General features: G+C 46.4%; 3 protein-coding genes and 9 long non-coding RNA genes across 12 annotated transcripts; 3 read left to right on the forward strand and 9 right to left on the reverse strand.

Moving 5' to 3' along the window:
• Window positions 1–406: 406 nt before the first annotated feature.
• On the reverse strand, window positions 407–2,660 carry LOC132245668 (uncharacterized). The gene is made up of 2 exons (XR_009457369.1): window positions 2,617–2,660; window positions 407–1,296 (listed from the first exon to the last, which is right to left on the reverse strand). It is a non-coding gene; the product is annotated as an uncharacterized LOC132245668 (long non-coding RNA).
• Window positions 2,661–16,744: 14,084 nt separating this feature from the next.
• LOC132245655 (uncharacterized) lies at window positions 16,745–18,133 on the forward strand. Its single transcript, XR_009457355.1, has 2 exons — window positions 16,745–16,924; window positions 17,239–18,133. It is a non-coding gene; the product is annotated as an uncharacterized LOC132245655 (long non-coding RNA).
• Window positions 18,134–27,864: 9,731 nt separating this feature from the next.
• Window positions 27,865–29,105, forward strand: LOC132245791 (uncharacterized). The gene is made up of 2 exons (XR_009457501.1): window positions 27,865–27,896; window positions 28,211–29,105. It is a non-coding gene; the product is annotated as an uncharacterized LOC132245791 (long non-coding RNA).
• A 3,760-nt stretch (window positions 29,106–32,865) lies between these two features.
• Window positions 32,866–34,271, reverse strand: LOC106738117 (uncharacterized). Its single transcript, XR_002087317.2, has 2 exons — window positions 34,213–34,271; window positions 32,866–33,898 (listed from the first exon to the last, which is right to left on the reverse strand). It is a non-coding gene; the product is annotated as an uncharacterized LOC106738117 (long non-coding RNA).
• Window positions 34,272–37,143: 2,872 nt separating this feature from the next.
• On the forward strand, window positions 37,144–39,127 carry LOC132245740 (uncharacterized). Its single transcript, XR_009457459.1, has 2 exons — window positions 37,144–37,214; window positions 38,133–39,127. It is a non-coding gene; the product is annotated as an uncharacterized LOC132245740 (long non-coding RNA).
• Window positions 39,128–63,666: 24,539 nt separating this feature from the next.
• Window positions 63,667–65,707, reverse strand: LOC132245678 (uncharacterized). Its single transcript, XR_009457380.1, has 2 exons — window positions 65,655–65,707; window positions 63,667–64,822 (listed from the first exon to the last, which is right to left on the reverse strand). It is a non-coding gene; the product is annotated as an uncharacterized LOC132245678 (long non-coding RNA).
• A 4,581-nt stretch (window positions 65,708–70,288) lies between these two features.
• On the reverse strand, window positions 70,289–72,571 carry LOC132245648 (uncharacterized). The gene is made up of 2 exons (XR_009457351.1): window positions 72,532–72,571; window positions 70,289–71,456 (listed from the first exon to the last, which is right to left on the reverse strand). It is a non-coding gene; the product is annotated as an uncharacterized LOC132245648 (long non-coding RNA).
• A 7,299-nt stretch (window positions 72,572–79,870) lies between these two features.
• LOC109280859 (keratin, type I cytoskeletal 9-like) lies at window positions 79,871–83,251 on the reverse strand. Its single transcript, XM_019478297.1, has 2 exons — window positions 83,190–83,251; window positions 79,871–81,508 (listed from the first exon to the last, which is right to left on the reverse strand). The coding sequence occupies exon 2, from the start codon at window positions 81,485–81,487 to the stop codon at window positions 80,342–80,344; it is 1,146 nt and encodes a 381-aa protein (XP_019333842.1). The 5' UTR covers window positions 81,488–81,508; window positions 83,190–83,251; the 3' UTR covers window positions 79,871–80,341.
• A 13,620-nt stretch (window positions 83,252–96,871) lies between these two features.
• Window positions 96,872–99,964, reverse strand: LOC132245627 (uncharacterized). The gene is made up of 2 exons (XR_009457337.1): window positions 99,903–99,964; window positions 96,872–98,280 (listed from the first exon to the last, which is right to left on the reverse strand). It is a non-coding gene; the product is annotated as an uncharacterized LOC132245627 (long non-coding RNA).
• A 6,450-nt stretch (window positions 99,965–106,414) lies between these two features.
• Window positions 106,415–113,129, reverse strand: LOC106738265 (keratin-associated protein 10-1-like). The gene is made up of 3 exons (XM_014601737.3): window positions 112,971–113,129; window positions 111,916–112,039; window positions 106,415–111,053 (listed from the first exon to the last, which is right to left on the reverse strand). The coding sequence occupies exon 3, from the start codon at window positions 111,028–111,030 to the stop codon at window positions 109,615–109,617; it is 1,416 nt and encodes a 471-aa protein (XP_014457223.1). The 5' UTR covers window positions 111,031–111,053; window positions 111,916–112,039; window positions 112,971–113,129; the 3' UTR covers window positions 106,415–109,614.
• A 3,586-nt stretch (window positions 113,130–116,715) lies between these two features.
• Window positions 116,716–120,850, reverse strand: LOC106738245 (cornifin-B-like). Its single transcript, XM_059718660.1, has 2 exons — window positions 120,768–120,850; window positions 116,716–118,389 (listed from the first exon to the last, which is right to left on the reverse strand). Exon 2 carries the CDS (start codon window positions 118,367–118,369, stop codon window positions 117,563–117,565), a length of 807 nt encoding a protein of 268 aa, XP_059574643.1. The 5' UTR covers window positions 118,370–118,389; window positions 120,768–120,850; the 3' UTR covers window positions 116,716–117,562.
• A 13,321-nt stretch (window positions 120,851–134,171) lies between these two features.
• Window positions 134,172–137,106, reverse strand: LOC132245596 (uncharacterized). The gene is made up of 2 exons (XR_009457305.1): window positions 136,991–137,106; window positions 134,172–135,945 (listed from the first exon to the last, which is right to left on the reverse strand). It is a non-coding gene; the product is annotated as an uncharacterized LOC132245596 (long non-coding RNA).
• Window positions 137,107–143,623: the final 6,517 nt, after the last annotated feature.

Genomic DNA, 143,623 nt, shown 5'->3' on the forward strand with positions numbered 1-143,623 from the left:
TCAATGCATCTGCAAGAGTGAGGAATTTTGCTGTGCTTAGAGGAGTGCCCTATGCAGTAATTCAGTAGGGAGCCTCATGCTTCTGGACATAGCTGGCACCCACCGCCCAGCAAACAATCAGCTTTTTTTTTTTAGAGAGAAGTCTTATAACTCAAACTCATAGAGTAAGATTTTGAAATGACCAAGGCAAATCCCTGCAGCTGTCTCTGGATTGGCTCCTGATGAACTGATTTGGCTCTTGCCACCTCCTAGGAAAAGGACCAGAGTCAGAGGCCTTCCACACTACTGACCATGTAAGGGAAACCATTCTCCTGTGCCTACGGGTATTAAAGAGCTCCTAAGCAGAGGAACAGTGCAGCATATGTCCCAGACTGGTTTGGGAAAAAGGAAGGGAGGAGGCCAAGGCTATATTGCAAGAGGGTTTTTTATTGCATAGGAAAAACGGAACACACATTTGCAGAATGAAACGAGGAGGAGTACAAAGAGGGGGTAGCCAAGGTTTCAGTCCAAGTTACAGTCCATTGTGCTGGGGTTTGCAAAAGATGGTCTTCTTTCATGGTTGTATGACTGGAGCTTGACAATCAAGTCCTGTTCCTACCAGGTGACTATCCCTGTCTCACTCTGGCCAGCATCAAATAGGACAAAGGACAATGCAAGCTGGGGTTTAAGGCCACGCTGGTTTAAGACTCTTTAGAGGAAATAGATATTACTGGAAGATGAAGCATAACATAGAAAGGATGTGGGCAAGTCTGAGAGCCAGCTCCACCAGCCCAGCTGTGGTGCTGTATCTTGCTTTTCATTGCCTGAGATTTCCTTGTTCTGCAGACGTTCTTGATGGGCTTAGCACGGTCCACAACTTCCAGAGCTGAACTTACGGTACCTTCGGGATGACACAGACCCATAGCAACTACCAGACCCATAACCAGAACCAAACCCATAGCCAGAACCAAACCCATACCTCGAACTAGACCCATAGCCAGAACCAGACCCATGGCCAACACCAAACCCATAGGCAGAACCAGACCCATAGGGGCCAATAGGAGGGAATGGGCCTATGTCACCAGATGGCCTTGGCAACACGGTGCCCACAATGCTGTCCTGAGGGCAGGAGGCGAGGATCGGTCCTGGGAAGTGCACGACAACTGGAGGTGGGTAGACCACTGCCCTCGAGTCACCGCATGATGTAACACATGGCCAGTTCCAGGCGTCGGCGCATGGTCTGGGGCATGTCACATCACAAGGCGGAAGGCACCGGGAGCTGAGCGACTGTGACATCCTTCTGCAATGGAGATAAACCTGGAACAAAGCAAGCAGCAGGGTAAGCAGGAGACTCAAGGCACAGGGACTTCACAATCCTACTCACCCATTCCCCCTTTGCCTCCTAACAAACAACCCTTCTGCAGCCATACTACGTCCTGCATCTCTCTCCTTCACATGCCCTCCAAACTTCCTATGTCCTTGGGTCTCATCCAGGAAAGAGTCTTCCCTATTTGACCTTCACCTTTCCTAGAGGTCAATGCTACTTTTTGCCTGGCCTTTCCCCAGGCATTCATTTGGTTGAATCACCCCAAAACGCTTTCTGGACTCATTCAGTACTTCTTCTTTCCAGTATTTTAAATATTTCAGGCAGGAACAAGAAGGCCTAGGAAAGCAAGCCTCCCAATCACTGATTCAAGCACCTTCCATTTGGTGCAACCCCATATTCATTTACTTCCAAGCCAGTGGCATAGGCCTTCATGTCAATGAGGAGTCCTATGTTATGGATACAGTCAAAGAGTACAGATATTCCCTGACTTGCCCAGTATGTTTTATTCACCCAGTGGAAGAAAGGAAGCAAAACTTAGGCACTGTCAGTGCTTGCTAGTGAGAATAGCTGAGATATGCTTTCCAAGCTTTTCTCAGACCATGTGGACTGAGCACTGAACTAAGCTGAGGAAAGATGCCCTTGCCTTGCAAAAACTTCCAAATAATAAGTGAGAAATAAACCATTGGTGGGAAGATTGATTATTATCTCCCTATTGATGAGGCCCAGAGAGATTACAGTGAAGGGGTCCAAAAGAGCAGAGATGAACTACAAGCCAAGCGGTTCCGGTGCTTTCCCAGGATGTGGGACCCTCTGGTTCAAGGCACCCTATATCCTCCAGAGAGGGTTTAAATCCAAATCTCCCATTTCTAGTCAAATACTGCAGCCATCAGGCCATGCCTAGGCAGGGCTGAGACCTCCCTGCACCTCCGCTGATGAAGCTGTGTTGAACAGCAGCCAGGAACCAGAGTCAAGGGGCCAGGAAGGGAGAAGGTAAGAAGGAGCAGGAGTGAGCTGGGCGTTCCCCTGGCTGGGCAGGAGTCCCAGATTCTGCTCTCCACTGCTGATCATTTTGCATTCAGTACATGCTTGATAAAATACACAGCTGGAGTGAAAATTGCAGACCTGCATTGGTGAATGCCAGCAATTAAACATAATACATCTCATATGGAAAAACGTATGACTGCAGCTAACTACTCCAGCTTATGCTTCTAAGCAATCCCACAATACTGGTGCAGGCTTCAGACCTAAAGAAAAATGATCCCTTCTGAGCTTTCCAATGCTACAAAACAGTTGAAGCAAATCAGACTTACCCGGGTCAGAGAGAGGAAGAAGACAGCTGATGTGGGTATGTCAGCCTTAGTGGTGAGACCTTTTATATGCTGCCTGGGAGAATGTCATACTCCTTTGAGTCATAAAACCATTTAATACTCATGCAAAATATTTGCTTTCCAAGTAAATCCTCTAATTGCCTCAGCTATCTTGTTCATAGTTTGCGGTTATTAATCCAGGCCCGTCCTACCCATTGCAATATGCATGCTTGACAGTTCCTTTGAACTCCATCCTCAGTGGCCAACTTTCTTTCTGGTATCAACCCATTGACTTCATCACATTCAACTGCAAAGAGCCCTGGCTCTGTTTGCTCAGCTCCTCTCCTGCATACGTGTCAGGACGAAGGTGGCTTGGGTGAGATGATGAATAACAAATTGGTGAATGCTGGGGTCCAGCACAGGCCTTTTAATCCAGGCTAGCACTAGCTGGGGGCATTGCAGCCCTTATCTTGGTGCTGCTTTGGAGAGAAGGAGCTTTCCAGCCCACCTTCCCCCACCACTCCTCAGCTTTTCCTATTCAGGGTCTCAATGAGCCCATCCAAGCTCTGTCCTGGGGGACCTCTCCAGGCTGTTGGGAAAAGAGCTGGATGGGTGATGATTGTATCACAGATGCAGACTCAGTGCAAGACCCCATACAACTCACTCCCCACGCCTGCCTTCAAGTAGGCCTTTTGGGGAACTGAAGTGGGGCTTCACATCTAGCAGGCATCCCATGTCTCTTACCCACATGTGAAATGGGCATTCCCCACAGCGCAGCTGAGGCACAGTAATGCCACGATACCTTCAACCCTGTGGTGAGTAGTTTGTGCCCACATGCAGGCAGATAGACCCCGGCCAGCCTCCCCACTGCCTATCATGCAATATCACATTTAGGACTCTCTGGTCATCTTCCCCTGGGCAGAGTGCCCTTTCGGTGGCCCAGCACAACACCAACAGGGCCACATGCGGTCACAAGGAGAAATGTCCAGGCTCAGAGGAGACACATGCCTGGACCCAGATCCAAAAGACATGGAGGACACAGGCAGAGCCCTCCTGTGAGCTGGGTCCTGTGACTTTTCAGGGTCACCACCTTGGCCTGGCCCAGCAGAGAACTTGCCCAGATATAGATCAATAGCCAGCCGGCCAGTCTCCTTCCCCAAGACGAAGCTCACCTTTACATTAGGCTGTCAAGCACTTCACGCTAAGTGATTGACTCTCCAATGGCCTTCAGTGTCCTAATACTTTTTGCCTGAGGCATCCACTACTTCATGTCATGCAAACAATACTGCCCTTGCTGGAAAAGCTGTCTGATTTTGTCTGCAAATCCATGACTTCTGTCTGTACAACTTATAGTTTTGAGTCGGTGGGCACTCTGCCCTGGTGCAAGGTGGCAGGACTGCTGCATGAAAGCAGATTGTGCCGATTGACAGTGGATGAGATATTTCTTATTGCACAAAAGTGTGTGTGCTTTTTTTAGCAATATTTCTGATTCACTGGATTTAGAAACCGTAGTGCCCAACACTGCTACTTGCCCAAACATTTTTGCAATCAAGGAGTATACCGTATTAATACAAGAAACATAATTAACCTTGTCCTCGCCCTCGCCCTCTCCCTCGCCCTCGCCCTCACCCTCTTTGATGCCATCATTTTCTAAATTATTTTAACAAATACCTGGCATGTCCCTGAAGGAAATGTTCTGTATCATATCTTTGGGTAGGATGATCAGTAATGGTAATTGTATAATTGTCCTTTGCCTGGAGCTGGTCAGAGTTGCATTATAGGGCAAAGCAGGACAGAGAGCTCCAAAACAACCAAAGCAAATCATTCATTGCTGTATCATTAATGAAGAAAGGGGCAGAGACCTCATAGAAAAGGAATAATGTTGTGGTTAAAACACTGCATTAGGACACAGAGTTCTGCATTTCCCCCCAGATTTCATATGGGAAGAAAGGCCATATTTTCAAATACAGCACTTAGTGAGCTTAGTTTAATGCCATGTTGATGTCTCTGTGTGCTATCCTTCCACCTGTGAAATGAGTATATTAATCCTTCCTTCCTTCTTTTCTCTGTTTAACTATTTTTTAGCTCTTCTAGACTGGGCTTCTCTTAGGTCACTTTGTGCAATGTGCAACCGTCTGAGGCCAAAATTTTGTCCGCACCTGGGACTAGTGGCATTCAAGTGATAAATAATAAGTCTAACACAACTGGAAATCCTGTCTCTAGCTGTAGCCTTTCTCCTGCCTCATGCAGTTGCCTTGGGCGAGCCCGTTCATTCCAGAGAATCTCTGATGCCCTGCATTACTGTACATGGATCATCATTTTCTTTGTCATTTATGCATGGTGAGAATGAATGGCTGCAAGATGGTAGGTGTGCAAAACAGTCCTGTGAATGCAAATGATGCTTCCAGTTCTTATGATGCTGCCAGTGCAATCCTATGAAGCATCAAAAATCAACATCAGTTTTTTTCAGGAAAAAAAAATAGGGTCAGAGCTTAACAGATTCCCATCACAGAGCCCCCATTGGGACCAGAGTAGGTTATCAATATCAACCTGTCAAAGCATTAAAAAGCAAGGAAGGTGCACAGTCCAACATCAAAGGGTGTTTCAAAGATATCTGTTTGCACAAAATTCCCAGGGGGACCTCAAGAGACATAATTATATTTCCCAAGAGGCTATGAAACATTTTGTATAGGAAGTCTTTCCCACTTGCCAAACATGGTCATTCTGGGAAGGCACAAGAATGATTCCAGGAAGGAATGTAGCTCAGAAAGCTTCAAGATGAAAAGATGCCAAAAATCAGAATATGCATATCAGACTGGGAATGAATCATTGCAGACCATGCACAAAACAATTGCAGTAATAAGAGGAGTTACCCTCTTATTTGAAAAAAAAAACAGTTTGTTAGGTAATTGCCAGAAAAGTCACGGAAGTTTCGGTCTTATCATCCCTCCCATTGTCTGGACACACTATAAAAGCACTGGCATCGCGCAGCTCTCTAACCACTGCAGCAGCAGCATCCTCTTGGTGACTGAAGTGAGTAAGTGTCATACAGCTCCATTGAGTTATAACCCAGACAATCTCTCTAGTGGTGGTTTTAGCTAAGGACTGAATGCTGCATTGATTCGCTGTGTTTTTGGAAATCGAGGGTGGGAGCCTTGTGTCTGTGCTGGGCTTCCTATGGTTGACTGCACGTAGTGGTGGAAGCAGATTTTACAATCATACGAGTAGGTTTGCAAAGCTATATCCAAACGGGGGATGGGTCTATGTATGACTCCCATGACCATAATCCCTACTTGGTGAAGTCCCTGTGCTTTCTGCCTCCTGGTTACCCTGCTGCTTGCTTTGTTCCAGGTTTATCTCCATTGCAGAAGGATGTCACAGTCACTCAGCTCCCGGTGCCTTCCGCCTTGTGATATGACATGCCCCAGACCATGCGCCGACGCCTGGAACTGGCCATGTGTTACATCTTGCGGTGACTCGAGGGCAGTGGTCTACCCACCTCCAGTTGTTGTGAACTTCCCAGGACCGATCCTCACCTCCTGCCCTCAGGAGAGCATTGTGGGCACCGTGTTGCCAAGGCCATCTGGTGACATAGGCCCATTCCCCTATGGGTATGGTGGTGGCTATGGGTCTGTTTCTAGCTATGGGTTTGGTGGTGGCTATAGGTCTGGTTCTGACTATGGGTCTGGTAGTTGCTATGGGTCTGTGTCATCCCGAAGGTACCGTAAGTTCAGCTCTGGAAGTTGTGGACCGTGCTAAGCCCATCAAGAACATCTGCAGAACAAGGAAACCTCAGGCAATGAAAAGCAAGATACAGCACCACAGCTGGGCTGGTGGAGCTGGCTCTCAGACTTGGCCACAACCCTTCTATGTTATGCTTCATCTTCCAGTAATATCTATTTCCTCTAAAGAGTTTTAAACCAGCGTGGCCTTAAACCCCAGCTTGCATTGTCCTTTGTCCTATGTGATGCTGGCCAGAGTGAGACAAGGATAGTCACCTGGTAGGAACAGGACTTGATTGTCAAGCTCCAGTCATACAACCATGAAAGAAGACCATCTTTTGCAAACCCCATCACAATGGATTATAACTTGGACTGAAACCCTGGCTACCCCCTCTTTGTACTCCTCCTCGTTTCATTCTGCAAATGTGTGTCCCACTTTTCCTTTGCAATAAAAAACCCTCTTGCAATATAGCTTTGGCCTCCTCCCTTCCTTTTTCCCAAACCAGTCTCGGAAATATTGAGTTTGCTGCACTGTTCCTCTTCTTAGGAGCTCTTTAATACCCATAGGCACAGGAGAATGGGTCCCTTACACGGTCACTAGTGTGGAAGGCCTCTGACTCTGGTTCCTGTCCTAGGAAGGGGCTGTCGGAAAGAGCCAAATCAGTTCATCAGGAGCCAATCCAGAAACAGCTGCAGGGTTTTGCCTTGCTCATTTCAAAATCTTACTCTATGATGTTGAGTTATAAGACTTCTCCCGAAAAAAAAGCAGTTTGTTTGCTGGGCGGTGGGTTCCAGCTATGTCCAGAAGCATGAGGCTCCCCTACTGAATTATTGCCTACAGCACTCTTCTAATCACAGCAAAATTCCTCACTCTTGCAGAAGCATCGAAATTACAGTCTGCACAATGTGTGCTCAGTGCAGGGAAATAGCAAGGGCAGGTTGCGGAAGTAAGTGTGAAGTGAGAGAGACGCGTGGCTAAATGCTGAGATGACATTGTGAAAGTGCAAATGAAAGATGCTGGGGCCAAAACAGCTACCCGGGAGTGACACGAGTGTAACCAGGACAAGAACTGAGGGGCTTGTCCTGAGGCAGGGCAAAGCCAAGGCTCGACATTGCCTGGTCTAACCACCTAAGACATAATTCTCTCAATTGACTATTTGTACGAAGGGGGGTCATTTGGACTCCCCAACTGAGACCCTTGCTAGGGCTGTGTTTTTCAGAGAGCAGGTATTCAGGCCTCTCTGTTTTGCTAGGCCCTAGGAAGATGCCTCCGATGGGTCTCCAGCAGTTGAGGCACCCAAAATCAGCATCCATTGGTTAGGGTCTAGGTGTTTTAGATGGGGACATGATACAGCTTCTGCCTGACCAGTTAGTGCTCTTCATAGGAAGACTCTGCTGAGGCAGCCGCCTCCTTCATCTCACACTGCCCTTCAGGAGGTGGTAGGACAGTGCTAGGCTGGGTTTACTGGTGTTTGCTGGTTTGCCTGGACATGTGCCATGGCTTTTATGCCCCTCCCAAGCAACCACAGCTTTGGTTGGTCTCTGGGTGTGCTAAAAACTACTCATTGACATGAAGATCTATGCCACTGGCTTGGAGGTAGCTGAATCTCCAACCAATTTTAAAGATATTGGCCCCTGTTTGCTCACCTTTCAACTGGTAAGTTAAGGAAATCTCAAGGTACAAATGATCCAAATTTCAAAGTACATTGTTTTCACTGCCCACCAGAAGGAAAATGAGAAATCCCAAGGCCCTGATAGAACTGAAATGTCCCCTGGAAATATTATATGATATTATATAGGGCGGGTTACCCAGAGAGTTTGTGCAGTCTCCATCCTTGGAGGTTTTTAGTTCCCAGCTTGACAAACCCTTGGCTGGGTTGATCTAGTTGGGGCTGGTCCTGCTTTGAGCAGAGGGTTGGACTACATGCAACCTCCTGAGGTCCCTTCCAACCCTCATTTTTATAATTCTATCTTTCTATATTAATTAGTTCAATTTGGGATGGAAGGAATGTCATAGAGCATCAGATGCATCTCTTAGTGTGTGGGTCTGACAGTATTATATGGACTTTTATAAAGTAGCCAAATGACTGCTGAACAATCAGAACAGTCAATTCTGCAGAATACTTTGCTGACTAGTAAGGAACACTTACCCTTCAGGTAAGAAAGCACCCATGATTCAGACTTCTTCTAATAACTTCTCTTGTTTGAGTCTCCCCATAGTTCTGAGTTGACTCAGAACAGAAATATTGCTTATGTAATAATTTAATATCTCTGGCTGTGCTAATGACTCCTCATTGACATGAAGGGGCTGTGCTATTGGGTGGGAGGTAGCTGAATAAATACCCCCTAAAGCTCCTTACCCTCCTTCTTTGGCTCATCTAAGGGAACAGGAAAATGCTATTTTCTCTCTCCTTTCTTCAACAAGAAAGGAAGGTGGGGAAACACAAGCAGAATCTGAATAGACTTCAGTGCAGGTGACTGAAGACAGTCATGAAAGATAATCATCCTTGATTGCGAAGGATAACTGATGATGACTGCCCAAGTGTTTATCCAGCATCTCATGCATCCTTTGCAATCTGGGATATTCTCCATGCTGCCCAGTCAAGCTTCTTGCCCTACCTTAGCTAGCTTCTTTTGCAGGCTTTAGGCAGCAGTGTAGACATGCCCTTGGACTTAATAATTGGAGCAGAACTCAAAAGCTATGTTTCAAAAGGTGGAAATTTCATGAAAAAATAAGTATATTATAATTATGTCTGAGCCCCAAGCAAACAACACTGAGTGTGGAAGTGTTCTCAAGTTCCTAGTCTTTTCTTCCCTATTAATGCCCAACAAGAAACTATGAGCAGCAAATAATTGAAAGGAATACAGTATATTTGTTTCTACCTATTTTACCCTGTACACGTTTTATGGTGAGAAGATGATGTAGCTGCAGCTGCTTATGAAGAGCAATTAGTATTGGCTACCATGTATAAATAAATATGTGTAATGAGGGTTAAATTACTCCCTGCACATGAGGTCTCCAGTATGCTACTGTCCACTTAACAGGTCTGCTACTTCCTTCATTTTAAGTCTTCTGAGACCAGATAGTTTACAGAGCCAGCTGTGGTCCAATGCATAGGCATGAATTTCATACCAAGCATCCTGTAGCTTAAGAATGGAGGCACACAGGAAACCAGCAGGCCAACATTATGGTGCAGCGCAATATTATTGAGAATGAGAAGAGCAGGACACACTCACAGACAAAAATAGGGAGGGGTATAGAGAAGGTATTTGTAGGACTATGTGGCAGAGCACAGGGTGCTCCTGCCACTTTAAGGGCCTGGAGCCAGCAGCCTCCAGGTGCCTGATTGCGGCAGCCATTTTGAGGCCTATATAAACCAGGCAGTTGGGCTGCAGGAGGTCAGGCAGTAACATTGCTTGGTCTTAGGGCTGCTGTGTATGACCCGGAGGTAATGGGGAGCCTCAAGGGGATGGTAGGAGGTTCCTGGTCCTGGCCATGACCTGAAACTGCACCCTGCCGGGAGTGGGTGGTCTGGTGGGGCTCTCAGTGGTGCGGGAGCCCCCAGGAAATGCCAGGCCAGTGATCACCCCGGTGAAAGGCGAGTCGGGGCGCCTTAACCCCTAGCTCCCACCACCACCGGGTGGGTGACCCCTGAGTTGGAGGAGGGCCGAGAGGGCCAGGGTTATGAGGGCCGAGAGGGCCAGTGTTTCTGAGGGGCCCAGAGAGGGCGGACCCTGAGAGTGGCAGTGATGTGGGCAAGGTGCTGCGGTTGCTCCTAGGAGGAAGGGAGTAGCAGCACGGTGAGGCCCAGTGTTAATGAGTGGCTAGAGAGACCCAGCCCGAAGGGGAGAGTCCCCTTGACTGGCCCATGCTGGGGCCAGGACCAGTGAGGGTCAAAAGAGCCAGGGGCCCACCGCGAGGGACGCCCCAGAGCCGGGGGCCTGGGGTCCCGACTGGCCTTGAGGTGGGCCAGGGCTAGGTAGCCAAAGGTTCCGGGGGAACCACACCCGAGAGGGGAACAAGGCTTCGGGGGGGTGAGGTAACCCAGATGATGGCGGAGTGGCCGCCTGAGTAGAGAAGACCATAGTGGGGTCTTGCATAGAAGATTCTGGGGCCCAGTGCGGGGGCCGGTGAGGAAGAACACCATGATGCCATCTGCGAGGCTTGGGCTGTGGTATTAGGGGAGGCTGGAGCCGCAGAGCGCCCCTGGGCATTGGGGCAGTCGAAGGGCAGCCTCCCGCTTAATTAACATCCTAATTGAACTCATTATCATCAAAGGCATGGCAGGCGAGATGAGCAGGCGGTCGCCCAGAGACAGGTGGGCGGGCCATGAAGAGCTCAGCCCTGAGTAGGCCTGCTGTCACGGTGACAGGCGGGCAGGCCACAGAGTTCGGCCCCGGGAGGCCCCCTGTTACGGACTACAACCATTCATCAGCTGCAAGGTGCTATATGTTCTACGTGATGTTCTCCTCTTGCTCTTGCAGCTCAGGAGTTTGACACTCAAGTTTTGTTCTTAACCATTGGTAGCTACTCGCTTTACCCTGGCCAGCATCAAACGTGACCAAGCAGCATGGGGACAGAGCTGGAAACCCAACCACTGTGTAACGAATCTCAGGGAAAATGGATCAAGAGAAAGAGAGGTGAGCCCGTGTTTCAAAAGTCCTGAGAGCTCTTAGCTCCCTTGGCCCTCATGGGGAGTTGCAGGAGCTCAGCACTTCAGAAACCCATTGTCCAGAAGTGACCCATAAATCATGATCTTGCTTTGCAGTTCCTGGTTGTTCCTTATTCTGTGCACATCTCTGGGGTGAGTGGGCTTCAGAGGTTAGCAGAGTTCACACTGAGACCCTCCAGAAGAGCCCATTATGGACCAGCTGGAAGTGTAAGACCGTCTGTATCAATATGAGACACCAGAACTGCCACCACCATAGGAGATGCAACCATTGAAGGAGCCCCCCAACCCAAATGAGCAGCTGTATGAGTGCCCGATTCCAGACCATCAGTGTGGGAGCAGGATGGGAGAGGTCTTCCTAACACCTGGCCTATTATCTAGTGGTTAAAACCCTGTGCTGAGACCTGAGAGACAGATCCAAACCCTGTCTGGAGTGGGGGGCAAAGGAGAAACTGCATTTCAATAGGGCCAAGAAAAAATGTAGTTAACAAGGGTGAAATCTCCATCTCTCTCTTCAGGAGCTGATGTGAGTCAAGGCTTGTATGGCCAAGGGGATGATGGTCAGGAGAAATGGATACAGGTGAAGGATGCTACTCCTGTGTGTAAAGGCATGTAGGAGAAATGACACTCAAAGGCCGATGCTGTGATGCAACAGAACTTTAATGCAACGAGATGCTGAGTATACATTTGCAAAACAAGACAGTGCAAAGGAGAAAGCTGCTTTCCAGGACTCCGTGAATGGTCACATCCAATCACCTGTTATACAGGACTGCACTTGGCACAAGACATTGAACTTTCTTTGCTACATCATCAAGCCCCAGTCTCAAACAAGTCAAGTTGTTTGTTTTCCCAAAGCTGACGGCCAGCAGCAGAAAGTACCTTGCAATTACATGCCATAAATAGGTAGCACCTAAGAACAATCCAGAATAAGTAAAGGTGAAGTACACATGGAAAACACGGAGATGGGCCAGATTTTCAGACACGCTGAGCAATTGTGACTTTTTCGGTCATCCCTGAGAGTTGTGGGTGCTCAGCAAGTCTGAGAGCCAGCCCCGCCAGCCCAGCTGTGATGCCGTATCTTGCTTTTCATTGCCTGGGAGTTCCTTGTTCTGCAGATGTTCCTGCTGGGTTTAGCATGGCCCACAGCTTGCAGAGCTGTACCGACGGCACCTTCGGGATGACACAGACCCATAGGAACTACCAGACCTATAGCCACCACCATACCCATAGCCAGAACCAAACCCATACCTAGAAGCAGACCCATAGCCAGAACCAGACCCATGGCCAACACCAAACCCATAGGCGGAACCAGACCCATAGGGGAATGGGCCTATGTCACCAGATTGCCTTGGCAACACGGTGCCCACAATGCTCTCCTGTGGGCAGGAGGTGAGGATCGGTCCTGGGAAGTTCACAACAACTGGAGGTGGGTAGACCACTGCCCTCGAATCACCGCAAGATGTAACACATGGCCAGTTCCAGGCGTCGGCGCATGGTCTGGGGCATGTCACATCACAAGGCGGAAGGCACCGGGAGCTGAGCGACTGTGACATCCTTCTGCAATGGAGATAAACCTGGAAGAAAACAAGCAGCAGGGTAAGCAGGAGACTCAAGGCACAGGGACTTCACAATCCTACTCACCCATTCCCACTTCACCTCCTAACAACCAACCCTTCTGCAGCCATACTACGTCCTGCATCTCTCTCCTTCACATGCCCTCCAAACTTCCTATGTCCTTGGGTCTCATCCAGGAAAGAGTCTTCCCTATTTGACCTTCACCTTTCCTAGAGGTCAATGCTACTTTTTGCCTGGCCTTTCCCCAGGCATTCATTTGGTTGAATCACCCCAAAACGCTTTTTTGACTCATTCAGTACTTCTTCCTTCCAGTATTTTAAATATTTCAGGCAGCAACAAGAAGGCCTAGGAAAGCAAGCCTCCCAATCACTGATTCAAGCACCTTCCATTTGGTGCAACCCCATATTCATTTACTTCCAAGCCAGTGGCATAGGCCTTCATGTCAATGAGGAGTCCTATGTTATAGATACAGTCAAAGAGTACAGATATTCCCTGACTTGCCCAGTATGTCTTATTCACCCAGTGGAAGAAAGGAACAAAACTTAGGCACTGTCAGTTCTTGCTAGTGACAAGAGCTGAGATCTGCTTTCCAACTTTTTCTCAGATCATGTGGACTGAGCACTGAACTAAGCTGAGGAAAGGTGCCCTTGCCTTGCAAAAATTTCCAAATAATAAGTGAAAAACAAAGCATTGGTGGGAAGATTGATTATCTCACTATTGATGAGGCCCAGAGAGATTAAAGTGCAGGGGTCCAAAAGAGCGGAGCTGAACTACAAGCCAAGCAGTTCCGGTGCTTGCCCAGCATGTGGGACCCTCCGGTTCAAGGCCCCCCATATCCTCCAGAGAGGGTTTAAATCCAAGTTTCCTATTTCTAGTCAAATGCTGCAGCCATCAGGCCATGCTTAGGCAGGGCTGAGACCTCCCTGCACCTCTGCTGATGAAGTTGTGTTGAACAGCAGCCAGGAACCAGAGTCAAGGGGCCAGGAAGGGAGCAGCTAAGAAGGAGCAGGATGCTGTAGCCTAGTGAGCTGGGCATTCCCCTGGCTGGGCAGGAGTCCCAGATTCTGCTCTCTGCTGCTGATCATTTTGCATTCAATACATGCTTGATAAAATACACAGCTGGAGTGAAAATTGCAGACCTGCATTGGTGAATGCCAGCAATTAAACATAATACATCTCATATGGAAAGATGTATGCCTGCAGCTAACTACTCCAGATCATGCTTCTAAATAATCCCACAATACTGGTGCAGACTTCAAACCTAAAGAAATATGGTCCCTTTTGAGCTTCCCAGTGCTACAAAGTAGTTGAAGCAATCAGACTTACCTGGGTCAGAGAGAGGAAGAAGAAAGCTGATGTGGGTATGTGAGCCTTAGTGGCGAGACCTTTTATATGCTGCCTGGGAGGATGTCATACTTCTTTGAGTCATAAAAACCATTTAATACTCATGCAAAATATTTGCTTTCCGAGTAACTCCTCTAATTGCCTTAACTATCTTGTTCACAGTTTGCAATTCTTAATCCAGGCCCCATCCTACCCACTGCAATATGCATATTTGCCAATGCCTTTGAACTCCAGCCTCAATGGCCAACCTCCTTTCTGGTATCAACCCATTGACTTCATCACATTCAACTGCAAAGAGCCCTGGCTCTGTTTGCTCAGCTCCTCTCCTGCAGACGTGTCAGGACGAAGGTGGCTCTGAGTAAAATGATGTATAACAAATTGGTGAATGCTGGAGCCTTTTAATCCAGGATAGCACTAGCTGGGGGCATTGCGGCCATTAACTTGGTGCTGCTTTGGAGGGAGGGAGCTTTCCAGCCCACCTTCCCCCACCACTCCTCAGCTTTTCCTATTCAGGGTCTCAATGAGCCCATCCAAGCTCTGTCCTGGGGGACCTTTCCAGGCTGTTGGAAAATAAGCCGGATGGGTAATGATTGTATCGCAGATGCAGACTCAGTACAAGACCCTATAAAACTCACTCCCCACGTCTGCCTTCAAGTATACCTTTTGGGGAACTGAAGTGTGGCTTTACATCTAGCAGGCATCCCATGGCTCTTACCCAGGTGTGAAATGGGCATTCCCCACAGTGCAGCTGGGGCACAGTAATGCCACGATACCTTTAACCCTGCGATGAGTAGTTTGTGCCCACAGACAGGCAGGCAGACCCCGGCCAACCTCCCCACTGCCTTTCATGCGGTATCACATTTAGGACTCTCTGGCCATCTTCCCCTGGGCAGAGCGCCCTTTCGGTGGCCCAGAACAACACCAACGGGGCCACGTGCAGTCACAAGGAGAAATGTCCAGGCTCAGAGGAGACACATGCCTGGACCCGGACCCAAAAGAGATGGAGGACACAGGCAGAGCCCTCCTGTGAGCTGGGTCCTGTGACTTTTCAGGGTCACCACCTTGGCCTGGCCCAGCAGAGAACTTGCCCAGATATAGATCAATAGCCAGCCAGCCAGTCTCCTTCCGCAAGACGAAGCTCACCTTTACATTAGACTGTCAAGCACTTCGCTGCTAAGTGATTGACCCTCTAATGGCCTTCAGGGTCCTAATACTTTTGCCCTGAGGCATCCACTGCTTCATGTCATGCAAACAATACTGCCCTTGCTGGAAAAGCTGTCTGATTTTGTCTGCAAATCCATGACTTCTGTCTGTACAACTTATAGTTTTGAGTCGGTGGGCACTCTGCCCTGGTGCAAGGTGGCAGGACTGCTGAATGAAAGCAGATTGTGCCGATAGACAGTGGATGTTGGATTTCTTATCGCACAAGAAGAGCATGTGTGCATTTTTTTAGCAATATTGCTGATTCACTGAATTTAGAAACCGCAGTGCCCAACACTGGTATTTGCCCAAACAGTTTTGCAAGCAAGGAGTAAACCTTATTAATACAAGAAACATAATTAACCTTGTCCTCGCCCTCGCCCTCGCCCTCACCCTCTTTGATGCCATCATTTTCTAAATTATTTTAACAAATACCCGGCATGTGCCTGAAGGAAATTTTCTGTATCATATGTTTGGGTATGAAGATCAGTAATGGTAACTGTATAATTGTCCTTTGCCTGGAACTGGTCAGAGTTGCATTATAGGGAGAAGCAGAACAGAGAGCTGCAAAACAACCAAATCAAATCATTCATTGCTGTATCATTAATGAAGAAAGGGGCAGAGACCTCATAGAAAAGGAATAATGTTGTGGTTAAAACACTGCATTAGGACACAGAGTTCTGCATTTCCCCCCAGATTTCATATGGGAAGAAAGGCCATATTTTCAAAAACAGCACTTAGTGAGCTTAGTTTAATGCCATTTTGATGTCTCCATGTGCTATCCTTCCACCTGTGAAATGGGTATATTAATCCTTCCTTCCTTCTTTTCTCTGTTTAACTACTTTTCAGCTCTTCTAGACTGGGCTTCTCTTAGGTCACTTTGTGCAATGTGCAACCGTCTGAGGCCAAAATCTTGTCCGCACCTGGGACTAGTGGCATTCAAGTGATAAATAATAAGTCTAACACAACTGGAAATCCCTGGTCTCTAGCTGTAGCCTTTCTCCTGCCACATACATTTGCCTTGGGTGACCCCATTCATTCCAGAGAATCTCTGATGCCCTGCATTACTGTAAATGGATCATCATTTTCTTTGTCATTTGTGCATGGTGAGACTGAATGGCTGCAAGATGGTAGGTGTGCAAAGCAGTCCTGTGAATGCAAATGATGCTTCCAGTGCATATGATGCTTCCAGTGCAATCCTATGAAGCATCAAAATACAACATCAGTTTTTTCAGGAAAAAAAAAATAGGGTCAGAGCTTAACAGATTCCCATCACAGAGCCCCCATTGGGACCAGAGTAGGTTATCAATATCAACCTGTCAAAGCATTAGAAAGCAAGGAAGGTGCCCAGTCCAACATCAAAGGGTGTTTCAAAGGTATCTGTTTGCACAAAATTCCCAGGGGGATCTCAAAAGACATAATCATATTTCCCAAGAGGCTATGAAACATTTTGTGTAGGAAGTCTTTCCCACTTGCCAAACATGGTCATTCTGGGAAGGCACAAGAATGATTCCAGGAAGGAATGTAGCTCGGAAAGCTTCAAGATGAAAAGATGCCAAAAATCAGAATATGCATATCAGACTGGGAATGAATCATTGCAGACCATGCACAAAACAATTGCAGTAATAAGAGGAGTTACCCTCTTATTTGAAAAAAACAGTTTGTTAGGCAATTGCCAGAAAAGTCACGGAAGTTTCGGTCTTATCGTCCCTCCCATTGTCTGGACACACTATAAAAGCACTGGCATCGCTCAGCTCTCTAACCACTGCAGCAGCAGCATCCTCTTGGTGACTGAAGTGGGTAAGTGTCATACAGCGCCATTGAGTTATAACCCAGGCAATCTCTCTAGTGGTGGTTTTAGCTCAGGACTGAATGCTGCATTGATTTGCTGTGTTTTTGGAAATCGAGGGTGGGAGCCTTTTGTCTGTGCTGGGCTTCCTGTGGTTGATGGCACGTAGCAGTGGAAGCAGATTTTACAATCATAAGAGTAGGTTTGCAAAGCTATATCCAAACGGGGGATGGGCCTATGTATGACTCCCATGACCATAATCCCTACTTGGTGAAGTGCCTGTGCCTTGAGCCTCCTGGTTACCCTGCTGCTTGTTTTCTTCCAGGTTTATCTCCATTGCAGAAGGATGTCACAGTCACTCAGCTCCCGGTGCCTTCCGCCTTGTGATGTGACATGCCCCAGACCTTGTGCCGATGCCTGGAACTGGCCATGTGTTACATCTTGCGGTGACTCGAGGGCAGTGGTCTACCCACCTCCAGTTGTTGTGAACTTCCCAGGACCGATCCTCGCCTCCTGCCCTCAGGAGAGCATTGTGGGCACTGTGTTGCCAAGGCCATCTGGTGACATAGGCCCATTCCCCTATGGGTCTGGTGGTGGCTATGGGTCTGGTTCTAGCTATGGTTTTAGTGGTGGCTATGGGTCTGGTTCTGGCTATGGATCTGGTTCGAGGTATGGGTTTGGTTCTGGCTATGGGTTTGGTTCTGGTTATGGGTCTGGTAGTTGCTATGGGTCTGTGTCATCCCGAAGGTACCGTAAGTTCAGCTCTGGAAGTTGTGGACCGTGCTAAGCCCATGAAGAACGTCTGCAGAACAAGGAAACCTCAGGCAATGAAAAGCAAAATACAGCACCACAGCTGGGCTGGTGGAGCTGGCTCTCAGACTTGCCCACATCCTTTCTATGTTATGCTTCATCTTCCAGTAATATCTATTTCCTCTAAAGAGTCTTACACCAGCGTGGCCTTAAACCCCAGCTTGCATTGTTCTTTGCCCTATTTGATGCTGGCCAGAGAGAGACAAGGATAGTCACCTGGTAGGAACAGGACTTGATTGTCAAGCTCCAGTCATACAACCATGAAAGAAGACCATCTTTTGCAAACCCCATCACAATGGACTGTAACTTGGACTGAAACCCTGGCGACCCTTCTTTCTACTCCTCCTCGTTTCATTCTGCAAATGTGTGTTCCACTTTTCCTTTGCAATAAAAAATCCTGCTGCAATATAGCCTTGGCCTCCTCCCTTCCTTTTTCCCAAACCAGTCTGGGAAATATTGAGTTTGCTGCACTGTTCCTCTGCTTAGGAGCGCTTTAATACCCGTAGGCACAGGAGAATGAATGGGTCCCCTACATGGTCACTAGTGTGGAAGGCCTCTGACTGTTGTCCCTTTCTTAGGAAGGGGCTGTTGGCAAGAGCCAAATCAGTTCATCAGGAGCCAATCCAGAGACAGCTTCAGGGTTTTGCCTTGCTCATTTCAAAATCTTACTCTTTGATGTTGAGTTATAAGACTTCTGTCTAAAAAAAAGCAGATTGTTTGCTGGGCGGTGGGTGCCAGCTATGTCCAGAAGCATGAGGCTCCCCTACTGAATTACTGCATAGGGCACTCCTCTAATCACAGCAAAATTCCTCACTCTTGCAGAAGCATCCAAATTACAGTCTGCACAATGTGTGCTCAGTGCAGGGAAATAGCAAGAGCAGGTTGCAGAAGTAAGTGTGAAGTGAGAGAGACGCGTGGCTAAATGCTGAGATGACATTGTGAAAGTGCAAATGAAAGATGCTGGGTCCAAAACAGCTACCTGGGAGTGACACGAGTGTAACCTGAATAGAACTGAGGGGCTTGTCCTGAGGCAGGGCAAAGCCAAGGCTCGACACTGCCCGGTCTAACCATGTAAGACATAATTCTCTCAATTGACTATTTGTACGAAGGGGGGTCATTTGGGCTCCCCAACTGAGACCCTTGCTAGGGTTGTGTTTTTCAGAGAGCAGGTATTCAGGCCTCTCTGTTTTGCTAGGCCCTAGGAAGATGCCTCCGATGGGTCTCCAGCAGTTGAGGAACCCAAAATCAGCATCCATTGGTTAGGGTCTAGGTGTTTTAGATGGAGACATGATACAGCATCTGTCTGAACCAGTAAGTGATCTTCATAGGAAGACTCAGCTGAGGCAGCCGCCTCCTTCATCTCACACTGCCCTTCAGTATTATATGGACTTTTATAAAGCAGCCGAATGACTGTTCAACAATCAAAACAGTCACTTCTGCAAAATACTTTGCTTACTAGTAAGGAGCACTTACCCTTCGGGTAAGAAAGCACCCATGATTCAGACTTCTTCTAATAAATTCTCTTGTTTGAGTCTCCTTGGAGAGCTCCATAATTCTGAGTTGACTCAGAACAGAAATATTGCTTATGTAATAATTTAATATCTCTGGCTGTGCTAATGACTCCTCATTGACATGAAGGGGCTGTGCTAATGACTCCTCATTGACATGAAGGGGCTGTGTTACTTGGTGGGAGGTAGCTGAATAAATACTCCCTAAAGCTCCTTACCCTCCTCCTTTGGCTCATCTAAGGGAACAGGAAAATGCTATTTTCTCCTTTCTTTAACGAGGAAGGAAGGTGGGGAAACACAAGCAGAATCTGAATAGACTTCAGTGCAGGTGACTAAAGACAGTCATGAAAGATAATCATCCTTGATTGCGAAGGATAGCTGATGATGACTGTCCATGTGTTTATCCAGCATCTCATGCATCCTTTGCAATCTGGGATATTCTCCACCCTGCACAGTCAAGCTTCTTGCCCTACCTTAGCTAGCTTCTTTTACTCTAAATTACAGTATATAAGCTCCATGCAGGCTTTAGGCAGCAGTGTAGACATGCCCTTGGACTTAATAATTGGAGCAGAACTCAAAAACTATGTTTCAAAACATGGAAGTTTCATGAAACAAAAAGGATATTATAATTATGTCTGAGCCCCAAGCAAACAACACTGAGTGTGGAAGTGTTCTCAAGTTCCTAGCCTTTTCTTCCCTATTAATGCCCAACAAGAAACTATGAGCAGCAAATAATTGAAAGGAATACAGTATATTTGTTTCTACACATTTTACCCTGTACATGTTTTATGGTGAGAAGATGATGTAGCTGCAGCTGACTATGAAGAGCAATTAGTATTGGCTACCATGTATATATAAATATGTGTAATGAAGGTTAAATTACTCCCTGCACATGAGGTCTCCAGTATGCTACTGTCCACTTAACAGGTCTGCTACTTCCTTCATTTTAAGTCTTCTGGGACCAAATAGTTCACAGAGCCAGCTGTGGTCCAATGCATAGGCATGAATTTCATACCAAGCATCCTGTAGCTTAAGAATGGAGGCACACAGGAAACCAGCAGGCCAACATTATGGTGCAGCGCAATATTAATGTGAATGAGAAGAGCAGTACACACTCACAGAAAAAAATAGGGAGGGGTATAGAGAAGGTATTTGTAGGACTACAACCTTTCATCAGCTGCAAGGCGATATATGTTCTACATGATGTTCTCCTCTTGCTCTTGCAGCTCAGGAGTTTGACACTCAAGTTTTGTTCTTAACCATTGGTAGCTACTCGCTTTACCCTGGCCAGCACCAAACATGACCAAGCAGCATGGGGACAGAGCTGGAAACCCAACCACTGTGTAACGAATCTCAGGGAAAACGGATCAAGAGAGAGAGAGGTGAGCCCCTGTTTCAAAAGTCCTGAGTGGTCTCAGCTCCCTCGGACCTCATGAGGAGTTGCAGGAGCTCAGCACTTCAGAAACCCATTGTCCAGAAGTGACCCATAAATCATGATCTTGCTTTGCAGTTCCTGGTTGTTCCTTATTCTGTGCACATCTCTGGGGTGAGTGGGCTTCAGAGGTTAGCAGAGTTCACACTGAGACCCTCCAGAAGAGCCCATTATGGACCAGCTGGAAGTGTAAGACCATCTGTATCAATATGAGACACCAGAACTGCCACCACCATAGGAGATGCAACCAATGAAGGAGCTCCCCATCCCAAATGAGCTGCTGTATGAGTGCCCGATTCCAGACCATCAGTGTGGGAGCAGGACTGGGAGAGGTCTTCCTAACACCTGGCCTGTTATCTAGTGGTTAAAACCCTGTGCTGAGACCTGAGAGACAGATCCAAACCTGTCTGGAGTGGGGGGCAAAGGAAGAGCAAAGGAGAAACTGCATTTCAATAGGGCCAAGAAAAAATGTAGTTAACAAGGGTGAAATCTCCATCTCTCTCTACAGGAGCTGATGTGAGTCAAGGCTTGTATGGCCAAGGGGATGATGGTCAGGAGAAATGGATACAGGTGAAGGATGCTACTCCTGTGTGTAAAGGCATGTAGGAGAAATGACACTCAAAGGCCGATGCTGTGATGCAACAGAACTTTAATGCAACGAGATGCTGAGTATACATTTGCAAAACAAGACAATGCAAAGGAGAAAGCTGCTTTCTAGGACTCCATGAATGGTCACATCCAATCACCTGTTCAACAGGACTGCACTTGGCACAAGACATTGAACTTTCTTTGCTGCATCATCAAGCCCCAGTCTCAAACAAGTTGTTTGTTTTCCCAAAGCTGACGGCCAGCAGCAGAAATTACCTTGCAATTATGTGCTATAAATAGTTAGCACCTAAGAACAATCCAGAAGCATCCTGTAGCTTAAGAATGGAGGCACACAGGAAACCAGCAGGCCAACATTATGGTGCAGCGCAATATTAATGTGAATGAGAAGAGCAGGACACACTCACAGACAAAATAGGGAGGGGTATAGAGAAGGTATTTGTAGGACTACAACCATTCATCAACTGCAAGGTGATATATGTTGTGCATGATGTTTTCCTCTTGCAGCTCAGGAGTTTGACACTCAAGTTTTGTTCTTAACCATTGGTAGCTACTTGCTTTACCCTGGCCAGCACCAAACATGACCAAGCAGCATGGGGACAGAGCTGGAAACCCAACCACTGTGTAACAAATCTCAGGGAAAATGGATCAAGATAAAGGTACATGAGCCCGTGTTTCAAAAGTCCTGAGTGGTCTCAGCTCCCTCGGACCTCATGGGGAGTTGCGGGAGCTCAGCACTTCAGAAACCCATTGTCCAGAAGTGACCCATAAATCATGATCTTGCTTTGCAGTTCCTGGTTGTTCCTTATTCTGTGCATATCTCTGGGGTGAGTGGGCTTCAGAGGTTAGCAGAGTTCACACTGAGACCCTCCAGAAGAGCCCATTGTGGACCAGCTGGAAGTGTAAGACCATCTGTATCAATATGAGACACCAGAACTGCCACCACCATAGGAGATGGAACCATTGAAGGAGCCCCCCAACCCAAACGAGCTACTGTATGAGTGCCCGATTCCAGACCATCAGTGTGGGAGCAGGACTGCGAGAGGTCTTCCTAACACCTGGCCTCTTATCTAGTGGTTAAAACCCTGTGCTGAGACCTGAGAGACAGACCCAACTATGTCAAGAGTGGGGGGCAAAGGAAGAGCAAAGGAGAAATTGCATTTCAATAGGGCCAAGAAAAAATGTAGTTAACAAGGATGAAATCTCCTTTTCCTTCTTCAGGAGCTGATGTGAGTTAAGGCTTGCATGGCCAAGGGGATGATGGTCAGGAGAAATAGAAGCAGGTGAAGGATGCTACTCCTGTGTGTAAAGGCATGTAGGAGAAATAACACTAAAAAGGCCGATGCTGTGATGCAACAGAACTTTAATGCAACAAGATGCTGAGTATACATTTGCAAAACAAGACAATGCAAAGGAGAAAGCTGCTTTCCAGGACTCCGTGAATGGTCACATCCAATCACCTGTTCAACAGGACTGCACTTGGCACAAGACATTGAACTTTCTTTGCTACATCATCAAGCCCCAGTCTCAAACAAGTCAAGTTGTTTGTTTGCCCAAAGCTGGTGGCCAGCAGCAGAAAGTACCTTGCAATTACATGCTATAAATAGGTAGCACCTAAGAACAATCCAGAATAAGTAAAGGTGAAGCACACATGGAAACACGGAGATGGGCCAGATTTTCAGACACGCTGAGCAATTGTGACTTTTTCGGTCATCCCTGAGAGTTGTGGGTGCTCAGCAAGTCTGAGAGCCAGCCCCGCCAGCCCAGCTGTGATGCCGTATCTTGCTTTTCATTGCCTGGGAGTTCCTTGTTCTGCAGATGTTCCTGCTGGGTTTAGCATGGCCCACAGCTTGCAGAGCTGTACCGACGGCACCTTCGGGATGACACAGACCCATAGCAACTACCAGACCCATAGCCACCACCATACCCATAGCCAGAACCAAACCCATACCTAGAAGCAGACCCATAGCCAGAACCAGACCCATGGCCAACACCAAACCCATAGGCGGAACCAGACCCATAGGGGAATGGGCCTATGTCACCAGATTGCCTTGGCAACACAGTGCCCACAATGCTCTCCTGTGGGCAGGAGGTGAGGATCGGTCCTGGGAAGTTCACAACAACTGGAGGTGGGTAGACCACTGCCCTCGAGTCACCGCATGATGTAACACATGGCCAGTTCCAGGCGTCGGCGCATGGTCTGGGGCATGTCACAACACAAGGCGGAAGGCACCGGGAGCTGAGTGACTGTGACATCCTTCTGCAATGGAGATAAACCTGGAACAAAGCAAGCAGCAGGGTAAGTTGGAGGCTCAAGGCACAGGGACTTCACAATCCTACTCACCCATTCCCCCTTCGCCTCCTAACAACCAACCCTTCTGCAGCCATACTACGTCCTGCATCTCTCTCCTTCACATGCCCTCCAAACTTCCTATGTGCCTGGGTCTCATCCAGGAAAGAGTCTTCCCTATTTGACATTCACCTTTCCTAGAGGTCAATGCTACTTTTTGCCTGGCCTTTCCCCAGGCATTCATTTGGTTGAATCACCCCAAAACGCTTTCTTGACTCATTCAGTACTTCTTCCTTCCAGTATTTTAAATATTTCAGGCAGGAACAAGAAGGCCTAGGAAAGCAAGCCTCCCAATCACTGATTCAAGCACCTTCCATTTGGTGCAACCCCATATTCATTTACTTCCAAGCCAGTGGCATAGGCCTTCATGTCAATGAGGAGTCCTATGTTATGGATACAGTCAAGGAGTACAGATATTCCCTGACTTGCCCAGTATGTCTTATTCACCCAGTGGAAGAAAGGAAGCAAAACTTAGGCACCGTCAGTGCTTGCTAGTGAGAATAGCTGTGATATGCTTTCCAACCTTTTCTCAGACCATGTGGACTGAGCACTGAACTAAGCTAAGGAAAGGTGCCCTTGCCTTGCAAAAACTTCCAAATAATAAGTGAAAAACAAAGCATTGGTGGGAAGATTGATTATTATCTCCCTATTGATGAGGCCCAGAGAGATTACAGTGCAGGGGTCCAAAAGAGCAGAGCTGAACTACAAGCCAAGCAGTTCCGGTGCTTGCCCAGGATGTGGGACCCTCCGGTTTAAGGCACCCTATATCCTCCAGAGAGGGTTTAAATCCAAATCTCCCATTTCTAGTCAAATGCTGCAGCCATCAGGCCATGCCTAGGCAGGGCTGAGACCTCCCTGCACCTCCGCTGATGAAGCTGTGTTGAACAGCAGCCAGGAACCAGAGTCAAGGGGCTGGGAAGGGAGCAGGTAAGAAGGAGCAGGATGCTGTAGCCTAGTGAGCTGGGCATTCCCCTGGCTGGGCAGGAGTCCCAGATTCTGCTCTCTGCTGCTGATCATTTTGCATTCAATACATGCTTGATAAAATACTCAGCTGGAGTGAAAATTGCAGACCTGCATTGGTGAATGCCAGCAATTAAACATAATACATCTCATATGGAAAGATGTATGCCTGCAGCTAACTAATCCAGCTCATGCTTCTAAGAAATCCCACAATACTGGTGCAGGCTTCAGACCTAACAAAATATGGTCCCTTCGGAGCTTCCCAGTGCTACAAAGCAGTTGAAGCAATCAGACTCACCCAGGTCAGAGAGAGGAAGAAGACAGCTGATGTGGGTATGTGAGCCTTAGTGGCGAGACCTTTTATATGCTGCCTGGGAGAATGTCATACTTCTTTGAGTCATAAAAACCATTTAATACTCATGCAAAATATTTGCTTTCCGAGTAACTCCTCTAATTGCCTTAGCTATCTTGTTCACAGTTTGCAATTCTTAATCCAGGCCCCATCCTACCCACTGCAATATGCATATTTGCCAATTCCTTTGAACTCCAGCCTCAATGGCCAACCTCCTTTCTGGTATCAACCCATTGACTTCATCACATTCAACTGCAAAGAGCCCTGGCTCTGTTTGCTCAGCTCCTCTCCTGCAGACGTGTCAGGACGAAGGTGGCTCTGAGTGAGATGATGAATCACAAGTTGGTGAATGCTGGGGCCTTTTAATGCAGGCTAGCACTAGCTGGGGGCATTGCGGCCATTACCCTGGTGCTGCTTTGGAGGGAGAGAGCTTTCCAGCCCACCTTCCCCCACCACTCCTCAGCTTTTCCTATTCAGGGTCTCAATGAGCCCATCCAAGTTGTGTCCTGGGAGACCTTTCCAGGCTGTTGGGAAATGAGCTGGATGGGTAATGATTGTATCGCAGATGCAGACTCAGTACAAGACCCCATACAACTCACTCCCCACGTCTGCTTTCAAGTAGGCCTTTTGAGGAACTGAAGTGTGGCTTTACATCTAGCAGGCATCCCATGGCTCTTACCCAGGTGTGAAATGGACATTCCCCACAGCGCAGCTGAGGCACAGTAATGCCACGATACCTTTAACCCTGCGATGAGTAGTTTGTGCCCACAGACAGGCAGGCAGACCCCGGCCAACCTCCCCACTGCCTTTCATGCGGTATCACATTTAGGACTCTCTGGCCATCTTCCCCTGGGCAGAGCGCCCTTTCGGTGGCCCAGAACAACACCAACGGGGCCACGTGCGGTCACAAGGAGAAATGTCCAGGCTCAGAGGAGACACATGCCTGGACCCGGACCCAAAAGAGATGGAGGACACAGGCAGAGCCCTCCTGTGAGCTGGGTCCTGTGACTTTTCAGGGTCACCACCTTGGCCTGGCCCAGCAGAGAACTTGCCCAGATATAGATCAATAGCCAGCCAGCCAGTCTCCTTCCCCAAGACGAAGCTCACCTTTACATTAGACTGTCAAGGACTTCGCCGCTAAGTGATTGACCCTCTAATGGCCTTCAGGGTCCTAATACGTTTGCCCTGAGGCATCCACTGCTTCATGTCATGCGAAGAATACTGCCCTTCCTGGAAAAGCTGTCTGATTTTGTCTGCAAATCCATGACTTCTGTCTGTACAACTTATAGTTTTGAGTCGGTGGGCACTCTGCCCTGGTGCAAGGTGGCAGGACTGCTGAATGAAAGCAGATTGTGCCGATAGACAGTGGATGTTGGATTTCTTATCGCACAAGAAGAGCATGTGTGCATTTTTTTAGCAATATTGCTGATTCACAGAATTTAGAAACCGCAGTGCCCAACACTGGTATTTGCCCAAACAGTTTGGCAAGCAAGGAGTAAACCTTATTAATACAAGAAACATAATTAACCTCGTCCTCGCCCTTGCCCTCGCCCTCACCCGCTTTGATGCCATCATTTTCTAAATTATTTTAACAAATACACAGCATTTGCCTGAAGGAAATTTTCTGTATCATATGTTTGGGTATGAAGATCAGTATTGCTAATTGTATAATTGGCCTTTGCCTGGAACTGGTCAGAGTTGCATTATAGGGCAAAGCAGGACAGAGAGCTGCAAAACAACCAAAGCAAATCATTCATTGCTGTATCATTAATGAAGAAAGGCGCAGAGACCTCACAGAAATGGTATAATGTTGTAGCTAAAACTCTGCATTAGGACACAGAGCTCTGCATTTCCCCCCAAATTTCATATGGGAAGAAAGGCCATATTTTCAAAAACAGCACTTAGTGAGCTTAGTTTAATGCCATTTTGATGTCTCCATGTGCTATCCTTCCACCTGTGAAATGAGCATATTAATCCTTCCTTCCTTCTTTTCTCTGTTTAAGTACTTCTCAGCTCTTCTAGACTGGGCTTCTCTTAGGTCACTTTGTGCAATGTGCAACCGTCTGGGGCCAAAATCTTGTCCGCACCTGGGACTAGTGGCATTCAAGTGATAAATAATAAGTCTAACACAACTGGAAATCCCTGGTCTCTAGCTGTAGCCTTTCTCCTGCCTCATGCAGTTGCCTTGGGCGAGCCCGTTCATTCCAGAGAATCTCTGATGCCCTGCATTACTGTAAATGGATCATCATTTTCTTTGTCATTTGTGCATGGTGAGACTGAATGGCTGCAAGATGGTAGGTGTGCAAAGCAGTCCTGTGAATGCAAATGATGCTTCCAGTTCTTATGATGCTGCCAGTGCAATCCTATGAAGCATCAAAAATCAACATCAGTTTTTTCAGGAAAAAAAAAAATAGGGTCAGAGCTTAACAGATTCCCATCACAGAGCCCCCATTGGGACCAGAGTAGGTTATCAATATCAACCTGTCAAAGCATTAGAAAGCAAGGAAGGTGCCCAGTCCAACATCAAAGGGTGTTTCAAAGGTATCTGTTTGCACAAAATTCCCAGGGGGATCTCAAAAGACATAATCATATTTCCCAAGAGGCTATGAAACATTTTGTGTAGGAAGTCTTTCCCACTTGCCAAACATGGTCATTCTGGGAAGGGACAAGAATGATTCCAGGAAGGAATGTAGCTCGGAAAGCTTCAAGATGAAAAGATGCCAAAAATCAGAATATGCATATCAGACTGGGAATGAATCATTGCAGACCATGCACAAAACAATTGCAGTAATAAGAGGAGTTACCATCTTATTTGAAAAAAACAGTTTGTTAGGCAATTGCCAGAAAAGTCACGGAAGTTTCGGTCTTATCGTCCCTCCCATTGTCTGGACACACTATAAAAGCACTGGCATCGCTCAGCTCTCTAACCACTACAGCAGCAGCATCCTCTTGGTGACTGAAGTGGGTAAGTGTCATACAGCGCCATTGAGTTATAACCCAGGCAATCTCTCTAGTGGTGGTTTTAGCTCAGGACTGAATGCTGCATTGATTCGCTGTGTTTTTGGAAATCGAGGGTGGGAGCCTTGTGTCTGTGCTGGGCTTCCTATGGTTGATGGCACGTAGCGGTGGAAGCAGATTTTACAATCATAAGAGTAGGTTTGCAAAGCTATATCCAAATGGGGGATGGGTCTATGTATGACTCCCATGACCATAATCTCTACTTGTTGAAGTCCCTGTGCCTTGAGCCTCCTAGTTACCCTGCTGCTTGTTTTCTTCCAGGTTTATCTCCATTGCAGAAGGATGTCACAGTCACTCAGCTCCCGGTGCCTTCCGCCTTGTGATGTGACATGCCCCAGACCTTGTGCCGATGCCTGGAACTGGCCATGTGTTACATCTTGCGGTGACTCGAGGGCAGTGGTCTACCCACCTCCAGTTGTTGTGAACTTCCCAGGACCGATCCTCGCCTCCTGCCCTCAGGAGAGCATTGTGGGCACTGTGTTGCCAAGGTCATCTGGTGGCATAGGCCCATTCCCCTATGGGTCTGGTGGTGGCTATGGGTATGGTTCTAGCTATGGGTTTAGTGGTGGCTATGGGTCTGGTTCTGGCTATGGGTCTGGTTCTAGGTATGGGTTTGGTTCTGGCTATGGGTTTGGTTCTGGTTATGGGTCTGGTAGTTGCTATGGGTCTGTGTCATCCCGAAGGTACCGTAAGTTCAGCTCTGGAAGTTGTGGACCGTGCTAAGCCTAGCAAGAACGTCTGCAGAATAAGGAAACCTCAGGCAATGAAAAGCAAGATACAGCACCACAGCTGGGCTGGTGGAGCTGGCTCTCAGACTTGGCCACAACCCTTCTATGTTATGCTTCATCTTCCAGTAATATCTATTTCCTCTAAAGAGTTTTAAACCAGCGTGGCCTTAAACCCCAGCTTGCATTGTTCTTCGCCCTATTTGATGCTGGCCAGAGTGAGACAAGGATAGTCACCTGGTAGGAACAGGACTTGATTGTCAAGCTCCAGTCATACAACCATGAAAGAAGACCATCTTTTGCAAACCCCAGCACAATGGACTGTAACTTGGACTGAAACCCTGGCGACCCTTCTTTGTACTCCTTCTCGTTTCATTCTGAAAATGTGTGTCCCACTTTTCCTTTGCAATAAAAAACCCTGTTGCAATATAGCCTTGGCCTCCTCCCTTCCTTTTTCCCAAACCAGTCTGGGAAATATTGAGTTTGCAGCACTGTTCCTCTTCTTAGGAGCTCTTTAATACCCATAAGCACAGGAGAATGGGTCCCTTACATGGTCACTAGTGTGGAAGGCCTCTGACTCTGGTCCCTTTCCTAGGAAGGGGCTGTCGGCAAGAGCCAAATCAGTTCATCAGGAGCCAATCCAGGGACAGCTGCAGGGTTTTGCCTTGCTCATTTCAAAATCTTACTCTATAATGTTGAGTTATAAGACTTCTCTCTAAAAAAAAGCAGATTGTTTGCTGGGCGGTGGGTTCCAGCTATGTCCAGACGCATGAGGCTCCCCTACTGAATTACTGCATAGGGCACTCCTCTAAGCACAACAAAATTCCTCACTCTTGCAAAAGCATCGAAATTACAGTCTGCACAATGTGTGCTCAGTGCAGGGAAATAGCAAGGGCAGGTTGCGGAAGTAAGTGTGAAGTGAGAGAGACGCGTGGCTAAATGCTGAGATGATATTGTGAAAGTGCAAATGAAAGATGCTGGGTCCAAAACAGCTACCCGGGAGTGACACGAGTGTAACCAGGACAAGAACTGAGGGGCTTGTCCTGAGGCAGGGCAAAGCCAAGGCTTGACACTGTCTGGTCTAACCACGTAAGACATAATTCTCTCAATTGACTATTTGTACGAAGGGCATTCATTAGGGCTCCCCAACTGAGACCCTTGCTAGGGCTGTGTTTTCAGAGAGCAGGTATTCAGGCCTCTCTGTTTTGCTAGGCCTTAAGAAGATGCCTCCGATGGGTCTCCAGCAGTTGAGGAACCCAAAATCAGCATCCATTGGTTAGGGTGTAGGTGTTTTAGATGGGGACATGATACAGCTTCTGCCTGACCAGTAAGTGCTCTTCATAGGAAGACTCTGCTGAGGCAGCTGCCTCCTTCATCTCACACTGCCCTTCAGGAGGTGGTAGGACAGTGCTAGGCTGGGTTTACTGGTGGTTGGTGGTTTGCCTGGACATGTGCCATGGCTTTCATGCCCCTCCCAAGCAACCACAGCTTTGCTTGGTCTCTGGGTGTGCTAAAAACTACTCATTGACATGAAGATCTATGCCACTGGCTTGGAGGTAGCCGCATAACCCACCAATTTTAAAGATATTGGCCCTTGTTTCCTCAAATTTCAACTGGTAAGTCAAGGAAATCTTAAGGTACAAATGATCCAAATTTCAAAGTACATTGTTTTCACTGCCCACCAGAAGGAAAATGAGAAATCCCAAGGCCCTGATGGAACTGAAATGTCCCCGGGAAATATTATATGATATTATATGGGGTGGGTTACCCAGAGAGTTTGTGGAGTCTCCATCCATGGAGGTTTTTAGTTCCCAGCTTGACAATCCCTTGGCTGGGTTGATCTAGTTGGGGCTGGTCCTGCTTTGAGCAGAGGGTTGGACTACGTGCGACCTCCTGAGGTCCCTTCCAACCCTCATTTTTATAATTCTATCTTTCTATATTAATTAGTTCAATTTGGGATGGAAGGAATGGCATAGAGCATCAGATGCATCTCTTAGTGTGAGGGTCTGACAGTATGATATGGACTTTTATTAAGCAGCTGAATGACTGCTGAACAATCAGAACAGTCACTTCTGCAGAATACTTTGCTTTCTAGTAAGGAGCACTTACCCTTCAGGTAAGAAAGCGCCCATGATTCAGACTTCTTCTAATAACTTCTCTTGTTTGAGACTCCCCATAATTCTGAGTTGACTCAGAACAGAAATATTGATTAATAATTGATTGTAATATTGATTGTAATAATTTAATATCTCTGGCTGTGCTAATGACTCCTCATTGACATGAAGGGGCTGTGCTACTGGCTGGGAGGTAGCTGAATAAATACCCGCTAAAGCTTCTTACCCTCCTCCTTTGGCTCATCTAAGGGAACGGGAAAGTGCTATTTTCTCTCTCCTTTCTTCAACAAGAAAGGAAGGTGGGGAAACACAAGCAGAATCTGAATAGACTTCAGTGCAGGTGACTGAAGACAGTCATGAAAGATAATCATCCTTGATTGTGAAGGATAGCTGATGATGACTGTCCATGTGTTTATCCAGCATCTCATGCATCCTTTGCAATCTGGGATATTCTCCATGCTGCCCAGTCAAGCTTCTTGCCCTACCTTAGCTAGCTTCTTTTGCTCTAAATTACAGTATATAAGCTCCATGCAGGTTTTAGGCAGCAGTGTAGACATGCCCTTGGACTTAATAATTGGAGCAGAACTCAAAAACTATGTTTCAAAAGGTGGAAGTTTCATGAAAAAATAAGTATATTATAATTATGTCTGAGCCCCAAGCAAAAAACACTGAGTGTGGAAGTGTTCTCAAGTTCCTAGTCTTTTCTTCCCTATTAATGCCCAACAAAAAAATATGAGCAGCAAATAATTGAAAGGAATACAGTGTATTTCTTTCTACACATTTTACCCTGTACATGTTTTATGGTGAGAAGATGATGTAGCTGCAGCTGACTATGAAGAGCAATTAGTATTGGCTACCATGTATAAATAAATATGTGTAATGAGGGTTAAATTACTCCCTGCACATGAGGTCTCCAGTATGCTACTGTCCACTTAACAGGTCTGCTACTTCCTTCATTTTAAGTCTTCTGGGACCAAATAGTTCACAGAGCCAGCTGTGGTCCAATGCATAGACATGAATTTCATACCAAGCATCCTGTAGCTTAAGAATGGAGGCACACAGGAAACCAGCAGGCCAACATTATGGTGCAGCGCAATATTAATGTGAATGAGAAGAGCAGTACACACTCACAGAAAAAAATAGGGAGGGGTATAGAGAAGGTATTTGTAGGACTACAACCTTTCATCAGCTGCAAGGCGATATATGTTCTACATGATGTTCTCCTCTTGCTCTTGCAGCTCAGGAGTTTGACACTCAAGTTTTGTTCTTAACCATTGGTAGCTACTCACTTTATCCTGGCCAGCACCAAACATGACCAAGCAGCATGGGGACAGAGCTGGAAACCCAACCACTGTGTAACGAATCTCAGGGAAAATGGATCAAGAGAGAGAGAGGTGAGCCCCTGTTTCAAAAGTCCTGAGTGGTCTCAGCTCCCTCAGACCTCATGGGGAGTTGTGGGAGCTCAGCTCTTCAGAAACCCATTGTCCAGAAGTGACCCATAAATCATGATCTTGCTTTGCAGTTCCTGGTTGTTCCTTATTCTGTGCATATCTCTGGGGTGAGTGGGCTTCAGAGGTTAGCAGAGTTCACACTGAGACCCTCCAGAAGAGCCCATTGTGGACCAGCTGGAAGTGTAAGACCGTCTGTATCAATATAAGACACCAGAACTGCCACCACCATAGGAGATGCAACCAATGAAGGAGCCCCCCAACCCAAATGAGCTGCTGTATAAGTGCCCAATTCCAGACCATCAGTGTGGGAGCAGGATTGCGAGAGGTCTTCCTAACACCTGGCCTGTTATCTAGTGGTTAAAACCCTGTGCTGAGACCTGAGAGACAGATCCAAACCCTGTCTGGAGTGGGGGGCAAAGGAAGAGCAAAGGAGAAATTGCATTTCAATAGGGCCAAGAAAAAATGTAGTTAACAAGGGTGAAATCTCCTTTTCCTTCTTCAGGAGCTGATGTGAGTCAAGGCTTGTATGGCCAAGGGGATGATGGTCAGGAGAAATGGATACAGGTGAAGGATGCTACTCCTATGTGTAAAGGCATGTAGGAGAAATGACACTCAAAGGCCGATGCTGTGATGCAACAGAACTTTAATGCAACAAGATGCTGAGTATACATTTGCAAAACAAGACAATGCAAAGGAGAAAGCTGCTTTCTAGGACTCCGTGAATGGTCACATCCAATCACCTGTTCAACAGGACTGCACTTGGCACAAGACATTGAACTTTCTTTGCTACATCATCAAGCCCCAGTCTCAAACAAGTCAAGTTGTTTCTTTTCCCAAAGCTGACGGCCAGCAGCAGAAAGTACCTTGCAATTATGTGCTATAAATAGGTAGCACCTAAGAACAATCCAGAATAAGTAAAGGTGAAGCACACATGGAAACACGGAGATGGGCCAGAATTTCAGACAGGTTGAGCAATCGTGACTTTTTCGGTCATCCCTGAGAGTTGTGGGTGCTCAGCAAGTCTGAGAGCCAGCCCCGCCAGCTCAGCTGTGATGCCGTATCTTGCTTTTCATTGCCTGGGAGTTCCTTGTTCTGCAGATGTTCCTGCTGGGTTTAGCATGGCCCACAGCTTGCAGAGCTGTACCGACGGCACCTTCGGGATGACACAGACCCATAGGAACTACCAGACCTATAGCCACCACCATACCCATAGCCAGAACCAAACCCACAGTCAAAACCAGACCCATACCCAGAACCATATCCAGAACTAACCCCATAGCTACCACCAGACCCATATCCAGAACCCATCCCATAGCTACCACCATACCCAGAGCCAGAACCAATCCCATAGCCACCACCAGACCCATAGCTAGAACCAGACCCATAGCCACCACCAGACCCATAGGGGAATGGGCCTATGCCACCAGATGACCTTGGCAACACAGTGCCCACAATGCTGTCCTGAGGGCAGGAGGCGAGGATCGGTCCTGGGAAGTTCACAACAACTGGAGGTGGGTAGACCACTGCCCTCGAGTCACCGCATGATGTAACACATGGCCAGTTCCAGGCATTGACACATGGTTTGGGGCATGTCACATCACAAGGCGGAAGGCACCGGGAGCTGAGTGACTGTGACATCCTTCTGCAATGGAGATAAACCTGGAACAAAGCAAGCAACTGTTTTACCAGGAGGCTCAAGGCACAGGGACTTCACCAAGTAGAGATTATGGTCATGGGAGTCATACATAGCCCCATCCCCAGTTTGGATATAGATTTGCAAACCTACTGTTATGCTTTGAAAATCTGCTTCCGCCACTACGTGCCATTAACCACAGGAAGCCCAGCATGGAAACAAGGCCCCCACCCTCAATTTCCAAAAACACAGCAAATCAATGCAGCATTCAGTCCTAAGCTAAAACTACCACTAGAGAGATTGCCTGGGTTATAACTCAATGGCGCTGTATGACACTTACCCACTTCAGTCACCAAGAGGATGCTGCTGCTGCAGTGGTTAGAGAGCTGAGCGATGCCAGTGCTTTTATAGTGTGTCCAGACAATGGGAGGGACGATAAGACCGAAACTTCCGTGACTTTTTTGGCAATTACCTAACAAACTGTTTCTCAAATAAGAGGGTAACTCCTCTTATTACTGCAATTGTTTTGTGCATGGTCTGCAATGATTCATTCCCAGTCTTATAGTCTGATATGCATATTTTGCTCTGTAGCATCTTTTCATCTTGAAGCTTTCCAAGCTACATTCCTTCCTGGTATAATTCCTGTGCCTTCCCTAAATGATCATGTTTGGCAAGTGGGAAAGACTTCCTACACAAAATGTTTCATAGCCTCTTGGGAAATATAATTACTTCTCTAAAGATGCCCCCTGGTGATTTAGGGAAGTCAAATCAGATAGCTTTGAAATACCCTTTGATGTTGGACGAGGCACCTTCCTTACTTTCTAAATGCATTGACAGGTACCCTGACCAGCAGTGGTCCCACTGGGGTTTCTGTGATGCAAACCTGCTGAGCTCTGACCCTATTTTTTTCCTGAAAAAAACACATGTTGATTCTTGATACTTCACAGGACTGCACTGGAAGTATCATTTTCATGCACAGGACTGCTTTGCATATCTACCATCTTGCAGCCATTCATTCTCATAATGACATTCAATGATCATCTGTGAAGGGGATCATAGATTCTCTGAAATGAATGGACTTGCCCAAGGCAACTGCAGGAGACAGAAGAAAGGGTGAGACTACAGCCCAGGGATTTCCATTTGTTATTAGACTTATTATTTATCATTTGAATTCCACTACTCCCAGCTGCAGACAAGATTTGGGCCCCTGCCCGGCGACCATTGTACAGAGTGACCGAAAGCGAAGCCCAGTCCAGAAGAGCTGAACACAGAGCTAGGCAGAGAAAACAAGGAAGGAAGGATTAATATATTAATTTCACAGGTGGAAGGATGGCACATGGAGACATCAAAGGCATTAAACTAGCGTCACTTAGTGCTGAATTTGAAAATACGGCCTTTCTTCCCATATGAAATCTGGGGGGAAATGCAGAGGTCTGTGTCCTAATGCAGTGTCTTAAGCACAGCGTCATTCATTTCCTGTGAGGTCCCTGTCCCTTTCTCCATTAATGATACAGCAATGAATGATTTGCTTTGGTTGTTTTAGAGCTCTCTGTCCTGCTTCTCCCTGTGAAGCAACACACAGACCAATTCCAGGCAAAGGACAATTATACAGTTGCCATAACTGATCTTCATACCCAAACATATGATATGGAAAATTTCCTTCATGGGCATGCACAGTATTTGTCAAAACAACTTAGAAAATGATAGTATCAAAGCGGGAGAGGGCGAGGGCGAGGACAAGGTTAATTATGTCTCCTGTATTAATAAGGTTTACTCCTTGCTTGCAAAACTGTTTGGGGAAATAGCAGTGTCGGGCACTATGCTCTCTAAATCCAATGAATCAGCAACACTTGTTAAAAAAATGCACACATGCTCTTCTTGTGTGATAGGAAATCCCTCATCCACTGTCGATCGGCACAATCTGCTTTCATTCAGCAGTCCTGGCATCTTGCACCAGGGCAGAGTGCCCACCGACTCAAAACTATAAATTGTACATACAGAAGTCATGGATTTGCAGACAAAATCAGACAGGCTTTCCAGCAAGGGCAGTATTCTTCACATGACATGAAGCAGTGGATGCCTCAGGGCAAAAGTTTTAGGACCCTGAAGGCCATTAGAGGGTCAATCACTTAGCGGCGAAGTCCTTGACAGTCTAATGTAAAGGTGAGCTTCGTCTTGCGGAAGGAGACTGGCCGGCTGGCTATCGATCTATATCTGGGCAAGTTCTCTGCTGGGCCAGGCCAAGGTAGTGACCCTGAAAAGTCACAGGACCCAGCTCACAGGAGGGCTCTGCCTGTGTCCTCCATCTCTTTTGAGTCCGGGTCCAGGCATGTGTCTCCTCTGAGCCTGGACATTTCTCCTTGTGACCGCATGTGGCCCCGTTGGTGTTGTTCTGGGCCACCGAAAGGGCGCTCTGCCCAGGGGAAGATGGCCAGAGAGTCCTAAATGTGATACCGCATGATAGGCAGTGGGGAGGTTGGCCGGAGTCTGTCTGCCTGCATGTGGGCACAAACTACTCACCACAGGGTTAAAGGTATCGTGGCATTACTGTGCCTCAGCTGCGCTGTGGGGAATGCCCATTTCACACCTGGGTAAGAGGCATGGGATGCCTGCTAGATGTAAAGCCCCACTTCAGTTCCCAAAAAAGTCTACCTGGAGGCAGACATGGGGAGTGAGTTGTATGGGGGTCTTTTACTGGGTCTGTATCCATGATACAACTGTCACCCATCCAGCTCATTTGCCAACACCCTGGAAAGGTCCTCCAGGACAGAGCTTGGATGGGCTCATTGAGACCCTGAATAGGAAAAGCTGAGGAGTGGTGGGGGAAGGTGGGCTGGAAAGCTCCCTCCCTCCAAAGCAGCACCAAGGTAAGGGCCGCAATGCCCCCAGCTAGTGCTAGCCTGGATTAAAAGGCCTGTGCTGGACCCCAGCATGCACCAACTCGTTATTCACCATCTCACTCAGAGCCACCTTTGTCCTGACACGTTTTTAGGAGAGGAGCTGCGCAAACAGAGCCAGGGCTCTTTGCATTTGAATGTGATAAAGTCAGTGGGTTGATACCAGAAGGAAAGTTGGCCACTGAGGCTGGAGTTCAAAAGAACCGGCAAATATACATATCACAGTATGTAAGACAGGGCCTAGATTAATAATTGCAAACTGTACACAAAATAATTAAGGCAATTAAAGGAGTTATATGTAAAGCAAGTATTTTGCATGAGAATTGAATGGATTTTTTAAATCAAAGGAGTATGACATCCTCCCAGGCAGTGTATAAAAGGTCTTACCACAGGGGCTGTCATACCCATACCTACATCAGCTGTCTTCTTCCTCTCTCTGACCTGGGTAAGTCTGATTTGCTTCAACTGCTGTGTAGCACTGGGAAGCTCAGAAGGGGCCATAGTTCTTTAGGTCTGAAGCCTGCACGAGTATTGTGGGATTAATTAGAAGCATGAGCTGGAATAGTTAGGTGCAGGCATACGGCTTTCCATATGAGATATATTATGTTTAATTGCTGGCATTCACCAATGCAGGTCTGCAATTTTCACTCCAGCTGAGTATTTTATCAAGCATGTATTGAATGCAAAATGATCAGCAGCAGAGAGCAGAATCTGGGACTCCTGCCCAGCCAGGGGAATGCCCAGCTCACTAGGCTACAGCATCCTGCTCCTTCTTAGCTGCTCCCTTCCCGGCCCCTTGACTCTGGTTCCTGGCTGCTGTTCAACACAGCTTCATCAGCGAAGGTGCAGGGAGGTCTCAGCCCTGCCTAGGCATGGCCTGATGGCTGCAGCATTTGACTAGAAATGGGAGATTTGGATTTAAACCCCCTCTGGAAGATATGGGGGACCTCGAACCGGAGGGTCCCACATCCTGGGCAAGCACCGTAACTGCTAAGCTTGTGGGCTAAAATTGGATCTAATTCATCTCAGCTCTGTTGGCCCCCTGCACTGTTATATCCCTGGGCCTCAGCTTCCTGTCATCAATAGAGAGATAATAATCAGTCTTACCACCAATGCTTTGTTTTTTAACTTATTAATTTGCAAGTTCTTGCAAAGTGTGAGCAAGTCAAACAGGGAAAGCTCTTTCCTGGATGAGACCCAAGGATATAGGAAGGTTGGAGGGCATGTGAAGAAGGGAGACATAGGGCATAACTTGGCTACCAAAGGGTTGTTTGTTAGGAGGCTAAGCGGGTATGTGTCAATAGGACTGTGAATTCCCTGTCCTTTGAACCTCCTGATTACCCTGCTTTTTGCTTTGTTGCAGGTTTATCTCTATTGCAGAAGAATGGCTCTCAGCTCCCGGTGCTGCCCATCTGATATATGCCCCAAACCATGTGTTGATGCTTGCAACTGGCCATGTGTTACATCTTGCGGTGACTCAAAGGCAGTGGTCTATGCTCCACCAGTTATCGTGCACTTCCCAGGACCAATCCTCACCTCCTGCCCTCAGGAGAGCATTGTGGGAACCTCCATGCCAAACATAATACGTGGTGGTGGGGGCCCATACTCTTCTGGGACCATTGGTTCTGGTTTTTCCTCTGGGTTTAGTTCCGGCTTTAGTTCTGGTTCTGGCTCTGGGTTTGGTGGTGGCTATGGATTGGGTGGTGGCTATGGATTGGGTGGCGGCTATGGAATTGGTGGTGGCTATGGAATGGGTGGTGGCTATGGGATTGGTGGTTGCTATGGATTTGGAGGTGGCTATAAGTCTGGTGGTTACTATGGGTCTGTGTCATCCCGGCGCCGTCGATTCAGCTCTGTAGGCTGTGGGCCGTGCTAAACCCAGCAGCAACATCCACAGAACAAGGAACGCCCAAGTAATGAAAAGCAAGATACAGTATCACAGCTGAGCTGGCGGGGCTGGCTCTCAGGTTTGCTGAGCACCCACAACTCCCATGGACAACAGACAGAGTCATGATTGCTCAGTGTCTCTGAAAATCAGACCCATCTCTATATTTTCCGTGTGTGCTTCACCTTTACTTAGTGGATTGTTTTTTGGTGCTACATATTTTTAGTATATGCTTGCATGGCACTTTGTGCTGCTGGCCGTCAGCTTTGGGAAAACCAACAAGTTGACTTGTTCGAGATTGGGGCTTGATGCTGCAGCAAAAGAAGTCAAACGTCTTGTGTGAAGTGCAGTCCCATACAACAGATGATTGGACATGACCAGTCACGGAGTCCTGGAAGCAACTTTCTCCTTTTCATTGCCTTATTCTGCCAATGTATACTCAGCCTCTTGTATTAAAGCTCTGTTGCATCACAGCATCAGCCTTTGAGTGTCATTTCTCCTACATGCCTTTTCACACACTAGTAGCATCCTTCACTTGTTTCCATTTCTCCTGAGCATCATCCCCTTGGCCATGCAGGGCTAAAGTCACATCAGCTCCTGGAGGCAGAGGTGGAGGAGAGCACTTCTTTGCCAAGAGGGGATTTCACCCTTGTTAACCACATTTTTTGGTGGCTCTATTGAAATGCAAATTCCCTTTTGCCCTCTCTCCAGAAAGGGTTTGGATCTGTCTCTCTGAGTTCTCAGCATGGGGTTATTACCACTAGACCACAGGCCAGGTGTTAGGAAGACCTCCCTGGCCCTGCTTACACACCAGTGCTCCTTTGAGCCACCGCTCCTTTGTGTCCCTAAGCATAGACTATGATATCCTGTCTATCTCAGCAAAAACAAAGAAACGTGGGCTTCCCAATAGCTTCCTGGACAGTGCCCACAGTCAGGACACCCACATTGAGGCTCCCTCACCCAAAGTGCTACTTGAAGCTGGAACTCTTTGACAAGGTGCTAACCAAACCCAGCTACTAAACAGCTCCTTCTCCAACCCTTCATTTGAAGCTGAATAAAGCTTGCCTTGTCTAAAAGAGATGGAAATCAGGAGAGAAACCTTTGTCAAATTGGGGAGGCCCTGCTTACCTCTCCCATTCTCTGTTGACCAGGGGCCAAGGTCAAAAGTAGTGGGTAAGGAAGTTGGGTGGGAAGGTACAGGGGACAGCTGCATAGTACCCAAATAGATAGTTATATGCCTGGGTTGGGAAGCTGAAGAGAGGTAGATTCAACCACCATGATGAGAAAAGGGGTTAGAACCCAGATATAAAGGCTAATGCATAGGGACACCCCCCACCCCCAGCTAATTCTTGGTAGTCATGGATTTGTAGCCTCCCAAAACTTATGTGATACACATCCCCAGTGATTATACCAACATAGCCACTATATCTTCCCAGCCACTAGGTAGTCTGCTGGGCACACACACACACACACACACACACACACACACACACATGCACACACGTTATACAGACTGTAAATTGAAATCTTGCCTAGACCCAAAAGAGCCAATTGCTTTGCTCTGCTGGCTTTTTATCCCCATCCATGTCTTGATTTATAGGTAAGTGTTGCTGGACCCTCACCTCTCCTGGGAAGGGAATTGCTGCTCAATAGCATTAATATGAGTGTAATTATGGAAAAATCTCACCCCTGCCTGCAGACGACATGCTCTATTAACAATATAATGAGCCAAACACTCCTCTCTTTTGAGGCACAGATAAGGAGTGTATAGGCCTGGTGCTGGAACACCGTAAAAGGATTAATTCATCCAGGCACATTTCTAAACAGGAAAGCAAAAACAAAAAAGCCAGTGATAGGATGCAGCATGTTTTTTTACTGTGAGCAACCAGTGGAAGATATATATGCAAAGTAAAATGACACAGAGTACAAAGAAGGCATTTCCAGTTATAATTTGGGCTACAAACAACCAGGCACTGCAAGTTGATGCTTTCTCCGACACACTTTTCTATCTCAGCTACAGCTGAAGAATTTGATAATCAAATTTTGTTCTGACAATTTTAGTTGGTCTAATAAACTAAACATCAGATTTACCCAAAGATCCTTGTCTGTTCTAACAAGCACCATTTGAAATGCTGCATCTTACCTTAACCAATATCAAATGAGACAAAGAACAATGCAAACAAGGATTTAAGTTGAAAAAAATCACTAGAGAAAATCATTATTAATGCAATATAATATGGAAAAGGACAGATATTGGCTCAGATTCAAGAGGTTCTAAGCAACTGCAGCCCTCTCTGACTTTATCTGAAGTCATGGAGGCTCAGTATTTCAGTAAACCAGGCCCATCTGTTTGTTTGATATGGTTTAGCATGGCCCACAGTATCTAGAGCCACACTGAAGCTCCATTGGGAAAACCCAAAATTATGCATGCTCTGAGAACCAAAGGAGCCCCCAGAGGCATAGCGAGGACACATTTCTTCTGGGAGTGAGGTGCCCACATAGCAGTCCCGAAGACAAAAACTGAGGATGGGTGATGGCAACTGGAGTGGGTAGACCACTGCCCCAGAGTCACCGCAGGATGTGACGCACAACTGGTTACAGGCTTCGGCCCGTGGTTCTGGACATACCACTTTGGACAGCTCCCATTGGTGACCACTAGGCCTGTGCGAGTCAGCAGTGATCCGATCCGGCTTCACATCCAGTCACTTTGGATGGCCGCAATCAGATCAGGAGCTCCGGACTGGGTTTCCACTGTGATCCAGCCAAAGCTTCGGAGTCCGCTTGGAGATTCGTCCATAGGGTATAATGGGAAATCGTTGAAACATCTATAACTTTGTTGGCTTTTGTCCCATTTGAATGAAATTTGTGGAGAAGGTAGCCTCTTCTGAGAGCATAAAATCTGCCAGGTTTCAAGAAGATTGGTATAGGGGCTTAGGGGGAACTGTATCCCAAATTCTTGAAAGCAAAACTCATGTCACGGCTGTGCGTTACAATACAGGGGGGTCAAAGCTGCAGGGCTGGTAGCTCTTACTGAGGCCACAAAGCCTGCCAAGTTTAAAGAAGATCAGTGCAGGGGTTTGGGGGGAAGTGCCCCTCAAGCTGAGGACAAGCACAACTGGTGCCACGGGTGACACTGCGTGTGCTAAGGTGCAGCGGGGTGACAGCTGCAGGGATGGTGGCCCCTGCTGTGACACCTGCCAGCTGTGGAGGAGATCAGTGCAGGGGGGTCCTGGGGCCCTGCACCCCTAGCTGCTGACAGGCAAAACTTGTGCCAAGACTGTGTCTGTCTTGGGGCAGTTGATTGTCTGTATTGAGTCCTTCCTCTCAGCCTGGGTTTGTACGTGCTAATTGCTGCTCCTTACGTCGTTATGTAGTAGCTAGGTCCTGTGTATTGAGCTGGGCCCTGGTCCCTGAGTTAATCATGATTGATTGATTGATTGGCAACTGGGAACACAGCAGCGGAGCAGCCAGGCCTGAGCAGTGTCTCCCCTCCCACCCCAGGACAGACACGATCAGTCCCACAGCGCCCATGGCACCAGTTGTGCTTGTCCGCAGCTTGAGGGGCACTTCCCCCCAAACCCCTGCACCGATCTTCTTGAAACATGGCAAGCTTTGTGGCCTCAGTAAGAGCTACCACCCCTGCAGTTTTGACCCCCCTGTGTTGTAACACATAGGTGGGACAGGAGTTTTGCTTTCAAAAATTTGGGGTGTTGTTCCCCCCAAACCCCTGCACTAAACTTCTTCAAACTTGGCAGGCTTCATTCTCTTTGCATATTCTATCAACCCTGAAAATTTCATCCAAATCTTACAAAAAACAACAACATTATAGATATTTTATTGTTTCCCCATTATACCCTATGGCCGGATTGCGGAGGCGGCTCAGAAGCGCGGGAAGCCGAACGTGGCAGCGCCTCGACACGATGTGCTGCCTCCCGCCCTGAAGCGTCCGAAGCTTCTCCGGGTTGGAAGCTCTGTCCAAAACCTCACACAGCCCCATTGGCCACCCTGCAAAGACATCTTTCTGCAGGAAAAGCAAACCTGGCACACACAACAGGCAGCAGAGGAACAGTAAGGCTCAAGGGACAGTGGTCTACACTATTTGGAACAGCTAGAAAATACCTCTGGTTCATCTCTTCCAGTACATGGGCACCTACTGCAAAGGAAAGTGCATGACTAGCTGCATTACAGGTCTTTTTCTTTTCACTTGCTGTAGACAGCAGCTTTGGCTGGAAGAATTCATGCATATATTTCATTTAACAATGAAATAATCAGCAACACGCGCCACCACAACAACCTCTCTCTACCAGAGAAAAAGGCCATAGAACCTCTAAGATCTAACCACCAAATAGTAATAAAACCAGCAGATAAAGGAGGAGCCATAGTCATCCTAAACCGTGAGGATTACATAAAGGAAGCCAAGAGACAGCTCTCTGACACTACCTACTACAAAGAACTACAAGAAGATCCTACTCCCCTTTTCACCAAAAAACTCAACAGTACCATCAAATCATTTCCATCGAGATTACAAGAAAAAACTACAGACCTTGATCCCCCCGCTACCTAACCCGGGGACTTTTTACATGCTCCCTAAAATCCACAAACAAGGGAACCCTGGTAGACCTATCATATCCAACCATGGGACCCTAACTTAGGAAATATCAGGTTTTGTTGAATCCATCCTAAAATCACTTGTCACCCACAGAGCAAGTTTTGTCCAAGACACTACAGTCTTGCTACGGAAACTTAAAAACATAGACCACCTTCCCAGCAACACACACCTAGCCGCCACCATGGACGTTACCAGCCTATATACCAACATCCCACACCAGGATGGCATCCATGCCTGCCTTACGTATCTACAGGAACAAGATTACAACCCAGAATACAGACCCAAAGTTATTACTGAGCTTATACACTTCATCCTCACACACAACATTTTCACTTTTAATAATCAACACTTCATCCAGATGATGGGAACAGCTATGGGCACTAAAATGGCCCCACAGTATGCCAACCTTTTTTATGAGCCACCTGGAAGAAGACTTCCTCAAGAACTGCACCATCAAACCCTTGCTATACCTAAGATACATCGATGACATCATCATTTGGACTGGGAACCTGCAATCTCTGATTGAGTTCCATCAGAAATTCAACAATCCCCATCCCTCCATCCAACTTTCTTTAGAATACTCCAGCACCAGCATCTCCTTTTTAGACATGATGATCAGTATCCAGAAGGGTAAAATACAGACCACAGTATACAAGAAACCCACAGACCAACATACATATCTGCACAGAACCAGCAATCACCCGAAACACACCAAAAAAGCTGTGATATACAGCCAAGCCCTCAGATACCACCGCATTTGTACTGAAGAGAACACCTGGGATCGCCACTTCATCAATCTTAAAAAGGCTTTCACCCAGCAAGGACACTCCTCCAGAGAGGTAGATCGCACGTTTGAAAGAGCCACCTGGATACCACGTGAAGAACTGCTGCAGTACAGAAGAAAAACACCCACAAATAGCACACCGCTGGTTATGACCTATCACCCCTCCCTTGAACCTGTATGGAAAATCCTCAAAAAATTGCAAGCCCCAGCCCAGCCCAGCCCAGCCCAGCCCAGCCCAGCCCCTGGCTTTACTTCTCATTCCATCCAGGAAGAGCACACACCAACTGCTGAAACTTCCTTAGCCTGATGAAGGGTTTTTGAACCCAAAAACTTGCTTAATAACTATTCTCCAACCATTTGGGTTGGCCTAATAAAAGATATCAAATTCACCCAAGGAACCTTGTCTGCCTATATTTCATTTATGTATTCATACACACACATTCACACACCCATATGCCACCCTCGCATTTGGGTTTCCATGACAGATATGAGCTAAAGTGAAACAAATGTTGACATAACTACTTGATATATGCCAACTGATCTTAGCAGGTTCTTTACAAACAGCAAGGGCTGTTCATGAGCTGGTTGAGATTGTTGCTCCAGGAATGAACCCAGTTAGGAATCTGTCAGTGTGTATTTATACGGACAGGACCAAAGCAATTCTGCCTATCACCAGCACAGGAAGTAGAAAGCCAAGATGTTTCTATGATTTCTGGCCATTTAGATGACCAGTTTTCAATTCAAACGATTGGGAATTAATTCAATCTACCTCACAGGTGGCTTTGAAAATCCCAGTCCTCCCTTTTCAAAGCCTGCCTCCACCAACATTTGCAATTAATTTTAGTCTCCTGCTGAAAGAAAGCCACAACCTTGCATTTTAGAAACTACAGAGTATCAGTGTAGGCTCCAGTCCTAAATAAGATTTATCCCAACAGAGATTTCCATAACTACAAATGAGACTTACCCACTTGACAGAGAAAAGTCAGCAGATGTGGCTATAAAATCCTGGAGTCATGCTCAGTTTGTAAGGTATTAGTCAACCCAAGTTCTACCCAGTATGATGGGCATACTGCACCCTGTGAGGTCTTTCATCTTAAATTATTTGAGCCATGTCCCTTCCTGGAATCACTCCTTTGACCAGGGCTGAAGTGGGAAGGAAACTAGCTCAATTTGTTTAATTTCCAGAGCAGTTTTCATTGCACTGAGCCCACTAACTTTCCTGTTTCCTTTCCCCTCCTGGCTGCCCAGTGCCCCAGATTCAAGAGAAGAGCTAGACAGACTTCTCTGGGCAACACCTTGGCCCATGACTTGATGATTAAAACAGTTGCTGCAAAATAGAAAATGTAGGTTCCTCCTGTCTCCATAGGTCTTTTATTTCATACTGGACAACTGCAGGATGTTTCATGTACCAATACTTTTCCTCTGAACTATCCAGTGCTTCACAACTATCTGACCTCATCTGAAAATTCTTGAACTTATTTGTCCAATTTATCATTTTAGATGTCCATATGAAGAACACAAGTGTATCTGCAGATTTGCTGTGCTTTACTGAATCATTTCACAGAATCATAGAAAATGAGGGTTGGAACAGACCTCAGGAGGTCACATCTACTCCAACACCCTGCTCAAAGCAGGACCAGCCCCAACAAGCTCATCCCAGCCAAGGCTTTGTCTAGCTGGGCCTTAAAACCCACCAAAGATGGATATAGCACACCGCCCCCCAATTAACCCATTCTCATGCTTCACCACCCTCCTAGTGAGAAAGTTCTTCCTAATATCTAACCTCAGCTTCCCTTTCTGCAACTGGAGTTCATTGCTCCTTGTTCTGCCATCTGCCACCACTGAGAACAGTCCAGCTCCATCCTCTTTGCAACCCCGCTGCAGGGAGCTGAAGGCTGCTATTAAATCCCCCTCAGTCTTCTCTTCCCCAGACTAAATAAACCCAGATCCCTCAACCTCTCCTCATAAGTCATTTCTCATTCCTTGCCAGCAATCCATACTCTGCAAATCATATCATATCATAGAATCATAGAAGTCGGGTCAGAAGGGACCTTGTAGATCTTCAAGACTGACCCCCTGCCTGGGCAGGAGGAAAACTGGGCTCAAAGGACCCCAGCCAGGTAGGCATCAAGACGCTTCTTAAAGACCCCCAGGGTAGGAGCCAGCACCACTTCCCTTGGAAGTCGGTTCCAGATCCTAGCCGCCCTAACTGTGAAGTAGTTCCTACAGATGTCTAATCTAAACCTACTCTCCAACAACTTGTGGCCGTTATTCCTTGTTATCCCGGGGGGCGCTAGGGGAAACAAGGTCTCCCCCAAACCCTTCTGGTCCCCCCTAGTGAGTTTATAGATGGTCACAAGGTCCCCCCTCAGCCTTCTTTTGTGAAGGCTGAACAGGTTCAGGTCCCGTAGCCTCTCATTGTAAGGCCTGCCATGCTGTCCCCAGATCATGCAAGTGGCCCTCCTCTGGACCCTCTCAATGTTGTCCACATCCCTCTTGAAGTGGGGCACCCAGAACTGGACACAGTACTCCAGCTGTGGCCTGATCACAGCGTAGAGGGGGAGGATCACCTCCTTGGACCTACTTGAGATACACCTGTGGATGGGTCCGGTTAACCCTGCCGATAGGGTCCGGTTAACCCTGCCAACCATGACCTTGCATTTTCGGCCCATGTTCATCTTGGAGTCAATGATGACTCCACGATCCCTTTCTTCCTCCGTGCTCTCAAGAAGGGAGTTTCCCATCTTATAAGTGTGTTCTGGTCTTTAAGATGTTCTGGTTTTAACCACACTGAACAACTTACTGGAAAAAGGACAATGAGGTGGTTACAATCCCTGATTCTCATAAGGAAAATGAAGATGTAGAGTATCTTCTTCATTCATAGATGCCATTTTCAGCCTTTTTAAAGAAAAAAAATATATCTTGGAGTAGGGTGAAGTCAATGTTAATCCTTTTTAGACTTTCTTATTATGATCTGCACTCAGCATACAAATCCCTTCTGCGGGCAATGCTCTGCTTTCTAAAGCTGGTGGGTCAGCAGCACATGCAAATTAAAAGCAATAGCTTTTTGTGTGTGTGTGTGATAAGAAGCCCCTCCACTCATGGGCATGAGGGTCAGCGTTTCAAGCTGTTGTCAAGCAACAACATTGCACAAACAACAACTCAAGAAGTTCCAGGCCAGAAGATGCTGCTTGTCCATCTGTTGCTATTGTTTCTCTCCTGCCGTGCTCCGCATGCTTCAAGAAAAAGATGCCTGACATCATCCAGTATGAAACAAATGTTTTCTTACACTCTGAAGTAGCAGTTGGGCTTGCCCTGGGAAAAGATGAGCGTCTGTCTGTCTATCTGTCTTGATCATCACCTGCAGGGTCACACCCTCTGCTGATAGACATGATTGAGAATACAGTGGGACAACAGAGGGTGGGGCGGGATGTGAATGTATTCATAAAGTGACAACGCCATGTGCTGCAATATGAAAGAATGCTGAGTTTGCAGGGTTTTTTTTCAGTGGTTTCTAGTTGGACTTTTATAGTTGTAGGTTACAAATATGACATATTAGCACTAATATAATTTACACGGCTGTCTGGAGTGGTCAGATGACCAGATCTTCAGGGTTAGCTGCTTTCAGAGTATGGCATTACAGCCCTTGGCCACTAGCTGATGAGGGACCTGGTAATAAAATGATAGAGTAATAGGACTAGAAGAGACTTTGGGAGGTAATTTAGTTATTAAAAGAAGAACTGGACCAAAAAGGGTAGAATCCTCTTCATTTTAACCCTAGTAAAGTTGGTGGAATGGCACTTTTCAGTGGAATGATACCTGGCTCGTGAGGACTCAACATGAGAAGGCAGTGCAGGGTGTAATATGCATATCATATTGGGTACGAATTGACTGTTAATCATCACAGCCACTACAGGAATTACCCCTGAAACAAAATGTTGTGTTTGCTAAGTAATAAGGATTTTATGCAAAACAGGTAGCTTCCTGCTATCTAAGAAAATGTATAAAAGACCTCATCACTCAGGGCTCTTCTGCCCACTTCTGCTAACTTCTCCTGCAGGGTTAACTGGTAAGTCTGATTCAACTTAATTGTTTGTAGCTATGGAAATCTCTCTTGGGACAGTATTGACTTAGGACTGAATCCTACACCAATGATCTGTGGCTTCAGAAGTGTTAGCACTGTCTTTCTTTTCACAAGTGGCTTTTCTGTAGTTCACAGAATCATAGAATCATAGAATCATAGAAGTCAGATCAGAAGGGACCTTGTAGATCTTCAGGTCCGACCCCCTGCCTGGGCAGGAGGAAAACTGGACTCAAATGACCCCGGCCAGGTAGGCATCAAGACGCTTCTTAAAGACCCCCAGGGTAGGAGCCAGCAGCACTTCCCTTGGAAGTCGGTTCCAGATGCTAGCCGCCCTAACTGTGAAGTAGTTCCTACAGATGTCTAATCTAAACCTACTCTCCAACAACTTGTGGCCATTATTCCTTGTTATCCCGGGGGGCGCTAGGGGAAACAAGGTCTCCCCCAAGCCCTTCTGGTCCCCCCTAGTGAGTTTATAGATGGTCACAAGGTCCCCCCTCAGCCTTCTTTTGTGAAGGCTGAACAGGTTCAGGTCCCGTAGCCTCTCATTGTAGGGTCTGCCCTGCTGTCCCCTAATCATGTGGGTGGCCCTCCTCTGGACCCTCTCAATGTTGTCCACATCCCTCTTGAAGTGGGGCACCCAGAACTGGACACAGTACTCCAGCTGTGGCCTAACCAGTGTCTCATATAGGGGCAGGATCACCTCCTTGGACCTACTTGAGATGCACCTGTGGATTCACGACAGGGTCCGGTTAGCCCTGCCAACCGTGACCTCACATTGTCTGCCCGTGTTCATCGTGGAGTTAATGATGACTCCAAGATCCCTTTCTGCCTCCGTGCTCTCAAGAAGGGAGTTTCCCATCTTATAAGTGTGCTGCTGGTTACTACTGCCCAAGTGGAGCAGCCTGCACTTGTCCATATTGAAACGCATCCTGTTTTTGTTAGCCCACCCCTGCAACTTACCCAGGTCTCTCTGCAGTCTTTCTCTCCCTACTAGCGTGCCCACCTCACCCCCAATTTTGGTATCATCAGCAAATTTAAACATGTTGCTTTTCACCCCATCGTCCAAATCGCTGATAAAGAAATTGAACAGCGCGGGCCCAAGGACCGAGCCCTGGGGGACTCCGCTGCCCACTTCCCCCGAGGTCGAATATGACCCGTCCACCACCACCCTCTGAGTACAACCCTTCAGCCAATTTGCAATCCATTTGACTGTGTAGGCATCGATGCCACAGTCGCCTAGTTTTTTTTTTTTTTTTTTTAATGAGGATGGGGTGGTCAACACTGTCAAAGGCCTTGCTGAAGTCCAGAAAGACTACATCCACAGCAACACCTGCATCCAATGCTTTTGTGACCTGATCGTAAAAGGCAATCAGGTTGGTCTGACATGACCTGCCCCTAATGAAACCATGCTGGTTGCCCTTGAGCATCATCCCCGATCCCAGCCCATCACAGATGTGCTCCTTGATGATCTTCTCAAAGAGTTTCCCCAGGATTGAGGTAAGACTGACAGGCCTATATTTGCCTGGATCCTCCCTCCTCCCTTTTTTAAAGATGGGGACCACATTGGCTATCTTCCAATCATCTGGCACCTGGCCTGAGCACCATGAGTGCTTGTAAAGCCATGCCAAGGGCCCTGAAATAACCACTGCCAGCTCCTCAACACCCTGGGGTGGAGAGCATCTGGACCTGCTGACTTGAACACGTCCAGCCCCTCCAAAAGCACTCTAACCTGGTCCTCCTCAACCTTAGGTCTGGAGGCATTCCCCTCGAGTCCCTCTTGAATCACAGTGGGGGAGTCCCGGTCCCTGCACAAGAAAGTGGAGGTGAAGAATTTGTTAAAGAGGTCTGCCTTCTCCTCTGGCGCAACCACCAGATTGCCCAGCATATCTTGCAGGGGCCTCACATATCCTGGCGCCTTCTTCATCCTCCCTATATTTTTGAAAAAGGACTTTTTATTATCTTTGATCTTAGACTCTAGTCCTAGCTCTATGTCCGCCTTAGCTTTCCTAACAGCTCCCCTACAGGCCCAAGTAGTGGAGGTATACTTCTCTTTGAAGATAGCCCCCTCCCCTCGCCCCTTCTACTGTGTGTATGCCGGTTAATAGGCGGATAGAATTTACAAGCTTTTCAAAGTCACATGAAAAATTGGGCACTTAAAAACCACTGGAAACTGAAAAAATCTCAGTGTTGCACTAGCTTTGATAATAATCAGAATTGCTTTGACTGCAAAAGGCCTAGAAAGCATGGCATGCAAGGAAAGGTTGGGGTGAACTGGGGTTATGTTGTCTGGAGAAGAGAGGACTGAGGTGAGAACAGCCTCAAAAAACAGAAATGACTGGTACAGAACATTGTACGAAGTAATGGTCTTAAATTGCAACAAGGAAAATTTAAGTTGAGTATTAGGAGCATGCTCCCCAGGAGGGTGGCCCAGCACTGGAGCAGATTATCAAGAGAGGTTGTGGGTTTTTTAAGATCAGATTAGACAAACAATTGATTGAGCAGGTTTAGACAGGGATGCTCCTGCTTAAAGCAAGAGGTTGGACTGGATGGCTTCTTCAGGTCCCGTCCAGCCCTATTTATTATTCTAAATAGGATGAGATTCACTAAAAACTTGCCCCATAAGCTTTGCTGTAATGAAGAACTATCCTGTTATCTCCTGTTGCCCTGTAGAGGACATACAAGGATCATAGTGGTGGTTCTTCCAGGGCCCAGCCTGTCCCTTGCACTCGGGGCCAACTGACCCTTGCTAGCTTCCCCAGGTGTGGAAAACTCAACTGCACGGAATTTTGTGGTAATGAGGGAATGTTTCCCCCCTGGCTTGCAACCTAGCCTTTTGGTTAGGACCAAGTATGAATAAGAGGCTTCCAAATCCCAGGGTTTCTGAGCCCTGAGCTTGCATGTAGGATGCCTGCCACAGATTTGTGGGGTTTCTGAAGCCCAGGACTGATGTCTCTGGGAAGAAGGATACTTGCTTGGGTGGTACGACCCACTTAGACTTGAATGATTGAGTTCTGCTCGGTCAAAATTTGGAACTTGACAATTGGGCTTTGCCTGATAGAATTCAGAACTGATTTGGTCTTCGAAACAAAATTAAAAAAAAAAAACAAAAAAAAAACACACACACAAAAAAACTTGGCATAACAATCACCATTTTACCACTTGTCTGTCTTGCTGAATGAATTTAGAAACACCCATAGAGAGTGAACATGTATTGCTCTACATTGACATAGCACTGCACAGAATAGGGCCTCAAGCTCACTGACTCAGCAAATAGCCTTGGGCAAAGTGTAGGAGTGTCTGTACTACCATAGTGCCTTATGTAACAAAGGGATGGCAATCATCCAATTTACCCAAGTACTTTACATACTAATAACTTTTTGAGTAGAGAGAAAATTTGTTGTGGAAATGCTGAGAGTCTTTATTCATGTCTAGGGTGAAAAAAAAAGGAGGGAGGGAAGAAAAGGAGCGGTGTGAGAACACAACAGAGCAGAGGAGCAGAGGACAGAGACACATAAAAAAAACACTCCAAGATGAGTTACTCTACCACACACTGTGTGTTCCAGGTTTCCCTCCATTGCAGAAGGATGTCTTTCAACAGACAGCTGATCAGCTCCTGTTGCTGGCCACTCTGCGATGTGATGTACCCTCAACCATATGCTGATGTCTGGAATGAGCCATGCGTCACATCGTGCGGTGACTCCAGGGCCGTGGTCTACCCCACTCCAGTTGCCATCACCTTCCTGGGACCATCCTCAGCTCTTGCCCCCCAGAGAGCTATGTGGGCACCTCATTTCCAGAAGAAATATATCCCCGCTATGCCTCTGGGGGCTTCTTTGGTTCTAGGGCCTCATATGGTTTGGGGTCTTCCCATTGGAGCCGTCAGTACAGCTCTGGATATTGCATGCCATACTAAACCCCCCCAAAATAGCCACAGAACAAAGGAAAACCTGTAAATGAAAAGCAAGATATGGAGTTAGGAATTAGCAGATGATACTGTCTTTCTGCAATGCTAAACCTCATTTTCAAAGGAAAACAAAGGTTGCTGGGATGACTCAGGTTCTCGATCCATATCTGGCTTCTCCATATGTTGATTTACTTTGGTTCTTCTGTTCTTTAATGAATACCTAGCTTATAAACCCTGCTTGCACTGGACTTCATCCTAACTGATAATGACCAGGGTAAAAGAAAGACATTAAAATAAGATAACAGAATCGGGTTGTCAATTGTCACAGTCAACCAAGAACATCATCATCATGCATAAAGATGTATCACTCTGCATTAAGAGATACCTTGTAACTTGAAAATCCAGTCTTTGGATTGTGTGATATTCTATTCTGCAAATGTATATTCCTCTTCTCAATTGCAATAAAAAACCTGCTGCATCGTAACATTGGTCTTCAGGTTTTTCTTTCCCCTCTAACCTAATTGTACAGACCAAAAAGCATAATCCAAAATAATTGTCCCAAGCGTACATGTATCTTATGGGAATGAAGAGGAAGAAGATACCAGTGCAGTGTCTAATCTAGAGGGTGGAAAACCTACTTCCCCACAGGCTGTCCTAATAACCAAGCCACGGGAGAGGCATAGCTAAATGCAGCTGCTGCTGCTGTTGCTAAAGCTGGCCAAAAAAGGAAGGCAAACCAGGAGAGCAACTTGGAGGAGTTGTAGCACTATTAATGGACAAACAACAGAGCTGGGAGGGAGTCCTGTGTTCTGCCCCTACCCCTGTCCCCCATCATACCCATGTATCCATGCAATAGTGAGTGGCTAAAATGAATGGGAAGTACTTGGGTGGTTTCTGCCCTGTTAGTTGGGGAAGGGGCAGGAAGCAGTGAAAAGGCCAGAAGCCAGGATCTGTGCTTGCTCAGGGCAGTGGCCAATTTACCAAGCCTAATCCAAGCCTTTCTAATGGCTCAGAATACAATTGGGGCAAATTCACAAGCTTCAGGACATACAATAACTTCTTATTAATATAATCAGATTATATCTGTTTGGGTGAGATGGGTATTGTGAGACTGTGAGGGAGTTGCATACAGCCCAACGGAGCTAAGCTGCTCTGACCAGCGACAAGGCAGCATTGTGGACTCGCAAAGGAAAGAATGAGGAGCTGCAGGGAAGAAAGTTTAATGAATCCAGGGAGGCAGAAACAGGAGCTGGGGGTGAGGGAAGGTCAGTGCAGGGCACTGCTGCAGGAAGGCAGCCAGACAGGCCTGGACTGAAGCACTGCAGGTCAACGGCTGGTCCCAAAGGAAACAAGGAGCTTGCCTGAGACCCCAAGCTAGGAGAGAAAGAGCAAGACAGAAAGAGACATATTCAGGGAGGTGTTTGTCAGGAGGGAGGCGAAAGGAAGCCAGACCAAAGGGAAGGGCAGGGGGATGGGAGCTGAAACACAGCCAAGATCTCTAGACAATATTATAACAACTCCTTGCCATCCTGGCAATGGCAGGACATTGACAGTGCCCTTATGCCCTCACTTGACCTGTGCCAGAATACTGGGTGCTTTGATGTTTTGGAAACTGTGCTGGGTGCTTCTGTATGGGATTTTCCCCAAAATATTTAGGAATAACAAAGACAAACATTTGTGTAGAACAGGTTTGGCAGAGGTCATCCGTTTTCTTGGATTTTAGCAACACCTTTGATACAGTATTTCATCTCATTCTCATAAATAAATTAAGAGGCTGTGACAGATTTCTACACCATCTGGTGGGTGGAAAATTGGCTTAGTGGTTGCACCCAGAGAGTGGTAGTAGATGAGTCAGTATCAACCTGGAAGGATACGGGTAGTGGGGTCCCACAGGGTTCAGTCTTTGGACTTATACTCTTCAATATCTTCATCAGTGATTTGGATGTGGGTGTGAAGTGTACTCTGTACAAGTCTGTGGATGATACTAAATTGTGGGGTGAAGTGCACACTCCGGAGGGTAGGGAACAATTGCAGGCAGACCTGGACAGGTTGGATAAGTGGGCAGTACACAACAGGGTGTAGTACAACAAGGACAAATTCAGAGTGTTGCACCTAGGGCACAAAAATATCCAGCACACCTACTGGCTGAGGAATGACCCTCTTAGCAGCACAGGAGCAAAAAGAGATCTCGGAGTCATAGTGGACTCCAAGATAGTTTCATAGTAGCTAGGGTCAGGAGGGACCTGAACAGATCATCTCGCCTGACCTCCTGTCACAGGCAGGAATGAATGCTGGGTTCACAAGACCCCAGACAGGTGATCATTCAACCTCCTCTTGAATTTGCCCAAGGTAGGGGCGAGGACCACTTCCCTGGGAAGTTGGTTCCAGATTTTGGCCACCCTAACTGTACAATATTGCCTTCTGATCTCTAACCTAAACCTATTCTCCATCAGCTTATGACCATTGTTCCTCGTCACCCCAGGAGGTGCTGGGGAGAAAAGGGCTCTGCCTATTTGCTGTTGATCTCCTCTGATGAGTTTGTAGGCAGCCACCAGGTCCCCCCTCAGCCTCTTCCTGCTGAGGCTGAACAGGATCAGGTCCCTCTGCCTCTCCTTGTAGGGCCTGTCCTGCTGCCCCCTCACCAAGCAAGTGGCCCTCCTCTGAACCCTCTCCAGGCTGGCCACATCCCTTTTGAAGTCTGGCGCCCAGTACTGGATGCAGTACTCCAACTGCAGCCTGACCAAAGTTGCATAGAGGGGGGAGGATTACCTCTCTGGACCAGCTTGAGATGCATCTTTGGATGCATGACAAGGTATAACTGTCATGTTCATCTTGGAGTCAATAATGACTCCAAGATCCCTTTCTGCCTCTGTGCTTCCAAGAGGGGAACTCCCCAGCCTGTATGTGTGCTGTGGATTCCTTCTCCCAAGGTGCAGCACCCTGCATTTGTCTATGTTGAACCCCATCCTATTCTCATCTGCCCACTTTTGTAGTGTGACTAAATCTGTTTGCAGCCTCTCTCTCCCTTCAAGTGTATCCACCTTGCCCACATCTTAGTGTCATCAGCAAACTTGGACAACGTGCTTTCCACCCCCTCGTCCAAGTCACTGATGAAAATGTTAAACAGTGTGGACCCAAGGACCAAGCCCTGGGGTACCCCACTGCTCACATCTCACCAGGCTGAGCACAACCCATCCACCACTACTCTCTGGGTGCGCCCCATCAGCCAAGTTTTTACCCATCCAACTGTGTAGGCATCAATGCCACAGTTGCTTAATTTATTGATAAGGATGGGGTGAGAGACAGTGTCAAAGGCCTTCTTAAAGTCTAGAAAGACTACGTCCATGGTGACATCAACATCCAAGGATTTAGTTACTTGGTCATAAAAGGCAATCAGGTTGGTCTGGCAGGACCTGCCTTTGGTGAACCCATGCTGACTGCCCCTGAGCATGACCTCCCCTGCAGGCCCCCCACAGATGTGCTCCTTGATGATTCTCTCCAAGAGCTTCCCGAGCACTGAGGTGAGGCTTACAGGCCTATAATTACTTGGGTCCTCCTTCCTCCCTTTCTTGAAAATTGGGATCACATTAGCCAGTTTGCAGTCCCCCAGCACCTGGCCAGATGACCACAAATGCTCAAACAGCCAGACCAAGGGCTCCGCGATGACCCCTGCCAGCTCCCTCAACACCCTTGGGTGGAGGGCATCTGGACCTGCAGATTTAAAAATGTCTAGCCCTTCCAGAAGATCCCTAACTACATCTGCACTGACTGAAGGCCTGACAGAGCTATCCCCAAGATTGTGCCTACCTCAGCTAGGTGGGGTGTCCCGGTCCCTGTTCAAGAAAACAGAGGCAAAGAAACTGTTAAAAATATCAGCTTTCTTGTCTGGCATGGCCAGAAGATTACCATTTGCATTCTGCAGGGGCCCTACATTTCCTGGTGCCCTCTACTTGCTCCCAATGTACTTGAAAAAGGACTTTTTGTTCTCCTTAATCCTGGATGGTGGCCTGAGCTCCATCTCTACCTTGGCCTTCCTAATAGCCCTCTAACACTCCTGGGCCGAGGATGAGTACTCCTCCTTGGTGATAGCTCCTTCCTTCCACTGGTTGAATGCCCCCCTTTTAGTCCTCAGGCATTGCTGAATGCCCTTGCTGAGCCAAGGGAGTTTCTAAGCACTCTTACCCCACTTGCTTCTCTCAGGGACTGTTAACCTTTGGGCCTGGAGGATTGCCCCTTTAAGGTACCATCATCCCTCATGGGCTCCCATCGCCTCTACCTTCTGGGCCCTCAGTGCCTCCCCCACTAGTCTCCTAAGCTCATTGAAGTTGGCCCTTCTGAATTCAAGGACTTTAGCCTTGGTGTAAGCCCTTGACACCCTACGTTGGATAGTGAAATCCAGCAAAAGATGATCGCTACTGCCCAGGTGGTCAAGGACCTTCAGTCCCCTCTCCAGGTCATCCCCAGTGGCCAGGACCAGGTCCAGCAAGGAGTTACTCCTACTGGAGCTGTGCACTTCCTGGATAAGGTGAAAGTCCTGTAATACAGCCAGGAACCTACGCAAGATGAACATGAGTCATCAGTGTGACAAAATCATCAGCAAAGATAATCACACTTTATCGTGCATCAGCAGTTGCATGACAAATAGAACCAAAGAGGTGATACTTCCCCTCTATGTGGCATTGGTCAGACTGCAGTTGGAGTACTACATCTAGTTTTGGGTGCTGTACATCAAGAAGGATGTTGATAGACTCGAGAGGGTCCAGAGGAAGGCCATTCATATGGTTAAGGGTTAACAGGACAAGACCTATGAGGAGGGACTGAGGGACCTGGACCTCTTCAGCCTCTGCAAGAAGAGGCTGAGAGGTGATCTTGTGTCCACCTACAAATCCATCAGGGGGGCGCAGCAAGGGATCAGAGATCCTCTGTTCACCAGGGCGCCTCTTAGCATAACAAGGAACAATGGTCACAAACTAACAGGGAGCAAATTTAAGCTAGATATCAGGAAAAACTTTTCCGTGGTAAGGGTGGCCAACATTTGGAATGGGCTTCCAAGAGAGGTGGTGCTGTCCCCTACCAGCCTTCTCTTAAAGACCCCCGAGGTAGGCTAAGAGGCACTCTGGTGAACAGCAGATCTCCAATTCCTTGCTCTCGGGGGGGGGGGGTAGTAAAGCACTAGAACAGGTTCTCCAGAGAGGTTGAGGATTCTCTATCCCTGGAGGTTTTTTAAGACCCAGTAGACAAAGCCTTGGCTGGGATGATGTAGTTGGGGCTGGTCCTGCTTTGAGCAGGGGGTTGGACTAGATGTAACCTCCTAAGGTCTCTTCCAAACTTCATTTTCTATGTTTCTATGAGGTTTGGACTAGCTATGGCCTCCTTAGTGCCCTGCCAGCCCTACTTATATGAACTAAATCTACATTCTCTTTGTGAATTTCTTACATGTGTGTCTAATTATAAGTATGGCCAGTTCTTTGCTTTCTTATGCAGTGTCAATCCCAGAAATGTGTGAGTTACAATACATTGAAGTAGACCGAGTCCTTATAGTATTTTATGACTGGATCAGACCGTATGAGTTCACAGAGGTATTAAATCAGCCCTTTTAGTTTCTGCTAAGGAGAGTGGTCCTGAAGAAGGAAAATGAAGTGAGAACTGCAGGGTAATTATTTTCCTCACATTCAAGCAACAACTATTTCAAGTCAGGAAATATTTCTATGAAGAAAACAGTTGGTTTGATTGATTTCTATATTTCAGTTGCTTTTAAACTAGAAGATACTGGTGTCACCACACCTCTCTAGGAAGAAGAAATGCTTTTCAGTGCATTGAGAGGTTCTTTGCACCTAAGGGGACTCATTCTCCTGTCCCTTCAGGCCCTTGTGGAAATAAAATACATCATTGTGCTAGTATTACCTAACTTAGCAGTCTACCCAAAGCTATCTAATCATAAAGAAATGAAGTAAAAGAAAACCAAAAGGTCATCATTATCATGCAGCATGGCTTTATTGAAATTGAAAAGTGCAGTATACAACTGCAGACAGAAATAGTGCAGAATTAATATTTAAAACTATATCCAGGGTTCCCAAGAGGATGACAAGCATTCATCAGCTCCAAGGTCAGACATAGGATGTTCTCTTCTGCTTCTTGCAGCTCCAGAATGTGACAGTCAAGTCCTGCTCGTCAACGTAGTTAATGACTCCATTGACCCTGCCCAGCATCAAACATGGCAAAGCAGTAGGAGTGTGGGATGAAGATGGGGAATCAGTGCCTACCAAGCCTGAGGGAAAGCGCACTGTGAGAAAGAGATAGGTGAGCCCTTGTTTCCAAAGACCTGGGCACAGCTCCCGCAGCCCTCACTTGGAGTCGCAGGAGCTCAGCACTTCAGAAACACATTGGGCAGATGCGAGCCATGAACCTGGATCTTGTCCTCCTTTCCAGGTCATTCCTAGTGTTGCTGGAGGGCACCATGTTTGGAGTTTAGCATGGTCCACAGTAGCCACCACGGGACCCCCCGGAAGAGCCAAAGCTGGACCGGCCAGAAGTGTAAGACCGCCTGTATCCACAGGAGCGCCTGTAGCCACCACCACTGGAGGAGCCACCAGTAAAGCTGCCTCCACCAAAAGAGCCACCTCCGCAACCCAAGCCGCCATAGCCAGACCCGCCACCGATGAAGCCTCCACTGGAGAACCCTCCTCCACCACTGGAGCCTCCATAACTACCCCCACCGTATGATCCACCACCACCAGAATAACCTCCATAACCTCCATAACCACCTCCATATGGTCCACTGCCACTGCCTCCAGAAACCCCACCACCATATGATCCACCAGTGAAGCCTCCAGAGCCAAAGGATCTCCCCCCACCATATGAGGAGCCCCCCATGGGGATGATCGGTCCACTTTCATAGGGTAATACAGTTCCCACCAGGCTCTCCTGAGGGCAAGTGCTGAGGATGGGTCCTGGGAAGGTCACGATCACTGGGGGTGCATAGACCACAGCTCTCGAGTCCCCGCAGGAGGTGACACATGGCTGGTTGCAGGCCTGGACGCATGGCTCCGGGCACGTCACCTCACATGGGTTGTAACAGCCGGAGCTGACCAGCGCGCCGTAGGAACCCATCTTTCAGTGACAGAGAAGGACCTGAAAGACATGGGAGACAGTAAACTTCACCCTGCTTGGATGGAAACCATTCTACCCCCTTTTCATTTCAATTAGCGAGGTGGACTTGCCCCGCCTGTATATTTTTAAAGTATGCTGTTTATAAGCAGCTTCATGCCTCTAAGCATCAGAATGGCCATATGAGAGAAAACCCTGTGGTGCTCTCCAGTCTGCAATCAGTGCCATCAGCATGCCCACAACTGGGCAATTCAGAGGGAAATATAAGCACCCCGAGATGGTCCCTAATCACATAATGGCCCATCAGGGCAGTTTCTTCTTAGCAGTGATCTGTGCCCTGAAGTCATCTGCACTTATTCTGCCTACCTTGGGTTCTGTCATGGCTTTTCAATTAAATTAGCATCAGCAGAAGATGAACACTTCAGGACAGTTGTGCAACCCAGTCTCCAAGTTTTGATGGAGACAGGTCCCAGCTGGTGAAAACACACAGAGCTCCACTGAAATCAGCCCTGGCTCTGGCCACAAAGGATTATAAGTTAAAAATTGCAGAGTAACAGCACTGATATTTTTTTCAGCTGACACAGTTTTGAGCCTATAGAGGCCATCAAGTGCCTAATCCTCATTTAAGATAACTCAAATGTTGTTATCCAGGATTCTTATGAGGGTTAAAACTCAGAGCCTTATATTTCAAAGACTGATCCCACCAGTGCCTGAAACCAGAAAACTACTTAGAAAGAGATCACCGGCATTACTGGGAATCACAGAGCATCAAGAGTAGAGTCCAAGCCCGGTTTAAAATAAACCCTAAATTAACCTATTGCTAGATATGAAGAAGACGAAGGAGAATTGGACTCACCTGCTGCAGAGACGAACAGATCAAGAAGTGGCTGATGAGCCCCGAGTGCTGCCCCAGCTTTTATACACCTTGTGGGACTGCTAGCAGGAAGTGGAACAGTATTTGTGCAAGATATTGCTATCAGTCACTACACAAAGTGTTTTGTCTCATCAGCTGTTCCTTTGCTAATTGCTTTAATTGTTTTGATCCTGACTCTGATTATGATTTAATCTGTGGACCCACCTTGCACCATACATGCAACACACCCTTTACTCTCCTATAATGCTACTTTTCCTATACATCAATTTCAGCCCTGATGCCATCTGTGCGATCTCTGTGGGGTTAAGTGGGAGTGGCTCTATCTCCATTTGTTGACTACTTCTTTTAATTACTCATTGACACAATGGTGGTGTGGAGCAGCCTAGGTACCAAAATCTGCTGCTGTGCCCTGGAAAGAAGAGCAAGTCTTAAGTCCAGGGTCACAAGAAGCTGGAGAATTGTATGGAATCCCTTCCTGCTCCTTGGAAGCAGAGGAACTTATTCTGCAGACCTAACAGCCTACCATTAACCATCCATGAGGGGATGGATCCAGTGGCAATTCAGAGTCAATGCAGAAAACCGTGCAGCACATTGTAAAGGAATTGTATTAAATTGTATTAAAAATATCTCCATCTAAAACCCCAGAGATCAGGGATTGTCCAGGACAGGGACCAGATAGGAGAGAGAAAGATATCCTGGTCAAGGTGGGAGATGAGAGGAGGGAAGCTCAGTGGCACTTGGATTTTCCTGGAGGACGACCCTCTTTAGGAGAGGACATGAATATTTCCCTTCAAGATGTTGGGATTTCTACTTCAGCTCTTACACCCCTCTGAGCTTCAACTGCCAGGGAAGAAGGACGTGGAAAGAAAGACTCTGTGAAGTCTCTAAGGGACTGGGATAAATCACTCCAACAGCAGCCATGATCAATGGCCACTGAGAAAATGACTGGCAAATGCTGAAATAACGCCAGAGAGTGTGTAATAAAAATCCTCAGGTGTCTCTCTCCTAAGCTTGAGCAAAGTATCTTTACTTCTGGTCTCATGTATGGAGAGAGTGAAGAAAAGGAGGTTTACTGACTTAACCAAGGTCTTTTTAACTGCTGTGGCCAAACAGAGACCTATATTTTCCTAAGATATCCCTGATTGTAGGTGTGTATCTTGAGATGCCCCAAGATCTGATAACCCAGACTCTTTAGGGCATCTCAGCTTTGAGATAGCATATGGGGTTTGGAAACCAGTTCTGAAATTATGAAGCTCCATTTCTTTACAGGATGCTACAGCAGGAGGATATACAAATTTGGGAGACAAGATGTTTGCATACCACAGGAGAAGGAAAAACAAGAGTCCCTGGGAGAAAGTGTCCTTGGAAAAGAGAGAAATGTCCTAGGAACTTCTTACATGACTTAGAAGGCCAGACAGGGCATTGGAGTATTGGCCTAGGGTCACTGAAGTCAACTCAATCAGTCGCAGGTGGGGAGGTCCCATCAGAGGTGACCTTTGAACCAACATTGGGTGCATCTGAGCCCTTGTCCCAGTCTGCGATTAGAGTCTGTGTATTTGTCTAATTCTGCTTATGTTTTCCTGTGAAGGAATCCATGGGATATAACAGATGTGGAGGCCGTGCACTGGCTCTTGGCCAGCATAAGCATTTCAACTCCTAGGTAGCACTGCAGCCCAACTTAACTCAAGCCAAGGAACTCATCATAACATCTATCTTCTGCTTTTCTTTCTTCTCTGCCCCTTGCATACCAACCAAACAGCATAGTCCAGAACAGTACCAAGCCTGTATGTCTCTTCTGGGAATGAAGAGCAAGAGGTCACAGGTCCAGTGAGTAGCCTAGAGTGTGGAGAAGATACTTCCTTTCAGTCTGTCCTAATCACCAAGCCATGGGGGAGGCCTGGCTGAACACCACGCCCCCCTCCCCTCACCCCGCTGTTGTAGAAGCTAACCAAGAAAGGAAGACATGACAGGCAAGCAGTTTGAAGAGGTTTTGCTCTATCAGATACAAAAACAACATGGCTGAGAGGGGGCCCTGTGTTTCAGCTACTGCTCCTGTCCCTGACCAGCCACACACATCCATGCAATAGTGACTGGCTAAAATGGCTGGGCAGGCCTTGGGTGGTGTCTCCCCTGTTACTTGGGGAAGGGGCAGGAGGCAATGGAAAGGCGAGAAGCCAAGATCTGGTTCTTGTCCAAAGCCAGCAACCTACTGCCCAAGCCTAGTCCAAGCCTTTCTGACAGCTCATGAACACAACAGGGGTAAATTCACAAGCTTTCAGACATCCAATAACTTCTTACTGGTACACTCAGATTGTACTTGAGTATGTCAGATGGGTTTTATAAGACTTTGAGGGAGTTGCAGACAGCCAAAAGAAGCTAAGCTGCTATGACCAGGAACAAGGAAACATCGTGACTTGCCAGAGAAAGAATGAGGAGCTGCAGGGAAGAAGGTTTAATGAACCCAGGGAAGCAGACACAGGAGCTGGGGTGCTGGAAGGGCAGTGCAGGGCATTGCTGCGGGACGGCAGCTAGGCAGGCCTGCCCAAAGCAGCGTGCACCAACACCCGGTCCCAAAGCAACAGGGAGCTTGCTTGAGACCCCAAGATAGGAAACAGAGAGATGTATTCGGGGGGGGCTGTTGAGGAGGGAGGTGACAGGAAGCAAAAAGAAGGGGGAAAATGGGAGCTGAAACACAGCCAAGGCACGTAGAACATATTATATCAACTCCATGCTGTCCTGGCTCTGGCAGGACATTGACAGTGCCCACCTGCCCTCACGTGACCTGTGCCAAGGTACTGGCTGCTTTTGATGTTTTGGACACTGTGCCTGGTGCTTGTGTGTGGTGTTGTACCAAGTTTTTTTAGGAATAAGTTCAACAAATGATAGTCTAGGATGACTTTGGAAGAGATGATCCTGCTTTGAGCTGAGGCACATGACTGGGACACATGAGTTGTGGGGAGAGGCTGAGGGCACCAGGCTTATTTAGTCTGGAGAAGAGAAGACTGACGGGGATTGACTAGCAGCCTTCAACTCTTTGTGGAAGGGTGAGAAACAGGATGGAGCTGGACTGTGCTAAGTGGTGGAGGTGGCAGAAAAAGGAGCAATGGGTCCCAGTTGCAGCAAGGGAAGTTGAGGTTGGATATTAGAAAGAATTTTCTCACCAGGAGGGTGACAAAGCACTGAGACTTGTTACCTGGAGAGGGGGTGCAATCTCCATCCTTGCAGGCTTTTAGGACCCGGCTCCACAAAGCTTTGTCTGGGAGGATCTAGTTGGGATTGGTCCTGCTTTGAGCAGGGGGTTAGACTACATGTGACCTCCTGAGGTCCCTTCCAACCCCAATTTCTATGATTCCATCTGGGCTGGACCAGCTAAAACCATGTTTGGCTCTGATTGCATGAACTATCTCCAAGTTCTCTTTGGCCATTTCTTATATTTCTGTTTAGAGATACATCTAACTAAAGAATAGAAAGGACTTTCTAAGGCCATTACATCCAATTCCTGTGCATTTAAGGGAACTAATTCTTCTCTCCCTTCAGGCCTTTGTGGAAATTAAATAGATCATTCTGCTGCGATGAGCTCTCTGAGCACTCTACCCAAAGCCGTCTCTAAATAAAGAAGGGAGGTGAAAAGAAAACCAAAATGTTGACACTGTGATGCAGCATAACTTTATTTCAAATGAGTGGTGCAGTATGCACCTGCAGACAGAAATAGTGCAGAATTAATAAGAAGAAGGTATTTCCAGGGTTCCCATAAGGATGATGACCATTCATCAGCTCCAAGGTCAGACATAGGATGTTCTCTTCTGCTTCTTGCAGCTCCAGAATGTGACAGTCAAGTCCTGCTCGTCAACGTAGTTAATGACTCCATTGACCCTGCCCAGCATCAAACATGGCAAAGCAGTAGGAGTGTGGGATGAAGATGGGGAATCAGTGCCTACCAAGCCTGAGGGAAAGCGCACTGTGAGAAAGAGATAGGTGAGCCCTTGTTTCCAAAGACCTGGGCACAGCTCCCGCAGCCCTCACTTGGAGTCGCAGGAGCTCAGCACTTCAGAAACACATTGGACAGATGCGAGCCATGAACCTGGATCTTGTCCTCCTTTCCAGGTCATTCCTAGTGTTGCTGGAGGGCACCATGTTTGGAGTTTAGCATGGTCCACAGTAGCCACCGCGGGACCCCCCAGAAGAGCCAAAGCTGGACCGGCCAGAAGTGTAAGACCGCCTGTATCCACAGGAGCGCCTGTAGCCACCACCACTGGAGGAGCCACCAGTAAAGCTGCCTCCACCAAAAGAGCCACCTCCGCAACCCAAGCCGCCATAGCCAGACCCGCCACCGATGAAGCCTCCACTGGAGAACCCTCCTCCACCACTGGAGCCTCCATAACTACCCCCACCGTATGATCCACCACCACCAGAATAACCTCCATAACCTCCATAACCACCTCCATATGGTCCACTGCCACTGCCTCCAGAAACCCCACCACCATATGATCCACCAGTGAAGCCTCCAGAGCCAAAGGATCTCCCCCCACCATATGAGGAGCCCCCCATGGGGATGATCGGTCCACTTTCATAGGGTAATACAGTTCCCACCAGGCTCTCCTGAGGGCAAGTGCTGAGGATGGGTCCTGGGAAGGTCACGATCACTGGGGGTGCATAGACCACAGCTCTCGAGTCCCCGCAGGAGGTGACACATGGCTGGTTGCAGGCCTGGACGCATGGCTCCGGGCACGTCACCTCACATGGGTTGTAACAGCCGGAGCTGACCAGCGCGCCGTAGGAACCCATCTTTCAGTGACAGAGAAGGACCTGAAAGACATGGGAGACAGTAAACTTCACCCTGCTTGGATGGAAACCATTCTACCCCCTTTTCATTTCAATTAGCGAGGTGGACTTGCCCCGCCTGTATATTTTTAAAGTATGCTGTTTATAAGCAGCTTCATGCCTCTAAGCATCAGAATGGCCATATGAGAGAAAACCCTGTGGTGCTCTCCAGTCTGCAATCAGTGCCATCAGCATGCCCACAACTGGGCAATTCAGAGGGAAATATAAGCACCCCGAGATGGTCCCTAATCACATAATGGCCCATCAGGGCAGTTTCTTCTTAGCAGTGATCTGTGCCCTGAAGTCATCTGCACTTATTCTGCCTACCTTGGGTTCTGTCATGGCTTTTCAATTAAATTAGCATCAGCAGAAGATGAACACTTCAGGACAGTTGTGCAACCCAGTCTCCAAGTTTTGATGGAGACAGGTCCCAGCTGGTGAAAACACACAGAGCTCCACTGAAATCAGCCCTGGCTCTGGCCACAAAGGATTATAAGTTAAAAATTGCAGAGTAACAGCACTGATATTTTTTTCAGCTGACACAGTTTTGAGCCTATAGAGGCCATCAAGTGCCTAATCCTCATTTAAGATAACTCAAATGTTGTTATCCAGGATTCTTATGAGGGTTAAAACTCAGAGCCTTATATTTCAAAGACTGATCCCACCAGTGCCTGAAACCAGAAAACTACTTAGAAAGAGATCACCGGCATTACTGGGAATCACAGAGCATCAAGAGTAGAGTCCAAGCCCGGTTTAAAATAAACCCTAAATTAACCTATTGCTAGATATGAAGAAGACGAAGGAGAATTGGACTCACCTGCTGCAGAGACGAACAGATCAAGAAGTGGCTGATGAGCCCCGAGTGCTGCCCCAGCTTTTATACACCTTGTGGGACTGCTAGCAGGAAGTGGAACAGTATTTGTGCAAGATATTGCTGTCAGTTACCACACAAAGTGTTTTGTCTCATCAGCTGTTCCTTTGCTAATTGCTTCAATTGTTTTGATCCTGACTCTGATTATGATTTAATCTGTGGACCCACCTTGCACCATACATGCAACACACCCTTTACTCTCCTATAATGCTACTTTTCCTATACATCAATTTCAGCCCTGATGCCATCTGTGCGATCTCTGTGGGGTTAAGTGCGAGTGGCTCTATCTTCATTTGTTGACTACTTCTTTTAATTACTCATTGACACAATGGTGGTGTGGAGCTGCCTAGGTAGCAAAATCTGCTGTTGTACCCCAGAAAGAAGAGCAAGTCTTAAGTCCAGGGTTACAAGGAGCTGGAGAATTGTAGGGAATTCCTTCCTGCTCCTTGGAAGCAGGGGAACTTATTCAGCAGGCCTAGCATGCCTGCCGTTAACCTGAGGGGCCTGATCCCGTGGCAAGTCCAAAACTGAGCTGGAATACAATTTAGCATATTAGAAAGGGTTTGGGTTCAATTGTAATACTGACATCTCTGTCTCTGACCCCCAAGTTTGCTGGGATTGTCCAGGACAGGGACCAGACAGGAGCAAAAATCATATCAAGGTCAAGGTGGGAGAATAGGGTCAGCAACCCCTGGGGCACTTGGATTCATCTGAAGGTCCTCTCTCTTTAGGAGAAGATGTGAATCTTCCCTTCAAGATCTTGGCATTTGTATTTGTGCTCTTACAAGTCCTCTAAGTAAAGTTTCAACAGTCAGGAAAGAAGGACAAGGAAAGACTCTGTGAAGTGTCTAAGGGATTGGGATAATACTCTCAAGCAGCAGCCAGGATCAATGGCTGCAGAGAAAGTAACTGTGAAATGCTGAAATAACAGCAGGGAGACCGTGTGGAAAATCCCTGGGTGGCTCTCTCCTGAGCTTCAGCAGCGTATCCGTACTTCTGGTTTCATGTATGTAGAGAGTGAGGAAGAGGAGGGTTGGTGACTTACCCAAGGTCTTCTTGAGAGCTGTAGCCAAATGGCGGCCTATATTTTCATAAGGGACTCCTGATTTGGGCTGTGTGGCTTTAGATGCCACAGCAATTTGGAAACCTGGACCCTGTATGGTATCTTATCTTGGAGATAGCACTTGGGAATCATGAATCAGTTCTGAAAATACAGAGCTCCATTTCTTTACAGGAGACTACACAATTTTTGCAAGTGAGGTTATTTGTATAGCACAGGAGAAAGAAAATCAAGACACTTTGGGGGAAAGTGTCTCCTTGGAAAAGAGAGGAAATGTCCTAGGAATATATTACATGACTTAGAAAGCCAGATAGACCACTAGACTATTGGCCTAGAGTCACTGAACCCAATTCAATCAGTCTCAAGTGGGGAGGTCTCACCAGAGGTGATCTTCTAACCTACAAGGGACACATGTGAGCCCTTGGCCGAGGACCAGGAGTAGAGTCTATGTATTTGTCTAATTGTTCTTATTTTCTACTCTGAAGGCTTCCATAGGATTTAAAGGATGTGGAGGCCCTGTACTGGCCCTTGGCCAGGATAAGCATTTTGCCACCTAGGTAACACTGCAGCCTATCTTAACTCAGTCCAAAGAACTCATCATAACATCAGTCTTCTGCTTTTCTTTCTCCTCTGTCCTTTGTATCGCAACCAAAGTGCATAATCCATAAGAACAGTCCAAAGTTATATGCATCTTATGAGAATGAAGAGAGAGAAGTTACTGGTCCAGTGACTAGCCCAGAGTGTGGAGAAGCAGGTGGGGAGGTCCCATCAGAGGCGACCTTTGAACCAACATTGGGTGCATCTGAGCCCTCGTCCCAGTCTGCGAGTAGAGTTTGTGTACTTGTCTAATTGTGCTTATGTTCTACTGTGAAGGCTTCCATGGGTTTTAATGGATGTGGAGGCCCTGTACCATCTCTTGGCCAGGATAAGCATTTTAACTCCTAGGTAGCACTGCAGCCCATCTTAACTCAGTCCAAGGAACTCATCATAACATCCATCTTCTGCTTTTCTTTCCTCTCTGCCCCTTGCGTACCAACCAAACAGCATAGTCCAGAACTTTACCAAGCCTATATGTTTCTTCTGGGAATGAAGAGCAAGAGGTCACAGGTCCAGTGAGTAGCCTAGAGTGTGGAGAAGCAACATCTCTTCATCCTGTCCTACTCACCACTCCATGGGGGAGGCATGGCTGAACACATCCTCCACTGCAGTTGCTGAAGTTGGCCAAGAAAGGAAGACAAGTCAATACAGCAACTTGGAGACATTTTCCATGATGTGGACAAACAACGTGACCAGAAGGGGGCCCTCTGTTCAACCCCCTGCTCCTGTCCCTCACCAGCCTCATGTGACTGGCTAAAATGGATGGGCAGGCCTTGGGTGGTTTTTTTTCCCTGTTTGTTGGGGAAGAGGCATGAGGCAATGCAAAGGCCAGAACCCAGGATCTGTTCTTGCCCAGGGCAGTGACCACTTGCCAAGCCTAGTCCAAGGCTTTCTAATGGTTCATGAATGCAAATTCACAAGCTTCAGGCTATCCAATAACTTCTTATTAATATACTCATGTAGTAGTTGCATGCCAGGTGGGTGTTGTGAGAACAAGAGGGAGTTACATACAGCCAAGAGAAGCTAAGCTGCTCTGACCAGCAACAAGGCAGCACTGTGACTCATAAGGGAAAGGATGAAAAGATTCAGGGAATATGGTTTAATGAATCCAGGGAGGCAGACACAGAAGCTGGGGTGCTGGAAGCTCAGTGCAGTGCACTGCTGCAGGAAGGCAGCCAGGCAGGCCCGGACTGAAGCACTGCATGCCAATGGCTGGTCCCAAAGGAGCATGGAGCTTGCCTAAGACCCCAAGCTAGGAAACAGAGAGACAGAGAGGGTTAATCAGGGGGGTTCTGGTTGATGGCTAGAAAATGACATTTAGATGTTTGTTTTTGAGGATTGGCTTGTAGGTATGTATATATGCATTATAATAATGATTCAGGACAGCAGCAAGGGTTAATTTATTTCTAAAGGCCTGGTTGTCACACAAACAGTCCTCATGGCCTTCAAGGCAGACAGGGTGGCTAATCCAGCCAAGTGATAAGGCCAGCAGATTTACACATAGGCAGGGAAGTTGTGGACATGTACCACAATGTTTCATAACATGAGATAAGGTGGCACCAGCTCACAAAGACCCAGAGCAGGGGCCTCAAGAGTTCTGGTTTTGGGGGAGGAGAGCAAATTAGGAGAAGGCCCAGAAAGCCCAAACTAGGATGTGTGCATGTGACGGGTTTGTGAAACAAAGGAATATGTGGTCAGGACAAAACATAGACAGTATGAAGACCACAGAAAGACCAATCAGTAATAGCCATGGATGAAGAGTCATCAGGAGGGAAAAAGAATACAAAAGCAGAGACTTTAGAGCAACAAAGGGTCCCCATCCCCATCCCTGAGAGGAGAACCCAAAGCACATGGACAGAGGGCACACTACCAGCTCATCTTATCCACCCTACTGTAGGGGGAAGGTGGTCCTTGGCCTCCAACCTCCAGGCTGCTGACATCTGACATTCAAGAGGGAACCTCAGAGTGAAGCTCTTGTCCTGGCCACATGTATCTTGACTCTGGTGACATCCTTAGGAATGGTAGTTATAGAATTGCTTGTATCATTCTTTCCTGTTATCACTGTGTATCAGTAAATTTGCTTATTATTGAATAGAAAGGTTGTGGTTGGTCTGAGAGTTTTAGGTCCCACCAGAACAAGGCATCTGGGCCTTAAATCCAGTTCCAACACTGGTCAGGAGGGAGCTAAAAGGAAGCAAGACCAAGGGAAAAAATGTGAGCTGAAACACAGCCAAGATCTCTAGAACACATTATAACAACTCCTTGCTATCCTTGCAAAGACTGAGATGGGATTTGATAGCAGCCTTCAACTCCCTTTAGGGGGCTTCAAAAAAGATGGAGCTTGACTGTTCTCAGTGGTGGTAGATGACAGAACAAGGAGCATTGTTCTTAACTTTTAGCAAGGGATGTTTAGGTTGTATAATGGGAAGAATTTTCTCACTAGGAGGGTAGTGAAGCACTGGAACAGGCTTCCCAGAGACGTGGTGGAATCTCCATCCTTGGAGGTGTTTAAGACCTGGCTAGACAAAACCTTGGCTGGGATGATGTAGTTGAGGCTGGTGCTGCTTGGAGCAGGGGGTTGGACTACATGTGACCTCCTGAGGTCCCTTCCAACACTCATTTTCTATCAATTCATGAGGGTTGTACCAGCTGTAACCATACTTGGCTATTATTGTATGAACTATTTCCAGGTTCTCTTTAGCCATTCATTATATAACCATCCAGAGATGCATCTGAGTAAAGAGTAGAAGGGACTTTTGGAGGCTATTGGGCCAGTTGAAGGAGACTGATTCTCCTCTCACTTCAGGCCTTTGTGGAAATTAAATAGATCATCGTGCTTCTATGAGCATAGTGCTTCTGAGCAGTCTACCCACAGCTGTCTAAAAATAATGAATGGAAGTGAAAAGAAAACCAAAGGTCAATGTTATGATGCAGCATGATTTTAATGCAAAGGAGAAGTACATTATACATTGTAGAGAGAAATAAATGCAGAAATAACACAAGGAAGACATTTCTAGGGTTCCCATAAAGATGACAGCCATTCGTCAGCTCCAAGGTAAGATGTAGGATGGTCTCTTCTTGTTCTGGGAGCTTGAGAATGTGACAGTCAAGTCCTGCTTGTCAACATAGTTAATGACTTGTTTTACACTGCCCAGCATCAGACATGGCAAAGCAGTAGGAGCATGGGATGAAGATGGGTAACCAAAGTCTAATGAGTCAAAGTAAAAGTACAATGTAAGAAAGAGATAGGTGAGCTCTTATTTTCCAAAGTCCTGAGCACAGCTCCCTTTGCCTTCATGTGGGGTTGCAGGAGCTCAGCACTTCAGAAAACCATTGGTCAAATGTGAGCCATGAATCTGAATCTTGTTCCATGTTCCCGGGTCATTCCTCATGCCATGAGTGTTGCTGGGGGGAACCATCTGTGGGGTTTAGAATGGTCCGCAGGAGCCACGGCGAGACCCGCCAGAAGAGCCAAAGCTGGACCGGCCAGAAGTGTAAGACCGCCTGTATCCACAGGAGCGCCTGTAGCCACCACCACTGGAGGAGCCACCAGTAAAGCTGCCTCCACCAAAAGAGCCACCTCCGCAACCCAAGCCGCCATAGCCAGACCCACCACCGATGAAGCCTCCACTGGAGAACCCTCCTCCACCACTGGAGCCTCCATAACTACCCCCACCGTATGATCCACCACCACCAGAATAACCTCCATAACCTCCATAACCACCTCCATATGGTCCACTGCCACTGCCTCCAGAAACCCCACCACCATATGATCCACCAGTGAAGCCTCCAGAGCCAAAGGATCTCCCCCCACCATATGAGGAGCCCCCCATGGGGATGATCGGTCCACTTTCATAGGGTAATACAGTTCCCACCAGGCTCTCCTGAGGGCAAGTGCTGAGGATGGGTCCTGGGAAGGTCACGATCACCGGGGGTGCATAGACTACAGCTCTTGAGTCCCCACAGGAGGTGACACATGGCTGGTTGCAGGCCTGGACGCATGGTTCTGGGCACATCACCTCACATGGGTTGGAACAGCGGGAGCTGACCAGCGGGCCGTAGGAACCCATCTTTCAGTGACAGAGAAGGACCTGAAAGACATGGGAGACAGTAAACTTCACCCTGCTTGGATGGAAACCATTCTACCCCCAATTCAGTTCAAGGAGCAACATAGACTTGCCCCGGTAGTATATTTTCAACTTATGCTGTTTGTAAGCAGCTTCATGCCTCTAAACATCAGAATGGCCATATGGGAGAAAACCCTTTGGTTCCCTCCAGCTTGAAATTATGCCAGGACTAGTCAATTCAGAGGGAAATATAAGAACCCGCCGGTGGCCCTTAATCAAATAAATGGCCCATCTGGGCAGTTTCGTGTTAGCTATGGTCTGTGCCCTGAAGTCATTTGTATTTATTCTCCCATGTTTGGGTTCTGTCATGGCTTTTCAATTCAATTAGCATCACCAGAAGATGAACCCTTCAGGAATGTTATGCAACCCAGTCTCCAAGTTTTGATGGTGACCGGGACGATCAAGTTCCCAGCTGGTAAAAACAGACAGAACGCCACTGAAATGTCTCTGGCCACAAATGAGTATTTTTTAAAAGTTCCAGAGGAAAAAAAGTCTAATATCACAGGACTGATATATTTTTGAGTGACATATTTTGATCTGATAGAGTCTATCACATGTGAAAGCCTCATTTAAATTAGACAAAATGTTGTTATCCAAGATTCTAATGTGGTTTAAAAAATCAGAGACTTATGTTTCAAAGCTTGATTCACTAACACTTGAAACCAGAACACTACTTCAAGGGAAGTTTAGGTTGAATATTAGGAAAACTTCTCTCACTAGGCAGATAGTATATCACTGGTACACGTCACCCAGAGGTGGTGGATTCTCCATCCCTTTATCTTTTTAAGACCTGACTAGACAAAGCCTTGGCAGGATGATCTAGTTGGGGCTGGTCCTGCTTTGGTCAGGTTTTTGGACTAGATGTGACCTCCTGAGGTCACTTCCCACCCTTCTTTTCTATGATTCCTTCCTTCAAAAGAGATCTCTGGCATTACTGGGAATCACAGAGCATCAAGAGTAGAATCCAAGCCTAAATTAAATTAAGTCCTAAATCAACCTTCCAGGAGCTATAAAGAATATGGAGGAGAATTGGACTCACCTGCTGCAGAGAAGAATAGATCAGAAAGTAGCTGGTTGGTCCTGAGTGCAGCCCCAGCTTTTATACACCTTTTGGGACTGCTAGCAGGAAGTGGAACACTGCTTGTGCAAGATATTGCTATCAATTAGAAAGCAAAATGTTCTGCTGCATCAGCTCTTCCTTTGATTGCTCTTATTGTTTTCATCCCTGATTGTGATTGCAATTTAATCTGCGGACCCAGCTTACACCATTCGCACAACACACCCTTCGCTCTCCTATGATCCTGAAATTCCTATACACCAAATACAGCCCTGATACTTCCTCTGTGATCTCTGTGGGGTTAAATAGGAGTTAATCCAGCTCCATTTGTTGAAGTCTTCTTTTAAGATAGGAGGTCCCATCAGAGGTGAGCTTTTTACCAATGAAGGGTGGATTTGACTCCTTTGCCCAGGTCCCAATATAGGGTCTATGTATTTCTCCGATCCTGTTTGCATTCTACTGTGAAGCTTTATATGAGATATAAAGGAGTATATATCCTTTGCCAGGATAAGCGCTTTAACTCATAGGTAACACTGAAGCCCCATTTTAACTCAGTTCAAGGAACTCATTTGAAGTATAGGAACACTAAGCTGGGAGAAGCATCCTGAACTATGGAGTCCTGCGCCCTGTTTTTGTACCCAAGTGGTTAATGACAACCCCAACTTCAAAGCCTCAGCACATCAGAAACACCAAGCATCCTTTATAGCATGGCAGGAGTAAGAGCAGGGGAGATGAGGGTACAATGGGCATGGGCCGACTGTAGATGAAACCCCTCATGAAAAACTGATGGAGGTGATGCTGAGTAGTTGCAAAGGTAATACAGAAAGAAATGTAAACACGATACCAGCTTAGATTGAAAGGATTAGCATGGAAATCCTGTGCAAGGCAGCAGATCTTGATCCTGATATATCTCTGGTCCATCTTCATATTTTCAAGATGATTAAAAGCAGAACCACTCAACTAGAGCTGGCATCAGTCCCATCATAACTCCAATGAGGCCAGTGAAATGATACAGGAAAGCATGTGTCCAAAAAGCTTGCAGGTGGACGTAATAATCAGGGTGTTGCATCAGATCAGAGTGTGTGGGTCTGACAACATGATAGCAATCAGTGTCACTGAGCCAAGACATTATAACAATTGCAGGATTCGTGTTATGTGAAATGTCTTGTTTGTTGAGTACCAAGGATCTCACACACACAATGTGTTTCAAACCCTTCTGGTGGTCTGTGAAAGGGCTAAGAGTGTTCCTGACTCAGGGCCCTTCCCATCACTTCTCTTGACTTCTTGGTGAACTACAAAGTCCACCTTGACTTAATCAGGGTTGAAATGATGCTCAACAACAGTGTATATGTAAATACCTATATACGTAGTCTTCAGTTTATTCCATAATGTTTCCAATATATATAAAACCTAGCATGAGAAATCATCTTATTAGCATTGTTCCTTCTCGATTCCATTCTTTTTTGTCTATTCTGGTTTGACAATGCCCAGAAACCCACAGGAGAAATACTGACTGTTACATCTTAAATTGAACTAATTCGGGAAGTGTATTTTTATCCAGTGAAATTCTCATTGTTCACAATTTCTTGTTTCTCTTTCCTAAAAGAGTCAAACTCTGGAAATATTTTGAAATATTTTAGTTCAGAAATATCAAGATATTTCATGTTAATAATAGGGTATGTCAGACTGTAAAATACTAAACCATAATATAAATATATGTGGCAGTTAATTATGAATAAAGTCTAGTACAACAGAAAAAACAAAAATGAAGCAAATTTAATCCAACAAGAGGAAACCAGAATGGAAAAATGAACCCCTCCGACTGTTTTGAAATGTCTCTGTTGAAAGTTTGCCTTCACATAAAAACCATAAATCAGCATCCCTGGGAAGAAGCTATTCCACTGGGTCTGGTTGAAGGTGTTTAATTATCACATTCAGTGTTTTCAATTAGCCTTCACCTGAGGATCCTTATACACCCTTGTAGCTTGTGTTGTGCTGTGAATTTTATGGGAGCAATTCTAGGGACCAACAGCACAGGAAACTGAAAAGAAAATAATGGAGAATATGATGAAATGGATAATCTGGTAGCAAGGCACTGGGTTGGGACAAAGAAAGTCTGCATTCAGCTGGCTTTGTGATACACTCCTCATATAATCTTGCCAAATCACCTGGAGTCCAGCACCCAAATCACCTGGAGTCCAGCACCCACTGTGTTTCACTGAGCTGAAACTCCACCTTTAATCTCTCCATGCATCCACTCCCAGATGATAACACAGGGGAATAAGCTTTCCTTCCTTTCCACCCATACAGAGTTTGCCACATACTAAGGGTTTCTGCTGTGCACAGCAAAAAGGATCCTGATTCCACCTGCAGCATCTCTGAGAGACTGGAATTAAAATCAGATATAATAGCATTAAAATCATTATGGAGTATGGGCCCAGGTCTTCCATGGCCTCATCAAAAGCCTAGGACAAGTCACTTAACTTCTGGACCTCAATTAATCCAGTTGTAAAACAGGATTAAAAAGTACCTAGACTTCCCACCATAAGGACTGGGATTCATGGTGGCATGAAGCAGAGAGAAATCCAAAGTCACTATGGACATACTAGATAGTATTTTTCTTGGTCAAAAGATGTAGGAGTTGTTTGGGAGCAGGTTCAAGGCTAGTGAGTGGGAGAACAGATGTGGATGCTGGCAACTCAAAGGAGAGGTGAACTCTAGGCAAGGTCAGCAATGACGGCATCACAAATGAAGTATATTTCCAGGCTGGGATCTAAAGAATTGAGGAGGCTGCCTAGTGTCTGTGGGCAGAGGACATTCATAGCACAATAAGTGCAGCTAATGGACTACTGCAGACAGAAAGAGTGATAGTACAAGGAACAGTTTATTTATTTAGCACATGAGATTTTGGCATATTGTTTCAGCCATCTTAAAGTGATGTCAGCACCAGTGTGAAGACCTTGAAGGCCACCAGGTTGCATAGTAAATGGATGTGAGTCTACAATGTGGGACATGGTTTGAACTTGTCCTCAAGGGCATTTGTAGTCATTGTGAAGGCCCCATTGATATAGAGTTGAGATGCACTGACTCTGTCTAGTTCAAAAATGGTTGAGAAGTGCCCAATAATTGAGTGGCCAGTTACACAAAATCATAGAGAATGAGGGTTGGAAGGGACCTCTGGAGGTCACATCTACCCTAACTCCCTGCTCCAAGCAGGACCAGTTCCAACTAGATCATTCCAACCAGGGCTTGACTAACTGTAGGGTGAGAGATGATGTGGTGATCAGCTGGTGCTTGTGATGGCTATTCTTTGTGCCATCGAACAAGTAAGGAAAAGTCAAGGGATTTTGAATGGGGGGACCATATTGGGCATCTTGAGGGGAGATGAGCTATTGGTGGGTGGAATATGCCCTAGTGCACTGGCAGCATAGGATTATCATAGAGTCTGGCTAGTAAATTTACTTCTACATTTGTAAATGAGATGAAGGGGAGCAATGTTACTGAGGACTGGTAACCATGGGAGTGGAGTGGAGTGCGCTAGTTGGTGTGCAATGAACAGGCATTGTCTTCTGCAACTGAAAGCTGCAACAAGGAACAGTCAGGAGAAGCAACAGGGAGATACAGAGCCTGGATGAGTTTATTAGTGCCTTTCAGAAGTGCTGAGATCTCAATCAAGCTGAAACTCCTGGGATCATGCACTGCAAAACAGACATGGGTTTTTCTCATTATATGGGGGGTTGTTTGGCTTGGTATCTCCCAGCTTTTCAGCTTACTTTTCCTCTTGGATTGTGCCTTGTCACATTAGACACCAAAGAGGGGAAAGCCAGTATTCTAGAAAGTAGAAAAATGGGACGTGGCTGTTGAACCAAAGCTGAAATGAAGAAACTATATCTCATGTGCATCATCCCCTGGGTGTGGTACACGGATGGCAGCTTGTATTGGAACACCAGACATCTATTCTCCATACTATGCAACTGTAAAGTCCCTCCTCCTCCTCATTAAAACATGCTGCAATATCCACCCTTTCCCAGGGTAATCCAAACTTCGGGTCTGAACTTAATCAATGGTGATGGGCAGCAAACTTGCTCTTACACACATTTCAGAATTTGCACTGTTGAGAAGCAGTTCTCCCTCCTAGGACTGTGGGCACTAAGAGAGGGAAGCACAGCATCAGGTAACCTCTAGACCCATGAAATGAAGTGTGATTCCCCAACTCGACTATGAGCCAACAATGTGCCTGTGTTGCCAAGAAGGCTCACAGCATTATGGACTGCATTGGCAGAAGCGTTGCCAGCAGATGGAGGGGAGTGATTCTTTCCCTCTATTCTGCACTGGTAAGGCCACATCTGGAGTCCTGTGTCCAGTTTTGGGCCTCCCACCATAGACAGGATGAGGACAAACTGGTGAGAGTCCAGTGTAGGGTTACAAAAATGGTTCTGGGGCTGGGGTACATGACTTGTGAGAAAAGGCTGAGGGAACTGGGCTGATTTAGTCTAGATAGGAGGAGACTGAGAGGGGGATTTAATAGCAGCCTTCAACTCCCTGCAGGGTGGGTCTAAAGAGGATGGAGCTGGGCTGTTCTCAGTGGTGGCAGGTGACAGCACAAGGAGCAATGGGCTCCAGTTGCAGCAAGGAAGGTTTAGGTTGGATATTAGGAAAAAATCTCTCACTAGGAGGGTGGTGAAGCACTGGAATGGATTACCCAGAGAGGTGGTGGCATCTCCATCCTTGGAGGATTTTAAGACCCAGCTGAACAAAGCCTTAGCTGGAGCTGGGGCTGGGGCTGGGGCTGACCCTGCTCTGAGCAGGGGGTTGGGCTAGATATGACCTCCTGAGATCCCTTCCAACCCTCATTTTCTGACTCTATGACTGTCACCCATCAACTACTATAACAATTCTGTAGACCCTCTGGATGTGCCTGGGCAATCCAGAGGTAGTTTTTACAGCAGCTTAAATTGTTGCTCTTCATTTTTAAAATGAAAACAAGAGCAAAGCAACTTTTTAATGAAGATGAATTAACCCTGAATCCCAAAGCTATAACTCATGACCTCATATGAAAAACAATGTTGTTTACTTTCTCATGCATATTTTAAAGTGGTGTGAACAGGCACAAGTGGATCATCTGACACCATTAATGTCCTATTCATTTGCGTATATAAAACAGTGTGGCCAGGTAAAGACATTGCACATTTACTGGTATAAGTGAACAGAAAGCAGTCTATACCCATAACAAAACAGAAGTTTGGCATGCATAGACTGGGTTAAAAATGGCAGAATCCTGTCTAAGATTTGCCACCCCTGCACCAGAAGATGAATGTGTGGTCTGTTCATTACCAATCTAAACTATGCCACTTCCAGAAAACCACATGACTTAGACCAATTCCACTTCAGGATTTTTGAATGTCTGTACCTAGACTATGAGACAAACTGCCTTAAAATTTGCCATGGAACAACTTTCTGTCTGAAAATGCTGTTATTCTGAAATGTCTCAATTTCAACAGGCAAACATTTCAGAAAGACCTGCAATTAGCATGGAATATTGTTTCACACCTTGCACCGGTAGCGAGCATCTGTGAGGGGTTTTAAAATCCTTTCCTCAGAGAGTTCAAGGCCCTCTGTGATAAATGTTATTGCCCAGGGAGTCTCCACAATGATACCTAGGAGCTATGCATAATTTACGACATAAATGCCTCAATTAAAAGAGCAAACCACAAGAATGTAAACAACTGGAGGAGGGAAATTATTAAGTGCAGCAAAAGGTAGAGAAGCTGCTCAACATATGAATAAGTTTTCCTTTGTCATGGCTGGCAGGTGCCAAGGTGAAAGTGGCTGTCCAGTGAGAAACACCATTTCTCCACCCAGGTTAGGATATGTGACTCACAGAAAGCAATGCTCTTCATAATTGACAAGAGTTAGAGCCACGGTTGCAAAAGTCTTTCCCTTTGTCTTTCCTTCTCTGCTGCAGAGGAATGATTCTTTCTCGCTGCCCTTCCCCAAATTATCAGCCAATGAAATTTTCCCCCCTCTAAAAGCAACATCCACTCCAAAATTCTGAAAAAGGCCTATTGAAACACAGAACAACCTGAATTCAACGTGGTTTGACCTACACAGAAAATAATTGGGAAATGGCCATAGCTAATATCCCTCAAAAGTGACAGATGGTTTCAGGTGCTTCAGCTTTTGGATGCCCAAGCTGAGATACCTTCAGGGGCCCTGGATTTCAAGAGAGTCCAAAGGAGGGCTAAGTGTATGTTTAAAGGTCTGGAGAGCAGACCATACAATGAGAAGCTGAGAGACATGGGACTGTTCAGCCTGGAGCAGAGAAGACTCAAAGGGGACTTGGTGGCCACCTATAAGTATGCCCTTTGGCAGTTTACTGTAGAGACTAACTGAGGTTCTCCAGTCACAGCAATGGGATGTATCCTTCTGGGAGCTAAATCCCTCCCTCCAAAAGCAAAATGTCTCCAGGGATTCAACCTCCACCCTGTATGCTGGGATTGATCCATGCACTGGCCTGTGTGCCCAATCCAGCACACAGAGTCATGGCCCGCAGTGCTCCTCACAGACCCACGAGGAGCCCCACAGGCTGGACGTTGCAGTGCTGAGGGACAGATCTGGCCATGGGCTCAACAGCACCCCTGTGTTAAATTATTAGACTCTGTTACTTAATTCATAGATATTAGATGCAAGATTCTTCACAAATACATTTCACTTAACTGGCATTTGCTTGGAGAACTGACTCATTGGCATATGTTTGGGAAATAGTTTGGGTATACTTTTAATCACATCACTTGGCCACAGGATAAAAAATGAGAAATTCCAGCAGTTCAATGAAAAGTGTTGGGGCTGACGCACATGACCTGTGAGGAATTAGGTTTATTTAGTCTGGAGAAGAGAAGACTGAGGCGGGATTTAATAGTAGCCTTCAACTCCCTGCAGGGTGGCTTTAAAGGGGATGGAGCTGGACTGTTCTCAGTAGTGGCAGATGACAGAACAAGGAGCAATGGGCTCCAGTTGCAGTGAGGAAAGTGGAGGTTAGATATGAAAAACTCTCTCCCAAGGAGGGTAGTAAGCACTGGAACAGGTTACCCAGAGAGGTGGTGGACTCTCCATCTTTGGAGGTATTTAAGACCCAGGTAGACAAAGCCTGGATTGGGATGATCTAGTTGGGGCTGGTCCTGTTTGGAGCAGGGGGTGAGACTACAGAGGGTTGGACTAAGGTTCCTCCCAACCCTCATTTTCTAGGATTCTATAAAATGAATTTCCTCCTAGCTGGATTGGAAATAACGAATTAAGCCAAAGAAAACCATGAGGATCATGATGTGATGCAACAAGATTTTTAATGCGAATGAGACAGGGAACATAGCCTTATAGAACGAAAGGATGCACAGCGGGAAAGACATGTTTCCGGAGTTACAGTCAGGGCCACAACCAGGCACTCACTGTGAGGAGTGCATCTCTCGCAAACCTCCCATCTATCTTCATTGCAGAAGAAGAAACGGACCATCACGCCTTGTTCCCAAACATTTTAAATGATTGACATTCCCCTAAGTCAGTATGATGCAGGATGAAGGAGCGTAGTAGTTCAGGGCGAAGCAGTGAGACCCTCCAATCCAAGCCGAAGGCACACCATAACATGAAGAAAGCACATGTGGGGTGATCTGTAAACGTGCAGAACTCTCCAACCCCACCTGGAGCTACGAGGACTCAGCAGGTCTGACAGCCTTTCCCACGAACTCTGCCTGGAATCTGCCACTGGCTGTTTCTGCTGCTGTGGATAACGTGGAAGGGTTTAAAAGAACTCATTGTTTCCAAACTGGCGCTGATAGGCAAATCGGGTGAAAGGGAAAGTGCTGCTAAAACTGCCTGGGGGGCATCTAGAAAAGAAAGAGCTCCTGAAAATCCCAGAGCCTCCCACAGCATATGATCCACCATAACCTTCATAGGGGTCCCCAGAACCATATGATTCCCCAGAGATCCCATAGAAACCCTTAGAACTCTCAGAGGAGTCTTCATTTCTCCTTGATCCTTCATGGGATTCCCCAAAGCCCCCAGAGGCGGTTCCAGAGCGACGTGATCCCCCACAGATCCCATAGGAACCACCAGACCTCCCAGAGGAGTGTTCACTTTCACATGGTCCCTCATGGGATTCCCCATAACCTTTAGGGGATTCCCCAGAGCCCCCAGAGGAGGTTCCAGAGTGACGTGATCCCCCAGAGATCCCATAGGAACCACCAAAACTCCCAGAGGAGTGTTCACTTTCACCTGGTCTCTCATGGGATTCCCCATAACGTTTAGGGGATTCCCCAGAGCCCCCAGAGGAGGATCCAGAGCGATGTGATCCCCCAGAGATCCCATAGGGATCCCCAGAACTCACAGAGGAGACTCCAGTTCTACCTGATCCCCCACGGGATCCCCCACGGGATCCCCCAGAGCCCCCATAAGAGGTTCCAGAACTACGTGATCCCCCAGAGATACCAGAGGAATGCCCAGAACTCCCATAGGTGGCCCCAGAGGAGCCTCCAGTTCTACTTGATCCCCCATAGGATCTCCCAGAAGTCCCATAGGAGCCTCCAATCCCACTTGATCCCCCATAGGATCCTCCAGAATACCCGTAGGATCCCCCAGAATGCCCATAGGAGGCCCCATAGGAGCCTCCAATTCCACTTGATCCTCCATAGGATCCCCCAGAACCCTCATAGGGTCCCCCAGGATATCCCCCAATTGGATATGGCTCTGCCGCCCCCACAACACTTTCTTGAGGGCAAGAGGCGAGAATCGGTCCCGGGAAAGTCATGATGACGGGAGGTGCAAAGACCACGGCTCTTGAGTCTCCAAACGATGTTGTATTCGGATAGTTGCAGGCAGCCACATATGGTTCTGGGCACATCATCTCACATGGTGGCAGGCAGCGGGAACTAATCTGTCCACAGGACATCTTTCTGCAGAGGAGCTAAGCCTGAAACACACAGTGGGAGGAAAACTCAAGGGATTATGTCATCAGAGATCCCCAGGTCCCAGATTATGGTAACAGAAGTCTCCTTTTGGCTGGTTTGGTCCCCAAAGACTGGCTATGGGGTTCTGTCCAGTAAATGCTCAGAGCCCTGGCCTGTCCTGTTTCCTCTCCTGTGATCCTTCTTGACCCTGCTCCCATGCAACTCTGACCCTTTCTTTTTCTCAACAGATTGCAATGCTTCCTAGCACTTTCATAGCAAGTCTTCCATTCATGGATGCAGACCATCTTCCATTGGCACAACTACCATAAGAAATGGGCAGCTCTTCTCAGTGTTACAGAAGGATTCACAGAAGCCCTGGATTGCCCGTGGTCACTTGGCAAATCTGTACACCTGCAACAATTCTAGTTCCCCCTCTTCCACTGAGTGCTGAGCCCTTTTGAGAGTCTGGACCAATATGATTTGTTCCCTGTCACACCTGGGGCAGACAGCAGGGATTGAACACATCTTTCCTGGGCCCCTGTCTTGTGCCATGACCATAAAACCACATGTTCTCACTATCCTTTACAGGAGGACTTTAAATCAAGAAAGCTAATGGTCAACCCACTCAGTGGTATGTTTCCATCCTTGATACCTCGCATTTTTAAACCATTCTTTGCAAAGGGCTAGAACTATATCTGGTATATCCAGTCACCCTTCCATCTAGTCCAGTGGTTCTCAACCTATTTGCTATAGTGGGTCACAATGACAGTTCTCAATGTATTATGTGGGCCGTACCCACACAACTTGCTTCCTGTGCATCCATTTAAAAATGTTTTGCATCTGTTATTTGACAGTAAAGTAATAAAAATCAATATTCTGTAATACCTCTCATTTCTACACTGTCAAAGTCGTTACTTCAAAAAGAAAACAGGATGTCACATGGGCTGCACTGATGTGCTAATTGGGCCTCATGCAACCCGCAGGTTGCGAACCACTGCTCTAATCTGAAGACACTAGGCAGACTCACAGTGGCTGATGATCTGAATTTAAAAGTTCTAATTATACCCCAAAAAGTAGCAAAATGCCATACTGGATTAGACCTTCAATCCATGGAATAAAGCATCCTGTTATCATTCACAAACTTCAAATAAAAGGCTTTTCCTTGCAGAACAGGGTTTCATATACACCCCTTCAAACATTTGGAGTTTGGCTATAAATAGAAACCCAGTTAAAAAGTGCATTAAATAAAGTAAGTGCTCCATAAGTGAACACTGAACTCAGCAGTTTAACAGAAACAGCAATATCTGAGCACCAGTTAGAGGAAATTGCTGATTCCAGTTCATTCAGACAACAATCTAACAATGTGCATGTATATTAAGAGAGTTAAAGAGATGCTGGCCACTAGCAAAGTGGCTTGAGGTTGAGATGAGTTTTAATGCTTTCTAAAGTTTTAGCTTCTCAACCCTCAGTTAAAACAAGTAGAAATGCTGTGATCTGGTACTGAAAATACCCCTGAAAATCCCAGCCAAGTATTTTAAAAGTCTAGTTCCACCAGCAGTTTTCACAAATAACAGAAAATTTCCTATAGAAAGACAGAAATGATCTAAACTTTTCTAAAAATCACAAAATGTGGAACATTCAGTTCTCAGTTAACACAGTCACTACAGAGATCACGAGAAAGCGATTGAGTCAAATTGGACTTACCCAGTCTACCTAGTGAATAAGTCAGAAGAAGTGGTTGGAAGTGTCCAGCACTTCAAGTGCTTTTATATACCTTCTTCAAGAAAGAAAACTGGAAGACACCTGTTATTCATGAAGACTTTATCTCTTATGAAATTAAATGTTTTTCATGGGTGCCTGCTGTAATTACTATAATCCTTTTGATCACCCTTTATCACTGTTTGTCAATTCCCAATACCACACAAGAGGATATACGTGTTGTACTTGGCATTTTCCTTTGCCATTAAATTTAAATCCTCTCAGCAGCTTCACTGAGATAAACATGAGAATGAATGTCCATTGGTTTAAATTCCCTCTTAATGCCTTGTTGAGATGAAGGTGGCTCAGAACCAGATCAGTAACCCAATCTATTGCCATGCACCACATTCTTATCTCCCATAGTCTCACTTGGTGTAAATCAACAGTGATGGAAGCAGAGTGCCACATGATATGTAAACAAGGTTCCTTGGGTGAATTTGATATCTTTTATTAGACCAACCCAAATAGCTGGAAAAAAGTGATTAAGGAAGCTTTTGGGTTCAAAAACCCTTCATCAGACTAAGGAAGTTTCAGCAGTCGGTGTGTGCTCTTCCTGGAAGGGATGAAAAGTAAAGAAGCCAGGGGCTGGGCTGGGCTGGGGAGTCAGTTGCCAGGCCGATTGTAATGTATCAAAAATCCAATGTCTATGTTTAGATATTTTACATATTTTCCATCAGGGCATTTGTAGGAGAGACCAAACAACAACTGCGCACCAGAATGAACACACACCAGAAATCTATCAAAGGCAGAAATACCCAATTACCAGTGGGGGCACATTTCTCACAGGAGAGCCACTCTCTCTCCAATCTCTCAGTCCTGATCCTCAAAGGAAACTTACACAACACTTCCCAGAGACGAGCCTATGAGCTCCATTTCATCAACCTCCTGGATACTAGAGATCATGGACTAAACATAGACACTGGATTTTTGATACATTACAATCTGCCTGGCAACTGACTCCCCAGCCCAGCCCAGCCACTGGCTTCTTTACTTGTCATTCCATCCAGGAAGAGCACACACCAACTGCTGACACTTCCTCAGCCTGACGAAGGGTTTTTTAACCTGAAAGCTTGCTTAATAACTTTTCTCCAACTATTTGGGTTGGTCTAATAAAAGATATCAAATTCACCCAAGGAACCTTGTCTGCCTATGTCCTTAGACCAACACAGCTACAACCTAAACCCCTGCAACATGGCATGTAACGTGCTTCCAGAGTAAAATGCCTGATCCTCAAAGGATGAAATTCAACCCAGGGCAGAGGGTCCTACACCAAATTCTGTGCACCACTTCAAACCATATAATCCCTAATTTTGAAAGATTCAGGAGAAAATAAATGTGCAGACCTTGCATTGGTCCTCTGCCAAAGAAAGACATGCAGGCCACATTCAAACCCATTAGAAAGATGCCCTCAGATTTCAGTGGGCTTTGGATAAGACCCATAGTGAACACCTGGAGGCATAAATCATAGAACAAACTCTCCAATCACCCCAGGGGTTGCAAAAGTTAATTCAACTTTGCTCCAAACTGAGTGCATCTACACATGCATTAAGGTGCTTTTTCTAATGCTCATTAAATTTAGCACCTCCAATGTGGGGTACTAAAGAAATGTGCATTATGTTGCCTTAATGTGCAGTAATGAATTCATATGGTTTTTTATGTGATGCTTAATGCACAGTAGCCTAGTTTACTGCTTATTAGCAGAATTGCACTTTTTTTTACATGACACAAATGCACAGTATAATAGGCTACTGCACGTTAAAGTGCACATGTAGATGCATCCACTGGGTATTAGCCTAGATGCAAAAAGCAAGGAATCCTATGTGTGATGGCAGAGTGCACTCCCTGATACTTCTCTGAGCCACCACCTTAATGTCATGGACTAATAGAGATGGAGCTAGAGCCCTTTCTATTTGGACACCCAAGAAGCCAGTGGAATGGCACCGAAGATTATTGAACCTTGAAAATTTCAGATGTCCGTGACCTCTGAGGTGTATTGTAGATATGTTTTGTGGGAGTAATTATTAACTAATAATTACAGTCATCCAAACTGTTGCAGCAATTAGAGGTGTAATCCGTGAAAAAAAAAAAATCGGTTGGTAAGTAACAAGGACTTCATGGAATAATGCTTCCCATAACATGTTCATAGTCTCAAATCAACCACAGAAAATGATTTGCAACTAAGGGATCTTCTAAGGCAGCGGTTTTCAAACTGTGGTCCACAGATCCCTGAGAGTCCACAGACTATGTCTAAGGGGTCTGTGAAAGATGACTATGAGTAATCAAAAGTATGTGAATACCCACACTTGCAATTCAAAGGGGTCTGCACCTCCATTCAAAATTTCCAAACGCATCCACAAATGAAAAAAAAAGGTTGAAAACTGCTGTTTTAAGGGCTTAAAAAAATACAGCAGATAACTGTCCTTGACAAAATTACTGCTGTTACCTTCCAGGAAAGACTCTTTTGTATGTCACTTATCACTTCAAAAATACATGGCAACAAATCTTGAAGGCACATAAGATTTTGGGGAGCCTAACTTGTAGCTAGTGAATATTCACATTCCCAGGACAACTCTGAAAAATCTTACTAAACATAGTTTGATATTGGCCAGAATTCCCTTGTCACTTCTGGAATACATTAATATACTGCCTGAACCTCAGTTGTCCCACTGGGGTATTTTTAATGTATATTAGTTGAAGATCTAACCAACAATATCCATTAAAATATTGTACATAGAGATGGATGGATGGATGGATGGATGGATGGATGGATGGATGGATGGATGGATGGAGATAACCTCTCTTCACCAGAACATTTCACTACACAAGTAAACTATTTGGGCTGAGAATCATAGAAAATGAGGGTGGGAAGGGACCTCAGGAAGTCACATCTAGTCCCCCCCCTCCTGCTCCAAGTAGGACCAGCCCCAACTACATAATCCCAGCCAAGGCTTTGTCAAGCTGGGCCTTTAAAATCTCCAGGGATGGAGATTCCACCACCACTTTGGGTAACCCATTTCAGTACTTCATCATCCTCCTAGAGAGAAAGTTTTTCCTAATATCCAACCTAAACCTCCCTTGTTGCAACTTGAGCCCACTGCTCCTTGCTCTGCCATCTGCCACCACTGAGAACAGTCCAGCTCCATCCTTTTTGGAACCCCACTTCAGGGAGTTGAAGGCTGCTATCAAATCCCCCCTCCATCTTCTCATCTCGACTAATTAAGTTCATTTCCCCCAGCCTGTCCTCACAAGTCATGTGTCCCAGCCCCCAAAACATTTTTTTGCCCTCCACTGGAGTCTCTCCAATGTGTAGTGGGTAGCCAAGAACTGGACACAGGGCTCCAGATGTGGCCTTGCCAGTGCTAAAAGAGGGGAAGAATCACTTCCTTTGACCTGCTGGCAATGCTCTTACCAATGCAGCCCAAGATGCCATTAGCCTTCTTGGCAACAAGGGCACACTTCTTTCAAAATGCTTCTTACTTCCAGCTCTTTCCTGTATAGTCTTGTTAGTTTGCCATTTCCTCTCTGATTGTATTTGTGCTATGCCCACCACTACAGGACCCTGACCTTACTTGTGGCATCAAGGACATTGTGGCATTCAGATTATAAGGAATACCCGTAGCACAATGAAGATTCCTGGCATTCAGACTTGACTTTTCATGTGGCTCATGAAATTGCCTTGGAGCAGTCAGTCAGACTGAGAGTCCAAATTGGCCATTATATTACCATAATATGATGATAATTCCTTTGGCACTTGGGTGTACTGCAGATGAATGGTTGCACAGAGCAGTAAAAAGATAAGTTGGTAAGTTGTTATGAACAGGGAGAGGCAGCATTGTTGTTAGCAACTGAAACTATAACAGGAAGGATTAGGAACTGCACGAGTGAAGGCTGAAGAAGGAGAAGGGGTGCAGGCATGAGAGGTGGAGGGGCAGGGAGCTGCACAGACAAAACAAGGGTTGGGAGCAAGGCCAAGCAGAAAGGAGCAAGAGGACCAGGATAAACTGGGAACTGAGGTATAACCAGGAACTAATGGATCAAATCCTCATTGACTCTTCTTTAGTCAAATACCAAAAGTTCCTATACTCATATGTTGATGCTCCTACCCTCACATTACCATAATATCAAAGCTTTGCAGCTCTCAACCCCTTGATGCTGGTACCACTTGCTTCTTCATTTACCTCCATGCAGAGAAACACCTGGAATTTCTGTGTGAAAGGCCTATAGCTGGAATGGGTCTTGTGCTAAATCATGTGGAGGCTGGAGGGTCATGACACCAGATGTGTCCTCTTACCCTCAGATCCAATTCTCAGCCCTTGCCTTTAGAAGTACATTAAGACCTGAAACCAGGGGCTCATTCAGTTGGGGGGGACTCATTTTCTTCATATTGTCACCATCTGATGCAGTGCCAGAAATCATTGGGTTCTCTTCTGGGCTGTAGGTGCAACAGGGGAACCTGTGCACCATATTAAACCAACAGGAATATCCATAGACCGTGAAACAACCAGGAAACTAAAAGAAAAACACACATTTATGAATGAATTTATGAGCATGACTTTCAGATGTGCTAAAGCCACCTACAGAATGCAGGAGTTGCATGTAACATGCCAATGGACATCATACATCCATTTGTTTGACTGCAATTACATTACTTGCTAGGTCATTACCAACAAGATGCTCCTGGCCAGAGCTGGCTACACCAGGCTCCAAAGCACTGTGGCTTCAGATAAACCCCATTCCCATCACTCAGAAGGCAACAGAGGCACCAACTCCGCAAAAGTTTTCTAAACTGTTGAGGTCCCTGCCTTGCTGGTGACTCGAGGGAGGTGTAGAGTAGGAGAATCCAAGTGAGAATCCAACCAAAGAGTGTGGGAAATGGCAAAGGATAGGTTGCATCTTATAGACTAACTAAATTAGAGATGTATACCATGCTTTCTGGGGAGCCCAAGTTCATTTCATCTGATGTGCAAGAGTTAGGGGGGCAAAGAGAGCTGGCTTACAAGCATGATGCACTCCAGCTTCTAGAAATGTTTATGAAGAAGAATAATGACTAGCTACACCAGGGTTGGCCAACCCATGTAGGATAGGGCAGGAAGCAGAAAGCAGAGCAGCAAATCAGACAGGGGGAAAGGGATTGAAGTGGCATGTGTGAAGTGTCTGAGGCTAATTTATGGCCTGGGAAGAAAACACAGCTGAGGGATTACAGCCCAAGGCCTGGTCTGCAAGAAGAATTGTATGATTGCTTCCCAGAAGATGCCAGGTCTATCCCCTTTGTGTGAGAAAATGAGGAGAAAGTGATGGATCTAATGTTGTGGCTATGACAGGCCTCAACCAAGATCTTCTGAGAAAAGAATAGGTTTATAAAGGCCACTTGATTTTCCTTGTAAAGTTTTTTGTCATCATAAAAAAAAACAAACTCTTAAAATGATACGGTACCAGCTTCATATTGTCTGAGCTGAATTGGTCACCTGGCACCAGTTTCATATTGTCTGAGCTGAATGTCCAACTGAAATGGGTGGAGTTAGAAAAGCTAGTTTGGACTCATTGGGTCTAGAGGCTCCCAGGAGTTCCACCCTAACAAGCAATTTCCATGTTATTATTTCATGGTTCTTATGACATCCTTTGATCAGAGCTGGACAAAAATTCATGAGGAGTGTCAACACAAGCTTATATCTCTTCTCCATCTCTCGGTACACTTAAGGTGTGGCATCAAGATCTTCATAACCAAATCAGTCCAAAGACATTAATTAAACCTTCATTCATGATCATTAAAAATATTATGCATGCTAGCTGTAGCAAGAAAAACTCACAGCCTTGTGTTGTTTCTTCCAGCTGCGTACAGACGGGCTGAAGACATAGCTGCTTGCTATACAAATCTGTAGATATGTCTAAAGAAATGGAAGATGTTTTACCACCAAAAAGGAGGGATAAGAGAAAGTGAGTGCCCTCAGAAAATATTAACTGAAATACTGGGCCAAATACTCAGCTGGTATATGACCAAAAATATAATCTGGTCATTAAGGTAGTTCAATGCTGAATTTCTAAGTCAGCCTTGATGGGTTAAAGCTGACCCTTGGGCAAAGCATTACCAAAAGGCCTGAACACTAAAACTCAAAGTTTAAGAGGAAAGAAATGGTGCATAGAAATGGTTATTGGCTTTCCAGACTGGAGAGGTTTGTAATCCAGTGGACTGTATTTGAAGGCCATGCAATTCATTTCAGAGATGTCCTTCTGCTTTAGAGGGTCAGGCTCAGAGTGAATATTTGGCACTGAGGAACTCAAGCATGATAAATAAAGACTCCTCCCAGCCTGCATACCACATTAACTCAAAACTAGATAGCAAGTTTAGATATGAAGAGTTAACATGAAATCCTTCTTCAAGGCAGTGAACTATAGTCTGGATAAGCCAACAAATCTCCTTCATGCTGTTAAGTCATAGGATCATAGGAAAGTAAGGCTAGAAAGGACCTCTGGACATCATCTAGTCCAATCTCCTGCTCAAGGTAGGATCATCTCTATGCAAACCATCCCATGCAAATCCTTGTCTAATCTATTACTAAAACAACACAACCCACTCTGTCACCACTACAAGGCAGAGCACCCAAAACAGCTGCAGATGAAGCTGGGGGACAACAGTGGTTACTCTCCTGCAGCTGCAATGGTTGTTAAAATATGCTTGAGCGATCCAAGGAAGAGGTCCATGACCCATGCTACAGAGGAAGATAAAAACCTCCACAGTCCAGAACAGTCTGACTATGGAATAAAATTCCTTTCTGACCCCCAAACGTGGTGATCTGTCTGTCTCTGAGCAGAGGGCAAGACTCTGTAGCCAGGAACCTTCATCCATGGCCATGTTCTCAGCTAAATTGCTGGAGACATGAGAGCAATGTATCTCATCTGTAGATCTGACAGCCTGACCCTGCAATTTTCATGAAACTATGATTACGAGTTTTAATAGAAAGAGAAAGACTTTGGTGGGATATGTATTCATGGGGAGGGGGGCATATGTGTTGTGCACACACATACATAGTAGATATGCCTCTGTATATCCTCCTCTATTAGGGCAAATGGGTATAAGGAAGAAACTCTGCAGAGGTTGGGGGTTTTTTTTGCCATAATGGACTACCTCAGGGTTTTTGTACTTTCCTTTGAAGTATTTGGTGCTTTACACTAAAGGAAAAAGAATATTAAACTAGATAGATTATTATAAAGTCTAAACTTTGCTATTTTAGACCTAGAAACTCACTTGATATAAACTAGCATTGCTTCACTGAACAGTGACAATGTACTTCATCTTCTGGTTTTTCTTTCATAAAATGATATTTCCGTCTTATTCATTAGCAACTCACAAAAGTTTGGAAATCGTGATGCCACATGTTGCTTCTACAAAGAACTGATTATCATAGAATCACAGAAAATGAGGGCTGTAAGGGCCCTCAGGAGATCACATCTAGACCAACCCCCTGCTCAAACCAGGACCATCCCCAGCTACATCAACCCAGCCAAGGCTTTGTCTAGCCGGGTCTCAGAAACCTCCAAGGATGGAGATTACACAACCTCTCTAGGTAACTTGTTCCAGTGCTTTACTGCCCTACTTGTGAGAAAGTTTTCTCTAATATCCACCCACAACTTCCCTTGCTACAACTGGAAACCACTGTTCCTTGTTCTGCCGTCTCCTGTATGCCAAACAACTGGCACAATGAACATTGCCCCATCATCTTCTGTGCAATAATAGTTTAAATCAGTTTGAAAATACAGTGCACTCCTCCAACATGTGCTTGGTTATTACATTCAGGGGTTATAGCAAAATCCTTCCTTGACTGCCTGCTTCTGGGGGTTTGGCCAAAACAATACTGGGGATTACTAGGGGGTGGATGTCAGAAGGGACCAACAGTAAATGCAGCCCACATGTCTCTTACTGAACTGAACAAAGCAATGTGACTGTGGAGAGATGGGAGTATTTTGGGTTAATGCTCCCCTTTGAAACACAAGACATGGGAATTCTAGCCTGGATTTTCTATGCCAGTTAGGGCCATATTTACTGAAGAGCTCATATCCCAGCATGCTTAGCTGTATTGAAACCTAAACTTTATTGTTCCACCTGTAGAATTAGGAGAATAATCTTTCTTTTCACCCTATCAGTTTTTTCTTGTCAGTTAATCATCCCATTGTGACCGACATTATCCCCAGGCTTTGTGTCTATATGCACCACCCATCCCCAGTCATAGCTGGCACATTTAGGAGATACTGGAGCTCTAATTATAAATTATAAGGTTAACAATAATTAGGTGTGCCTGGGTCTCAGATCCAGTTTTTCCACTTGCTCATGAAATGGCTCTCAACAATTCAGTTACCTGCGGGGCGTCAATTATCCCATTTCTTATAATAATTAAAGGATAATTTTCTTTATCACATGGGAGCTGGGAGAATGAATGGTTGCATGAAGCAGTAAGTAGGCAAGCAGGTAAGTTGTTATGAAGATGATAGCATTATTATTACTCATGATTGAAGGTATAATATGAAGGATTAAGAGTTGCCAGCAGGAAGGATTGAGAGAGGCAAGGCAAGCATGAGGCACAGAGCAATGAATGTTGCAAACTCAAAGAGGTGGATTAGCTATTAAAGGGCAGATGTTACTGGGTCCCAAGGTCCTACGTGGTTTGGGTGACTTATACATTGATACAGGATTTCCACTGGGGCCATAGGCAAAGCTTTGAAATCCATGGACCATGCAAGCCTCAGAAGGAATATCCATGGAGCAAGGGCCTACCCAGAAACAGAACAGCAAGATACAGATCCCCAGAATGAGTCAGTGGGGCTGACTCTCAGAAATGCTTATTAAAGTTCAAGGGAGTTGTAAGTATTCAGCACCTGCTGATTTCAAGCCCATAAATGTCTCTATCATGTTAACATGCACCAATGAGTATTCTCTCTATGATGGCTTACCTTAAACTCCTGTCCCTTTGAACACAAAGCTTTGTAAAACGCATATGTGATTATGAGCAAAAATTGAATGAGATTGTCTAACTTGCCAGTTCTAACAAAGAAAGAAGGCTATTGTGCATGAAACAGCTTCTTAGAATCATAGAAAATGAGGGTGGGAAGGGACCTCAGGAGGTCACATCTAGGCCAACCCCCTGCTCCAAGCAGGACCAGCCCCAACTAGGTCAACCCAGACAAGGCTTTGTCAAGCTGGCTTTAAAAACCACCTAGGATAGAAATGCCATCACCTGTCTGTAGCCCGTCCCAGTGCTTTACTACCCTCCTAGTAAGAAAGGTTTTCTGATTATCCAAACTTGCTGTAACTTAAGCTTGCTCCTTGTCCTCTGCCCCCACTGAGAACAGTCCAGCTCCTTCATTGTTGTATCAACCCTTCAAGGAGGTGAAGGCTGCTATTCAATCCTCCCTCAGACTTCTCTCCCCCAGACTAAATCACCCCATTTCTCTCAGCCTCTCCTCACAAGTCCTGCCCCCCAGCCCTCCAACCATTTTTGTTGCTGGACCCCTCAACTTGTCCACATCTTTTCTGCAGTGGAGGGGCCAAAACTGGACACAGGACTAATAGAGGGGAAGAACCAGTGCCCTCGATCTGCTGGCAATGCTCCTACTAATGCAGCCCAGGATGCTGTTAGCCTTTTTGGCAAGTAGGTGAGTAGCTATGATTGTGTTAGAAATTCTGGAAAGACATTCTTTCTACTCTGAATTATTTCCTTTTATGATGGTGTATCTCAGGTCTCTCCTACACTGAGTATGGCTACAATGTAGTGTCAGCCTTCTGGTTTTCATTTCATCACCAGGCTATTTATAAACCACTTCAACTGAAAATCCAACCTCCAACATGTGGACAGACAGGGCCACATTTAAACCCCAGAAACCAGAAGTGAGCAGAGAACTGAACCATTTACCGGGTCAGTACTTCCACTCGCTACCTCTACACAGAGGGAATTTCACTCATTACACGTTGCAATTCTCATGCTACTGAATAAAAATTTTCCTTCAGTGTGCAGTCACACCTTCTTCTGGCTACAAGTCAAAGGCACGATAAAAATTAAATAAGTAAATACATTTCTTTCAACTTGAGAAGATTTCTTTGCTCTAAATAGCTACTTGCTTGAGGTTGGGAAATTATTACCCTTCGATAATAATTCCACATGCCTTTCAACTTTTACAAATGAACGCTGCTTTCCTCCAAATAATGTACAAGGATGATTTAATTAAACATGTTAAATTACACATATGCATTCTGTCTTTCTATTTTGCATTAAAATCATAGTCATAGGAATTGGAGCAACAGAAAAAGTGGGCGGGAAGACTCCTCAAAAGGTCTTCTAGGCCAATCCCCAGCTCAAGGCAGGTTCATCCCTGTCTAAACCACCCCAGATAGTTTCTGCATAATATCTACTTTGTTCTCCTTTTTCTTTCATTCCTTATATAATAGCCATTTTGGATGAAATTCATCCTTCTACAGAGGAGCCAGGGCCACGTGCATACATGACTTAAGTCTCACTTTCTGGATTTTGAGGAGAATCAAGCCCTTTACCTGGTCAACAGCACTGTGTAACCTCTGAAAACTGGAAAATGTGCAATGTTCCATTCATCTCAACAGCATGTACTCATCTGGATGAGAATAATTATGTTGAAAAGATGTGGCCTGCCTTGCTCAACTCAGCAAGGTTTTTATCCCCATCCAAATACCCCAAGCCTGGGCTCGGGTGGCTTGATAGATAATATTGGCGTTAATCCCATTGGAGGTCTGACTTCCTTGAACCTACATAGATGGCTCTCACTTTGCAAAGACCCAGACTAAGTCCCCCAACACATGTTTATGGAATAGGTAAAGCACACGAGCTTCCCTTCCCAGAGGTTGTTCAAACCTCAGGTCCTCAGGCCAAGAAACTAAAGCATCTTTCCTTTGAGGACCTTCACTAAGGAGCTCTAAGAAAAGAATCTGTCACTGTATTTTCATTAAAAAGCAGGTTTGCTATGTTGACAAATACGCCCTGTTAAAAGGTGTGAGTCAGGTCTTCATCTGGTGAAAACAAGCTCCAGATTCCTTCTCTATGTTTATATTGTATAAAAATGATTATATCAGCTGAGGGCGGTGGGTAGACTAAGCCAGACAAGTTTCAGGTCATTTTGTCCTGCGGTTCGAGGGAACTCCACCCTGCCCAATGACCCCTTTTGAGAATTACCTTCTTGCAACATGTGTTGGCCGCAGTGCGTGAAACATCCATTGGCAGTTTCAACACACCCTTCCCTCTCTGCCCTGTCTCCTTGCTTATCTGGGGTGTGCCACCAGGACCTGATTTAAAACCAAACGTTTGCAAATGCATTCATTACGCCCTCAGTCTGAATCAATGAAATAAGGCACACATGCCAGCTGCAGCAAGAAAAACTAGCTCACAGTCAGGAGTTCCCGTAGATGCTGGGACACGTGGTGGCAATATTTTTGTCTAAAGTTAAAATTCCAGTGCCTCCAAAAGTCACATGTTCCCACATCATTTTAAATCTGTCACTTGTAAGCAATATCCTTGGGGTCCTTTTAAGGGATCAGGGGATGGTGTCCTTCCTGAGCACTTGGAGAATAGCAGAGACTGTGAAAGAGTGAGGAGCAAATGCATGGACTTCTTGTGTCTAGGAAGATGCTGAGCCAAACCTGACCACTTTTCCCAGTTAAGACAATCCCCAGATGATTGTGCCCCTTTTTTTTCTTTTAGCCTAATAAAGGATGGCATTTTCCACTTCTAAATGTGGGGAATCCCAGCAATAGTCACCAACCCACTGCTAGGACTAGCAACAGGTCAGGGAGAGCACATAAGAGCATGAGGACACTGGTGGATACTGAAGGCAGTGGTGCAAACTACTTCAAGATATTCAGTTTTTTTGGTTTTGGTTCTGAAGTGACAGAAATTAAATGAAATTCAGAGTCTTGTAAAGGAAAAGGCAAAGACAGTATCGTTACAGGAGAACTGAATTCATTTTGACTAGCAAAAGGCTTACCGGGGCACAGCCAGACAGCTTGGGAGACAAGGGAACAGAGTAGTCTGGAAAATTAGCATGCATACACCTGATGAAGTATGACAACCTGCCTGGCAACCTGCCCACCCAGCAGGTAGGTTGGCAAGAAACCAGCTAAAGTCTCTGCATAGGTACACTTGCACACATGTTTTTTTGGAATCATAGAAAATGAAGGTTGGAGGGGCCTCAGGAGGTCACATCTAGTCCAACCCCCTGCTCACAGCAGGACCAGCCCCAACTAGATCATCCCAGCCAAGGCTTTGTCTATCTGGGTCTTAAAAACCTCCAAGGATGGAGATGCCACCACCTCTCTGGGTAACCTGTTCCAGTGCTTTACTACCCTTCTCATAAGGTTTTCCCTAATATCTAACCTCAACTTCCCTTGCTGCGACTGGAGCCCATTGCTCCTTGTTCTGTCATCTGCCCCCACTGAGAACAGACCACCTCCATCCTCTTTGGAGCCACCCTGCAGGGAGCTGAAGGTTGCTATTCAATCCCCCTCAGTCTTCAGCTGGACTTCACCTTCCTGAAGAACACGTTGAGTCTGCTAGATGAGATTTCTCTGATGGGGACTATTTCAGCTGAGAAGTTTTGGGAATATGCAATAGTTTGGTGGAATGGACTGAGGTAGTCTTATACTCCCTTTTCTTCTTGCCAACCCTTTGTGAACAACTGGCTGGTGTCTGGACATGGCAAAGAGTACAACACTCACCACCAGCAAATAACCTTCAGCCTCACATGTTGAGGGACAGTGCAATGATTCTGCTGATGACACGGAGTTGCCCAGAGCAAGATGAACTCTTCTATAGTCAAAGCATCTATCGCCACCCCTAAGAGGGAAGAGTCACTGCTGGGTGCACATATGGCATAGCAAATAGCACTGTAATGATGTCTCATCTGGTTACTAGAAATTTGCATTTATCCATCCTCCATCTTTAGATGCAGGACTAGGCAGTCTTATCTTTGTGCTGATAAAGGATTTGGCAGGAAGTCTCCTTTGTCTGTGCAAGCTTGGCACTTCACTTTGCAGGGGTGTTTAATTATAACCCTGATAGTATTTTCATACAGATCAGATAGGCAACTCACAGGCTTGCAGTGAAGGATACGTATGTAGCTTTAGTTTTTAGGTAGGGGAAGATTAAGGCCCATAACTGTATATAGTATTTTAATGGTTTTCAATCTGATGAAATTTAAAATTCAAGTAAAAACCCTTTTAAGATGATCCCATGCAGAGCAGCAGTCATGTAATATTCAAAGTTATTGAAAATGGGTTCAAGATGTACTCAAAGATTACTGGTGGGCAATTCTCCTTTGTCACAAGTAAGTGTTGTTTAGAGGGAGGAACTCATTTCAAGTGGAAGCCATTTACTTATTTTTTTTATGCTTCTTTATGTTACCTTTTAGGTAGCAGATGTTCTCTTTTAGAAGGAGAATACTTACTAATATAGACAACAAAAACCACCCACTCAAAAGATATGTGCAAAGCTCTTTATCACTTCATTTTCCTTTCATTTCAGGACTGAGTGGGATGAACATCATTAGATCCAACAATATTCCTCTGAAGTTGGTTACACGTAAAGAATGGAGGAGAGAGAAAAACCATGAGGTCGATATTATTTTGCTGCATAAGTTTTAATGGGAAGGAGAGGTAAAGCATAACATTTTAAAAAGGGAGAATGCAAAAGATAAAGGACATATTTCCATTCAAGCTACAAGCATTCCCTCACTTCATAGTTATGTGTTTCACACAACAGTTTTCCTTTTGACAAAGCAAAATGTAAGCAGAGGACTGGACAGCTTCTCCACTGCACATCTTGTGTAGCATAACTAAAAGCCAGACACAAATTGTACAGAAACATGGGGAAAAGGAGAACATACAGCGTGCCAAACGCTCTGTGAAATCAAGGCCCATTTATACGGCTCAAGACATACGCATAAATCTTATAGTGCCTGCCTTTGTTACCCTGAAGGATGATACACACAGACCTTAGGGTGCAGACAGAAGTGACAATTTTCACCCGATCTGGCCACAAATGATGCAGATTAGTGTCAACGAGCGTTAGGTCATGTATGTTCCAGATTTTCTGCTAGTATGTGCTGCATGTGGGATGGTCCTGCTTTGAGCAGGGGGATGGGGATGGGGATGGTCCTGTTTTGGGGCTGCTCTTGCTTTAAGCAGGGGTTTGGACTAGATGTGACCTCCTGAGGTCCCTTCCAGCCCTCATTTTCTATGATTCTGTGATTCAATGAATCAGTCTTGCAGTGTTAATGACTGTTTAATCACATTTCTGGGAAGCCCTTGGGGGAAAGAGCCTAAATCTAAAGTGAAGTGTAACCTGAGAGAGATAAACCTAAACCTGCTGTCAGGAGGTGTTGAATACCTACAGCTCTGGCTGCCTTTAGAGCTGTAGATGTTCAAACCTAGTGCAAGCTATGCTCACGAGGACTCCTCTGTGCCTACGTGCCACTCCTTTGGTTTTTCCTCCTCCTCTGGCTCTTCCTTCTTCATGTAAAAGGACCGATATCTATTCCAACCTGGTCTATTGCAAGGATGTCTCCATTGGGAAGTAAAGGAGTACGTGTAGGTGGAAGGTTGCTCGGGTTCGCGGTTCAGATACAATCTCTCAGCAGAGCACCCTGAATTCCCCATGATTTCGGACCTCAAAGGCACAGAAAACCCTGAGTTCCCCCCAATTTCGGACCTCAAAGGCACAGAGAACCCCGAGTTCCCCCCAATTTCGGACGTCAAGGGCACCGTCGTTGCTGACTGAGACACCCCTGACTCGCAGGGAACAGCCGCCCCCACCAAGCTTTCCTGAGGACAGGTGCTGAGGATGGGTCCTGGGAAGGTCACAATGACAGGTGGTGGGTATATAATCACTCGGGAGTCTCCACAGGACACAACGCATGCCTCATTGGTGCTGGTCACAATAGGTTGTGGACATTTCACCTCGCACGGCGACGGGCGCCCTTCAGGGCAGGGATCAGTGTTGCAAGACATTGTTCAGAGACAGGCAAGAACCTGGAAGCACACAACAGAGTAATATTAAAGCTTAAGGTCAGTGGGTTAATGGGACCAGATATTAGGGCAACAGCAGCCATGTGCAACCTACAGGGTGAACCTTGGGGGTGAATGGATGAGCCAGGGGGTCCCCATCAGTCCTATGCTCCTGTGATCCCTTTGGTGGCTACGTCTCTGCTCCCATTGTCTTATCATTACTTTCACTTGGGGCTTTCCTACCAGCAAACCCCTTGAGTTCATCTTATTCCGCCTCCAAACCTTCCCCCTGTAACCAATGTCCTCTTAACTAAACGGACTTCATATGAAAACCCTTTGTCGAGGGTCTTCCCCAGAGCCACTTCCAGCTTGCACCAAGCCCCCTGTCTGCCCATCCTCTGTTTTCTGCCCTTGCTCTCCAAAATTGCTACAGAGGTGATAGGCGCCACATACCTCTCCATTACGTCACCTAACGCCACCAAGCTACATGATGCCCACATAGGAATAGATCACCGATACCCCTGTTCAAGGGTAAAGATAATTAAAGCTCACTGGCTGAGCAACTTGCCCAACTTTAATGAGCCATGGGCAAGTTGGGGCTAGACCACAAGGTGTTTCTGGTTCTTGTCGGGGCTGTTGTTTACTGTGGGGATCGGGGCCTCTGCCAGGTGGGGCATTGCACAAATGCAAAGCAGGAGACTGACTCTGCCCTAAAAAGTTGACAAACTAAACAGACAAGTTGAAAGAAGGAATTACGCTGCCCATTTTTCAGGTGGGGAGCTGACAAACAGAGCCACTAAGGGCCACGGCTCAGTTGGGCCTAGCGTGTGGCTTGCTGCCCTGGTTTGATCTTTTGCCTATGTTTGCAGAGATGGCCTGCAACTGAATGCAGGTTTCCACAGTCCTCATCACAAACTCCTCTGTTTCCTTCAGCCTACAAGGCCCATATTAGAAAGACTGAGGGTGATAAGGAAGGAAGGATTTTCAAACCATTTTAGAAAATTAAAGCACAGGGTCAGTTAAGGATAATGTTGGTCATGGCAGTATCCCTGTTAAAACCATTTCAGCACCAGACCAGATCTCAGCTGTTCTAGATAGTCAGCATCCACTTTACCCCCAAAGCGACTATGACAATGAAGACCAGCTACATCCCAGGATCTCAGTTTTCTGTGTTACCTGTAATGGTTCAGGAACACGTGGTTGCTTGCCTCTCTGCAAACCAGCTTTGAAAGTACTAAAAGGAGTGTGTGTAAAAGCTCTTTCACTGAGGGGTAAAAGCCAGAACAGATTTGCTTTGATTTACTGCAAGGCAAAAGCATGCACACAGGCACTTATGCCAGAGCAAGTGATAGGCTGCAAATTCACACCCTTGCTTTCCTCATTATAACTTGCTCCTTTTTCTAAGAGATTTAGATGCACATTCCCCAGTTAAAAGTGGTGGAAAGTTTGTGTCCCAGGACCTGGCATAGCTTAGAAATTGAACCCTATATTTAACACCAGTGCATGCAAGAGAATAACTACAAGGTGACTCTTTGAGTTATTGCTAAGAACCACACAGCATCCATGTGGGATTTAGCCCTAAAGTAAAACTAGCACTAAACCTATGTATTCCAGTTTAAAATTGGAGTGAGATGAATTGCACTTACCCAGTTCTTCAAGAAGACGGTGAAGGGAATGGACAGAGGAGCCCTGAATCATAAGAGTTTTATATACTTTCTTGGACTTCCAGGAAGATGAGCCACTGTTCGTGCATGAGGTCTTTATCAGTTGCCCAATAATGCCTTCGGTATGTCTAACTCATATAATTGCTTTAATTGTTTGGGTCACAGCTTATGTTTATTAGAGAATTCCCAAACCCACATACTATTGTGCTGGGCTGATATCTTTCATCTTAAATCTTTATCGGCTAAACTCAATCGAGTACCAGCCTGCTGACAAAACAGGTATGAATCTAAGTCTATTTTGTGGCATTTGAGTGGCTCAGGGATATACATCAGTAGCACAATATCCTCTCAGTCAAGAGATTTTGTCTTAGTTCTTAAATCCAGGACTATCTAGAAGGGAGCATTGTAGAGGTATTTTACAAGAGCCTGGAGGATGCAAGACATATTTCTGTGTAGTTAGCCTCACCCGTAACTGTTCATTGCACCTCTGATCCAATGTTTAATTCTGGGCCAGTTATCTTTCTAATGAGCTCAGTGCCCCTGGACTCAAACAATTCATCCCTGGATGGAGGGCCAGGAGGGCTAACACGACAACTGCATTACTTCAAGAGCACATCGGTCTTCAAAATAGATCTCAAGATAAGACTGGTGCAATTTGCAGACCCCTGTGCCAACTCAAAGCAGAAATTTGGCTCTGAAAAATAGTCATCTAATCATGCAATAATTGTTTTGGAGTCAGGACCTCAGGGTGTGCATTGTTGCAAGACATCCCAAGCCCTTACCAAGTTGCTTCTAGGTAGAGGAGAAAGTAGGGTGTTTATAAAAGCTTAGGACTAATTTCTTGAACTGGTGTCTTTATACATGATCTACCAATGTGTTCTTCTGGGGAAATGCACCTAATAAATCCAGTTAGATTTAAATGAGAGACCAAGCTAAGAGTTTCCTAGCTATGTTGAAACAGCTGTGGAATAAGCAGATATTACAATAACCCTTTAGTCTAGGTTGCAACTCCTTCCTGTTCGGGAAATCCCAACAATCACCTTGGAAATAGTTTTTAATCCATTTACTTCCCAAACAGCCTACCATATAACCAGTAACGCATGAAGCAGAGCAAACTTCACGATGCTTACCATGGACCTCTTTAGAGAGCTTGAGGGACATAAGAATTACCTAGTAGATTGTTTTTTGGTGCTCTTACCTGTTTCCAGCTGTCACTAAACCAGCTGCTTTAGAGATATTTCCAGAGAAATGCTTAGAAATACCATGGTATAGATTTTCCACAGTCCAAAGAAAGTCAGGCTGATAAGCAGAAAGACAATTGATTTCTCCAAGATCATCTAAGCACAAAGCCAAGAGTGACCAGTGAACACTCGAGAGTAACTAGTGAATTTGGTACCCAGCTGCAGACATTTTAAATGGGTCTGATTTTTAGAAAGCTGTGAGCCCTCACCTCTGCAGACCACACTCTTATAGACAGTCAAAAAATAAGTCCTGAAAACCACAAGTAACTCCTGAAAATCTTAAGGTGTCCAATCGTTATGGATTAACCATGAGAGTATCTTCCCTCTCCCTTCCTTTATCAAAGCTAAATCTAGAGACTAATAGGTCATGGAAAGTCAAGAGAGCCTCACACTGAAGGTTTAGCATATTTGCAGGGAAATGAGAAATAACGGAGCATCAAAAAGGCTTTGAGCTGGAAGGAGGTTAGACGTATTTGCAGACATGTCTAACCAAGTGAAGTCAGCTGTGTACCATCTAAATGGTGGGGGGAAACAAGCCACTGACAGGAGCGGAGGGTCCAGGGGAAATTGTCTTTGTCATAAAGAATTTCTTCCTTAGCTGTTATAAATTAGCATAGCCTCCCTGCACATGATGAAGCTGTGCTTATGGACAACAGCTGAGGATCAGGCTCGTCAGCAACTGAGCTGCGGTTTCAACAGATGTAAGAGGGTCGGATGCCCAGCTCGGTCAAATTTCAAAGGAATCTGAGTTCCTAACTCACCTCTGCCCCTTTGGGAACTCCAGCTTTAAAACAAACACTATTATTTATGAAGTCAAATTTTAAAAGTTACTGTTACTGGAATTCCGATAATCCTAAAATCCTGGCAGAATCTATTGTGTCCATCTTAGGGGAACCGTGAGACACTTGGGCATGGAGACTGGGAAATGAAGGGCTCTTACTCAATGTTGTAAGACAACACTTTGCATATACTGAACATCAATGACTGTTTGTTCCAAATAGCTTTGCCAAACCCATGCAGAAGTATTATTTACCCCATTTTAGACTTGGGGAAATTACAACACACCACAGTAATCACACAGAGAACTGGTGAGGTGGCCAGGAAACAGAACCTAAAGATCCTGATGCCTCGTGACTTGCTAGCCAACAGCCCTTTGAATTGCATTACTGGAGCATCCTTGTAAAACTATGCTTGGGAAAAGTCATATTTTCAAATGAACAAAGTCTCCATCAGCTGCCATTGAGAACGATGGGGAAGAATGTCATTGAATTCAAGGGACACTGGATTATACTTAATAAAAGTACCTTTGCAAACTTTGCCAGGTATGTACAGTTGGCCGACAGAGCTGATTAGAATATATTTTCCAATGAAAAATAAAGTTACTGAAAAATGTAAGTGTTCCTGAGGGTGGCAATTAAAAATGTTAGGTGGTAGTATTGGAAAGGCAGTAAGCAGTATAAAAAAACTGGATTTTCTTTCTTTTTTTTTTTTTATTTTTTATGATGAGCTGACACTTAGACGTACGATGCCACTCCCCACACAACATGGAATGGGCAGAGGATGAACACCAGCAGGAAGAAACACCTGGTCCTCGTCGTCGGAAACTCCATCCTACGAGGACTGGAAGGTCCTATCTGCCAGCCTGACCCCAAGTCTGCTTCATGCCTGGGGTTTGAAACATCATGGAGAGGATCCCGGCCTACATCTGACCTTCAGACCAATACCCCATGGTTGTCATCCATGTGGGAGCAAATGACATGGCCAGGGGCAACCCTAACCACGTTATGAAGGACTTCGAGGCTCTGGGGGCCAAGCTTAAGGAGATGGGGGTGCAGGTGCTCTTCTCCTCTCTTCTACCGGTGAGTAGGAGGGGACAGCGACACAAGGCCTGCATTGGCAAGGTCAACCAGCACTTATGGAGTTGGTGCCGCCAGGTGGGCCTTGGGTTCCTAGATAATGACCCATGCTTTTGTGCGAGGGACTTGCTGGGGCGGGATGGGCTTCACCTCTCTTCTAAAGGCAAGCGTGTCTTCTCTTCCAGGTTGGCTGATCTCGTATGGTGAGCTTTAAACTAGCCTCGCTGGGGGATGGGGCCGCAGGAAGATGTGGAGACACCACCCGAGCAAGACAGGTGACACATGCAAGGAGTGCCCAAGTAAGAAACAGGGGTCCAGATAGTCTTCCTAATCAGGGGGTGACACACACAGCTATGCAAGGCCTTAAATGCCTGCATACCAATGCTTGGAGTATGGGGAACAAACAGGAGGAACTCGCCCTCAGAATAGCCAGTTCAAACCCAGACATAGTAGGGCTTACAGAAACCTGGTGGGATTCATCCCATGACTGGGCAGTTAGCATTAGGGGCTATAGGCTCTACAGGTGGGATAGAGAAGGAAGGAAGGGAGGAGGTGTGGCGCTCTATGTCAAAGAGCAATACACATCTTCTGCCAGCAAAATGGGGTCAGAGGAGGGGCAAGCTAAAGTGCTCTGGGTCAAGATACAAGGGGGTCATGGGGAGAGGGACTTAACGGTGGGGGTCTACTACAGACCCCCCAACCAAGGGGAGGAGCTGGCCCGGGAATTTTTGGGCCAGCTTGCAAAGGCACTTAAGGCAAGGGATGTAGTTGTCATGGGTGATCTAAATTACCCGGACATCTGCTGGGAGGAGCAGTCAGCCAGGTCGGACCATTCCAGGAGGTTCCTGGCCAAGATACAAGACCTCCACTTAACACAGGAGGTGCACAGTCCCATCAGAGGAAATGCCCTGTTGGACCTGGTCCTGGCCACAGGCAATGATCTGGTAAGAGGGCTCCAGGTCCTCGACCACCTGGGTGACAGCGATCATCGCTTGCTGGAATTCACCATCCAACGCAGGGTGTCAAGGGCCTGCAGCAAGGCGGTAGCCCTAGATTTCAAGAGGGCCAACTTCAATGAGTTGAGGAGATTGGTGGGAGAGGTGCTGGGGTTCTCAAGGGCAGGGGAACTCAGTGCCCAAGATGAGTGGTCATTCCTTAAGGAGATGATACTCGGGGCCCAAGGGGTGATGCTCCCCAACAAGAAGCAAGGTGGGCAAGAGTGCCCAACCCCCCACCCCCCCGGCTCACCAAGGACGTCCAGGAATGACTGGTTGCCAAAAAGGCCGTGTATACCCAGTGGAAGGTAGGGGCTATCTCCAAAGAGGAGTATACCTCCACTTCTCGGGCCTGTAGGGGGGCTGTTAGGAAAGCTAAGGCGGACATAGAGCTAGGACTAGCGTCCAAGATCAAAGATAACGAAAAGCCCTTTTTCAAATATATAGGGAGGATGAAGAAGGCACCGGGAAATGTGGGGCCCCTGCAAGATGCACTGGGCAATCTGGTGGTTGCGCCTGAGGAGAAGGCAGACCTCTTTAACAAATTCTTCACCTCTGTTTTCTTGTGCAGGGACCGGGACTCCCCCACCATAATTCGAGACAGAACCGAGGGGAACGCCTCCAGACCTAAGGTTGAGGAGGACCGGGTTAGAGTGCTTCTGGAGGGGCTGGATGTGTTCAAATCAACAGGTCCAGATGCTCTCCACCCCAGGGTGTTGAGGGAGCTAGCAGGGGTTATTGCTGGGCCCTTGGCATGCCTTTGCGAGCTCTCATGGTGCTCAGGCCAGGTGCCAGATGATTGGAAGATAGCCAATATGGTCCCCATCTTCAAAAAAGGAAGGAGGGAGGACCCAGGCAACTATAGGCCCATCAGTCTTACCTCAATCCTGGGGAAACTCTTTGAGAAGATCATCAAGGAGCACATCTGTGATGAGCTGGCATCAGGGATGATGCTCAAGGGCAACCAGCACGGTTTCATTAGGGGCAGGTCATGTCAGACCAACCTGATTGCCTTTTATGATCAGGTCACAAAAGCATTGGATGCAGGTGTCGCCGTGGATGTAGTCTTTCTGGACTTCAGCAAGGACTTTGACACTGTCAACCACCCCATCCTCATTAAAAAACTAGGCGACTGTGGCATCGATGCCTACACGGTCAGATGGATTGCAAATTGGCTGAAGGGTTGTACTCAGAGGGTGGTGGTGGATGAGTCATATTCGACCCAGGGCTCGGTCCTTGGGCCTGCACTGTTCAATTTCTTTATCAGTGATTTGGATGATGAGGTGAAAAGCAACCTGTTTAAATTTGCTGATGATACCAAAATTTGGGATGAGGTGGGCACGCTAGTAGGGAGGGAAAGACTGCAGCAAGAACTGGATAGGTTGCAGGGGTGGGCTAACAAAAACAGGATGCGTTTCAATACGGACAAGTGCAGGGTGCTGCACTTGGGCAGTAGTAACCGGCAACACACTTATAAGATGGGAAACTCCCTTCATGAAAGCAGAGGCAGAAAGGGATCTTGGAGTCATTATTGACTCCAAGATGAACATGGGCCAACAATGCGAGGTCACAGTCAGCAGGGCTAACCAGACCCTATCGTGCATCCACAGGTGCAGCTCAAGTAGAGCCAAGGAGATGATCCTCCCCCTCTATGTGACACTGGTCAGGCCACAGCTGGAGTACTGCATCCAGTTCTGGGCACCCCACTTCAAGAGGGATGTGGAAAACATTGAGAGGGTCCAGAGGAGGGCCACCCGCATGATCCAGGGACAGCAGGACAGACCCTACAACGAGAGGTTATGGGGCCTGATCCTGTTCAGCCTTCACAAGAGAAGGCTGAGGGGGGACCTTGTGACTGTCTATAAACTCACTAGGGGGGACCAGAAGGGTTTGGGGGGACCTTGTTTTCCCTAGTGCCCCCCGGGATAACAAGGAATAACGGCCGCAAGTTGTTGGAGAGTAGGTTTAGATTATGCATCCATAAGAACTACTTCACAGTCAGGGCAGCTAGGATCTGGAACCAACTTCCAAGGGAAGTGGTGCTGGCTCCTACCCTGGGGGTCTTTAAGAAGCAGCTCGATGCCTACCCAGGTGGGGTCATTTGAGCCCAGTTTTCCTCCTGCCCAGGGAGGGGGTCGGACTTGAAGATCTACAAGGTCCCTTCCGACCCGACTTCTATGATTCTATGATTCTATGTACTATACTGGAGTCCTAAGGGATAACTGTGAGCCAAAATATCACTTGCTAGCACAGATAGCAGTCTCAAAGCTACACATCACTCGATCAGTCTCCTTAAAGATACGTTATGAAAAAGAATCAATAAGTAAAATAATGCAACAGTATAAAAGATCAGAAGTAAAAACAAAGAAAACCTTTTGTAGTATAGCAAAAAACCCTTTCAATGATCTCCAAGTAGCTTTTATTTTCATATGTGAACAATGTTTAAGGTCTGGAAAAGATGATATTTAGTATCCCAGTTTCCCCATATCAGGCCAGATCGTTAAACCAGGAAAACACTTTCATGTAGGAGAGGCCTGGTATTTTTTTTCTGCTGGAAATTACCACCCACCGATTAACAACACTGGAACAAAAACAGGAAGGTGTAATGAGAATAATTTTTGAAGATGAACCAAAGCAACAACCACCTGAAATAGCTTTTCCCCGGGACTAACTTCAAATCTAAACAACCTTATTTAAAAACAAAACAAAACAAAAGCATGCTGACATTGCTAAAAACAGGGGAAAACAATGACGTTTTAATTCATATCAATTTGACATGCATCTTTATTTGCTTTTCTTTTCAGAGTTTGGATAACTGCACCCATTTGGGAACAGACTATCTCGAGAAGCTGTGGAAATCCCATCTCTGGAAACTTTCAAAAGCAGGTTGAACCGAAACAGGGCTGTGGTGGTTTATTCAGGGCTGACCCTGCCTTGAGCTGGGGGCTGGACCAGATGCCCTCATGAGATCTCTTATCCAGCCCTATTTTCCTATGATCCTATAATTTTTCCTATAAAAGAAGTCAGAGTTGTTTGGTAACGTATTATATTGGGTCAACATTTTTTGGCTGGAAGAGTTGTTAGACAAGCTTGCAGGTACAAGATGCCCCTCCTCAGGTCTGGGAAAGAAAAAATGCAGACTAAAGAATATCACCAAATAAATCTGGCCTCCCACACTTTCCCAGCATCATTGCAGCTACTAGAATATGACAACACCAAAAATGATATCAACATTTCCTATTTGCACTCTCATTTCTATCCCTTCCACCCCACCTTGTTCAGGGGAGATGTTCTTGTTTGCGTTCTTTTTAAGGCCAAGACAAACATATAATGTTATTTTATTATTTTATTTATTTTAAATAAAAAATGACCAATGTTGGTTTGCTTTCGAGAAAACTGACTGAAGTTGGCACTGAAGAGGGTCATCATTTATGGAAACCAGACCCCAGTTATATTAAGCTGGTCTCTGAAAACCGAAAGCACCCATAATTAGACCATGCTGCACTCAGTGCTTATTCATACAACATGGGTGGATTACTAGACAAGGACTTGTTCTTCAATGCACAAGGTGAATGAAGTATGGTTTAGAAATAAATTACAGAAAGAGAAGCTAAAGGTTTAGAAAAAAGCAGCTCTCAGGGGTTGGGGTTGGTCCCAGAGCCCCCACTGAAGTCCATGGGGAGACCCTTCTGCACTTAAATTCTTGTTGCTCCACCCCTTGATAGCCCAAACTGGATGTTCACAATAAAATGAGTTTGACCTGAGATTTTCAAAACAGCCTATGAGAGTTAGACAAGGTTCTTTGGGTAAATTTGGTATCTTAAAGATATCAGACGGCTACAACCAACACTCTATGAGTTAAGCACCCATGATCATTCTGGTATCTGACTTCCTTAAACTTCTTTGCAAATCCTGATGGCAAAGATTCAAAGATTTTGGCCTGATGGCAAAGATTCATCTTTTAGGGGGCGTACACACATACTAAGTCGACTTAAAATAAGGCGACTTAATTAAGTTGAATCAAGTTAAGCCACATCAGAGCACATACACATACAGCTTCTTGACATGGTGGCAGCCATCTTGTGAGCTAAGTTGACTTAACTAATGTGACTCAAGATACTACACCTCAGAAGTGTACTATCTTGTGTTGCATTTAAGTTGACTCTGCTCCACCTAGTGTGTACACTCTAACAGTTAAGTCAACTTTAAAAGTTAAGTCAGATTAACTGTCAGAAAGTTAGTATGTGTGTATGCACCCATTTATATGGGAACCATAAAGTTCAGGGTGAAATACCCATGGGGTCAAATGCACTATGTAGAAAATGCAAGCAATGCCTTGTCCTGGCAACTCTCCATGGCATGAAATCTTCCCTGTTAGACAGGATCAAAACCATAGAGGGTCCAGGGTAGATTTTCAAAAGTTCAGGGATCCTCCTTGCCCACCAGCCCAGCCCCTATCTTTATCCAAATAGGCGTTTACCCGAAGGAAGGTCTGGAGTGTCATCTGATGTAGCTATTTGATGACAAGCTGGGCTGTATTATGCAAGATAAGAATCCAGCCTTAATTTATGCAAAGCAGAGGCAGGCGCTAGAGTCCCGCCTGCTGTACACCCATATAACCTACTTGTCTTGACTGTGGTATTCAGACTCCCTCTTGTGGCTGGACTGTATAAATGATTGGGGAATCTACTACATAAATGGTTCGTGAATCTACTACAACCTTTGGCCAATAGACCAGGATCTCCTCATTTTATCATTAAAAGCTCATTAGTTTAGGATGAGGGGTTCAAGTACAAATGGGCTTGGGTAGTACTGTACATTAATGGAATAATTGTCTAAAAAGAAGATGGGATGGCACAGGTACAACAATTTATGTCTGGCTGGTCAAAGAGATTTTATTGAATTTGTGATGGGGCCCAGCAATCAACTTCCAAAATCCAGGCTGGATAACTATCTAGGTAAAATTATTCAAGAAATAAACATCACCAGGGTTTATATCATTATGGGAGATTTAACTTACTACACATTGACTGAAGAATGAATGCATGCAGTATTGGGTCAGCTAGAGCACTGCCAGCAGGTCAAAGGATTATTCCCCTCTATTCAGCACTGTGGAGGCCACATCTGAAGTCCTGTGCCTACTTTTGGGCCCCCCACTACAGAAAGGATGTGGAAAAATTGAAGACAGTCCAGTGGAGGGCAGTGAAAATGGTTAGTGGGCTGGGGAATATACTGATGAAAAGAGGCAAGGGAACTGGAGAAGAGGAGACTGAGAGGGGATTTAATAGCAACCTTCAACTCCCTGAAGAGGGGTTCAAAAGAGGATGGAGCAGTGGTGGCAGATGACAGAACAAGAAGCAATGGACTCAAATTGCAACAAGAGGAGTTGAGGTTAGATATTAGGAAAAACCTTCTTATGAGGAGGGTAGTAAAGCACTGGAACAGGCTATTCAGAGAGGTGGTGGCATCTCCATGCTTGGAGGTGTTTAAGACCCGACTAGGCAAAACCTTGGCTGCGATGATGTAGCTGGAGCTGGTCCTGCTTTGAGCAGGGGAGGTGGGGGTTGGACTAGATGTGACCTCCCAAGGTGCCTTCAAACCCTCATTTTCTATGATACTTAGGGAACCCAGTCACCCCCTGGGGATGGGCCTTGGCTATATGTTGCTGTGGCAGATGCGCTGGTGCACGCTGCTCTGGTGGGCACTCAGTTGTGCCTGGCAACAGACACTCAGACGCACTAGGTGGCAGCGGGCGCATAGCAAAGCACTGCTGTGGCAGTGGGCACTTCATACGTGGTCGCAGTAAAGGGCGCCTGAGGATGCGCTGTCGGCGCCTTTTGGTCAGACAGCTCTGTCGAGCTGCTGCAGTCATGCCTGATGGGAAGCGCTTGGTCATGAAAGATGGTGGCAGGTGTTTATGGAGGTGCTGCCGCCCTCTCGGGTACTTTGTTGTGGCTGGCAGCAGGCCCTCCATCACACAGGGTGGCAGATGGCATGTAGCGATGCTTTGCTCCAAGAGTGGGCACGTTGAATTGCTTGGATGCGTGAGTGGGCACGTGGTCCAGCACTGCTGTGGTGGCGGCAGGTGCGTGGCATCATATGGTAGGGAGCAGTTGGTAGCCCTTGGCAGTGGTGGGTGCTGGATGGCCTGTAGTGGAGGGCAGCTAGCAAGGCTCTGCTGCAGTGCGGGGCATTGGGCACTGCTTGGTGGAGGGCATGTGGTCTTACACTTCAGTGCTGGGCAGGTGTGCATGCATGAAGGCAGGTCATCCATCATGCACAGCAGCTGTGGGCACTTGGTCATGCCCTGGCTGTCAGTCATGTCCTGCAGCTGTAAGCGCTCAGGTACTGACTCCCACAGTGGGCTCTCCTCCTGCCTCTCTTCTGCTGGGCTCTCAGGCTTACATGGGGGGCTTTTGGTACAGCAGCTGTGATTAGCAGCTGGGGGCCCGCACGGAGGGCGATTATTCACACACTTCTGATTGGGGGTGGAGGGGGCACATGGTGGGCGGTTGTTCACACACTTCTGGTTGGGAGCCGAAGGCGCGCATGGCGGGCGGTTGTTCACACACTCTTGGTTGGGGGCTGAGGGTGCACAGGGGGCCTTGCACTTGGTCACCCGCTGTGGCTCAGTGGTCACGGTGGTGCAGCAAGGCTGGCTGTTGGCCGTCTGGTGCCAATTTTGAGCTGTGTGTGCGCAGCAGAGCTGGCTGTTGATCACATGCTGCTGGAGGGGTTGCTCGGCCGTGCACCCAGGCTGCAGGCTCTCGCTCTCACATGGCCTCAGGCACTCAGCTACGCACATGTGCTGTGGGCTCACAGTCATGCCTGGCAGCGAGCCCTTACACACACTTTGGTGCAGTGGGTACAGGGCCAAGCACTGCTGCATGCACTGCTTGCCACGTGGCTGAGGGCACTGCAAGGGGCAGTACTCACAGTCTTGCTGCCACAGGCTTTTGTTGACGTGGCTTGACCCCAGCAGAGGCTGATGCTTGCATTGCTGTCTGTTCCAAGGCATCTTCAGGCATTGCCTGGCTCTGCCTAGAAGATGTGTGAGAAGGTAGATCATTTACTATATTCACCCACTCATTTCTCCATGTTAAAGAAGCCTCTTTCACATAAACCCTCATTCCAGTACAGCCCAGAATATTTATAGCACTGGAAACAGAGAATTATCCATCACTAAGTTAAACAACATGCCTTTATTATCCCGCCACTGATGGAAAGATAGGGTCCTTTAACACAGCCACACAAGGAGTGGCTGAAGCCGGGAGAGGCTTGGATGTCAGAGCCAGACGGCCGCTTTGTCTCCAGTTCCCAGAAATACATCTCAAAACCAGCCCCTCTGGCTTCAGTTCTTGATGCAGCTCCGAGCACCCAAGAATTAGCTGGTCTACATGCTTTGCCCACCTCTACCTGACACTATCACTTTATCACCAACAGCTGATGCCCGGGGGGCAGCTGTGTACTACTACTAAGGATAACTATGATCCAGAGATTTCAATGAAGATCAAAACTCTTTGAAATGAATTAAGTTGGGGGGATTTATTAGAAACTTATCATCGCCATAACTTTCATGCCAGGCTTAAAACAAATATTCATAACCTGTACCTGTTAACCTTAAAAGGCTCATGTACTCTTGCTCATCTCTCATTGTGAGCTGTATGCAGTGAAATGTGATTAATTAGTCACCTGGATAATGCCTCACTGTTACTCTATTGGCTGGTGCACTGAATACTCATCAGAACCCAATTTATTTTGTAAACAAAACAATTTGGCTCGCTGTCATCTGGTAAAGCACATTTAGTCATTTCCAAACATACATTTATATTAAACCACAGTGGATTATGCACCTGACAATTAGTCAGCTGGAAGAGATGCTGACCTCCAAGTTTTAGAATACCTTTCAAGCCACTTGATCTGCACAGAGCATTGGCTACTCCTCAGCTTCTCTTGGCTCGTCAAGACATAGACCGATCAACTATTCCATTTTGCAGAATTATCTTGTGTTTTGGTGATGACTGTGGCTGAGAGAGCAAAGCAAAAATGATGGATGACATCAGAATCCTGTCATACATATATAGTGAGCACTTTCAGTCTTTAAAGAGAGAAATGTACGTTAATTGTACATTATAAGTGTGCAGCTCCCACATAGGAAGCCAGAATACACACAATTGATGCTCAACGTTTTTGGGATGTGTATTTATCCATTAGAAATGCAAAAAAAAAAAAAAAAAAGAAAAATCATTCTTGTGTCTCAACACACCAGGCAAAGAGCAGCTCATGACAAGTTGAAAACAGTTAACTACTGATCCTTAGAGACTCGTGGGAAATTAGCCATCATTACCAATCCCACTGGAGTGACAAACTGACCAGATTTTCCTATATTCATTTTCTTCCCAGCCCCAAATTCAAATATCCGTATGTTAAAAAATCCCTGAGTTTGCTGTCTGTTTGCCTCTCAAGGTTTTTAAGGCCCAGCTAGACAAAACCTTGGCTGGGATGATGCAGTTGGGGCTGGTTCTGCTTTGAGCAGGGGGTTGGACTAGATGTGACCTCCTGAGGGCCCTTCCCACCCTCATTTTCTATGATTCTGTGATTCTTTCCATCAATAGGATCCCATCAAATCACTTTTCCAGGACTCTAATATTGGGAGATTTGCCTGTTTCCAAATCTAAGCAACTGCACATCCGGCTGCTAGCAACATTTATGTTATCAATGGGCCTAAGCCAAAGTCAGACCTAACAAATGTCTAAGAGAAAAGATAATCCCTACTCATTGTATTTACAGTCTAACTAGAAACACTGCCCTCATATTCTGAAGACCAGGTGCTCCACTGGTGCAAATCGGCTCAGTTATGCTGAAATCAGGGATTTGCTCCACTGAATATTTTCTTCCAGGGGCTATTCTACATCAGCCACCCCAGACCCGGCAGCATCCCATTGCAATCAGACTTACCGCCTTGACCCATGGAAAAAACCAGCTGGGAGTGCAGAGAGGAGCCTGAGACAGAAGAAGTTTTATAGAGCAAAGAGGCTTATGGGTGTGAGCTGCATTCAGCTTGTGAGATTGGAGGCATGTGATCCCTGACACTCGCCTGCAGCTCATGCTCCCCGAATGCTGTTGACCTCTTGGCAGCTCCAAGAAGTGTGACACTACTATAAATACTCTGGGTGGATAAGCAACTTACTCCTGGCTGCTGCAATGGGTGGTGCTGCAGAGGAACATACATGTGTCCAAGCTCTGACTGCTCTTTTGTCCAGGCTGGGCACTGGTTTGGAGCCAGATGCTTTTGCTTGGCAGGCTGAGCTGGCTGCCAGAGCAATCTTCCATAATGCTGGGTGTAGCCAGCAAAACTCTCCTGCTCCATCCCCATTTCAACAGACCAGACAGATGCAAGAGTGAACTCAGAGCTGCTCTTACGGGAGTCCCACGTGCGCGCTCACAAAGGGAAGGAAGCCCTCATGGGAGCTGCTTGCAGCCTGGAGCCTCTGTGATTCACTACAATGGATGCAGCCCTCCAAGGGTCCTGAGCTTTTTTCCCATTCAAGAATAGCTGACAAGTACAGACACAGCTCTTCCCAGGGAAAGACCAGGGCTGGGATTGTTCAAAGTGACAGGGGGAGATTTAGCCTCCATTCATTCAATGGAAGCTCAATGTGTCTAAACCCCTTAGACCAGTGATTTTACAACCCTGAGGGGTCCTCAGACTATGTCTACGGGGTCCATGAAAGATCTCTATGATCAAAAGTAGGGGAATACCCACACTTACTATTCAAAGGAGTCCGCACCTCCATTTGAAATGTTTTGGGGGCTCACAAATGAATAAAAAGGGTTGAAAACCACTGCTGTAGATGGTTTTGAAAACCAGCCTAGAGGGGATTCTCAGGAAATTATCTTAGTCCTATACCTTGGCCACACAGCTCCCTTTTTCTTTGATGTACCAGAGGTAAGCTCCTTGGGAACAGGACAGCGGGCCAAAAAACCAAGGGCAGGAGGTGATGTGACTTGCAAGGCAATGCTACTATATAGGAACCTGCTCAGCACCACAAAGGCAAATCTGATGGAGCCAGGGCAGCATGGCCTGGTGGTAAAACTGCTGATCTAGAACTCAGAAACCCTGTGATCCTCTTCCAGCCTTCTCGTATGCTTGCGAAGTGACTCACCCACCTTCAGCTTCCTCCGTGCCTGTTTAAAAACAAGGTATACGCCTTCTGTTTTTCATAGCTAGTGAATTTTAATGGTGAAGTGTATGGGGAATGGGGTTGGACATCTTGACACAGAACATTTATTTAAATGCTTATTTAAAAGCAAGGGGAAGTGCTTTTTATTTATTAACTTATTAAAAGTGACATTAAATTCAAGTGTATGGATGTTTAGACAAAGGTACGGCAAGCGTTTGTATCATTTGTATACTACTTACATGAACAGAAAATAATACCCAGACAAAGAAACCACTGTTCTTGCAGTTTATTACATGTCTTAACATTAGACTTGCTTGAGAAATGCATACTCTTCCTCATGAACATTTTTTCATTTTACTAGAAATTTTCTTTGGAAGCTTTCTGTGTTTTCATCGGAGAAAAAAAATCAAAAGCTGAAAAAAAAATATTAGGTTGCGAGGTTTTTTGCTTTTTTAGTGTAAGGATTTGTCTTTTCATTAAAAAACCCATTTTTTTTTTTTGCAAAAGCTGCCGTTTAGCTGATAAGGAATTTTCTCAATGTATCCAGGGAGTTTTATTTTTCAACCTGCTCTATTCATAAGTATTTTTCTTGGCCATCTTTTGGCAGTGCAAAACTCTTTAGCTCAGCCTATCACAGTGCTTGTACACGTGATGAAATTTGCCCTTTTCCACGTTTCAACAGCATTACAGTTTGCAAATGCGGGTTTTCCTCACGTTTTAAAAGTCTTCCTGCATTTTAAAGTAAAACCCATCCTGACATGGTTTAGTTTGGGTCACCACAAATTAAAACATGGTGTCCATGGATTCATCATGTGCAAATAGAGAAGCACCCAAACCATTTTTTAAATGCGTCTACAAAACGTGGGGTTTTTTTAATTGAAAAGTGTTTGGTTCAGACCCTTTTTTGTGTGTTTGAAACACCCAGCAGGGGAATAGCAACCAGGTCAATGGCTTTTCACAGGCACCACCTTGGCAGGAGTTGTGTTTGCTACAAACAAAACACTTATTAAAATTATGCTAATTATCAGCCCGGTAATTCCAGCTCAGATAGCACAATATTAACCTGATGACAACATCCTAAACTGTTTGTTTAATCATTTTAATTAACATTTGCAAAGGGTTTTGAAATCCTTTCATGTGAGGAAGCCTCACTGTGTTGTAAGAGGAGGTAGAGTATAATTTTCCCCACTAGAAATAAGGGGGAAATTGAGGCACATTGAGATGATGTCACTTGTCCCATGTCACCCAACATCAGCATCAAAAACACATATAGAAATCCATCATATCCGATGTAGAAGTGAATCTTGGGTCCTAACCACTAGGCTTGCCTCCTGCTACACCGCATCACAGCTAGGGTTCAAACTCTGCTTGAATTTATTCTCTTCTACTCTCGTGGCTCCCTTAATCCAAAGACGTCCTTTACACAAGCCTAGCGGATGCAGAATGAGAGACTCGCACACAAGTGCCTGTGACACTCTGGATGAATCATTTCCTGATCAATTAATTCTTTTGCTAAATACTAACTAGCTAAAGATGATTTCTAGGGTTGGACCCTCTGGGTTTTCTGGTCCAACATCCTGCACAGTCCTATTGCTCATTGTATTTAAGCAAGCCCAGACAGACACCCATCCAACCTCTCTTGAAAATCTCTAATGAGGTGGATTCCACCACTTCTCTGGGCAGCTTGTTCCATGTTTCTGCAGGGAAGAAAGTGTCCCTGAGATTTGATTTTAACTGGCCTGGTTGGAGTTTAAATGCTTCTGGTCCTGCCCTCTGTGCCTGGGAAGAGCAATGTTTCACCATCTTCTTTGGGGCAGCCTTTCAGATATTAGAAACATACTATTATGCTCCCTCCCACCCCCTTTCTCCTCCTTTCCAACAGTTCCTGGGACTGAGGCACAGTGAAATTCCTGAAAGAAAGGATTTCTTGCATGCTGTTTGTAAGCACTGCTGTTCAGGGGCTGGTGTTCACCATGTAGAGAAACAACCCCCAGTAAGAAAAGACCCGTCCCATATCACCCCTTTCTCCTGCATCAGAAGTCCAGCCTGCACGACCTTGATATTTCCTCCTATCTGTCATAAGGGGTGACACTAATCGCTACAGAAAGCTCTGTGCAAACTAGCAAGAATATTTCACAGCCAGATGACTGTAATGATAAAAAAAAAATACTGCTCCAATGACTTGGTTATTTTATATAAAGAGAACCAATTGTGCCATATTTTAAAGGGGCCCAACTTTGTTCCTTAAAAGGTAAGAGTTCCTGCTCCTCTCCAGGGAAACAGATCTTCCCTGGACCAAGGTGGCTCCCTCCAGCAATGGGGGTGTCTCCAGAGGACAGGATTTCGTCCTCACTGCCATCCATAGCATCTCCCACCGGCTGGCTCTCTGCTTCCTTTTCTGGATCCCAGTCAGAAGTCTGTTGCTCTCTCCATGCACGAGAGAGAGAGACCCTGAGATCAAAAAGCTGCCTGGACATCTAATAAAACAAAGAGTGCAAGGACCACAAGGAAGCAGATACTGTGATAAAGCATAAGGTTTAATTTTAAAAGCAACTGGAAAAGCATTTTTTAAGTACAGAGTACAGAGCTCCAGGAAGCCTGGGCAACACATTGTGAACACAAAGTCCCTCAGTCACAGCCATGGATGGACGAAAGCGCCAGTTACATGGGTGCGATATCTGAGAAAAATTACATTAAAACACTTTTGTGAGCAGAAATGTAACATCTACAGACATGGCTAGATCGATCTTTATGGGCCGGGACCTCTGGTATAAATAGAGCACCGCTGAAGATACTGGTGCTCCAACATTATAACGCATCAAATAATTTGGCCCCATATCCACGTATCTGTGCTCATGGAGGTCTCCAGCATGCAAACAATAAATCAACTTTGTGCCAAAGCTATTCATACCCTGTATCTACATCTAAGCTTAAAAGCAACTACACTGTGGAAATCTCACACTAAAGGAGCCCACGGGTATCTTCAGGTCAGTTCCAAAGGCAGAACCAACAGATCTGGGGGCTGGCGCTAGCATACTCCAGTCGCACAAGGATGCATTGAACTCGAGACTTCAGCATCAGCCTCGGGAATTTCTACTTTTTGTCTTCTTATCTCATTAATTTACCAGTGCCTATGTGAAGCGGGTGAAAAAACAGACATCTTTGCACTAAAGCAAGGAATAAACTAGAAGCATGTACAGAGTAACCACACAAACATCATTCACACACACTTCCAGGTAATAAATTAATCTATAAAGAACAGAGCCGTGAGCCCAGGGTGCAGCATCTCAGGGAGTGTGAGCAGGAGGAGAAGCATGGTGCATGGAGAGCAGGTCTAGCCGTCTGTGCTCTTTCCTTCGTGCTCTTTCAAAACCACTTGGAGGCAGAGCAGTACTTCTTGTTATTGCTCGAAATCTTCACTTTGCTTGATTGACCTTTGGTCACACACTGCTGGGGGCACTTGGTCACGCACTGCTGAGGGCACTTGGTCACGCACTGCTGGGGGCACTTGGTCACACATGGTGGAGGGCACTTGGTCACACACTGCTGGGGACACTTGGTCACACATGGTGGAGGGCACTTGGTCACACACTGCTGGGGACACTTGGTCACACATGGTGGAGGGCACTTGGTCACACACTGCTGGGGACACTTGGTCACACATGGTGGAGGGCACTTGGTCACGCACTGCTGGGGACACTTGGTCACACATGGTGGAGGACACTTGGTCACACACTGTTGAGGACACTTGGTCACACACTGCTGGGGGCACTTGGTCACACACGGTGGGGGGCACTTGGTGATACACTGGGTCACGCATGGCTGGGGGCACTTCACACATGGTGGGGGGCACTTCACGCATGGTGGGGGGCACTTGGTGACACACTGGGTCACACATTGCTGGGGGCACTTGGTCACACATGGTGGGGGGCACGGCGGGACATATACTTGCTCACACTGAGGCCTACACTTCAACCAGCCTTTGGGACCACATGGCTCCATGCACTGCAGTGAGCTGGACTCGCAGTACCCGTCATAGCCCGAGTAGCTCTTGGTGGAGTATTGCGGTGTCCACTGCTGAGGACACATAGGTGGGCATTTCACAGGGAGCTGGTCTTGGCAGATGGGCAGGGGCAGGCACCGCTGCTTGCACTGCTGGCCGTAGTAGGACATCTTGACGTGGCGGGGCAGAGCTGAAAGAACCATGAAAGAGCAGAACCTTGACCAATGTGACATTCACTAACCCTGCCAAATCCCCCTCACTGCTTGGTCACTCAGGGAAGAGCCAGTTACTCAGCTGCTACAAACTGATGTTGCTTTGTTGCAACCCAGTGCACATCGGCAGGGAGCCTGGATCCTTGCATTTATCCACAAAGCACAGTGACAGGCCACATACTGCAGGCATCTGGGTCACATCCCTGTTCCAAACCTAATGGCCCAGGCAGCAGCGACCATAAAGTCACACCGGTGGTATCCCCTGCACGGGCAGCACTGTACCTGCGCCCACGGGTGCATGGGGCAGGCTAATCAGCCAGTTAGCCTCCATCCATGCTAATGAACCTGCCACAGCATTGCTGGTGCTTCCAATGCAGTGTAGCACCTGTACCAAGCAGCACGGTGTGTGATAGAGCACAGGGAGATGGGGCTTGTTGGACCACACAGGACTAACCTATTTGGTACAACCCCAAGTGAATGCCTGGGGAAAAAGAAATTGGGTCGACCCTTCAACTTTTTAGGGGGAACAGACTGGGCTGCCCATGACATTCTCAGAGCCATCTTCTGCCACCAAGCCTGGCACAGCTTTCCCTGGCTCCTGTTCATCTCCAGGGACTCCCACTGAATTACTCCTGCTCTCCATGACTGGAAAAAAGGTGCTTTTCCATTTCCAGCAGGATCCAGGTACCCCTTCCCCCAGGGGCTCTTGACAGAAACATCCCCTCAGCTTGTAGCAAGAAGGGCAGACAAATTCAATATGAGAACCCGGTCCTCTCCCACTGGTCTACAGTGGCACATTCCTTCCTGCTTGCTATCCTCCTGGCTCCAAGACATGTGCCCTCTTGTCTACCAATCAGACTAAATTCAGCAGGACGGGCTGTGGGGTATGGAGTCCACTGTCTGGTTTTGGGCCCCCACTAAAGGATGTGGACAAATTGGAGAGAGTCCAATGGAGGGCAAAAAAATGGTTGGGGGGTTGGGGGACATGACTTGTGGAGAGAGGCTGAGGGACCTGGGCTTATTTAGCCTGGAGAAAAGAAGACTGTTTGGGGATTTAATAGCAGCCTTCAACTCCCTGTAGGGTGGTGGCAAAGAGGATGGAGCTGGACTGATCTCAGTGGTGGCAGATGACAGAGCAAGGAGCAATGGGCTCAAGTTACAACAAGGAAAGTTGAGGTTGGATATTAGGAAAAACTTTCCCACTAGGAGGGTAATGAAGCACTGGAAAAGGCTCCCCAGAGAGGTGGTGGAGTCCACATCCTTGGAGGGTTTTAAGACCCAGCTAGACAAAGCCTTGGCTGGGATGATCTCATTGGGGCTGGCCCTGCTGTGAGCAAGGGGTTGGACTAGACGTGATCTCCTGAAGTTCCTTCCCATCCTAATTTTTTTTTTGCCAACCCTCATTTTCTATGGTTGTATGGATAGCAACGAGGCTTTCAACCAGGAGCTTTCCTAGGCCTGGCCACTGCTTCCCCACATATTAAATATGAAACCCATTTTCTGGCTTTAAATTCGATCCACCCAGGGATAATGATTTTGTGGGAGAATTCCTCCTCTCTGTTACCCCCTGGCTACCCTGCTGATGTTCATTGGGTTTCATTAACACAGCAGAAAGCAGAATTTAAGCCTTCATCTAGTGCTAAACATCCGGTCATGGCTTTGCAAACAAATAATAACAATAGCAAGCGTAGATCAAGATTATTCTTGGTGTCACAATATTTACTATGAGAAAGGGGTCTCTTACTCCAGCTCCTTTCAAGACCCTTCAAATATCCACAAACACCTTTTTGCCTTTCTTATAGTAACCCTTCTCTTTCCTCTTCCTCCTAGTCTCTGTGTACTTTACCCTTCAGCCTCTACATTTCTCTGCAGTCTATTATGACCTCCAATTTACAAATGTGTAAATCAAGGCACAGGAAGACAACACATACCATATTTCAGGTCAGTGACCAAGGCTTAGAAGCTAGGCCTTTCCAGAGTCGAGCCTCTTACCTTCCCCACCAAACCACTCAACATCTCTAATGTTGCTTGTATTAAGCTTATGGTCCATTTAGCCTCAAACACTATTTTCATGCAAAGCCACAAAGTAAAGTTAAAACTAATAATCACCAATGCCTCCAAGAAAGAACCATGACAAGACTCTTTCACAGTGGCTCTTCCACTGTGGCCAAGATCAATGAGTATTTGTAGACACCCCATTGGAACCACTGGCTTTGGGGAATCACTGGGAACTCCATCTCTGGAAACTGATCTGCCCCCAAAATCACAAGCCGCTTCTGAAATCCGTGCCCACAAAGACCAACCATAAGGTGACACTTCAATAGCTGGAAAGAGACTTAGTAGAAAACTGACTTACCTGATTCACAGATGAGAGCAGTTGAGTGGTAGTGGATGAGGAGCCTGCAGAGTGAGAAGGCTTTTATACAGCTCCCAAATGTGCTTGCAGGGTATGAGACACTCACAGCATGTGTGATCCTTACTAACGGTCATAAAAAAATATTTATCCCACGTGTTACACTTCTAACACCTGGCAGCACGCCATTTCCCCCAGGGATGACTAGTCTGCTGCCAGACCCATATGTCACCAATTATCTTGCGTGTAATCCTCTCAAGCATGACAAGACTTTGTGGTTGTTCTGTCGGGCACATGATGACAATTTTAAGCCCTTAGGGGCTTAAAATGTCAAGGCACAAGTGGGCAAATGGAGCACAACAAAGAGCTAGATGGAGTTGGACTGTTCTCAGTGGTAACAGATGACAGAACAAGGAGCAATGGGCTCAAGTTATAGCAGGGGAAGTTTAGGTTGGATATTAGGAAGAACTTTCTCACTAGGATGGTAGTAAAACACTGGAATCAGTTGCCCATAGAGGTTGTAGACTCTCCATCTCTGGAGGTTTTTAAGATCTGGGTGTACAAAGCCTTGGCTGGGATGATCTAGTTGGGAACAGTCCTGCTTTGAGCAGGGAGTTGGACTAGATGTGATCTCCTGAGGTCCCTTCCCATCCTAATTCTTTTACGGTTCTATGAAAGCAAACGAGAGATGCCCAAGAGGGCAATGACCACAGATTTTAAATTCCCACAGGGGCCCTGGTAGAAACATTCCCACACCTTGATGGTTCCCAAGTAACAAGGATATTCATTGCGCTAGTTTTCAGACCACTGATGTGGGACATTGGGGGCTCTAGAGGTGAGAGAGGACCATGGCTGCTATTGTCTTGTGTGTGGGTGGTGACAGAAGCTGGTATGTCTTCGCCATGCTAGCCACAGGTGGGTGGTTATTTGCCTTGACTTTGATGCTGGATGGGTCTATGTCTCTCAATGGTTTCATTAAACTGTGTGGACTGGCCGTCACGATATCCCTGCTGGGGATACCAAAGCCCCTTTGTAACTCCTGTATTCATTTGCCTAGCGCTAATACCAAGATGGTGAAGTCCATTAACTCCCCTTAAACAACAAGAGAACATTGTCTTTTTCCCATTCTTTCATCCTTTACCATAAAACATTAGTTAGTCACCCCTTAACATAACAATTTAGCATTCAAGTCAGTAAGATAGGCAGAACTTTCTTCTCCCCGGCACAGGGGCTGGTGTCAGGGTTTTGCTGGTGGGTCTTTGTCAGTAGCAGTTAGCAGTGTTATAAAGGCAATGTCTGCCACTCCTGAGAAGGCGGGTCAGCTTTTCCTTCTGCCTGCCCGACATCCCAACTCCAAACATATGCATGAGACAGTTGAATACTGAAGGGAAATCTCTGATGTCTATATAGTAACCAACAGTCAGGGCTTCAACTCACTCAGGAGGGTGGAATATCCCTGGGCCTTCCACCCTGGGGTACTCCCAAGAGTGGATGAAGGACACTAGTTTACCAAACGAAGAGCAGAGTCATTCTCAATGGGATGCAGAGGGAACCCATTGAGCAAAAGCTCCCTGCTCTTTGAATGAAGCCAATTTGAGAAGTTTGTGTCACTTAAGCCCTAATTTGATGGGATGAATTTATCCAGAACACTTGACCGTATGTCACTCCCACCATACCTGATTTGTGTTGGTGCTTCTTTAAGACCACGATAAATCAGTTGAGATAAAATCTTACATTTCTCTCAGATTGCCTACATTGGAAAGACCTCAGTGGATAAACATGTGGTTTGACTACCTGCAGCTTTCTGTTAGAAAACCATTCATCATTAATGCAGTTGATTATTACTTAAAATCACCTCACTTCACATAAAAGCCATGAGTTATCTGAGCTTCGGAGCAGTGCTTGTAAAGGGTTAACATGCCATTGAGAAATTAATTTATAGGGAGCCAACCCAAACTTTTGCCTAGACTTACCCTAGTCAACCTGAGTCTTAGTTGGTGAAAAACTGGAGAGGACTTGGCCTAATGCATTTTATTAATCCGATGACACTTATGCATCAACATATTTGCAAAGTGACAGGAGCACGCCGTTCTGTGACTCCCAAAGTGAAAAATCATTAGATAACATCTTGTTTCATTGCAAGGCTGTTACATAAGAAGATGGCATTTATTTGGCATAGCTAGCAGACGTAGTTCATCTAAGAGCAAGGGTGATTTGATGAGTCATCTGCTCATCACATTTTGCCCGGATTTAAAAAAAAAGAAAGAAAGAAACAGAGGATGTTGAGGATCCCCTTAATTGTGATTTTCTTTGCTGCTCAACATTGAATAAGAAAGCCTATTGGGTTAGAATTTCAGCTGTGATAAATCATCAGAGCAGTGGAATGCAGTCTTTCAGCTTTTGCCTAAAATTTTCAGGTCTCTTTGCCAAAGCCTCCAAAATTCAGTTATTTATAGTCTCAAATCTCTCTGGGTGAAATTCAGCTTGAAGCAGAACTGTCCAGCCAGCGATCTCCATGTCAGCCCTTGGTCAGCACACAGAATCATAGAAAATGAGGGCTGGAAGGGACCTCAGGAGGTCACATCTAGTCCAACCCCTGCTCAAAGCAGGACCAGCCCCAATGAGATCTTCCCAGCCAAGGCTTTGTCTAGCCAGGTCTTAAAAACCTCCAAGGATGGAGAGTCCACAACCTCTCTGGGTAACCTGTCCCAGTGTTTTACCTGTCACGTAGCTGCTCTCTGCTGAAGTACAGGAAATGAGAGGTGGCTGCTGTACCATTTTAAGGCTAGGCCAATAGTATAATCTACAAAAACTTCCTTCTTCTCTTTCGAAAAGCCATTGGGTTCAAGCCTTTGCGCCTACCAAGATGGAGAAGCCACATCTGTACCTCTCTTTCATCCTAGGTGCAGTGTTCACTTGCCTCTGAACTTCCTACCTAGGAGAACTCCATGCAAGCTCTGACCAAACCCTTCATGTTCCCCTCCTCTCAGGTTTTGAAATCCTAGGTGGATTTCAATTATTTTATTGCATGCATTTTTCCTGTGTTACACTGACTTCATGTTCTCACTCAGTGAGGTTTATGAGAGTTGTGTATCTAATATCTCCAAAGGAAGCTCTGATTAATGGACCTACAGGGTAATGCAGAAGGTAGGGTAGAATGGCACCCTCTACACTAACTCATTCAAAGAGACGTGAGCTTTCATAGGCTACAGTCTATTCAGATGTTATGAATGGACTTGCAGACAGCAGGGGTAGGAAAGAATGAAATAAGTTAAACACAAAGATAGGGAAAGAGGAAGGAAACAAGCAGGCACTACTGAGAATAAAGTAATCGATCCAATAAGTTCTACATAAGTCTGTGTTACTGTGTTATGCTTGACCACGTAACTGGCTGCTAGGTTGGAGACGAGCATCGAGACTTTCGCTCTCCCATTATAAGCTTTGGCGAGAACTTTTGCTTCTGCTCTCATGCTTTGTGGGTGTTCTGGTAGCATCTGCAGTTGGCTGAGCCTGGCCCACACATACTCTGGAAGATACAAGTCCTGCCCTGGAGAAGACCGCAATCTAAGAAAAGCTCCTGAGCCTTTTTTTTTTTTGCTTCCAAACAGGTCTGTCCAGTCTAATGACATGGAGCAAAGTAGCCCAACACCGCAGTGGAAAAACAACATCAAAATAGAACTGTGACACCAAGGGCCAAGAATTTGGTATCCACCCTGTAATAATGAAGCAAAGAAGTCATGATACCACTGGGGTAATTTAGGAACTGAGCTGATGCTTCAGGAATCCAGATCTTCTCAAATGACGTCAAGGAATAAGATTCAACCCAGGGGATGTGTCTACACGTGCACATTTACTGTGCAATAACCAAAATTACTGTGCAGTATGGATTCTCATTTCTATGTGCACGCCCATACAGTGCAGTAAATATGGTGACTTACGCTGACTTGAGCATAAATTTGATACCTGTATCATGCAAGCATCAAAATTTACAACCGATTATTTACTGTTCAGTAAAAGCACGTGTAGATGCCTTACTGCACAGTAATATTGTGTGCAAGGACGGACTTGGGACTAATTTTAGTCCAAAATCAGTCCACACAGAGCGTTAATGAGGTTTAATGCCTGCACATATAGATGCTGGCCTATTCCCGCTTACTGCAGAGTAAATTTAAACCCGCATAAATGCATGTATAGACACACCCATGATGTAGCTAAAGATACCTAGGAAAGGTATCTTTCTAGACTCATACCACCTTAGCTGTAGCATGAGTCTCTCTTGATTTCTGGGGTAGGAAGGCACAAATTGGTAGACAGAATCAGCGCACAAGTTATGTTTCTAAGCCACTGCTCTTATTTTAAAGGCCTTAAACCAACTGGGGGATGGTTGAGAAGGCCTGTCCATAGTTATCCAACTGCAGGAGTCAGGCCTATGTTTACACCTGAGTTTCCATTATAGCGCCAAATGTTATCTCTCTCCCTAAAGCCTCAAACTGACTTTAAAGTGGACAGGTAGAACCACCAGGAATTTCCCGTCTGTATGTTTTTTGATAGATAACACAGTTACTTTAAAATGCTCTCTGGGAAAACATTGGTGTTTTTGGAATGGTTTGGTCTCCACTCTAAATATTTTGGTTTGAAAATGGTTTGAAAAATCCCCTCTAAATATTTTGTTTTGAGTCAGAAAAATACAGCCCATCACATAGGGAAGAATTAAGCTATGAGATAGATACCCTCAGAATAAGGTATGAAGCATAACTTTTATGAGGTATCACAGGACTTTAGGAAGATGTTATTTTAGTTTAGTTGATTCAAAATATCAAGAGCTATAGGTGAGTATCAAGGGCTATAGGCTGTACAGGAGGGACAGGACAGGGAGGAAAGGTGGGGGTGTGACGCTCTACATCAAGGAGGAATACACATCCTCATCTAGTAGCAAAATGTCAGAGGAGGGGCACACTGAAGTGCTCTGAGTTAGGATATAAGAGAGTTGTGGGGAAAGGGACTTAACGGTGGGGGTCTACTACAGGCCACCCAACCAAGGGGAAGAGCTAGACCACGAATTCTTAAGTCAGCTCATGGAGGTAGCTAGGTCAAAAGACGTGGTCATCATGGGTGACCTGAACTTTCCAGACATCTGCTGGGAAGAGCAGTCAGCCAGGTCTGACCGCTCACGTAGGTTCCTAGCCGAGATACAGGACCTCCACCTAACCCAGGAGGTGCACAGTCCCACCAGGGGAGATGCCTTGTTGGACTTGGTGCTGGTCACAGGCAATGACCTGGTGAGGGGTCTGCAGGTGCTCGACCACCTGGGCAGCAGCGATCATTGCCTGCTGGAATTCACCATCCAGCGCAAGGTGGCAAAAGCCTGCAGCAAGGCAGCAGCCCTGGACTTCAGGAGGGCGGATTTCAATGAGGTAAGAAGAATAGTTGGGGAAGTACTGAGGTCCCGGAGGGGAGGGGAGTCAGGTGTCCAGGAAGAGTGGTCGTTCCTTAAGGAGATAATCCTCCACGCCCAAAGGGAGGTAGTCCCAACAAGGATCAAAGGGGGCAAGAGGGTTCAAAAGTTCCCATGGCTCACCAAAAGCACACGGGAATGTCTCCTAGCTAAAAGGGAGGCATACACCCAATGGAAGGGAGGGGCCATCACCAGGGCGGACTATACCTCGGTTGCTTGGGGCTGCAGGGGGGCGGTCAGGAAGGCCAAGGCAGAGATGGAACTGAGACTAGCAACCTGGATCAAGGACAGCAAGAAGTCCTTTTTTAAATACATAGGGGGTAAAAAGAAGGTACCGGGTAACGTGGGGCCTCTGCAAGACACGCTAGGAAATCTGGTTGTTGCACCAGATGACAAGGCTAACCTATTTAACGATTTCTTTGCCTCCATTTTCCTGAGCAGGAACCAGATCAGCCTATCTGCCAGGACCCCCTCAGGCCCTGGGGGAGGTGCACCCAGGCCCAGGGTCAGTGAGGATCTAGTCAGGGAACTTCTGGAGGGACTGGACATATTTAAATCAGCTGGTCCTGATGACCTTCACCCCAGAGTCCTGAGGGAACTAGCAGAGGTCATTGTGGGACCCCTGGCATGGCTTTACAAGCACTCGTGGTGCTCTGGTGTGGTACCAGAGGGCTGGAAAAGGGTGAATGTGGTTCCCATTTTCAAAAAAGGGAGGAAGGAGGACCCAGGGAACTATAGACCAGTCAGTCTTACCTCGATCCTGGGTAAGCTTTTTGAGAGAATTATCCTGGAGCATGTACGAGGGGCCAGCAGGGGAGGTTATGCTTAGGGGGAACCAACATGGGTTCATTAGAGGCAGGTCCTGTCAGACCAACCTGGTGGCTTTCTATGACCAGGTAACCAAATCCTTAGGTGCAGGAGTAGCAGTGGACATAGTCTTTCTGGACTTCAGGAAGGCCTTCGATGCTGTCTCTCACCCCATTCTCATTAAAAAAAACTAGGGGACTGTGGTGTTGACACCTACACAGTCAAATGGGTCACTAACTGGCTGGAGGGATACACCCAGAGAGTGGTGGTGGATGGGTCATTTTCAACCTGGAGGGATGTGGGCAGTGGGGTTCCCCAGGGCTCGGTCCTCGGGCCCGCGCTGTTCAACATCTTCATCAGTGACTTGGACGAGGGGGTAAAAAGCACCCTATTCAAATTTTCTGATGACACTAAGATGTGGGGGGAAGTGGGCACACTAGAAGGGAGGAATAGGCTGCAATTGGACCTGGACAGGTTACAGGGATGGGTGGATGAGAACGGGATGGGTTTCAACACTGACAAGTGCAAGGTGCTGCACCTGGGGAGGACGAAGCAGCAGCATACCTACAGGCTGGGAAACTCCCTTCTTGTCAGTGCAGAGGCAGAAAAGGATCTTGAAATCATTACTGATGCCAAAATGAACATGGGCCGACAGTGTGGGGACGCGGTCAGGAAGGCCAACCACACCTTGTCATCCATCCACAGATGCATCTCGAGCAGGTCCAAGGAGGTGATCCTCCCCCTCTATGCGGCACTGGTCAGGCTGCAGTTGGAGTACTGCATCCAGTTCTGGGCACCGCACTTCAGGAAGGATGTGGACAACATGGAGAGGGTCTAGAGGAGGGCCACACGCATGATCAGGCGGCAGCAGGGCAGGCCCTAGGAGGAGAGGCTAAGGGACCTGAACCTGTTCAGCCTCCACAAGAGAAGGCTGAGGGGGGATCTAGTGGCCTGTTACAAACTAGTCAGAGGGGACCAACAGGCACTGGGGGAGTCCCTGTTCCCTTGAGCACTAACAGGAGTGACTAGAAATAATGGTCACAAGCTGGCAGAGGGTAGATTCAGACTAGACATCAGGAGGCGCCACTTCACTGTCAGGGCGGCTAGGATCTGGAACCAACTTCCAAGCAAAGCAGTGCTGGCTCCTACCCTGGGGGTCTTTAAGAGGAGGTTAGACGAACACCTTGCTGGGGTCATTTGACCCCAGTACTTTTTCCTGCCCATGGTAGGGGGTCGGACTTGATGATCTGCTCAGGTCCCTTCCGACCCTACCAACTATGAAACTATGAAACTATGAAAATAATCAAAGTAAAACAATTTTTTTTTCCATTCTGATTTTTTTTTTCCTGAGATTTTCATTCAGAGGAAAAATTTAGATGTACACTTTTTGTCCCACTCCAGGATAGATATTTAAATATCAGAATTTTCTATGGGGCAAATGTTCCAATTTTCAGTTATTTAGATAGTTACATAGTCCTATTTGGATAGTTTTAATAGGACACAGAAAACAGAACCTGTTGTTTCCATAATGGCAGCTTCAGGTGATCGTTCTTGCTAGACCATTCAGTGAAACTACAATCCTTTACCTACACATGCAATTTGTTCAATGCACACTCCAAACCTCTTGACTGGATAATTATCGCAATTTGTTCAATGCACACTCCAAACCTCTTGACTGGATAATTATCCCTTGATTCAGAGACTCATCACTGTAGTGACTATGATGCTGGGTCACTCAATGACCCTTGAGAGAAGGGCATTTATTACCCAGAATGTATACCTGGGCACCTAGCAATTTGAATGGTGTTAACTACATCAGGACTAAAACCCAACTCTGGCAAAATGCTCCTGGGACCCTATGTTGTTCCAAACACAAAGTTGGCTGGGATGGCTTGAACAGGGCCACAGAAGCACTTATATTACTGGTACTTAGCAATACAACTGTCTTCCCACTCTAAAAGCATGGTTTAAATAATAGGTGCCAGAACATATGTTTTTATTCTGTTCATATGCAGCATGCAGCATAACAAGGTCCTCATCTCAGTTGGCATTCAGAGACTGGTGACAGGACCAGTTATAGGCTTGGGGAACATATCAGATGGGAAAAGGCTGAGACTCTTCATTACTCAAATAGCCAGTTGCTCAAATCACAAGTGAGACTTTATAAAAGGGGATAAGGCAAAATGCTGCACTTATTGATCACATGAGTTAGACATAGAGGTTTGGACACACCATTCATACAAACACACACAAATCATCATAAACATCATTACACACAGGCATACACATACACAGAACAACCATTCCATCCACACATACACTAGATATAGTTACCAGCAAGAGCTGCTCAATATCAGCCCAGGGTGGCTAACCCAGGTTTATGGAGTAGAGGATTATGATGATTTGAAGATAGCAGATTGGAAGATAACAGTTGGAGTAGGGTGAACAGATGCTCCAATGAAACAGCAGTAGAGAACGAGACTCACCCAACTTGGCATTTACAAAGTGTTCTTTAATAGGGATTGGTATCCTTTGTTGTAGTGCTTTGCAGTTTTTCCATACCCAGTTTCTGGTTTTGTGGTTGTTCTTCTTTTATCTTCAGCTTATCATAGCCTTGGAGTGTTCTTGCTGCCCGTCTGGCAGGATGGGGGCATTCCTTCTCCTTGTTATCTTCTTTGTGCCCTAGGCCTAAAAGGGATTCTTCAGCCATTCATTAATTAGTTTACTGACTGGTAACTTACATTTGATGTCTTGTTGCTTACATAAACAGTTAAATCTTCTTCTCCTGTCTCTATGCCATTCTCTCACCATTCACCCTTTTACACACACTCATACATAAAGGCTATACAGAGTTCATTCACTTATGTCAAGCAGAAGGATACAAAATGGAGGTTTCAAATTGCTTACAGCCAAGACTAAAATGGTTATATTTCACTATTATTACACTCTATGTTAACAACAGTTGCATTAGTTCAGTTCATGATACAGCTTTAACCTTTCAAAGGACACAAGAAATAGTATGATTTCATAGATTTTAGAGACATTAGGGCTGGAAGGGACCTTGGAAGATCATCGAGTCCAGCCCCATCCTGAAGAGCAGGAAGTCAGCTGTGGTCATAGGATCCCAGCAAGATAAGCATCCAATTTACTCTTGAAGGTGTTCAATGTAGGTGCTTGAACCACCTCCGGTGGCAGGCTGTTCCAGACCTTGGGGGCTCGGACAGTAAAGAATTTCTTCCTTATGTCCAGCCTGAAATGGTATTGCAGTAGTTTATAACCATTCAACCACATCATCCCTTGGGGCACTCTGGTGAACAAATGTTCCCCCAGATACTGGTGGTCACCCCTGATAAACTTACAGGTGGCCACCAGATCACCCCTGAGCTTGTGCTTTTCCAAGCTAAAAAGCCCCATAGCTCTCAGCCTGTCATTGTAAGGTCTGCTTTCCAGACCTCTGATCATGCGCGTGGCTCTTCTCTGGACTCTCTCAAGCTTCTCCACATCCTTTTTGAATTGTGGGGCCCAAAACTGGACGCAGTACTCCAGCTGCGGCCTCACCAAGGCCGAGTACAATGGGAGAATGACATCCCGGGATTTGCTTGAGAAGCATCGATGGATGCAAGCCAATATTTTGGTCACTTTGCTAGCTGCAGCATCGCATTGCAGACTCATGTTCATCTTGTGGTCAATTATGACCCCCAAGTCTCTTTCTTCCGTAGTGCTAGCCAACAAAGCACTGCCGAGCCTATAAGGATGCTGCAGGTTTTTTCCTCCCAAGGTGGAGAACCTTGCATTTTTCAGTGTTAAACACCATCAGGTTCTCATCCGCCCACTTGCTGAGCCTGTCCAAGTTAGCCTGAATCACCCGCCTGTCTTCAGGTGTGGATGCTTTGCCCCAAAGTTTGGTGTCATCGGTGAACTTGGTCAGTCCCCTTCTGACTCCAATGTCCACATCATTAATGAAGATGTTGAACAGTATGGGCCCAAGGACAGAGCCTTGGGGGACCCCACTGGTCACAGGACACCATGATGAGTGACTTCCGTCAACCACCACCCTCTGGGTCTGACCCCGGAGCCAGTTCCCCGGCCAGCAGATCATGGTGAGGCCGGGTCACAGTTGGCCAGTTTTGCCAAGAGGTGATCATGGAATACCAGATTGAAGGCTTTTTTGAAGTCAAGATATTTGACATCAATCTCTTCTCCCTTGTTCAGATGATAGGTCATCTGGTCGTAAAAGGATATGAGATTGGCCAAGCAAGACCTACCCACAACAAACGCGTGCTGGCTATCCCTCAGGATGTTGGTGTTGGCCAGTCCATTAATAAACTTTTCTAAAATCTTCCCCGGGATAGAAGTCAGGCTGATGGGCCTGTAGTTTGATGGATCCACTTTCCTCCCTCTCTTGAAGATAGGCACCACATTGACCTTCTTCCAGTCTTCGGGCACTACACCAGAGCACCAGGAGTTCTCAAAGATCCGTGGTAGAGGCTGGGCTATGATACTAGCCAGCTCCTTGAGTGCCCTGGGGTGTAGATTGTCAGGACCGGCTGACTTGAAGGTATCCAGCCTCTCAAGGTGTTCCTTCATGAGGTTAGCATTGATGGAGGGCAGGGGATCTCCCTCACCTGGAACCTCCCTGTCCCTTAGTGGGCATGGGTGTCCCATGGGAATGATGAAAGACCGACGCAAAATACCTATTTAATAGGTTGGCTTTTCCCTGGGCATCAGTTGTCAGTTGTCCCATCTGGTTTAGCAGAGGTCCAATATTGCCCTTGCTTTTCCTCTGGCTCCCCACATATCTGAAAAAGGACTTTTTACTGCCCTTGATGCTCGAAGCTAATTGGAGTTCAGTTGCAGCCTTGGCTTTCCTGATTTGCTCCCTGCAGGACCAGACCAGTGCAGAACATTCCTCCTTGGAGGTGAATCCCATCCTCCATCCTTTGTAAGCTTTTCTTTTTAGCCTCAGGAAGTCTGCTAGATCCCTGGAGAGCCAAGGGGGCTGCTGTGCCCTCTTGCTGCCTTTCCTCTGAGATGGAATAGACTTAGCTTGTGCAGTCTATTGAAGCTTTCACCCCTTGTTGTATCTCTGGATAGTCTTGTTGTCTCTAGAAACATCCAGTTCCTCTATGAATCTTAACCCCTTGTCATCAGCAGCATCTTGTTGTGATTAATGCATGTTCTACTTGTACAATGAGCAAGCACATCTGTCTTTCTATCAGGTTGGGAGGCTTAATAGTAGTTATTATATTTACTAGTAGATTAAATAAATATCATGGTTTAAATAGTCAATATTATTATATGTTAGGGAGGGGACTTAATCTTTAGGGTGTATTGTGTGTGTAGGAGAAGGAGAAGGAGGAGAGTTTGGGCCACATCTGGCTGCTCTGTGGTTATACATCTTGCTGTGATGGTTCAGATTCCAGATTCTGCCAGAGAAAGGAATTGAGCTAAGAGCATCACAGGTCTGACCCAGAATGACAATCACTATTGCTCTTGCTGAAATCTAATTAGGAATGGAGAAGTGGAAGGGACTGTGATTACTGCCCCAGCCCTACTATTGCAAATGCAACCCCCTCATATCATTATGAGCTGAGTCCTCCATTGGTGTAAATTAGCCTAAAAGGGAACAATAAAGCATTGCTAAAATGGACAAAGGAACTGAAACTGGGAGTGTTTGTTCCAGCTGTGACCACTGGAGGGTGCTGTTCACTGTAGCTCCCATCCTTGACCTTGACCCAGGCACCCTCCTACAAGGTGCTAGAAACCAGGGAGAACCTTAACTAGGAGCAGAGTGGGAAGGATCCCTTTGGGCAGAGCGGGCTGCTGGATGGGGTGAAAAGAGTTGGGGGGGAACTCCAAGCTTATATGGGGCCTTTGTACAGACCACATTTTTAGCCCTTTCTTGCACTGCAACTGTGTGACTGTTTGCATGAAAGATCATGAATGACGTGTGGCCCCAGAGGCGTGGTGGTGGTGGTGAGTGGGGAGCTCCCATAGGTGGCCATGGCGGTGGCAGCTGAAGGTGGAAGGGAGGAGTTGGTGACCACCCGCAGATACTGCCGGCAGTGGTGGCAGCAGCCAGCGGTGATCGGGGACCTCTCGCAGATGCTGCCAGTGGTGTCAACAGTGAGGGGAAGAGGGTGGTGAGCAGCGACTGCCCACAGGCACTGCCAGCACCATCAGTGGTGCTTTTCACAGGGGTTGCACCACCAATCTCAGGGGGTACATGTGCACCCCCTATGAGTTGCCAATGCGAAAGACCCAGAGGGGAAAAGGCTGCCAAGCACAAGAGGCTGCTTCTGCATTATTGCGATGAAAATTCCCTTCTGCTTTCTTGGGTTTTTTGCGTACAATCCTCAACCACGGTGCAAATACAGTGGGGGAATCAGCACACTTCTACCTTTGGCATGGGAACGTTGGAGGCCTGTGTCCTTTCCATGGAAAAGCCACTAGAGAGCAGCATTGCCCTGTGCACTACTTGCATGCACAACCACACTGCTTTGCAATGGTATTGAAACTCCAGTGGTTCTGAAACATGTTCTTTGGCCAAAGCAATCAGGACTCATGGTAGAAGTAATATCTTTTATCAGACCAACTGATTTTTTGCAAAAAAAATATTTAATTGAAAGCTTTTTTTTGGCTATACACACATTCACTCTCTGGATTTCAGCAATACCCATCACTGTGATGCTTGTATGTGTTGCATGCATGCAACATGCCATGGATCAGTTGTTGCAAGGCTGAGCTGCCCAAGTGCACACAGGGCTGCACTTTCCCCAGTGCACTGAGTGCTCCAAGAGGTACTGTGTTCCCAACTTTACCTTTCTGTCTCATTCCCAGTCTCAGCTGTTAACTAAAGGCAGCAATATCTAGCTCTAGACAGATTTACTTGCAAGTCACCTTCAACGGAAAACATATTCCAGGAGACAATAGAGCCCTTGAGATGTTCTTAAAAGGTCTTATTCTTACATGTGTTTGTCTAAGGAGAGATCCCCTGCAAACCCACCTCAGGGCTGCATCCAGCCTCTCACCTATAGAGGTTGCACTGCGAATGGGGACATTGTTAGTCCTGCAGCTTCTCAGTCAGGTGTGTGAGATAAGTGGGGAATGAGGGAGCGTAAAAGAAAGGTCAGGAGTCAAAGGGGAACAAGGAGATAGCTGGTTTTATTGCATTACACATGCAATTAGTAGCGTACAATGAGAGTGTGGATCTGCCACTGAATGACATAACTGTAGCTATTCACCGGTGTCCATTGTTTGTCTAGTTGCATCCCAGCAATTAAATTGCACCAAAGGGGAAAAGGCAGTGCCATTATCCATGAAACACTCCCACATTTCTGTCCTTTCCCCATCTCCAAATGGCTTTACCTGCATTAACTAATTAATCCTCATCACTTTCCAATTAATCAAGGCACAGAGTGTGGGCCTCTTCTATAGCTTTAATCTACCAGCAGTGGGGGCCCTTTCTTAGCCATCCTCACCAGAGGGCCTCCAAAGCAAGGGACAGCTGATGGGGTAAAGCATAGGCTCAGAGTTTTGTAGCCCCTACAGCTAACCATCCCCTACAGCAGTGGTTCCCAACCTTTTTTATACTGAGGACTGGCAAACATATTTAAATTTAATTTACATATTTAAATTTAATTTTTATGTTGGGGTGGTTGCAAGGATCAGATTGGGTTGGGGCACCACAGCTGTGGGCACCGGGGGACCCTGCCGAGGAGCGGGCTGCACAGGCAGTGGCCCGGGGGGAGCCAGCTGGGGCTGTCCAGGAAGAAGGTGCTCCACTGCCTTCCCTAGGAGCAAGCAGCAGAGCCGCCTCCTAGCTCTCTTCCCCAGGCATTTCCCCTCCTGCATTCCCCTGCTCCCAGCAGCAGGCAGGGCTGGGGGGGAGTCCTGCCTGGCCTGGCTGGTGCGTGGGCAGTACCTCACCAGGCATAGCCATGGTGGCAGAAGCAAGATGGGTCTCATGGAGCTAGTTACCTCCCTCCAGGGGCTACCCTGCTACCCAGTTTTAACCCTGCACATGACTGATGGTGACCCGGCAGCCAACCCTTCATGACCCGGTGCCAGGTTGCAGTCCTGTGATTGGGAACCTCTGCCCTAAAGCAATGGTTTTCATCCTTTTTTTATTAGTGGACCCCTTTGGAAACTTTGAATGGAGGTGCAGACCCCTTTTAAGTGTGGGTATTCACCTACTTTTTATTGATCATAGTCATCTTTCATGGAGCCCTTAGACAGTCTGCAGACCCCTGGGGTCCGTGGATCACAGGTCAAAACCACTGCCCTACAGAAATGCAACAGGTATGAGCCCTCTGGACATAGATCCACATCTGGTGCGATTCCATCTAGTCCCACACAATGCATTAATTTAATGATTGCAGTAGCATATATTGAATAGCACTAACATAGAGAAAGAAACTGTGAAAACTTTAGAGCAGACATCATAGCCCTACAACCAGGAGGATGTAAAGTTAGCTTTGGTATGGGGTGACTTTCATAGCATGGTTTCCCTAATGACAATGGAGAGCATTTCTGCTTTGGTAGCTACAGACTTGGCTGCTGCTGCTGCTCCACCAGTGGAGGTAGTTGTACAGGAACTGAATCTTCTGGTTCCTCTGGTACTAGGAATCCTCCCAGTTTGGATTCTGGTTCTGGTTCCAGTTTGGGAGCCAGAGTAAGAGGCTGACCCAATGGCTGCTTACAGTGCTCCTCTTCTTGGCGTCTCCGGGGTGCATTTTCTGGTTCCTTGACTGGGGCTGGACATGGTTCTGGTCCTGCTGGGACTGGCTCAGGTACCTCTGGGTCCAGGACTGGGACTGGGTCAGGAATGGCTTTGCTCAGAGCAGGAGGCAGGGTGGGTACTTGTTTGCATTGCTGCTGATTTTGCCGGGAAGACATCTTCCTGCAGTGCAGAGACACCTGTGGGAAATGACAGATGGTTTGTACACCTGCTCTACCAACACCTGCACCTGGCTTTAGGAGCTTTGACAACACATTCATCTCTGGGTGAATCATTTCAAACAACAACAGCAACAATTCCCTGCTGAAAATTTTCATTTTGGGTTTTTTTCCACCCTTGATACAATAGTCACATTTTGGCAACCAAGTTCTACCAACATTCTCTTTGTTTCAAAAAAATAATCCCAAATTCCCTTTGAACAAAAGGGGTTTAACTGATGAATTTCAGCCAGCCCTAATTCACGCTGATACAACATGCGGACAAAGTAGGGATAGAACAATGCCCATTAATTTCCCTTTCCTCCTTCCCCAGCCTCTTCCTGGAGGCCTTTATTTCTTTGCATTTTGGAATCCTTTATTCCTTTGATAACCACCTCTACTAATATTACTGCCTGCATTTCAGTAGCACCCAGGGGTACCAAGCTGTATAAGGTCTCTTTGTGCTACTCACAATAGTCACAACGAACAAAAAGACTTTTCCTTATGTTATTCCCTTCTTCTCTCTTGCAATGGCTTTTCCCCTTTCTTTTCCCCCTCCTGCAAAGTAATTTGTCCTTTTGTCTAGAATATTTTTAAGGCAGCTGTTCTGGGTATTTTATGCACCACCACTCGGTGTTGCAGTGGAAACCACAATAGCGCTCTGACAAAGAAGGCAAAATAATTCTTATGAAAGCCTGATTCCCTTCCCATTATCACTGGGACAAGTCAGGAGTGACTGTCAAGGACACTAAAATTATCCAATCATGGAGGAGAAGCCACTCCATCAGTCAACAGAGCAATGCAGGTGCAATCCAAAATTAGTTCCATCGAATCAATGGGGCACGAAAAATTGGGAGAGGGATCAGGCTGCTCCATTTCCAAAGCCTGCAGCCCCTGCTGTTTCATCTCAGGTAGTTTCATGCATAGATACAAGAGACTAACCCTTGCCAATAACAGATAATAAGCCTCTGCCAGCACCAGCCAGCTCCTATGAACAGATGCATGGACTTTGCACAATCCGACTTACCCAGTGAAAGCAAACAGGTCCGTGACCATGGGACTGAAGGAGCCTTGGGATGAAGGAACCTTTATATGGTCCCGAAACCCTGCCTCCTGGGAACAGAACATTGCTCTGTGCACGGTGGCCTCATTCCTTCCCAGCCCTGAAGTTGATCAGGTCACTCAAATTAACGGGTTGTTTGGCCTTTGGGAGAGAAAACTCCCTTTTGTGGGGTATTTTCTATTTTAGTAAGGGATGATTTGTGGGAGGGCTTGTTCTCATTCAAGCACATCTCAGGGTGTCTGCTTGACTATGTGGTGTTCTTGGATACGCCTCAAAATAAAAAACACAGGCGAGAGACCAGGTCTTTACCCCATGATTGGGGGAGCAAACTCCCTCATGGAGAGTACGAATACAGAGCTGGATTCTCACCGATACTCAGACCCCTTCAGGGCTGCAAAAAGGAGCCTTAAAGAGAGCGGAAATGATCCCTGAAGAAGCCCACCATCATGCTTGTAGCCTTGCTGTCTTGTTTGAAGCTGGGAGAAGCTACCTATGCTGACCTTTTCCCCTGAACTCAGGTGTAAGGTATAGGTCAGGGACCTGGCCAATATTCAAGCTATCCCTTGCTCCCAAAGTGTCAACAGAGAGGAGGACATCATTTAGCGTAGCCCCAAGACTACATGCGCTCCCGAATAATCCTTTCAGAGTTTCTTTACAATTAAGCTTTAAAGTAGCATAAAGGTCTCCTCAATTAGGTAATGAGGTTGTTTTCTCAAGTAGTTTGCATTGCAAGGCATAAACAAAAGCTCATTGAGGTCTGACAATTGTCTTCAGCAGATTTGGATTGAGTCCTCTGGGGCAGCATTACCCTTGATGCTGTGGTGCTAAATGGTTGCAGAGCTCTGCTGATGGCTGTGGGTCATTCCTGCAGGATTGCTTCATGAAGCCGGACACCAGAAGGATTTTTGCCAGCTGGGCTGCAGGTTCAGGCATCCTACAGTCATGCTGGCCTGTGGGAACACAACGCGATGGAGGTGGGAATGCAGTTCTGTTCAGTGAACTTCAGCCAAGGACCCAACCCAATACAAACTGTACTTGGAAACTTTCAAAGCGGATTACATGGACACTTGGCTGGGATGTTTCAGTTAGCGGTGATCCTGCCTTAAGCAGGGGGCTGAACTAGATAACCTTGTGAGGTCCCTTCCAGCCCTATTTTCCTATGATCCTACAAACTAACCCTCCCACTGGTGGATGTTTCTATTTTCAAGGTCTCTCCACAGACCCACAGGCCTTTACTCAGCGATTCCTGCCCCGACACCAGTCTCCCACAACCAGGCCCCCAGCCCTCTATTGTCTCCATCCATTTTTGCATTTGCCAACACCAGCCCCAGATCATTTGCCAGAGGTTACACAGAAATGGGAGTGAGAGCCCTTATAAATGCATCAGGCAACAGTCTCAAGTTGCAGCAAGGGAAGTTTAGGTTAGATATTAGGAATAATTTTCTCACGAAGAGAGTAGTAAAACACTGGAACCGTTTACCCAAAGAGGAGGTGCAATCTCCATCCTTGGAGGTTTTTAAGACCTGGATAGACAAAGCCTTGGCTGGGATGATCTAGTTGGGGCTGGTCCTGTTTGATCAAGGGGAATAGGCTAGATGTGACCTCCTGAGGTCCCTTCTCACCCTCATTTTCTATGATTCTGTGATGAAGCAGATTAGACTTGCAGACAGTCTGACAGTGGGAAATTCAACCCAGATCATTAGAGCTTTCATGCATGTTAAAATGATCCACCTTGTATTGAAACCCAGGTGCCCGCCCTGAAGTAATGACAGGTGCAAGAGAATAAGAAGGCGTGGAAGTGACATGAGTATGTAATTAAGGTAGGAGTGCAAAGCCGTGCCTTGGGAGAGCTTGTTCAGCCACTTCTGATTCATACAAGGTGGGGGCAGTTCCTTATGATCGAGCTCTTCCCATGCCTGGAGACTCATGAGTTTTGGGAACACAAGTCTGTAAGGCAATGCAGGCAACCACAATCATTTGGCTAGAAAGGGTCAGGAGAGCCTCCTCTCTACAGTCCCTTATATGGCAGAGACACAAAATGCCCACACCCAACTCTGGTTCCTTGGTGCAAAGAGAAATTCCCACACAGGAACAAATGAAGAGAGGCTTGTGGAAAGGAGAAGAAGAGTCAAGGGGGCCTTGGCAAAGAGTGAGAAATGGCATCCAGATACAGTCACGTCGGCCTGTGGGAACACAACTTGTTGGTCAACGTAGGATGAGCTAGATCAAAGATGACTGGATAAAGCTTATATCACTGGGGAAGTCAACCTCCCCCAACAGTCCTTGCCAGTATGATCAGAGGAAAGATTTCTCCCTACCCCCAAACCTGGGGATCATCTTGACCCTGAGTATGTGAATGGGACCCCTGGGCCATGGAGCTCTTACTCTTCCCTTGGTTGACCTAAGACTGAGCTCAGTTATTCTCTTGTCATGAAGACAGGCTTTCCAGACCTCCAATTATTCAATAGCTCCTTTGTTGTAACCACATTCCCCACTCTCTCAGCCTGCAGAAAGGAGGGTTTTCAAATTCCTAAGGAAAGGAAATAAAGGAAGGTATTGGACAGTGGGGAAAGAAAACTCTGTTTGTATTGAACCCTCCCTCGGTTAAGTCCCGGGTGGTTTTCACAAGAATTAGGCAGCCTAGAAGCCACCCTACCAAGTGTGTCCCTCCACTGAATTATCGTATCTGGGGCTGGTGAAGTTTGGGAACCAGCTGCACCAGAGTGAGTAGCCAGGGCCTGGCAGAGATGATTCACAAATGTTGGCATCTCAGCATAAGTCATTGCTGCAGCAATAATAAAGAAGCAAGAGGGTGAAACTGCCTTTGTATGATGACTCCTACCGAACAAAGCACATTCTTCGAGATAAAAAGCTGAAGAACAAAGCACATGACAAAGCAAGGTACGGGTCCAAACAAGCCAACTCAGTTTTAATCTCTTTTTTACTCTGCTTTGAGACACAAAGTTCATGGGGCTGCAGTTTCAATCAAAGCAATTTTGGATGATGGGCGAGGCGTGCACCAACGCATAATGTGTACAAGTGCCCCAAGAGACAGGGGAGGTGTGTAAGCCCCTGCACTAGGGAGGGGAGGTGGGTAGGATTCCCTGACTCCCTTGTGTGCCCTTGGGCAGGATTTTTAAATTCCCTGTACTTTGAAACCCCTAATTTGCAAAACCAGGAGAGTGAATTTCCTTCCCTCCCAATCAGAGCCTGTACAATAAACTTGTTGGAGCTTCTTGCGTGGTTTGTGCCATTCCTAGCACAATGCAATCCTGGCCTCAATATTTTACCTTTAAACCACTATTAACAGACAATAATACCTCTTCTTCCTGGGACCGGCCTGGCTTTTCCTGACACCAAGGTGCATTAAGTCTGTTTAATTTCATGGATTAGAAGCAGAATCAAATCTTAATCTTAATAAAGCAATTTCAAATTGTCTCAGCTGGGACGCCTCCTTCACATGAGGTCACCTCACCTTGTGTGACAGTTTTTCACCATTCCTCCAACACTTCCTTAAGGCTGGTTTCACTGCATATAAGATTTGCCTCATAAAATAGTCATGGGAGACTGTTAACAGAATTTATATATGAAGGAATAAATTCCTTCTATATATTCTATATATAATACATGTCATGTAAAATATATATAACATGTAATAGAATTTATATATGAAGGAAAAAGCAGTTAATCCTTGAAAGGTTTTCTGTTTGGTTTTTTTTTGTTTGTTTGTTTGTTTGTTTGTTTTTGGCGGGGGGGAGGTTACATCAGGAAAAAAGTCAAAGTGATGAATTAATTCATAGTCATCTGCATATTTGGTTCTTATTTATTCCTTGGAGAGTGCCCGTGGTTCAGTGCTTTTCAGACACCCTCACAAATGAATTGAACTGGGCTAAAAATTGCAAAACTTTTAAAATTACCCCAAAGTTTTGCTTGCACTGTTGCTATTTTTTATTCTTTTTAGTTCTGACATTTTTCTTGTGAACAAAACCTGAAAAGTTCTTATTAAAAATCTTTATCATTTTCCCTTCCAGTAGGGCTGTGCAGAACAGCTATATTTTGTTTCAGATTTGGCTGTTTCAGAGGACAGTGATTTGTTCTGATGTTTCAGATCACTGTTCCGTTTCAATTTGGCCAAATCTGTTTTGGAGTTTCAACACTGTTTTGGCACTGATTCGGAGATTCGGATTGGGCGGGGAGAGGCAGGCACAGCTGGGTAGCCGCAGGTTCTCCCATGGCTCCTCCAGCTGTTCCTTTTCCTTCCTGGGCAGGGGGAACTGCAGGAGAAGACCCCATGGCTGCCTTGCCTAGCCCCATCTCCTGCCCAGCCCCAGCCTCCCAGCACTTAAAAAAAAAAAAAGCCCCACACTCACCAACTGCAACAGCAGTGATTGGGGCCTCTGAGGGCTCGTGGCAAAGCCCCATCCATGCAGCATGGGGCAGTGGGGGCAGAGGGAACACCCCCCCACTTTGCACCCATGCAGCAGCTGCCCCACTGCACGGGTACAGCACAGCTTAGCAGACCATTGCACACTGTCTGGGAGCCAGGGCCAATGGGGCTGAGTGGTGCTGGGCTCTGGCTGACTGCTGGAGCTGCCCCAGCTCCCAGACAGTGTGTGGTGCCCTGCCGAGTCGCACTGCACCTACACCATGGGGCAGCTGCAGTACAGGTGCCAAGCAGGAGGGGAGATCCCAGCTGCCCTCCACTGTGTGGGGGGCTCTACCACAAGCCTCCAGAGGCCCTGATTGCCACTGCTGCACCCAGTGAGTGCGGGGCTTTTTATTTTATTTTTTTAAGTGCCTGGAGGCTGGGACCAAGTTAGGGATGGGGCCAGGCAGGGCAGCCATGGGGGCTTCTCCCCTGGCTCCTCCAGCTGTGCCTGCCTCTGCCCCAGCGGGGAACACCATGGGAGAAGCCCCCATGTCTGCCCTGCCCATCTCCATCCCCTGCCCAGCCCCAGCCTCCCAGCACTTTAAAAGGAGGGCTGCGGGGCTGTGCTGGACTCTTCCTGGGGGTGCCTCTGAAACATTCTGACACATCTGAAACATTTCTGAAATATTTTGAATGGTTTCATTTAGTTTTAGAGATGTTTCGAAGCCTTCCGTTTCTTTTCAGATTCAGTGTTTCTGGTGCAAAATGGACAAACGTCTCTGAAATGATATGGCTGCTGAAATTTCACACAGCCCTACCTGTGAGGTCTGCCAAGACACTGCAATATAATTACCACCACTCAGATGGAAGGACTGACCACACTAAAGTGTGCTAACTCACCCCAAACCACTTGATAGGTCAAGGTTGAAACTAGGATAAGAATTCAGAGGTATCCCAGTTTCCTCAATTCTTCTCCACACCTTGCCCTATCTTACTCTGGAAGCTTTTTTTTTCATTAGCCCTGAGATACTGGAGATGAATGCTAGAAGCTTGATAGTCAAAGCACAGATTGCTTGATCCCTCCAAAAATGGTAGTTCCTCTTTGGGTCTGAACACATTGAAGCATTCAAGCTTTGAATACAGATGGTTGACAAATAAGCTTCTGGGGACAATAGGTCTTTCTGCTGTGATTCCAGGCAGCGTTCCCTCTCAGCTGCATGGCGTGTGCGGCCTGAGAGCACCTGCGCGGCCACGCATGCTGCACAGTTTAGGGGGAGCGCTGATTCCAGGCATAAGACCTTGCCTTGGTGCCGACCGTCCTAGCATTTTACTCCAGTGGAGATCTGACACTTGGCATCAGCTGAAGAGCTGCCTCAGAATATTTAAGTGCATTTAAGTCATGTAGACAAGGTTCTTTCGGTAGATGTGATATCTTTTATTAGATCAACTAAATCGTTGGAAAATTGGTTCTTCGCAAGCTTTCCAGTACAAATACCCTTCTTCAGGCATATGGAGAGTCTGTGTGCCTGAAGAAGGGTGTTTGTACCTGAAAGCTTGCAAAGAACATTTTTTCCAACTATTTAGTTGATCTAATGAAAGATTTCACATCTAACATCTACCCAAAGAACCTTGTCTGCCCATGTCCTTAGACCAACATGGCTACAACCAAGAACCTTTAAGTCATGTATAAACCTTCTGACCCCAGTTTGCTCAATGCTGGAAAAATTCCACAGTTCCCAAGCCAGTCATGGCTTTGATGTCAGGGTCTACTGTCAAATCAGAAAGGAAATTGCACTGATTAAGTCACCCATAGGAGTGAGACATCCCATCTAAAATCCAGTTGCCCCACCTGTGAATTGATAAATGAGATTGCGAGAGAGGAAGTTGCCCCACAACTCAGACCTACCACCCACATCACCCACTCCAGGACTTGCAAACGGCAATACCACCATCGTATTGCTGGGGGCAAAATCCCATTCTGTGTAGGAGGCCTGGCCTGAGGAACTGGCAGGGAAAGAATTCTCCTTCTGCAAAAATCCAATGAAGAGAATCAACATTTCCTCTTTTTACTATTTTTGTCTTGAAATATTCGTTTTGATGAAAAATGCCCTAATAAATAATGTCTCAGGATGATTTCCATTTTTCAGAGAAACTGTTTCAATCCAAAAAAACCTGTCAGTAGAGCTATGCTCTGCTGTGTGACATCCAAATCCACCTCCATTTCATTC

This window comes from Alligator mississippiensis, chromosome 15 (assembly GCF_030867095.1).
Source record: "Alligator mississippiensis isolate rAllMis1 chromosome 15, rAllMis1, whole genome shotgun sequence".
NCBI classification, from domain to species: domain Eukaryota; kingdom Metazoa; phylum Chordata; order Crocodylia; family Alligatoridae; genus Alligator; species Alligator mississippiensis.

What these genes read in the sequence shown, in the direction of transcription:
- LOC109280859 (XM_019478297.1), bottom strand. Translation starts at nt 81,487, where the DNA reads ATGTCCTGTGGACAGATTAGTTCCCGCTGCCTGCCACCATGTGAGATG.
- LOC106738245 (XM_059718660.1), bottom strand. Translation starts at nt 118,369, where the DNA reads ATGTCCTACTACGGCCAGCAGTGCAAGCAGCGGTGCCTGCCCCTGCCC.
- LOC106738265 (XM_014601737.3), bottom strand. Translation starts at nt 111,030, where the DNA reads ATGCCTTGGAACAGACAGCAATGCAAGCATCAGCCTCTGCTGGGGTCA.